Below are 144179 nucleotides of genomic sequence, written 5' to 3' on the forward strand. Positions count from 1 at the left end.
ACGAGTAACCTCTCATTACACACATCGGTTGCTGGGTTCCTATTTTAACATGCACACAAAAGTGACAAGCGCCATGACTCTGCAAGATCTCTTAAAACACGTGGGACCCGTGAAGACCCGGGGTAGAATAGGTCTTAATTATATAAGCAGCCCATGCTTGCCGTAAAAGGCCACTATGCTTGTGGTAAGAGGCGACTAACGGGATCGGGTGGTCTGGCTCGCTGAATTGGTTGATGGATGTCATCGTATCGTGGATCGATGCTTATGATGTCAGTCACTGGATTGCCTAGTCCAAACTCGATTACTTACAGGCCACCGTCATATAACTATATTATTGCTGAGTGCGCGTATAACAACAAACAAATTAGTATGGATAATATTGGTCAAAATTAATGGCAACGATTCAAACACAAATAACGTTTAAAACTGCTCTTGTGAATGTATGTAGCACACATATATGAAGTAAACTAATTTTGATTTTTATAATTAGTACACGGCTGTGGGACAAACATACTATTTATTATCCCGTTACATATACAAATTACATACGCATGTAGCGAGGGAATTTGTGGTTTCGCTAGACAAGTACACAGAAACTTGAATTATTCATTAGAGTTTCCAGCCGTTTCCATTTACAAGTGAAACAGTCACAGTTTGCATCAGAGATCAATTTCAGTACAATCGCAATCCCCGAGAGTGAAATCAGCGGCCGCTGCCATACCGCCTCGCAATTGGTAGATATCGGCGATTTTGTTATGTACAATTTCATGAAGTCTACAGAAGAATGAAAGACGTATCTGTTCATTTGCATGTGTCGACACTATCACCAGTAGTTGTGTGGCCTCTACAAGACCGCCTACGTAACTCCATGTTGACGGAATCATCTATATCTGTAGATATTTGCAAACAACCTCGTGCGACCGCAAGTCGTGACGTCAGAAAACCGGTTATTTCTGGCTTCTGGGAGGGAATTACATATACGATCGTCTGCTCACGCTCTAGCGCAAATACGCCAATTGATGGTCGGAATTAGAAGGAGCGCTGATTAAATTTGATCAATATCCTTGTACAAACGATTCAACAAATTTTCTGCATTTATTCTTGAAGCTGGGGGTAATAAACGGCCATAATCTAGAGGTGGTCTTTTATGGGCTTTGTTCGGCTTCTAGGAGGTGCAACACGATCGATATGGAGAATATTTCGTCAAGCTTCCTGAAATGGTTATGATGGACTCTGCTTCTAAATCGGGTTATTATCTCACAACGATGCAGGCTGGTTTATTCATACTGGTTTGGGTACAATGTATTCATGGGACAGAGGTCACGGAACAGTTATGGGTCACATGATAACTCCAGTCGGGATTTATCGCCCAGTCGTGACGTCACGTCTCTGTGACCTATTTATGAGGTCGGTCGAAAAGTGCAGTGGCGTAAATCAGTTTTGGTTGCAATACTCCACCGGCCGTTACAAACACTGGTCAAACGTGATGGATGGATAGCTGTGTCTGGATCTCGGCAAATGTGTGTTAAGCGAGGTTCTTGTAATATCTTATTTAACCGGCTGTTAATTCAGCGAGAGTGACCGTGATCGAGGGATGTAGGATTTAGAATGGGGTCACGCGAGTACAATGTCCGATTCTGCTCCACCTACTTCAGTGAATAAAACGCAAATAGTTTGTTTGGACAGTTTAACCTAAATGAAAGATTGCGGTTAATGGTTGTCTTGTTTGTGGCGAATAATGTACAATGGTATCGGCATTAATTTAAATAAAAATTCAGATTGCAACATTTGATAAATAAATACCAACATGAAGTATTCAGATGGGGGTTGCGACACTCCCTCTTTCAGACACCTGACGAGAGAGAGAGAGAGAGAGAGAGAGAGAGAGAGAGAGAGAGAGAGAGAGAGAGAATACAAAAGTCCAAACATGAACTGTATAATTTACTATATAAAATATACATACACACAAAATATAAAATCCAATCCAAAAGGAGCACATAGGTTATGCTGAATAGAACTGAGGCAATCTAGACTTGCCAAGTTATTCTAGACTTGAGTTGAATTCGAATCTTAATTTATTCTTAAGGGTCTAAGACAGAATATCATCACAAACATCGATTGCTGACCAAGCGGAATGATATAATTATACTGATAAGATAATAGCACATACTTGGCATAACATATGTGTTCATAATTATCATTACTATTTATACCCTGATAGCATGACATGGCTATATCAGCAGTCCACCTTAATCGTGGGTGTGTGAGTGAATTCTATGATACGCCCATGTAATGCTATCGTCAGTAACTAAACAACCCCATCAGGATCCGACAGCATCAGTCAGCAGCGGGTTCGTTTTTAGTTATTTGTTTCCCGAATAACTAAAAACATTCTTGCCGCGTATTCAAAGGCTGTATACTAAACAACCACTATAAGTCAATATAATTGTTTCATGTATAACGCCACACTCAGACATTTTCCAGATACATGACGCCGGTCCGTAAATATTCGAGTCAGGACAAGACAATCTAGTGATTGACATCATGAGCATCGATCTACGCAATTGGGATAGATGACATGCATCAACCAAGTCAGCGAGCCTGACCACCCGATCCCGTTAGTCGCCTCTTACAAGCACAGTCGCCTTTTATGGCAAGCATGGGTTGCTGAAGACCTATTCTACCCCGGATCTTCGCGGGTATATCAGTCTAATAAATCATTTAGTATCCATGTATATGAGAGCAGGGTGTCTAACGTGTGGTTAGTTGTTGAGTAGCTAAGAATAACTAAAACCCCACCGGCAGCGGCTCGTTGGTGACTTGATTGTGTGTCGTCCGATCCGACGGCGAGGGACGTTGTTGACACTATTAATCACCGGATTGTCTGGTCCAGACTCGATTATTTACAGACCGCTGTCATATAACTGGACTCTTTTCACTGCTGTGTTAAACAACAAACAAACAACAAAGAAAACACCCAACGGTCTGTCAGTCATCCGCGGATGTAAATACTTTTTATTCCCTTATGTACGTGGGTTTAGGTTCTGTCCGTCTGTGTAATGTACCAGCAATTAACGCCACTCCGGCTGAAATTTACATGCCTGTATGTCGCCGCTCCTTCAACAATCAACATATCGGCAGCTACCGACTGTATCACCGATCACTCATTGTGTCATCTGTTTACGGTCTCAGCTTCGTGTTAATGATGTTTATAAGTTATAGGATAACAACGTGATTTCTATTTATATAAACTTGTATATAACACATGCCGTGTACAGAGAAACTGATGATATCATATGTCGTGTTGTTGAAAGGGAATGACGTAATTTTTGTCCGCCAACAACAATAAGTATACATCTCACTGTTGTCGACATACACTCTAATCCCTCTCCCTCCCACCCACCCCCCACCCCCTCTCTCTCTCTCTCTCTGTCTCTCTCTATGTCTACATTTGTCTATATGCCCGTGTCTGTGTGTGTCCATATATCCGTGTCTGTGTGTGTCCATATATCCGTGTCTGTGTGTGTCCATATATCCGTGTCTGTGTGTGTCCACATGTCCGTGCCTGTGTGTGTCCATATATCCGGGTCTGTGTGTGTCCATATATCCGTGTCTGTGTGTCCACATGCCCGTGTCTGTGTGTGTCCACATGCCCGTGTCTGTGTGTGTCCACATGCCCGTGTCTGTGTGTGTCCATATGTTCGTGTCTGTGTGTGTCCATATGTTCGTGTCTGTGTGTGTCCACATGCCCGTGTCTGTGTGTGTCCACATGTCCGTGTCTGTGTGTGTCCATATGTTCGTGTCTGTGTGTGTCCACATGCCCGTGTCTGTGTGTGTCCATATGTTCGTGTCTGTGTGTGTCCACATGCCCGTGTCTGTGTGTGTCCACATGCCCGTGTCTGTGTGTGTCCACATGCCCGTGTCTGTGTGTGTCCACATGTCCGTGTCTGTGTGTGTCCACATGTCCGTGTCTGTGTGTGTCCACATGTCCGTGTCTGTGTGTGTCCATATGTTCGTGTTTGTGTGTGTCCACATGCCCGTGTCTGTGTGTGTCCACATGCCCGTGTCTGTGTGTGTCCATATGTCCGTGTCTGTGTGTGTCCATATGTTCGTGTCTGTGTGTGTCCATATGTCCGTGCCTGTGTGTGTCCACATGTCCGTGTCTGTGTGTGTCCACATGTCCGTGTCTGTGTGTGTCCACATGCCCGTGTCTGTGTGTGTCCATATGTCCGTGTCTGTGTGTGTCCACATGTCCGTGTCTGTGTGTGTCCACATGTCCGTGTCTGTGTGTGTCCACATGCCCGTGTCTGTGTGTGTCCATATGTTCGTGTCTGTGTGTGTCCATATGTCCGTGTCTGTGTGTGTCCTCATGTCCGTGTCTGTCCACATGTCCGTGTCTGTGTGTGTCCATATGTCCGCTTGTATGCATGTGGATCCAAAGATCCACGTGTATGTATATGGACATCGACCCATAATATATCTTCCTTGAATGCCATTTATATTTTGCATAGACAACTCAATACAATCGAGTTCACTTATCTCGCTCGTGCACTATCAAATACATGTTGCCACGTGCCCAGAACAGCGGATGCAAGTCAAACAGCAGTATGCTTTCTTCACCTATCTACCTGCGCTGGCCGTGTCTGAGAGCCCTATCGTCAATGTCATTGTTGTCGGTGTCAATGTCAGGTTGCAGCTCCTGTAATGATGTAACCACCAGCAGTGTGGCCATCTCATCGCCGCGTCAAGTAGCACGTATTTCACTGCAGGATAAGCGCTGCGTTCCATCTCAGGTTGAGTTCAGCCCTATATTTAGCAGCTTACATCTAAGTATGCGCTATGTACACGCCCAACTGTTAGACAAACACTTGCTCGAACCAGCGTGTCTACAGGTCGCGGGTGTGTGCCTCGAGTGTACGTGCGCATGTCCTTGTATATACACACCCACTGCTGGGAAATATACACCTATCACGAAATGTCAATTTGTGATCGGCACAAATACTTTGGGAGAAGTAGACAGAAATATATCAAAGCAAATGTGTTCATTGACAAATTAAGTCACGATAATTTCCCATGCACTTAATTCTCAAAGTACTTTTCTGTAAAGTACAAATGCTACCAAGCTAACATATAGTCCAGAAATAAAGTTACACTGAAGGTTTAATAATCACAATTCTAAAGCAACACCCCTGTCTCTAAATTTCAGAGAGCTAAAAAGGGGATGAGAAGAGGTTGCTGGAACTGAGGAGGGGGTTGTAGTGGAACTGAGGAGGGGGTTGTAATGGAACTGAGGAGGGGGTTGTAGTGGAACTGCGGAGGGGGTTGTAATGGAACTGAGGAGGTGGTTGTAATGGAACTGAGGAGGGGGTTGTAGTGGAACTGAGGAGGGGGTTGTAGTGGAACTGAGGAGGGGGTTGTTATGGAACTGAGGAGGGGGTTGTAGTGGAACTGAGGAGGGGGTTGTTATGGAACTGAGGAGGGGGTTGTAATGGAACTGAGGAGGGGGTTGTAGTGGAACTGAGGAGGGGGTTGTGGCAGAACTGAGGTGGGGGTTGTAATGGAACCGAGGAGGGGGTTGTAATGGAACTGAGGAGGGGGTTGTAATGGAACTGAGGAGGGGGTTGTAGTGGAACTGAGGAGGGGGTTGTAGTGGAACTGCGGAGGGGGTTGTAGTGGAACCGAGGAGGGGGTTGTAATGGAACTGAGGAGGTGGTTGTAATGGAACTGAGGAGGGGGTTGTAGTGGAACTGAGGAGGGGGTTGTAGTGGAACTGAGGAGGGGGTTGTAATGGAACTGAGGAGGGGGTTGTAATGGAACTGAGGAGGGGGTTGTAATTGAACTGAGGAGGTGGTTGTAGTGGAACTGAGGAGGGGGTTGTAATGGAACTGAGGAGGGGGTTGTAATTGAACTGAGGAGGTGGTTGTAGTGGAACTGAGGAGGGGGTTGTAATGGAACTGAGGAGGGGGTTGTAGTGGAACTGAGGAGGGGGTTGTAATGGAACTGAGGAGGTGGTTGTAGTGGAACCGAGGAGGGGGTTGTAATGGAACTGAGGAGGGGGTTGTAATGGAACTGAGGAGGGGGTTGTAATGGAACTGAGGAGGGGGTTGTAATGGAACTGAGGAGGGGGTTGTAGTGGAACTGAGGAGGGGGTTGTAATGGAACTGAGGAGGGGGTTGTAGTGGAACTGAGGAGGGGGTTGTAATGGAACTGAGGAGGGGGTTGTAATGGAACGATGAGGGGGTTGTTATGGAACTGAGGAGGGGGTTGTTATGGAACTGAGGAGGGGGTTGTAATGGAACTGAGGAGGGGGTTGTAGTGGAACTGAGGAGGGGGTTGTAATGGAACTGGGGTGATTGTTTTATCAACTAGATGTATATGCCTGGGACCTGCAAGAGAGACACAACTGCCGTGTGTAAATATCTACATGTAATCCCCGTACAACATGACGTCAATAGCAATATTTCTAATTGCACGGCATTCGTTGCTTTGGTCGTACATAGTTATGTAGCTATCATCACATCTACAACATATTTAACACACAGATACTCTGATAGCTACTAAAAGCCCGGCCAAAGGAAAGAGCACACTTAAAAAATGGATTTGAACAAAAATTACAAATGTTGTCAAAACGTTACTAGGTTGAAAACAGTCGCCGAAACACTCAAATTTAGATCCAAAACACTTCTATGATACCCGTATCCCGATTGCGTGGATCGATGCTCATGATGTCAATCACTGGATTGTCTGGTCCAGACTCGATTATTTACAGACCGCCGTCATATAGTTAGAATATTGCTGAGTGCGGCGTAAAACAAGTAACCAACCAACCTTTTGGTGGGAAGACAGGTTGGTTATTTATGAAATCTCAAATATGTCAATAAAACATACAAATACACTTACCTATGTATCGTATAAATGGGTATAGTATGCAATCAATATGTTCCAACCTGAAGATTGACTGGACTGCTTGGTTTCGGAAACAGAAAGATGATATTTGCAAAACCGAATCTCAGCACAAACACGCAAATGCTAATTAGACTATAGCAGCATCACTTGAAATAGACACAAGAGGTGCCTAAGAAGAAAAAGATATTGGAAGAAAATCATATTTTGATATAATACTTCAGTTGAACAATTCTATACATTGATAGATATAGCTACATATGAAGATGCTCATTTTATTATGTTAAGTTGTTCGATTTTATATACGTTAAAAATGATTTCTGAAGATTCCTACCGGAAATACATGTGAAGTAGTACGTCTTGGAAGGAGTGCTAGCTACATCTGGCTGTGCATCGCCTATATTTAGTCAAAAGTTTCGAAGGGCGGGTCACTCGAGCAATTCACTTTTGGTAGAAGTAGGTTATCGTGAAAACCTTGTATATTTTAAGCGAGGTTTGACGTCAATAGAGCTAAGTGGCCATTGCTGTGGGTGTCTGCGTTGTATAATGCTGTGGTAGAAATACACCCACGTCGACATGTCTGCAGGATGTATACATGTGGCAGCAACGGTTTACCTACACCAAAATCAAACATAGTCTCACCGAAAACAGCAAAGACAAACAAAGGGCCCCAGACCCTCCGTTTAAAGACGTATCTCTGTGCATAAACACCCTCCTCAATATAACGAAAATGGGTGAAACAACCAAACATATATGGGTGAACTATTGAAAACACCCAATATGAACATATATGGTGTGGTGTATGAACAGATTATTTGCCCACAGATGAACAATCCACGTTGGTCTTTTGTACTCGGCGGACGATGTCACGTGACCTGTCATGGCCCGATGTGTGTTGTCAGTTTCAATACAAGGCGTGTCGGGTCCGTGCAAGGCAAGAATGTAAGGAATGTATCACGACTGTCCCACTTTTCAACGTTTTCTGCGTACATTTCAATTCAATCATGTTATTTACTATATTATCTGCATTCATGCACAATGACGGTTGTTAAATCGTGTCATGGTTTCATATAAACAATTTGTATAAATATGGTTAATCGGAATTCTTGCTTTTTTATAGAACTTGTTTGTTTTTCCAACGTTAATAGTTTAGTGTGTTATCCTGTTCGACAACGGCCATGAATTAATACATATAAATACAGTAAACTACGGTTATAACGAACTCAAAGGGACTTCTAATTTTAGTTCGTTATAACCGTAGTTCGTTATAAGCCTATATACAGCATATGTACAACAAATGGCCGGGACTAAAATATAAGTTCGTTATATCGGTCAGTTCGTTATTAGCGTGTTCGTTATAACCATAGTTTACTGTACTGGACCCTGATCTCTATAAAAAATTTAACCTTCTGTCATGTGCGCAGTTTAAATTCCGGGATAGTGTTGGCGATAGAAAAGGCAAATTAAGCCACAGATGTTGCGGGAGGGGGATGGGGATGGGGATGGGGATGGGTGGTGTAATCCCCCCACGTATGCGTTTTTTAGAAGCTGAAGGAAGGATTGTATATAGAGCATGTAAGTAAACTGCCGATGTTTCATGGTGGCTAAAATGAAACAAAGAATAAATGGTTATTTTGAAGGTGATGCAATTTATGTGATACGGGTATCATAGTTGTGTTGTTTTGACGCCTGCTTTCATCCTTCTAACGTTAACATTACGTTTGTAATGTTTTGGTCCAATCCAATTTCCAAGTGTACACTTTGTTTTGCCCTGCAGTTTATTCAGCATTTTACTTAAGTACATATATCTGATATTCTTTACAATGGTGAACCATTCAGAATAGAAATCAACTGATTGTTTGAGAAGCCGGCGGCAAAACGTTGTTTATTCTTTCAGTCCCTGGTTGTCCTGGATCAGACTCCATGCTGGAACATAAATCACTACGGTGTTAAACAACAACACAGTGTTACTGTAATTTGATTGCCTATATGGAGATTTGATCAACGCAATAACAAAACGTTTTCTTCATAAGAACTATTCTTGTATTCAGGGGCATGGGTGGCCCAGTCGTCTATGGCGCAGAAATTCGCCGTGCAGAGTTGCGCCCCTTTGACACGCCAGCATCCTATGATCGCGGGTTCGAATCCCGGTTCGTTCCGATTTCGTTTCTGATTATGTTTTTGATTATGTCAGCACCATACCCGTGGGTTTCACCAAAGTGGTAAACGTCTAAGACCTGCATTAATCCAGGCTTTCGTCCCACGTGATACGCCTGGAATACTGTTAAAAGCAGCGTTAAACCAGACTCACTCACTCATTATTCTTGCATTCACCGCCCTGCTCTGCCTTTCCGTCGCCCTGCTCTGCCTTTCCGCCGCCCTGCTCTGCCTTTCCGTCGCCCTGCTCTGCCTTTCCGCCGCCCTGCTCTGCCTTTCCGTCGCCCTGCTCTGCCTTTCCGTCGCCCTGCTCTGCCTTTCCGCCGCCCTGCTCTGCCTTTCCGCCGCCCTGCTCTGCCTTTCCGTCGCCCTGCTCTGCCTTTCCGTCGCCCTGCTCTGCCTTTCCGCCGCCCTGCTCTGCCTTTCCGCCGCCCTGCTCTGCCTTTCCGCCTCAGCAGCTTCTTATCCTGCATGTCGTGTTTAACTCAGCTTTTTAAGCAAGACTATCAGTCCCCCCCCTCCCCCCCTCGAAAAAAACAACCCAAAAAAACCCATGGCTATATTCATTGAATATATTATGCGTATTTGGTAAAAAGAAATAATGTTATGTTTAACAACAACATAAACAACAACAACAACAACAACAACGTAATAATTACTATCCCCAGGCAGTTACTTTTTACATGAAAAACCATTATTGCGAACTAAGCACTTTTGCCCTCTGCCACACTTAATTGCAGTCGTGTACGTGCATTACCCACGCCAGTGTACAGATACTGCTGACATCAGCCAAAATGGCGTAACAGGTGTTTGTGTGGGAGTCTTTTATAATAAATACATCACGAAGATGAACTATACCTGACAGCTGTTGCACATGTATAATTCATGTAATTGAATCAATAAGTGAAATATAATTGTCTCTGGGAATTAACCGAAATGACATGACTTGTTTTGTTCTTTAGTGTTTAAACACACATGCTAATTATAGATTTGCTGTTCGTAATGATATACTATTTACTTGACAATATTTCAACGGTACAATTTATAATTATGAATGAAATGAATGAAAATGGCATGAATAAATGCCACGTGATATATCCCTGTCAATCTGTTCCAAAGCATATGTCCTTGAAATAGACAACACAGATTGCAATATAGGTGTTATTGTGGAAGTACTTTATAACACTAATGGTCACATGATACATGAAATGTACATTTCGTGATGGCTATTTACACGGAATGTTGCAGGTGCGCCGGTGCAATGAACATGCTTGTCTATAGAAGCACGAGGAACACGGATTCCCACGCGCGAGCGTCAGCTGTGGCGGGATGGTCGGTGAAGGGAGAAGGGGTTGGTGTGTATCGGCGACAAGTCGGCAGGGTGGGGTCTGTCGGTGGGAGAGAAGGGTCGAATCACCGGGTGGGAACGGGAATCAATTGATGGGTCTCGATACTTAGACATATACCAAGATGGGGGAGCGGTACAGATGGCGCTGTGTGGTAATAGTTCCCACGGTGCAACAGGTAGGTGGGGGCATTAGGTGCGAGATAAGTTGTTTCACACGAATTGGGGAAAGGCATATGGATTTTAAAGAAGTGCGGACGAATCGATTCTTATCAGTCGCAGCAGTGGAGTGATGAAAACATGCTTAGGGGATCGGGATGGGTGTTTCATAGTTCAAAAATATTTTATCATAAATATTATTCTGAATTTCACATGCATTTAAAAAAAATGTTGAAACCTTATATGATCGTAATTATGTAAGACCAGTGATTACACAATGAAATCGATAAACAAATTAAAGATGTTGAAAGTCCGAATCATTCATAAATCAAAATCAGATTAACTCGAGTCTCAAGTCTTTTATGGCGCTGTTGCTTCTCAAGCGCGGTTGGTGCAGTTTGTCCCAATTGTACTGACAAAATCTTCCTACTTGATAAATATTTGTTGAATAAAAAATATTTAACTTACTGATGCATATTGTGTATTTTTGTATTGTAAACTCGTAAAACCGATGCTTTATTTAATTCAGCCAAATATGACAACATTCCTCACTACTATATTTGGGACATATCGCTTATCTTTATTATCAAAATCAGGTCACATATCTTGAGAATATTTAGGTCTGCCATGCTATCGACACGTGCCAGTCAACCACTTGACAAGTAGATCAGTGTGACTGCAGTCGAGCATGTACCCTTTGTTGTTGCCTGTAGTTGAGACGAGACCCTTGAAGATCCGGGGTAGAATAGGTCTCCAGCCACCCATGCCTGCCCTAAAAGGCGATTGTGCTTGTGGTAAGAGGCGAATAACGGGATCAGGTGGTCAGGATCGATGACTTGGTTGAAGTGTGTCATGGTATCCCAATTGCGTGGATCGATGCTCATGATGATGATCACTGAATTGCCTGGTCCAGACTCGATTATTTACAGACCGCCGTCATAGAGCTTGAATATTTCTGAGTGCGGCGTTAAACAAACAAACAAACAAACAAAGTAGTGGCGATGCAGATGATGATGACGACAACGGTGGGTACTTGGATGGTTATGATGATCATGGCGATCGTAAGAAGTATGACCAGATGACCAGATGACCAGATGCCATTTGTAACTCACGAAACAAGCTATCTCGCAGAAAGGCGCGTTCCTTCAAACGCCGAGCGACCAACATCCCAGGGTTTCGGGTCGCCAGTCCAGTGAACCGCTCAGTTGGTTTTACCACTTTCATAACAAAGTTAATCCCCGCATGAGTCTTGCAAGAGTGACGGAGAATGTGGGGTGAAATACCAGCGATGGGAGTGGGGCAAGCGTGAAGGAGATGAATGTTGTGCTGGAATCAGATTGGCCCAACGGGGTTGAGTAAGCCAGACCTGGGCCGAATGTTAGTAGTTGGTATATTCATGAGTTGGTCATGTGGTAAGCGTTTTCCGGATCCATCAATAGTGCGCGTGTTTTTGCTATGACGTCTTCTAGCTGCTTTCATTATTCCGATGTTAACAACAGCGTGCTGCATGCGACATATTTACACTGGACTAAAAATCAAAACATTGTAATTCCGCTGCTTGTCTTGTAGAGCAGGTCACCCTTACCCTCTTCGCGAACACCTGCTTTTTCAGCCATCAATTCACATAAGTTTCACTAACACTGTTTGCCTTTGCGCCAGATGGATCTGTTTCGGAGGACAATCGAGACTAGTTATTCTCTGCCGTCGACGTCATATATGTAATAAAACGCTTCTTAAGACATAGATAGTATATTGCTTTCTTCAAAACGACAATATATCAGATGACCAAATCTCACATTTTCTATATTCATAGAAAGAAGAACATGTCACTGTCAAAATGTCACAAAATAAAAGCACACATGGCCATGTTAAAACAAAACATGATGTAAACTTCGTAATATAACTAGTCTGAGTAAACGACCGTCTTAAGATCACCAACGAATAGGCACATTCCACTGAGGACCGCTCCCCTGACTTCCCGCTGCCCGCCCCCGGGGTGGTGAAGGGCCGACCCAGACAGAGAGATGAGGATTTGGCCCACTGACACAGATCAGTCAGGTCAGTCACTCGGGACATCCGATCCATTCACCTCAACATTTCACAAGTCTTCCCCTAGAAGTAATGATTCATATAGAACTCACAGTTTTATCGCTCCCTTTTATAGAGAAGGGATAGGCATTTAACCTGGCCAGGTCTATATCTGTATGCATAATTATCTTCATTTATAACCCCAAACAAATAGTAGCACCGTGTGTACCGCGTGACCCGGCATTTATTCTGTAGATGTTAGTTGCTTTTAAACCCCCCCCCCCCCCCCCCCCCCCCCCCCCCCCACCCCTCCTCCAACACCCCACCTCACGCCAGACCTAACCCGCCCCGTTATTTAAAACAAACAAAAGAACGAACGAGAAATAAATAAATAAATAAATAAATAAATAAATAAATAATGTCTTTTTACATGTAGGACTAACATACAGTCTGATATATTTTGTTTTGATGATGATTTCATATTGTTGAATAGAGCTGGTGAGACTTGATTTCTATAATCTGGATAGATTTGGTTTCATAAAATACATGTATTCCACAGTCATGGTGCGGGACTAGTTATATATGTTAACTGTCACATATAGAAGGTGTGATGGGATAAAGGTTTTGAGTTATACAAAAGCTAAACATCTGATCGAAACAGTCGCCACCCCATAGAATTATATAGCTGACACCGCACAGTGTCTATTGGAAGGGGCCTGTCTATGCGGAAGTACACGGGAAGATATCTGGAAGTACACCAAGGAGTGCTTCACGAGATCATAAAACAATCCAAAAACGTAAGAACGTGAATTCTTACTGAGTTTTTTCTGGTTAAGTACTTTAACATTTGATAATAGTGAAATAAAAATACGTCAGTTTGTTCGGTTGTTTCCAGCGTAAACAAAGAACGATATCTTGTGATCAAAATATGAACGAATGCCTGTAGCGAGATAGACTTGAACAGGTCTTTATGGCAATAATTATTAATTGAAATGATAATGTTTAGATTACATATATAAAAACAAAAGTTGTCCCTGTTAGAGACTGGCGTCCTTGTACTGTCCGCTTATCTAGACTTGCCTATTAGGAGGCTAGAATTACAGTCTTGGAGCAAGGCTAGTAGTAAGAGTATGCCCGTAAAGATCAGGGTTCGCAATCAGTAAATCTAATACCTCGAGTAACTGAAAAGTGATACCGCTAACCCAATAGAAGCAGTACATATAGCGTGGAGGGTCTACTGGAAATGAACAGAAATTAGAAATCACACGCGCAAACCTGTAATCATCATCATCATCATCATCATCATCATCACCATCACCATCACCACCACCACCACCACCACCACCATCACCATCATCATCATCATCACCATCACCATCATCATCATCATCGTCGTCGTCATCATCATCATCACCACCACCACCATCATCATCATCATCATCATCATCACCACCATCACCACCATCAGCATCAGCATCAGCATCAGCATCATAATCCATTCATTCATTCATTCACTCACTCACTCATTTACCAGAAACCACTCACATCGGTACCATGTATAAGATACAATGGAAAACGAATCGAATATACTTCAAACGAAGGGCCAGTGTTACAGCAACACATGTGAGACACCAATATGTGGCGTTAAGGAAAGGTTTCAACAATCACAGGTGCAGTAGTGCTAACGTACCTGATAATTCAAACTCTGAAAACCAATTTAATATTATACTAAGACCTTCTAATATTTTATTATCATTATTATCTGTACAAAGAATATGTGTAATATGTTGACATACATCCACATAGAATGTAATGCCTCGATCTATATCTTCCATTTGTAAGTCTTTCGTCATCATTGGAGCTGTACGTGGGCGGTCATTCAGAAAGTGATTAAGTGGGAGAAGCCATGACGAGTGTGTCAAAGTTCACACGTTACTGTGAGCCCGACTATGCCCACTGTGTGACTGCGAACCACCCACCTTCCGGTATATTATGCTACAAGTTCCGATCACACTTGTCATGTCACGACAATAGTCATGCAGCATGACACAGTGCTATCTTCAGAAATACCAAGAATGTTCATCATTAAAATCTTGACTTTGTGTGCTGAACTTTGTGATATTCAGATGATTGAAATAGTTGACCTTTGAAAGACATACTCACAAAAATATAGTTGGTACGTAGTCACAGTATTTAAAATTACCTAAATCAAATAAAATGATCAGGTAGTTGATTACGATGTTAATATTTAGTTTTGATTTTGGCCCATTTGTTCAGAAATACCCAGAACGATTTGAACTTCGGTACAGACAGATGTCAAACTTGGCCACTGGTGAGTGTGCACGTGCTACACGCACAACGCATGCAGCACGTGCACGTGGTGTTAGATGCGCTTGGGGCATCCGTACTTGAACTAATATGTAAAATTTGTCTATCATAGATGATACTGGTAACATTATATGTACGTGCTTCAGGCCGTCTTGTCTCCTGTTTTCGCGTGGGCGGCGTTAAGAAATGAATCACTTAAGGTATTATGGTCTTTTTGGATATGAACAAATATCCGTTTCTATGGTAACAGAATGAAATTGACAGCCAATGTCATAACGGAATCAATATGACAAGAATGTCTGTTTCATATCTAACTCAGTTGGACATGGTAATGGTATGGGAAATAGCTTATAAAAGTGTTTTTTGTTGTTGATCATGTCATATTTTGGGAGTGACGTTTCTGTACAGTTAGGAACGGATGGGACACTGAATGAAAGCGTCATGTTTTACGTCATTGAGAGGAAGTTATTTCCGCGCTGTTCTGCATGGTAGAATACGTTTCAAAGTGAACGTACAGTCTAACGTCGATGTGAAAACAATTCGTTATTGACATTGCCAACTGGATATGAAAGGAAAACCCGAAGTATGTTAGGTCCTAAATTTAGACATTCGACGCTTAGGGGAAACCCGCGAGCACATGTATGGCGCGGACAAACCTAGAAGACTGGGCCACCAAAGGGCGTATGTGAAAAGTATGAGGTCATATTCATATAACAGTTGAACCATTTTCATATAACAGTTGAACCATAGTCATATAACAGTTGAACCATATTCATATAACAGTTGAACCTTATTCATATAACAGTTGAACCATATTCATATGACAGTAGAGCCATATTCATATGACAGTTGAACCATATTCATATGACAGTAGAGACATATTCATATGACAGTTGAACCATATTCATATGACAGTAGAGCCATATTCATATGACAGTTGAACCATATTCATATGACAGTAGAGCCATATTCATATGACAGTTGAACCATATTCATATGACAGTAGAGCCATATTCATATGACAGTAGAGCCATATTCATATGACAGTTGAACCATATTCATATGACAGTAGAGCAAGCGATTAATACTTAATGCCAGTTCCCGATTATTAGTTGGTGTCGGTAGAATCGCATCCACCTATGTAATGTGCCTTTTTGTGCGACATATATAATATGTTGTTGTTGATGTTGTTGTTGTCGTCGTCGTCGTCGTCGTCTATAGTTTAACACCACACATTCCAGCTATGTGGCGTCGATCTGTAAATAATCGAGTCTGGACCAGACAATTCAGTGATTGACATCATGATGACATGCATCAACCAAGTCAGCGAGCCTGACCACCCGATCCCGTTAGTCGCCTCTTACGACAAGCATAGTTGCCTTTTACAGCAAGCAAAGGTTGCTGAAGGCCTATTTGACCCGGATGGATCTTCAAGGGTGACATATGTGATATAAATATATGATACACATGGCTGGTTTAATATAATATGTCATAACTCCTCTGGTTTTAATTGTCGTACGACGCCATCATGCCTGAAGCTGAAACATCACCTTATTAAACAATGTAAGGTGATTTGTGTATGACTTATATCTCCTAAAAAGGGATTTATGTACATTGGCAAATTTTACGGATTGCAATGAGTTTTAAACATGGGTAAATATTGTAGTAAAATCGTTTGATTCTTGAATGATTCACAGAAGTAGAAATCATTGAGAAAATATAGCATCAGCATTGTATTTGAAATCAACTTGAATCCCGTGTCTCACATAACGGTATTACTTGACCTGTTTGCACAAAACAATACTACTTGACAAGGAGTACAGCCTATATATGTTACAAATAGATCAACACCACCAGCAACTTATTTCTTTACGATAACAACCTTCGATTGTATCTCACCTTCTGAAACCTACTGAGGGCGAGTATTAAAAATTCAACACGTCATGAAAGGTATCATTTAGATTATCTAGTCCCATTGTCATCCCCATCAAGTCCCTCCTGCGACGGTTTCCTCCCAAACTGCACCGCATCCCCTTTCAAAACAATCACCGGAAACTTTTCCTGCGACAAAGCGGACACCAGAGGTCATCAAGTCCATCGCGGCTTGCTTCAAACTGTGTGTCTGTAACCCGTCACGGTCACTTCACACTGGGTACTAATCCGCAGATACGACCTACTTTTGGGTCACGTAATGTCTCGACAGGGATATATGACAGCTTATGTGCTTACATACCTTCCATACAGGTGTTGTCTAAATACAGACATACAGACAGACAGATATTTTATTAAAGTCTCAGCGCAACATTTGATACATAAAATTATACAGTCTTTAAACAAAGTTGAGCCATTCTATGCGGAATTACAAGAGATTATTATGCATAAAACAAAACAAACTATGAACTGGGTATACGATAAAAGCGGAAACAATAAAAAATATTAAGTAGGAATATACAAATTGGCAGCACTTTTTTTTAGGATATGAAAAGTTTTGGCAGTTAAAAAGGCCAGTTCAGGGTACGAGAGTAGAGAAACAATTTTTTTTCAGCTCCTAGGGGAGCTGCACACATTTAAAAAGGGCTAGGGCCATATTATAATTTACAGACAATTCACAGTCAAATTTATTGTTTTCTAAATACACTACTTCTCGGGAGGAAAAGATCAATTTAGCCTATCTCAGATTGCTGGAAGGCCTTCCCATGAAATCAGCAACATATATCATGAACTACGTGTTGTATATAATATCGATCATCTGTCAAAGCCAACATACACATGTGTGTTTATGTGTTATTTACAACCGAAGCAGAATTTTTAATAATGAAATTATTATAACAAGCGGGTAAATATAGACGATTGGTCTTGTTCTAATATTGAAATGATTTTCAATATGATAGAAAAAACATCACTGTCTTCAAGGGGGCGTATCCACAGCAATGTGGGTGCATTACTGTATTACGTCATCAACCGGTGAAGTAGTACTATTACATAAGTTCTCGAGTATGTTATGCTAACATGCAATAGACAATACCCGATGAAAGTGACATGTGGCGTGACAACCCCTCGCGGAACACGTGGAAGTGTTGGACCAACAACAATAACGTTATGAAACGTACACGGGAATAGATCGACCGAGGCTGTTGGCTGTCAATCAAATTAATTATTCATTTCACTTGGGATTTGAGGTTCAGCGCGTGATCCTCGCATTATCCAGTGTAGCGATTGTCACCTCAAGTAGGTCATGCCAGCTATTTCGGTCTCTTACATAACATGTACTGATGATCCGTATTGATTCGTGTGTAAATGAGTGATTACTTGGACCCCATATCTTTGTGCGGTTCGTGTAGAAATTGATTGGGCCTATTTTAATGTTATATTTGAAAGCGTATATGTATCCGTCCAATCAGTTAATGGGATAGTATTATTTCTCAAGCACTGTTACAAATGCTAACTGTGTGTCATCGCGTGTCGACGTTGGGGATCCCCCCCTCACGCGTTAAACCACTGGTTGTATGTCTGGACAAGATTTGCGTAACCCACTTCATCTTAATGTAGTTAAAATATTACTCAGACTGAGACTTAAAACAACTCAATCTCTCGCCATCGGTCATTTGAACAGTTCACTAACTATCAGAGGTTACCGTGACAAAACAATGAGATGTTATTTTCATCAATACCACCACTGCTAGAAGCATTCAAGTTCAGCCTGTCCAGTTCCGAAGTCACATGAAGACGACGGACGCTGTGTGGACGATGACAGTACAAAATATAGTCTTATATATAGCGAGTGAGTGAGTATGATTTTACGCCGCTTTTTGCAATATTCCAGCAGTATCACGGGGGGGGGGGGGGGGGGGGGGGGGATATAGGTCTAATAGTATTTTGTTTTGTTTGTTTGTTGTTTAACATGGCACTCAGCAAAATTCCAGCTATACGACAGCAGTTTGTAAATATCAAATCTGAACAAGACAATCAAGTGATTGATATCATGAGCATCGATGAACACAATTGGGATACGATGGCATGCATTAACCAAGTAAGCAAGCCTGACCACCCGATCTCGTTAGTGGCCTCTTACGACAAGCATGGGTTGCTGAAGACCTATTCTAACCCTGATCTTCACGGGTGTTTTTAATCTAATATATTTGGTTGGACCAGACAAATGAGCTATTTATCAATGAGCAACGGTCCTAGTCGTCGGGGTACAATGACATCCAATCCACCATGTTACAGAGCCTGACCACCCGATCCATTAAGTGGCCAATACTGTAGAATGCACATTTCCATATATTACATATATCTATAAGGGACCGACTATCCTGAGGATCTGGTGTTTTGATTTTCTTTTCATTTGCAGCTACAAATCCAGATATTTTTTTTCATTTATAACTATGAGCCTATCCTTGCAACAATGTTATTTTTGTGGCAGGCAATTTATTTTCAAAATTCTGCAGCATAACTTTTTAAAAGAATTTTCGGTGACATTATAATTTTTCCGATTAAATTTCACACATGGTATTGTTTCCAAAAGGGAGCACGTGACCAGCCCCAAATGCATTATGGTCGAAAATTCCGTTTGAAACCGGTTTGAACAAGCCGAGGATATTGATTTTACACACACATTGTTTAGCATACATAAATGCAGCGAAATTGTAGGCTAAGGTGATTTGTTTGACATAGTTGTGTCAGCATGGGTTAACAGTCACAAGCTCAACAACGCCTTCCATCGCACAGTGCGTCGACCTCCAAGTGACCCGGTGACATAGGTCACGTTACCTATGACGTCATCACTCATTCACCAGCTGTCAATCACGCAAAGCGGACACAACTGTGGCTTATATATATATGACCGACATTTACGTCTGTAAGAAGCCGCTTGTCTACATGTAACTGTCGCCACGTCCTGGAAGTGTGTGCTGTGGAAGGGAACTCAATTATGACATTCTAGCTTTAGATTTAGGCTTATGTTGTCGTCCATGAACTTTCTAACACTTTCAGTTCTCTGATATGGCTTAATGGATTCAGCTGAAATTTGGCTTGGTTGTTTGGTACTATAAGCGTCCCACGTTTGTTCAAGGCGTCAACATTGAAATTTCAATATGGCCGCTAGGTATCCATCTTTGATTTTTATAAAAACTTAAAAAAACTTTAAAAACTTGTTCATGACGTGGATCGTTGATGAGATGGTCACCGTATGTTCCAAGTTTGTTCCACGAATCGTGATCGCAAACGAGTGAGTGAGTGAGTATTGTTTTACGCCGCTTTTAGCAATAGTCCATCAATATCACGGCGGGGGACACCAGAACGGGGCTTCACCCATTGTACCTATGTCAGGAATCGAACCCGGGTCTTCGGCGTGACGAGCGAACGCTTTTACCACTAGGCTACCCAACCGCCCCGATCGGAAATGACATGGCCAGCAGACACAGTTAATTAATAAAAGAAATGATGACATTTTCTCCCGAGAAACGAATGGACCGATGAAGCTAAAACGTCACGTGTGTTTCCATCAATGATAACACCCCAATTTGTTTAAGGTGTTAAAGGGTCCATTACTCAAACATTTATTTTTCAAAAAAGTACTGAAATTTGGTGTATGTTTGGTAAAAGTGAGGCTCGTCACATATGTTCCATTTTTTCGTGTTAAATAGTGACCTATATTTGACCTTTGCGATTGGGCCCTGCTTCAAATGCTTTAAAAAAGTAACTCTTGTACTCTAAGCATCCTCTCTTCTATCACCACTGACGCCGTGATGCTGAAATTTCACAGGCTTGTTCCCACAAATGATAAGGACCCAATTGTTTCAAGAGGTTTGAATCCGATTTTCAATATGACCGCCACTGCAGCCGTATTAAAAAAACTATTTATGGCCTTTTACTCAGCATAGTGAAATGTGGTATACGTATAGTTAGTAATTGGACTGGACACATGTGTTCACATATTTCACATTATTCCTATTTTTTGCCTTGTTTTGACAATATTCACAAATTCTCTCAACATGTTTGGTCTCTGCAAACACTTTCTCCTCTGAAACTGCCAGATTGTCGAAGTTGAACTTTGACAATCACGTATCTACTTATGATGACGTCATTACGTGTTCCAATCATTAGGATTTTAGTGTTATTAAATCATCGGTATTTATTCAGAAATTATTTTTGAATATAAATGAGCACACTAGTGTTTAAGTGTCCGTCTTTGCTGACATTTTAACTCCTGACTATATATTCAGGTGCCGTGACACTGATATATGTGTCCTTTCTTATATTGCAAGTTTTGTTGGATTTACAAGGATTAAAAATTGGAATAAGGTTCGACCGGATAGCAAATTACAGCATATTTTGAAAGTAAGTGTATTCGCAAGTGTGAGAGTGAGTGAGGTTTTGCGCTTCCACTATTCCAGTCACGTCTCGCCGTAGGAGCACCATGGGCGAAAGACCTATCCATTTAGGGACTTGAACCGGTGACCAGCGTGACGATCTGCTTGGTTACCAAACCGACACTTGACAGACAGACAGATAGACAGACAGACAGACAGACAGACAGACAGACAGACAGATTTCTTTATTACACGAAAGTAAAATGTCGTAAACCAAAATTGCCATTGCTACTTTCAGAAACAAATTCCCTGTGACTGATATTTTACAGGCTATGGCGTTTGTCATCTTGTCAACACGATGGCATCGTCCTGTCGTCATCATCGTCCTGGTTACTGTCATCATGATGAAGTCGGCGGCATCAGCGGCAGATGTGGCTTGCGCCGGATAGTTCCGGATGACCATCCAGCAGCGGAACCAGTTGAATCTGCTCTGGCTGTGCGCATAACTCCAGTGCGTCGTGCCACTTGAATCACGGAGTGGGTGGAACATTGAGTAGTGTTACACCGAAGACATGCCGAGATTCCGGTGGCCAGGTCGTTGCCCTGGTGTCGAGATCTGGCATGTTTACTATAGCTCATTCCGATGTTAGTTGAAATAGTTGAGGCACATAAAAACAAATCACGTTAAATTGTGATGTCAGAATTTGTAATTACCACTATTACCCTCAGCATCTCTTCCTATTATCATATAATTTATTCATTATTATATCTAAATTGTAACTTATTCTTTAGTTTAATTATTTTCTGTATATACCTATATACATTATTTTAATAGCATTTGATATTTTTTATGTACGTATGTGTCTCGTAAGCCTTATGAGGCTAGGCTAGGCTCGTTTTTAGTGTTATTATGATTATATATATTGTAAATGCAAAATGTGACACAATAATAATAAGTATATGTTTCTGTATCATCCTGAGGGGAGGAGGACTATTTATGGCAGTATCGCGGGGCGGGTCTCACAGCTAGAGGTCTAAGTGTATTGGTTTGACACAACCCTTTCACAAGGGAGACATTCAAGGGGGCATCTAAATAACCTTTTACGCAATATTTATATTGTGTTTTCATTTCAGAATCCCTTTTATATTCCCCAGACAAGTATCTACTACTCATGCCAGACTCACAAAAATAAAACAATCTATATAAACGACCCACAATATCAACCTCATCAACCGAAGGTGGGACCTGAGCGGATGTCCTGCGTCAACATAACATCCGTACATAAAGCAAACATGTAAAAAATGTTCTTGATATAGTCATGTTTCCTGATAAATAATTTGTTGTGTAATATGTTTTAATGGAGATCTTCAGGATGGCTCAATGAAACACAGTAATGCGGTATATATATCACCAAGTGAGGTTACCATTTACTGCAATCAACATGAAAGTTTTGACACAACCCCTCTTCAGATCACTTCACATGATGTCATAGGATCTGATCTCGACCGTGAGATTGCCTTATATGGAACACTTACTACGCGCTGCATTTCAAGAGCAAGAATGCGAATGACATGAGTCGTTATCAACTACGTGCCCTACTACCCACGTGACTTTAGGCTACGTGTCCCCGTGGATCTCTCAAAACATTTTTCAAGTATTTTATACAAATATTTCCAACATCATATTAAAATAATGTTTACAGATATTTCTCGCCTGTGATCCCGGTTCAAGCACAAATTGAAAATCTTTAAAATATACAGCTTTGCTATATAAGATTCAATCACTATACTGTGAGTTGATATGGAATACAGTTGAGAGCACCCCTAGCTATACAACTGTTACCGTTGGTATTCACTCAACACAACACCCCACGTGACATTCGGATGAATGCGTCTGATATAGACTTTAGGCTGTGATGTCACAGCGTCACGTGACCCTGGTGGAGATTTCCATCGTGCGTCAGACACTCTCATCATTACTGACAATCATGCTCACACACATTATAAATGTGTAATTAAAATATTATTGATGCGTTTGCGGTTTCATGTATGGCAACTTGTGTTCGTCTTCGGTGACTATAATGACCTAATTATTAGCTTCCAACATAACATATACGTCAATGTCTTTTTTAGATTTTAAATCTACGCAAGGCTACAATTCATTCATTATTCGAATTTTCCCGTCCTTCCCGCTGCCAAACAAACACCCCCCATCTTATCACGTTGTGTCCCCTATAATACCAACAGGCGAAGAAAGTCGCATCAGGTGTTGCCTCAGACAGCCTTACAGTCCCTGGACCACATTATTTTCCATCGCGCCCTGCTGCCCTTTCTGTGATGTCAAAAAACTAAATAAAGTTGAAGTCTAGATTTTCCTCAGGTTCGAAATCTCATTGGGGCCCCTTATCAATTTTAATGGAATTCTTTGTTTCTATGAAAGTTTATATATATATTTCAGAGACTAGTGTCAGTCTAGTGTTGCCTTGACTGGATGAAATACACCGTGTTTATAAGAGTCTTATACAAAGTAAGTTGGGTTTAACGCCGCTTTTAACAGTATTCCAGTTAATGTGGGAAGAAAGCCCGAAGTGATGCAGGTATCAGACGTTTACCACCTCGGTGAAACCCACGAGCACGGGTATGGTGCTGACAAACCTAGAAACTTAATCGGGGCGAACCGGGATTCGAACCCACAATCATAGGTTTCTGGCGTGCCCAAGGTACGCAACTCTGCACTGCTTAGACGACTGGGCCACCCGTTTACCGTTATGTTTTTACTGGCTTTATCTGTATCTCAGAAGACAATCAACTTAGATCAAGGACATCGTCATATATTAGACAATCACCGAAACTTCCCAAATCAGACTTTGGGACTCATTTAGCCTTACATATTCATTCAGTCATAAGTTCATATGAAATCATATTTAAGTTATGACAATATTTTGATAATGATGTGTACATAACTTACAGGACAAAAGAAAGTATACACCCATGTTTGATGGTGATTAAATAAATAAACAAGAAATAGTTATTTGATGGCGATGTATTTGATATGGGTATCATAGTTGTGTTTTGGACAAGTTGGCAGTGTGTCGGCGACTGTTTTCAGTCTAGTAACGTTTTGATGACGCTTGTAATTTTTTGTCAAATCCAATTTTCAAGTGTCTACTTTCTTTTGCCCGGCAGTTTGTTGGCATCATTAATTGTGCGTGAACCCTAGGTCAAATATGGCCCTTATGATATCTTGACCTTCACAGAAGTTTATACGCCCTTAAACCATATTCATGCGCTGTTTTTTTAAAGATATAGTCTACCTCTTCATGAAGGCGCACAATCATAGCTTAATACAAAATTAATGTACCTTGGATTGGAACGTTGCTGGCTTTGATGTACTTAGTATCTGCGCCCTTAAAGATCGCCTTAACCTCAACAAGATTTCAAATTTCAAAATTGTGCTTTTCATGCTTTCCGACAGTGTACTTGCGTGGGCATTAAACCGTTACGGGTGGCCCCTGTGTGGGGAGCACGAAGCAGGCTGCCGTGTGAGGGGACGAGTCGTTGACGTCACGATGTCGTCAAGCGGTGTTCGTTGTTGTTAAATACAGGGCGGAATTGTTCACCCGTGAGATGTCGCTGTCTGGATACGCGACTGTGTTTGGGAGTGCCTGCTTGTTTCTATGTACACAGTAAATGTCAGCAGAATTCGTCGCCTCAAATAGCTCACGGTCGATGCTATCGTGTAATGATTTTATGAGAATTACATTCCACATCTGACAGGGGAGAAGACATGTGTGTGTGTTTGTGCGCGCGCGTGCGTGTGTGTGTGTGTGTTTGTGCGCGTACATGTGCGTGTGCGTGTTTGGTCCTTCCCAAATGCGTACCCCCAAAATCACCAACAATACAATACATGAATATGTAAACAATTATTATAAATAATACTTTGACAATCAAATCAACATGTTATCATGGGGTAGAACATGCACATTATAAATCTCCTCATATATAATAAAAAGGGTCCCCAGAACACCAAATAAGGTACAGCTCAATAAGGAAAAATGTTTGTGAAGCAAATTATTATTTTTTTCTGTTGTGAAGGAATTGTACCCGAAACTTCCTCCTCTTTTAAGGGCGATTTCCCCTACTTCGGATTTTCCTTGAGAAATAGTTCCTTTGGATGATTCGATTGAAGGAAACACTCAGCGTCAGGGAACTATTTCTGTCGAAAGTCTTCCTGGTCTATCCGGGTCAGCCATTGCCCCGTGCATGATATTCATGTGTATACATATGTACTATATGCAAGTGTATATATCAATGCCTGTGTACGGTTTACCTAGACTGATATAGATAACCTTTCAGTTTTAATACACTTCAATGGCTAGACAGATTTTCCGCATCAATCTCTTCACATTTGAACACCGAAATGTACGTTTGAATACACCCAACCCTGGGTTAACCCACTGATCTTCGATGAAAAGACTGCTAAACATGACAGCGACAACAGGTTCGGCGAGTCTCATACTACCAAATCGATACCTTGCTATTGATTTGTTAACGTCGAAACTCAATAAGCTCACTGATCACAAGCGAGTTTATCACGTGGTCAAGCTGACCATTTGGTCACCAAAGTCTAGACTTACACAGCAAACTGTCTATGGGAAATAAATCTGTATTCTATGTTTGCTTTGTAAGTCGTATGGTTTATACAATACAACATCACTGGTCACCCAGCGGTCAGAGGTGTACCAAGGGTATCTGGACAACGTGTCCAGTCGTGACCCGTCAACAAGTAACCAGTCGCCGCACACAGCGATTCATCTGTGGAAGCGTGTGTCCTATTAGTCTGTCTCACAGTCGCTGAACCATATTATTTTCCCTTTCGCCCAGACCTTACTGTAATTATATGACCCTCAGTAAGCAAGTCTAGATTCTCCTCAGGTTCATTCTCCCACCTCAATGCGGCGCATACAAAAGCAAGTCTAGCCAGCCCAAACTAGCTCTATTCCACATGAAATCAGCATAGGGAATTTTTTATTTATTTTTAGAGTCAAGAAGGATATTGTGTAATATAAGATTTCAGAGACTAAATGTTAGTCTAGTATCAATGATAAGCATATATTTAGTCGCGTTAGTCTAGTGTCCTGTGTGCTTGTCTTGACCAGGAAGCGAAAGCATCACGAGCTACTTTCAACCAATCAGAAGCCAGCTTACAACAGGTCGACCACAACCGGTATTAGGCATGTTCAAGGATGTTTTGTTGTCACATCCGAGACGTGTCAAGACTTGTCGAAGTGGAGTCTACATGATGATGCAATACATCCGACTTTATACATTCGTATGAAAACAGGAATAACGCTAGTTGCATTGGCTTTGTCAACGACGAATTACAGCTACTACAACGTCCGTAGACTAACATCAAGTCTCTGGAATGAACATATTTGACAGAAAAAACAGTTGTTCACACGCTACACGACCACTACTACAGCTGTTACAAGCAGTGCCATACCTCGACATCGTTGTACATGAAAGTATACTGCTGCTACAGCTGCTACACAACCACTGCTACAGCTGCTACACAACCACTACTACAGCTGTTACAAGCAGTGCCATACCACGACATCGTTGTACATGAAAGTATACTGCTGCTACAGCTGCTACACAACCACTGCTACAGCTGTAGCAGTGCCATACCACGACATCGTTGTACATCAAAGTATACTGCTGCTACAGCTGCTACACAACCACTGCTACAGCTGTAGCAGTGCCATACCACGACATCGTTGTACATGAAGGTATACTGCTGCTACAGCTGCTACACAACCACTGCTACAGCTGTAGCAGTGCCATACCTCGACATCGTTGTACATGAAAGTATACTGCTGCTACAGCTACTACACAACCACTACTACAGCTGTAGCAGTGCCATACCTCGACATCGTTGTACATGAAAGTATACTGCTGCTACAGCTACTACACAACCACTGCTACAGCTGTAGCAGTGCCATACCACGACATCGTTGTACATAAAAGTATACTGCTGCTACAGCTGCTACACAACCACTGCTACAGCTGCTACACAACCACTGCTACAGCTGCTACACAACCACTGCTACAGCTGTAGCAGTGCCATACCACGACCGGGACAATGATGCGTCGCGATGGTCATATTGTTGTCTTGACCATGGACCCTAAATATAGATTAAGTGTCCATGACTTGACCTACAGATGATCCGGCAGACCAGACACAATGTCATTTTTTTTCATATTTATTTAATGGTCTCTGTGTAGTCTCTGAAAATATGTCTTTGATATATCCCATCATTTAAAGTTAAAGGAGCCCCAGTGAGATTGGTGATTTCGAGACTCATAACATGGTGGTAATTAATACACCTTACACCTGTGGCAAATCTAGACTTGCTTCATCTAGGGCTGTAGCATAACAGGGAGGGCTGGGCGGAAGGGAAGATAATATGGTTCACGGACTGTGATACTAATGACTATTGATCCAGGATCGGTTCCTAAGATGGTAGACTGGGTAGTCAGGAACCCCCTTGGGTATTCCGGGTAAAATATATAACTTCCAAATGAGGGACGCTTGTTACGATGTGTGACCTTGCTGATCGTGCAGCGTGGATCGTGACACGTTGTTTTTTGTTGTCCAGTTGGATGATAACAACATGTGATACAGTCGCGCGACGAAAAAAACAACAACCTTCACTCACTCATCCTACTAAATTGATGCTTCAACCAAGTAACCGTCCCTGTACGCACGACCCGTGAAGATTCGGGGTAGAATAGGTCTTCAGCAACCCATACTTGCCGTAAAAGGCGACTATGCTTGTCCTAAGAGGCGAATAACGGGATCGGGTGGTCAGGCTCGCTGGCTTGGTTGATGCATGTCATCGATCCCCACTGCGTGGATCGATGCTCATGATATCAATCACTGGATTGTCTGGTCCAGATTATTTACAGACCGCTGTCATGTAGCCGGAATATTGATGAGCTCGGCGTTAAACAACCAACCAGCCAACCCTGTACTCACACATTGAACTAAGCTACTGATGTAAGGACCACTGTTATATAACGGTGATAATACCAGTACAAGTACCGTAATAACATATACCACTGCAGAAGGTATATTCAATGTCATGTTGATTATTAAAGTATCAGTCATCATTCACATTTCACAAAAAACACTCCATCACCCCACCCCCGGCTCCACCACACCCTCCCCGGGACCATATAGCACGGTTCAGTCTAGTGGTGTATAGTCAAAGCGGCTGGAATAGCGCGCACACCACCACGGGACAAAGTACAGTTTGTCACATGGACTGTCGGGCGCGCGATCACCTGTCGCGTACATCACCTGTCGCGTACATCACCTGGTGCCGCTATCTGGCGGGCTCACGGGGCGTTATTCAACAGCAGACCACACGCCCGGGCGCGTGATGAAAACACAAGTGTTTGGAAAAGATTGTAATAAACGAAAATTATTTTTCGTTAGGATGAAATATGTGGTAATTATCTATACAAAGACAAAATCGTTTTTCTAACACTTGTCTGGAAAGGAGAGTGTTCTAAAATCTTGGTTACCGGGGTATGTCGGTCATTTAAGTAACAATGTCATGCCAAGTAAAACGTGTGCACAATATGCTACTACATTCACCACTTCTTACTGTTTTGTTTTTGCTACTACTACTACTACTACTACTACTACTACTACTACTACTACTACATTAGTAACTGATACTTTTTTGTTGTTGTTGTTGTTGTTGTTTAACGCCGCACACCGAAATATTCCAGCTGTATGACGGCGGGCTGTAAATAATCGAGTCTGGACCAGACAATCCAGTGATTGACATCAAGAGCATCGATGCACGCAATTGGGATACGATGACATGCATCAACCAAGTCAGCGAGCCTGACCACCCGATCCCGTTAATCGCCTCTTACGACAAGCATAGTCGCCTTTTACAGCAAGCATGGTTTGCTGATGACCTATTCTACCCCGGATCTTCAAGGGTCTACTATTATTATACCATATTTATCACTACGCTGCTACCACTCACACACAACCACTAATGATGCTGCTACAACTCACACAACCACTAATACTACTACTTCTACATCTGCTAAAGCCGCTACGACTACAAGCACAACCCCAACAACAGCTGGAGATTCCACGTCACCTCGTTTCGACAAGGCTGCCACTATCAGACACACGTAAACTGCACCACCGACACCTTGCACGATTAGACACTGAACGTGCATCAACCCGTCCCCATCCCGCCATTTACCATCCCAGTCAGCCAGCAAGTCCACAAAAGACAAATTACAAAATCACGGTTTTCACCTAACGGGTCAGAGGTCAGAACTCGTGATGTCATAGGGCTGTTGCCGAATTCCACAGCCCCGGGCTGTGACTCGTCTCACGTTGGCAGCCATTCATTCAGTTAATCACCCAAAAGAGACGGGCATGTGATTGACTCCGACAACGGCTTGGCGAGAACTATCTAGTTGTCGCTTGTCGTGTAAACTTGCAAGCTATTGACTCTCAGCCTCAGTGTAATCAAACGACAGGACTGCGCCGCGAGTTATGTCATTTATACAGAGGCCCGTTGAAGTCTGTCTTCCCTGTTCACACGGGATGGATATGTAAATATGCCATACTCGCTGCTTGGTTAAAAGCAGAAGCTGACAATGTTAGCTACAGTTGAGTAGAATTGGTTTGAACAGGGTTATGCTTGACATGCAGCGTATCAGTGAAGGCTTAGACGTAATCACTGGCGATCTGTCCCATGTGTTAAAGAAGCTGATTTGCATAACAATGGACACGTGTAATTGTGAGATTTTGAACATTACTCCTGATTCAGTTTCTGAGCCGTTAATGACCTATGAATACCGCTCAACCTGGTGCCCAAGTGTGGAGTTGAGTCCCTTTGTCGTGCAAGAATCCGCCGCTCGTGTTCGTATTCCAGTTTTGCCCTGATTATGTTACTAGGTGTGTCAGCACCATACCCCTGCTCGTTGTTTCAACAAAGTGAGACTCGCCGAGATATAACTCAAATAGTTTTAGCAGGACGTGGCGTCATCCCACAGATGACATCCTTACCGTGTCAACTTGCTGACGGGGTTAACCTCTTTGGTCATGTGGACAAGGCGTCCGACTTCTGATCAGAAATTTTATTGTCGCTATATTGGCGCCCAACATGGGGCTGAGCACGTTCATTTTAAATTTGAGAAAAATAAGCCTCAGTACCCTACTATGCAGCCCGGGACGTGCCTTCTGTTGACGGGGAAGTATGTAGCAGGGCGTGGGGTCATCCCACAGATGACATCCTTACCTTGTCAACTTGCTCTTTGGTCATATGGACAAGGCGTCTGACCCCTGATCAGAAGGTCCGTGGATCGAATCCCATAATGGGATCGTTTCTCTTGATATGAAGACGTATGTGGCTAAACCACGTTTATTCACATGCCGTCGTGATACAGCTAAATTGTTGCTGACTGCGGTGAACAAAATCACCCATTCACCGTGGTTGCTGAAGTCCACGACACACTCACGTGCTGTCTTGTGCCCAGCGTTGTTCATGATTTGCGATGGGGATGGGGAGTAAAATTGAAATATCACTGCCCTCAACCGGTGAAGATATATGTAAGCCGACAGATGCATGCCCGTCACAAGCAACCACGCTTCTACATGTCTCCGCGTACAATGGACATAAATACACGTTTGATTTCAGTTTTAGTTACATCTGTGACATTAAATATAAATAAATTTGTGAGTTCACAATAGGGGACTCTTCGTACTATTGTCAGTCCGTGTACTCACAAGGATCGTGTCACACGCATTAACTGCGGATACTTGAGTTGTAGCAGGATCACGAGGGGTACAAGGTGTTTTATGCTTCACGAGCCGGTGGCGAGTTGTATAAAACCTAACGAGGTACGCATAAAACCCCATGTACCCCGACTGATCCTGCTACAAAGAATTTATCTTACCGACATGTTTATTGATATGTTTTATTATATTGACTAAGTATGGTATAATTTCCAATAAAGACTGAACAGTGAATATAACAGTGATTCATTAAGCCCTTCAGTAACCCCTCATTACGTCGCTAATTAAACATGTTATTTCACAAGCTTATGGCGCACATGCGCAGTGGGTTGTTTTTTCGTAATAGATAAACGTATTATGATTTCTGCATTAAGCAATCGCAGATCCTATTTTTGCCGAAGGTCGTCTTCAAGCCGCCTCTCACATTCTGCAAGGTTTGTGTCACACCGCCTCGTGCACGCCAAGAAACTGACAACGTGAAATGTACATGGATATGACACCTGATCGATGCAACGTGAGCTCAGCCTGTGTGTAGGCTGCGTAGAGTGGATCAATAGGGTTATATACTAGCTCGTATCCATGACCTTCAACCCCGTTCTATATCGCGGGGAGAATCGCGGTGGCCTTAATGATGTATGGAGACGCCCCATTATGCAAGAAACAAAAATATTTTTGTAATACAAGCTAGATACACCAACTGCCTTAACATGGAGACTACAATCTTCAGAATCGTTAGATAAAAATCAAGTAGTACCTCTGTATGTATATGTATATATACACCGAGTACACACCAGGGAGCACACGCCATTGCTTTTTGCCTGATGATTCACACATAGACTCGGAAAATGAAACCATATTTCGTTTTTTAAGAATTCCCAAGGAGAGGGTGCTGAGTCATAATTTTGTAACTGGGCCTATTTTGAGGCCTATGGTAGAATTACCTCCGAAGGGCATTTAATACTAACTTAATGCCATTGACTGTACGTCGTGTAGGGTTCATTGCAGTGCAAAAAATCGTTTACATGTTAATAAAACATGACAACTGCACTAGAAATAGATATAATATTTAAAATGTCTCTGATATTATTTTTCGTGTAAAATTGTCTCTTAATGTTAGTACATAGTAGCCGAGTAGCTATCATATGGGTCAGCGACACGTAAGGATCACTATGGCTAGATGAGTCAGGGACACGTAAGGATCACTATGGCTAGATGGGTCAGCGACACGTAAGAATCACTGCCCAGATGGGTCAGCGACACTTAAGGATCACTATGGCTAGATGGGTAAGCGACACGTAAGAATCACTATGACTAGATTGGTCAGCGACACGTAAGGATCACTATGACTAGATGGGTCAGCGACACGTAAGGATCACTATGACTAGAGGGGTCAGCGACATGTAAGGATCACTATGGCTAGATGGGTCAGCGACACGTAAGGATCACTACGGCTAGATGGGTCAGCGACACGTAAGGATCACTATGACTAGAGGGGTCAGCGACACGTAAGGATCACTATGGCTAGATGGGTCAGCGACGATTAAGGATCACTATGGCTAGAGGGGTCAGCGACACGTAAGGATCACTATGGCTAGGTGGGTCAGCGACACGTCAAGTGAATTTAGGTGAAGTGGGGTTTAACGCCGCAGTCAAGATTGTTGCACTTATATAGCGACGTGCATGCACGTGTGTGTGTGTGTGCATTGTATACAGCTTGATGTGTGTTGCACTCCCTTGTTTAATGCTTGATGTGTGTTGCACTCCCTTGTTTAATGCTTGATGTGTGTTGCACCCCCTTGTTTAATGCTTGATGTGTGTTGCACTCCCTTGTTTAATGCTTGATGTGTGTTCAACCCCCTGTATAACGCTTGGTGTGTGTTCAACCCCCTGTATAAGGCTTGATGTGTGTTGCACTCCATTGTTTAATGCTTAAAATGTGTTCAACCCCCTGTATAACGCTTGATGTGTGTTCAACCCCATGTATAACGCTTGATGTGTGTTGCAACCTCTTGTTTAATGCTTGATATGTGTTCAACCCCCTGTATAACGCTTGATGTGTGTTGCACCCCCTTGTTTAATGCTTGATGTGTGTTCAACCCCCTGTATAACGCTTGATGTGTGTTGCACCCCCTTGTTTAATGATTGATGTGTGTTCAACCCCCTGTATAACGCTTGATGTGTGTTGCACCCCCTCGTTTAATGCTTGATGTGTGTTCAACCCACTGTATAACGCTCGATGTGTATTGCACCCCCTGTATAAGGCTTGATGTGTGTTCAATCCCCTGTATAACACTTGATGTGTGTTGCACCCCCTTGTTTAATGCTTGATGCGTGTTGCACTCCCTTGTTTAATGATTGATGTGTGTTCAACCCCCCCTGTATAACGCTTGATGTGTGTTGCACCCCCTTGTTTAATGCTTGATGTGTGTTCAACCCCCTGTATAAGGCTTGATGTGTGTTGCACCCCCTTGTTTAATGATTGATGTGTGTTGCACCCCCCTGTATAACGCTTGATGTGTGTTGCACCCCCTCGTTTAATGCTTGATGTGTGTTCAACCCCCTGTATAACGCTTGATGTGTGTTGCACCCCTGTATAAGGCTTGATATGTGTTCAACCCCCTGTATAACGCGTGATGTGTATTGCACCCCCTGTATAAGGCTTGATGTGTGTTCAACCCCCTGTATAACGCTTGATGTGTGTTGCACCCCCTTGTTTAATGCTTGATGCGTGTTGCACTCCCTTGTTTAATTATTGATGTGTGTTCAACCCCCTGTATAACGCTTGATGTGTGTTGCACCCCCCTGTATAAGGCTTGATATGTGTTCAACCCCCCTGTATAACGCTTGATGTGTGTTGCACCCCCCTGTATAAGGCTTGCTATGTGTTCAACCCCCCTGTATAACGCTTGATGTGTGTTGCACCCCCTTGTTTAATGCTTGATGCGTGTTCAACCCCCTGTATAAGGCTTGATGTGTGTTGCACCCCCCTGTATAAGGCGTGATATGTGTTCAACCCCCCTGTATAACGCTTGATGTGTGTTGCACCCCCTGTATAAGGCTTGATATGTGTTCAACCCCCTTGTATAACGCTTGATGTGTGTTGCACCCCCCTGTATAAGGCTTGCTATGTGTTCAACCCCCCTGTATAACGCTTGATGTGTGTTGCACACCCCTGTATAAGGCTTGATATGTGTTCAACCCCCCTGTTTAACGCTTGATGTGTGTTGCAACCCCCTGTATAAGGCTTGATATGTGTTCAACCCCCCTGAATAACGCTTGATGTGTGTTGCACCCCCCTTTTTAATGCTTGATATGTGTTCAACCCCCCTGAATAACGCTTGATGTGTGTTGCACCCCCCTTTTTAATGCTTGATATGTGTTCAACCCCCCTGTATAACGCTTGATGTGTGTTGCACCCCCCTGTATAAGGCTTGATGTGTGTTGCACCCCCTTGTATAACGCTTGATGCGTGTTGCACCCCCCTGTATAAGGCGTGACGTGTGTTGCACCGCTGTATAACGCTTGATGTGTGTTGCACCCCCCTGTATAACGCTTGATGTGTTTTGCACCCCCCCCCTGTATAACGCTTGATATGTGTTCAACCCCCTTGTATAACGCTTGATGTGTGTTGCACCCCCCTGTATAAGGCTTGCTATGTGTTCAACCCCCCTGTATAACGCTTGATGTGTGTTGCACACCCCTGTATAAGGCTTGATATGTGTTCAACCCCCCTGTATAACGCTTGATGTGTGTTGCAACCCCCTGTATAAGGCTTGATATGTGTTCAACCCCCCTGAATAACGCTTGATGTGTGTTGCACCCCCCTTTTTAATGCTTGATATGTGTTCAACCCCCCTGTATAACGCTTGATGTGTGTTGCACCCCCCTGTATAAGGCTTGATGTGTGTTGCACCCCCTTGTATAACGCTTGATGCGTGTTGCACCCCCCTGTATAAGACGTGACGTGTGTTGCACCCCCCTGTATAACGCTTGATATGTGTTGCACCCCCCTGTATCACGCTTGATATGTGTTCAACCCCCTTGTATAACGCTTGATGTGTGTTGCACCCCCTGTATAAGGCTTGATATGTGTTCAACCCCCTTGTATAACGCTTGATGTGTGTTGCACCCCCCTGTATAAGGCTTGCTATGTGTTCAACCCCCCTGTATAACGCTTGATGTGTGTTGCACACCCCTGTATAAGGCTTGATATGTGTTCAACCCCCCTGTATAACGCTTGATGTGTGTTGCAACCCCCTGTATAAGGCTTGATATGTGTTCAACCCCCCTGAATAACGCTTGATGTGTGTTGCACCCCCCTTGTTTAATGCTTGATGTGTGTTCAACCCCCTGTATAAGGCTTGATGTGTGTTGCACCCCCCTGTATAAGGCGTGATATGTGTTCAACCCCCCTGTATAACGCTTGATGTGTGTTGCACCCCCTGTATAAGGCTTGATATGTGTTCAACCCCCTTGTATAACGCTTGATGTGTGTTGCACCCCCCTGTATAAGGCTTGCTATGTGTTCAACCCCCCTGTATAACGCTTGATGTGTGTTGCACACCCCTGTATAAGGCTTGATATGTGTTCAACCCCCCTGTATAACGCTTGATCTGTGTTGCAACCCCCTGTATAAGGCTTGATATGTGTTCAACCCCCCTGAATAACGCTTGATGTGTGTTGCACCCCCCTTTTTAATGCTTGATATGTGTTCAACCCCCCTGTATAACGCTTGATGTGTGTTGCACCCCCCTGTATAAGACGTGATGTGTGTTGCACCCCCTTGTATAACGCTTGATGTGTGTTGCACCCCCCTGTATAACGCTTGATATGTGTTGCAACCCCCTGTATAACGCTTGATGTGTGTTGCACCCCCCTGTATAACGCTTGATGTGCGTTGCACCCCCCTGTATAACGCTTGATGTGTGTTGCACCCCCCTGTATAACGCTTGATGTGTGTTGCACCCCCTGTATAACGCTTGATGTGTGTTGCACCCCCTTGTTTAATGCTTGATTGTGTTGCACCTCTTGTATAGCGCGTTGCACCCCTCTTCATCACTGTAACGCGTGTTCCACCTCCGCGACACAGCCGTCTGAAACTGTGTTGCTGCGCACGAGACTGTATCACCAACAGCTTGTGTCGGGGTCGATTAATCAACGAGATGATGAAGAAGCGAAATGATTAAGATTGACTGTTCACCAGACGCAATCATGGGATGTGCACGCCATCAAGTTCAATCAATAGCTATCTCTCACAGCGATATGGCGTCACAAGCCAAACGCTGAAACAAGCATTTGTCCCCCAAACCATTAAAAATCAAATGAATTCAACATACAGGCGCCCGAAACTCCCTTACGGACGTGGGCCTGATATCGTCTGTGGTCGACCAATCACCAGATGGTGTCATCAGCTAATCGATAAATCAAGGAATGGCGCAGACAGTAGCTGTAAGCGCCTCGTCTTGTTGTATAAGTACATACAATTCGAACACAGGCAAGAACTAGGTCCGCTCCCCCCCCCCCCCCCCCCCCACACACCCTTTTGTCCATTATCGTGACACTGTTGCATAACCGAATAGCAATTGGCAATGAATAAGCTTCTGTATGCATAACAATCGCAAACAGGGAATCGCACGCTTTTCACAAGTGTTAGAAGTGATGGCGGGAGATTTGTTCAGGGCCAGATGTTGCGTTATGCTCCGTTATTCTGCGGCGGTGCACGACGTTGATATCAGTGCAAGGTGTGTTGCTGTACTTCATTAAATAAGTAGTCAAGTTGGCACTTCAGAAATTGTGTCTGTACCTCGTGCGGATATCTGAGGATTAACACCGAACTAACGATACGATTCATATTTCAAACTGGGTTGGCTTTCACAATAATTATGGACCGACCATTTGATATTCTGGGGGGACTGGCATTTTATCGAAAAATATAATTTGTTCCCAAAAATTCTTTAAAAACATAATCATGCTTCAGACTGTTGAAAAAAAGAGAAGTTGCCAGCCACAACGATTACATTGCTGCAATGTGTTTTTCTTAAAATCCCAGCATCGACATCATCCTAATCAACCGGCCCCTGTGCCTGAGTTACATCTATGGCTGACAACAGAGTAGCTGAAACATTACAAGTGGATTTATGTCAAATTTATTTGTTTTGCAAAAAGAAATCTTCCACGCCGACCGAATGCAAACATAGAACTGATGAAGGTCGATGACGCGAGGTGCTCGTCTTACGTGCACAGTGTCAGCTAGCTAACGTTGTTCTGTTTTATAGTTTAAATGTCAAAGCGTTGAAGTGAAATCTTAGACACACGTGATGCAAGTAAATATAACGCCAGCCATATTTTATTGCAGCGTCAACATGTTGTTTTTCAACTTGAAGAGGTGAACCCCACCTCCAGTCGCCAGACAATTAAATAGCCACAAGTAACAGGTAGTGATGCGGCTAAAACAACATCTAGTTAAAAACTCATATGCAAATTTACCACAAGTAATGGATTGATAAGCCAAAGAGACACTAGTGAAGGATCTACAAACACGAATTCCCCAGAAGACCATTCACAACCCGAGTAAAGAACCACACGCAAAGCAGCCCCTGAGTGAAGATCACCTGAGCAAAGATCCACCAGCAAAGACGTCCCCGAGTAAAGGGTCCATTGACTGAGCTGCCCCTGTGTGAAGACCCACCAGCAAAGCCGTCCCCGAGTAAAGGGTCCATTGACTAAGCTGCCCCTGTGTGAAGATCCACCAGCAAAGCCGTCCCTGAGTAAAGGGTCCATTGACTAAGCTGCCCCTGTGTGAAGATCCACCAGCAAAGCCGTCCCTGAGTAAAGGGTCCATTGACTAAGCTGCCCTTGCGTGAAGATCCACCAGCAAAGCCGTCCCTGAGTAAAGGGTCCATTGACTAAGCTGCCCCTGTGTGAAGATCCACCAGCAAAGCCGTCCCTTAGTAAAGGGTCCATTGACTAAGCTGCCCTTGCGTGAAGATCCACCAGCAAAGCCGTCCCCGAGTAAAGGGTCCATTGACTACGCTGCCCCTGCGTGAAGATCCACCAGCAAAGACGTCCCCGAGTAAAGGGTCCATTGACTAAGCTGCCCCTGCGTGAAGATCCACCAGCAAAGCCGTCCCCGAGTAAAGGATCCATTGACTACGCTGCCCCTGTGTGAAGATCCACCAGCAAAGCCGACCCCGAGTAAAGGATCCATTGACTAAGCTGCCCTTGCGTGAAGATCCACCAGCAAAGCCGACCCCGAGTAAAGGATCCATTGACTAAGCTGCCCTTGCGTGAAGATCCACCAGCAAAGCCGTCCTTGAGTGAAGATCAACTGAGCAAAGATCCACCAGCAAAGCCGTCCCTGCGGAAAGGGTCCATTGACAACGCTGCCCCTGCGTGAAGATCCACCAGCAAAGCCGTCCCTGAGTGAAGATCAACTGAGCAAAGATCCACCAGCAAAGCCGTCCCCGAGTAAAGGGTCCATTAACAAAGCTGCATCTATAAAAGGATCAACGAGCAAAGCTTCCCAAAGTAGTAGAGCCACAAAAGTTAGACAGCCCCAGTAACGGCTTCACATGGAAAGCAACCCCTATAAACAAATCATCCACACGGATGTCGGGCCTGTGATCAGCTGATCTGGAATGGACAAGAGGCTACATTCTGCACGTGGAATTACGTCGCCCGGGCCGTGCCGCAGTAGTTGGAAGTAAATGCCTATCCACGACATCTTGACGTCAGATTCCAACCCCTTCTTAAATCTCCCTGTAAACTAAACATAGCAGTCTGTCATACTGACCCTGAAACAAATATATCCAATACAGCCCATGCAAGTCTATAGTGTTTGGCAAGTCTAGATTACTGCAGTACAGTATTTGAAAATGAAATATGATACTGCAGTAATCTAGAGTTGCCAAACATTATAGACTTGCATGGGCTGTATTTGATATATATTTGTATCAGGGTCTGTAAGACCGACTACCAGATGGACCAGATACTTCTTTCAATCATGCCAATGTGACCTCATACTATAAACAAAAGCGATCCACACTGTTTAAATATATTGCCAAGAATCACAGAGACATATACACACATTTGACTGGTGATATATTTGTTGTGAGTTTCGGAAATTATAATGTTTCATTAAATTTTCTTTCTAAAGGGCGATGAACGTGCTTATTTTCCGGAACACGTAACATTCAAACACAAATACTTCAAAGAACGCCCATTACATTTCTCCTAGGCAGTGTTACGAGCGTACTTAGAACGTCAACAAATCTGTTATTTCCTAGCATACAAAACAACTGTGAATCAACCTGTCGCTTCGTCTATTTCCTGATCAAATCGTTTCACCACATTGTGTGCACGTTTTCATCTGGGGTTCATACGACAGGACGTCAAAACACACAATGGATGAACTTGGAAATCTGATTGACAGCTGACATGGCGGATGACCTGTGACCTTTCGACCTCTTCATCCTCTGCTGGGTATCTCGGCCAAGGCAGCACGCCGTGCTGGAGGTCAAACCACAATCAATCTACGCCATCTTTTCGACAGACAACATTAACGGAACTGGTCATAAATTTGTTTGGATAGAAATAAAAATGGGCTGGAATGTTGACGTGCCAAAACAGGAGAGAATTAGTATGATAAAGTGCTCATCATGTGTTTTTGTTGTTGTTTGTTCACGTCTACATTCCGGAAGAACAATATAATCGAAAATGATACAATTGAAATTAATAACACAATTGTAATGGTATACATGACAGATTCACGTCTCGAGAATATCCGAAACAGAATATTCACAGTAATTGCATTTGCACTTTGATTTCAAAAGCAAATAATATGAAGAAACGCTCTAATTGTTTTTCAGTATGTGTAATATATATTTAATGTCCATTTTGACGCCACTTCACAATGACCCGTGAATATCCGGGGTAGAATAGGTCTTCAGCAACCCATGCTTGCCGTAAAAGGCGACTATGCTTTTCGTAAGAGGTGACTAACGGGATCGGGTGGTCAGGCTCAATAACTTGGTTGAAACATGTCATCGATCCCAATTGCGTGGATCGATGCTCATGATATCAATCACTGAATTGCCTGGTCCAGACTCGATTATTTACAGACAGTCGTCACATAGCTTGAATATTGCTGAGTGCGGCGTAAAACAACAAACCAACCAACATTTCACAGTAATCTATATCTAGCTCTATTATTTATTTGATATTCCCTCTCATTTTGAAATCAACAATATTCTTCAATAATTGAATCAAATTGTTTGCTAAATGGCACTGTACGTCACCTCGCGAAGAAACATTATGAACATCTATTCATAACAGGTATTATTTTCAAGATAGGTAATTAATTATTCATTCTATCAGCTGTGGTTTGTTTCAATGCAGCACGCGTGACTATCGCGCCTCTGAATGTTAAAAGGAATTAAAATGTCTAGTGCACATATTTTTACTTAATTATATCTGACTTATTGAACTTATTGTAGATGGACTTCCGTGTAACAATAATCCAATAATCTCAATATATATGTTCAGACCTCATATTCCAGATCACTCATAGCTTCTCGCGTGTATTTCACCGAATCATTGACTAATGCTGGCACGCGTAATTTCCCCTGATTTTCTCGTGGAATTTCATGCCCGCTCTATTCACGCCGCCAGCTCGCGCCCCTCCAGGAATAAACGGTTTCCAAGTTCATATTACCCCTAGTTGCCGTCAGAAGACACCCAGGAATGCAGACCATACTTGAATCAGTATATCGTGGCCCGGTTTTCCCCAGATTTCGGTCGGTGTAACTGGGTGGCTCAAAATAGACCATGGAGCTATAAATAGAACAACCTCGCGTGGTTTCGCGTGCCTGGCCATTCGCGTTAGTTGAGTGTGGGGCTTTCCGCTGGATTTCTGTGTTAATGCGTCATTCATGTCTGCTGTATTTTCGTTCCATGGAAGTTCCCACTTTCGTAACAGTGTTTGTGATTAACTTTGGTGACACATTTTCACCACGTGTCACTGTAATTAACGTACTCAAGAACTGTCATCGTTCGGCTTGGTAAGGCGATCATATTTGACGACAAGGGTACTGTTTAGAGGATATATATATTCTTTCCTTGTAGTATTTCCTGTATGTACACTTTTGTTACGATCATATTTGCGGTTTTTATTAATGAATGGGGAAGATGCGCGGAAATAATATTAATAATAATATAACTACCGACCTAAATTTACATCCGTGGCTAAACGTATTCAATACATTCTCTGAATTCAATTAAAATTTAATCCACTCATTTAAAATGAAACGGGAAAATGGCTGTCCTTAACATAAGGTCACAAAGAGATATATTTTCGGTTGTGATCACAATTAAACCGTGATTCACGACATCAGAAAATATGCCATGCTTTTGTTCACAACCTCGTGACCGGGCCGTGCACCTGCCCTCGGAGTCACATGACAAAGGTCGTGACCCCAGCTGCATGCAGCCGCCCGACTCGTTTGTTTGGATGATAATACGATGTTGATTTCGTTAAAGATGTACGGCGAAATATTAACAAAACTTTATATATACGCGGAAAATGACGTGACGTTTAAAGAAACCACATGATTGTGCAAGAAATAAAGCGTTCATGTACATACTGTATGTTTGTTGGCTGCAGGAGACAGGCTGGTGATATTAACGAGTGGAGATTAGTGTCAAACATGACAGACGGAGAAAATATTTGAATAAACAGATAAATGTTTGACAGGGATGTAGACGAGACTACATACGTGCCATTTGCGTGAGACATTAGGATTTTGGGATTTAAGGGAAACACAAATTGCTTAGTTTTTAAGTCTTCTGCATGTAAGAAAATGTATTCATATAGACTATTTTTCTATATGTGCCATTTGTTTGTTAAACCTTCTTACATTTGCTAAATACACTAACACCAAATTTAAATACGCTTAAGTTAGGTCAAGCAATGTCTTTATTGATAGTAAAGATCTAAATAGTGTTAAAATATGATATTTTAAACAAATACTGACTGTATAATGTTTTTGGCAGGTTCCTAAATAAAGAAGAAATGAAATTATTCAAGAATGTATACTTAGTTCGCTTTATATTGAGGCAGAAGTGGGAGTAGTAGTTGTCTTCGGGGTGACGAGAGAGTGAATTTAATAGTGCACGGCATATAGAGAGAAGTAGTACTAAGTAGCAGTAGTCGTAGTAGCAGTAGTAGTGGTAGTAGTAGTAGTAGTAGTAGTAGTTGAAGTGGTAGTAGTAGTAGTAGTAGTAGTAGTGGTAGTAGTAGTAGTGGTAGTAGTAGTAGTAGTAGTAGTGGTAGTAGTAGTGGTAGTAGTAGTAGTAGTAGTAGTGGTAGTGGTAGTAGTAGTAGTAGTAGCAGTAGCAGTAATAGTGGTAGTAGTAGTAGTGGTAGTAGTAGTGGTAGTAGTAGTAGTGATAGTGGTAGTACTAGTGGTAGTGGTAGTAGTAGTAGTGGTAGTTGTAGTAGTAGTAGTAGTAGTAGTGGTAGTAGTAGTAGTAGTAGTGGTAGTAGTAGTAGTGGTAGTGGTAGTGGTAGTGGTAGTGGTAGTAGTAGTAGTTGCAGTAGTAGTAGTAGTGGTAGTAGTAGTGGTAGTAGTAGTAGTAGTAGTAGTAGTTGTCTTCGGGGTGACGAGGGAGTGAATTTAATAGTGGACGCCATATAGAGAGAAGTAGTACTAAGTAGCAGTAGTAGTAGTAGCAGCAGTGGTAGTAGTAGTAGTAGTAGTAGTAGTAGTTGAAGTGGTAGTAGTGGTAGTAGTAGTAGTGGTAGTTGTAGTAGTAGTAGTGGTAGTAGTAGTAGTAGTGGTAGTAGTAGTAGTAGTAGTGGTAGTAGTAGTAGTAGTAGTGGTAGTAGTAGTAGTAGTAGTAGTGGTAGTAGTGGTAGTTGTAGTAGTAGTAGTAGCAGTGGTAGTAGTAGTAGTAGTAGTGGTAGTAGTGGTAGTAGTAGTAGTAGTAGTAGCAGTGGTAGTAGTAGTAGTAGTAGTAGTAGTAGTAGTGGTAGTAGTAGCAGTTGTAGTGGTAGTACTAGTGGTAGTGGTAGTAGTAGTAGTGGTAGTTGTAGTAGTAGTAGTAGTGGTAGTGGTAGTAGTAGTAGTAGTAGTGGTAGTAGTGGTAGTGGTAGTGGTAGTAGTAGTAGTAGTAGTAGTAGTTGCAGTAGTAGTAGTAGTAGTGGTAGTAGTAGTGGTAGTAGTAGTAGTAGTAGTAGTAGTAGTAGTTGTCTTCGGGGTGACGAGGGAGTGAATTTAATAGTGGACGCCATATAGAGAGAAGTAGTACTAAGTAGCAGTAGTAGTAGTAGTAGCAGTGGTAGTAGTAGTAGTAGCAGTGGTAGTAGTAGTAGTAGTAGTGGTAGTAGTAGTAGTAGTAGTAGTAGTAGTAGCAGTGGTAGTAGTAGTAGCAGTGGTAGTAGTAGTAGTAGTAGTAGTAGTAGTAGTAGTAGTAGTGGTAGTAGTAGTAGTAGTAGTAGTAGTGGTAGTAGTAGTAGTAGTAGTAGTTGTCTTCGGGGTGACGAGGGAGTGAATTTAATAGTGCACGGCATATAGAGAGAAGTAGTACTTAGTAGTAGTAGTAGTCTTTGGCGTGAAGAGAGAGGGAATTTAATAGTGCACGGCATATAGAGAATAAGTACTTAGAAGTAGTAGTAGTAGCAGCAGACGTAGTAGTAGTAGTAGTAGTAGCAGACGTAGTAGTAGTAGTAGTAGTAGTAGTAGTAGTAGTAGTAGCAGCAGACGTAGTAGTAGTAGTAGTCAATAATGTTTGGCAAGTCTAGACTACTTCAGTATCTGAAAATGAAGAAAGTATCTCGGCTCCTTTTCATTTTTTTTTGTAATTATAATTTAACGACTACATATTATATTCATTGGCATATATAACACCACACACACACATATACTCACACCACACACACACTCCACGCACGCGCATGCACACACACACCACACACGCACGCACACACGCTCACTCACTCACACACACACACACACACACACACACACACACACACACACCACGCACGCACGTACACACCAAACAGCTGTTGGAAGCGTCCAGTGTCCGGCAGGGTGGTCAGTAAAACCTGTCAAACAGGCAGATCCGGGACAACGACAAGATGGCATCGATTCGCGACACGTCTAGGGTATATACGCACGACCTGCGTCACAACCTGACCGCTATCTCACTCCGGCCATTGCCTGCCTGACCACTCCCCCCGATTGACCGCCGGCCGTGGGCGGCAGCTGCGGCATGGTGTGCCTCCACATCGATCGATACAGCAGGGCTTGGCGTAAACAGCTTGCTTGTCACGGGATTAGCGATACGGCATATTTGTACTAACTGCTCGTGCGAATTATTGACTCAACTATTGATTGAGTTTATGATTCACTTATAAGGGAGCCACCAATATTTCCGATCTCTCCGCGCCTACACCTAGAAGCAAATATCCCCGAGAGTGGTGACTTGTTACTGTTAAATTTGTGATGGTTTAAAAAAATGACAGATTACAAGATTTTTTTCTGATCAGGAATATGCTAAATCATGTTTCTTTCCGCAGGCGTTGTCATTAACCCGTTGATCATCACGGATTACAACAATCAAGTGATGATCGTGTTGATTTCATATTGTGTTATGTACCGTGGATGGTGTTACAACAGCTGACGGGGTTGGAGTGTCCAGCTGGGCAGATAAGAGACGAGGTCGCCATGGAGGGATGACATGGACATCCCTCGGCATGACGAGGCAGTATTTTATGCAAATAACACATTCACCATACATTACCAGACATGGCGTGTCATTACTGGGATTCCATAGCGTCAAAGGGGACTTTCATATATTCGTCATGAAATAGGTCTTGTGGGAAAATATTAAACTGTCAACGATCAAATTAAATTCAAACGCGTTGCAATCTGTTTAAGACATGATCAGACTTTTTTTTCAGTTGCAAATGACTATTTATCTGTTACAGTATGTTATCATCACTTAACTATGACTATATAACATCTGCTGTGCTGCAGATGCGGGATAACCGGTCTTAGCGGCTTATCCAGCATCTTATTAGCGTCTATTTCAGCGGGCGTGTCTGTACCGACCCGATACCTTTCATACACGATAACGTTGACCTGAATGTTAATTGGCTGACCCAGCGATGACCTTCGCCACCTCTTGGCCCCACCCCCAAGTTAACCACCCCTCGGACACACCGTGGGCATCTGGGGGTCACGGGGACAAGTCCTGTGCTCATATCGATCACACCATTGCTGTAAGCAGAGCATGGGAGTCAATTCGCGCTTGATTATACGTGCTGCCATTGATGTGACCATATCGATATACTGACGGCAATACCATTTCTACAAATGATTATTGCGATCTCATTACCGATCAGGTGGTCTCGCAGAAAACACATTTCTGTAAATACGTTTTTTATAACACATGCATTTGAGGAAACCACGCACGCTAGATATTAATTTGCATATTGAATTATCATTCATCACGACACACACGCACATCACATTATATCGCTTTAATATACAGTGGCACTTCAACTCGTTAAAGAAGTAACTCGACATCAAATGTTGCTATTGACAAAAGCATCTGGGAAGACGCGTGCTGTCGACGAGCAATGTACATGTACATGAAATAGACAACGTAAGCATAAAATCAGGATATGTATTTGGATGCTAAGAAAACAATAGACTGCAATAGACATGTATATATACAGACAGCATTTTGTCAAATATTTATCAACTCAGTGGAATGTTTGTTGGAATATGTAATACCCGTGGACTCAAAGTAATGGAACATCGCGAGATTTGAGACGATTGAGTTAACGGTATATAGTACGTGGTGTAAATTTCAACATGCCAGCTACCATATCGCACCCTACCCCACCCCAGCCCAGCCCCGTCGCTTCGTAGTGGGACGCTACTTATAATATCAATCACTGGATTGTCTGGTCTAAACACGTTTATTTACAGGTCGCCGTAATATAGCTGGAATATTGCTGAGTGCGGCATTATAAAACGAAACACAAAATGCACCCCTTCCATTTAACCCCAGATATGAAACCATCGCAGGTTAAATGTTTGCTTGAGAAACAAAATATCTATATATATAACAAACGCATATTACACAGTCAGTATGTGTCGAGGCTCATCCGTGTGTGCCGCGTGGTCGTGGTGAGACACCACGTCGTCGGGTGCACTTTGGCTCATATCTAGTCAAGGGGAGACAATTCTCCACGTCATTTCACGTGATGTACTGGCGCTATTATTACGTATTACGATCTTATCTTGGATACTTTGTGACTTATGAAATACAGCAAAATGTCACACAATACATCGATTTACGAAACTAAGAGATTTGTATTTTTAACAAAGACGACGATGTCTACACATGTGGGTTTATGCAATAATGATAAATGAAGAACAATAGTAAAAATATCTTAATATCTCAATTTGAAATATGTAAAAAATACAATTATGGCAATATTTTGATGCAATGTTGATTTTGGGTTATTTATCAGTAGAGTATGGACCCATTGATCAGGTCAGCTACGTCCTGTTAAGAAGTCCAAGTCATGGCCGAGTATAATGTTTACCAGTTACCATGGGGACGACGGTTGTTTTGTTGCAAGACTTGTTTGTGTGTGGGGCTATGAAATTATTCTTAGGAGTTATTTACTGATAAGAACGTCTACACTGGGCTCTACTGACAACATTTCTTAATTAAAATAAATATATAAACATTTATACTTTGTGGGTTCAAAACACAACCGCACCTCAAAGAAACAATGTCCCTCCCTATCTCGTGTCTTTTCATTGTATTTGAATGTTCACTGTTGTTATTTGTTGGAGAACTTACAGCCACCCGCTCCTCTCTCACATCCATGTCAGGATATGTTTAAATTCGTTTCTTAATCAGAAGACCCGGGAGAGAATTGGCCTTCGGGTTGTCGTAAGAGGCGACTAACGGGATCGGGTGACTTGGTTGGTGCATGTCATCGTATCCAAATTGCGAAGATCGACGCTCATAATGTTAATCACTGGATTGTCTGGTCCAGACTCGATTATTTACCACCTTCATGTAGCTGGAATATTTTCGAGTGCGGCGTATAAAGACAAACAAACAAACAAATCAAAATCCGAAGCAACCGTTAAAAGAGTAGTAGAGTAAGGCTTGAGTTACAATGGGATGAGGCAGCTTTCTAGTATCCCCGCATGGAGCTTAAAGCAATGTCACCGTACATATATGTAATAGGCAGTGTTTATCAAACGACCTCTGGAAGGTTAGCATTGTTTTGTTTCCCGACTATAGATAACGCCAGAGCCCTGCTCTCTGTGTTTATAGAAGGTGGGTCAACCACAGTGTCTTCTTCCATATGCATAAAGTCCGCACTAGACTTTGGAAATGGGGTGAGGTGCTAGACGAATCTCAGTTTGTTAGCCAGTAGTCAATTAATTGTTATTTTTGTTGAAAAAATGTCCCCAAATGAAATAATGGAGCGGTCACTTCCAACTTGTAACAGCGGTTTGCTCTCTCTCTCTCTCCCTCTAAAATGCCGATTTTATAGTGCTAGCCCACTGAAAAACCATGCCTCAGTTTAACATGAATACTCCCCTCAGACACAGTTTACCGACTCCGAGAGGACCAGTCCTTGTTTTGGCCCCTTAATGCCGAGAGCAAGACTTATAACCATGCAGAGTGAATTCAGGATTCGATCATTGGGTCTCCTCGCGATGACAGGACTAAACTCGACAGGGCACCAAGAACGACTGGGCCGCCCCTCTCCCCATGAGAAAAGGCAATATCTTAGCGATCTTGATTAGCCCATAATAGATTGTCCATTGCGTTCTAGAAACTAACCAAAGTGTGCTAACGTGTCAAAAGAGTCATTATAAAAAGAAAAATACTGACATGTAAGTACTATTTTGAACAATATTTTAAGCAAATAGAAACAAATATATATATGGCATCCAACAATCTGGGTCAGCTGCCCAGTGCGAGCCGCACCAAGCTTAGGCTATTCAGGGTTACTGTGACTTTGCATCAGTGAATATAAGGGTCAGCTAAATAGATGCTGATCTACAGACACAAGTGTATCTTCCTGCCTTGGGAGCCAGGTGGGGATACTCTGCCACGCCCATACCTACTGACTGCCACGCCCATACCTACTGACTACCTGAGTCACCTGAGCTGGCAGCTGATTCATACATACATCTGTCTAATGAACGAGGTGATGGTCACACAAGGCAACAAGCCAACAGTTATTGAATAAAATAACAAGCAAATCATCATACATCTATATATTTTATTTGAAATGTGTTGTATCTCTTCGTGTATAACAAACACTGTGTTAGTGTAAAATCTTTATATCATGAGTGGTACAGATGACGATCTGAAGATGTCCGTTGGTTCCAGTGATGTGACTGTAACCCCCAGCAGACCAGCATTATAGCTTATAATTAATGTCAGCATTAGAGAGAAGGGAACAGAGGATAACAGGTCTTAGCTTAACTATTGAACCATGAGGTAGATAATAAAACAGTTTAATAATGTAACCAGGGTTTTCTCCAAGTACAAAGCTACAGTGATCATCCGACCATTACTTGCAATTGATATCTGTCTCTTGTACAACCATGTACTCAAAAGGAAAACAAAGTTGCCTAATTTGTGTTCAAATAAGATTATCCATTAAAAAACGTAAATAAAAAGCACTTTTTCAACTGAGGAAATACACCATTCTTCTGAGGCCAGACAAAATGTATTCCAATAAATCTGTACCAGGAATGTGGCTGGTGTACAGGGTTGGTGTATTTCAGTGTACGGATGTACAGTTACAGACATCAAAAGTGGGATAAAGTGTAAAGGGAAAATGTGTCTTGGGGAATGTTGTTGGCGTTATTTCTTGCTTAGTAAAATAAACCTAACAAGGCAACAATCAACTAATTATCAGATTTTTGTCCAAATTGTCTTGGAGGAGGCATTGTATTTTTTACATTTTTTTCTAAACAAACTGGAGGTTTGTAAATCACATGAAGCAACTTGTTTGTGGGAGCTGCAGATAGGGTGAAATGCATCCATCAAGGAAGAAAGGGCTACTTGTTGCTATTTTCTGTATGGATGAAGTGACATTGACACGCCATGAGGTGGGAGGTTTGGTAGTGAGACAGGAATGACTCTCCAATAATGACTTTGTAACGGCCTAAAGTACACTGTTACTTGGTCAGTGGGTGACCAGCTACAGTCCAGCATCAGTGGCCAGAGAGACACCCCAGCTGTATCAATACAAGAAGCATGTAGCCCTGAAACTCTTAAACAACAAGCTGAAGCATTTTAATGTGAAAAGAAACAACATTCCAACCTCTAGTAATCACATCAATTCAAGGATAATTTCAATTTTTTTAATACATGGCTGACATGTTATTGACATTCAAGATATCAAAATACAAACAGATAACATCAAAATGAAGGCAGTTATTTCTGATAATGTATAAACTTACAGCAAGAAAATATGTTAGTTTAGAGTCTGTTATTTGACTGGATCCACTTCAGGTTTGCACTGATCACGTCACTACAGTTGAAGGGAGGTAACTCCTACCAACCATGAACCATTCCATACTGATCTTTGGAGACCGGACATCCCTTGTGTTGATCACAGTGATGATATTGATCTACCCATGATACATGGAATGCCACAAACACTGATTGCTTGCAAGAGCTTCATGTTTCTATGCTGACCATCCTATTTCCATGACAACTGTATCTGGCCTCATGTCACAGGTTGAAGTGTTAATAAGCTGCCAAACATGAAGTGTTGAATGACGGGGAACTTGGCAAGCACCTGCAATAGAGGACCATGTCATGGAGTGTGACTGTGCCACTGGTGTCAGTGGCAGATGTTGACATTTAAGCTCCGGAAGTTCAACAGCTGTTAACAGTTAGTGGGATGTGTCATACTAATGAGGCGAGATGACACTGGGTTTATTGTCGCGTTCAAGACTATTCCACTTGACATGTATGCAAGTGGCTGCTTGTACTAGTCCGGACTAATGCCGATTTTATGGTGCTAGCCCACAGAGGTACCATGCCGCAGTTTAACATGAATACCCCACTCAGACACAGCTTACTCACTCAAACCGACCAGTCCTTGGTTTAGCCCCTTAATGCCACGTGCCAGGCAGGGTAACAACAAGTATCATCTTTAAACGTCTTTTGTTATGACGTGGTCGGGGATCGAACCCCGGACCTTCCGCTCTCCAGGCAGACATTCTACCACAAGACCATGGAGGCAGTCTATTTACTAATGAACTGCCCAGTGTTATACACTTGTATCACTGTCATGGAAAATGTAGATCTTCCTCACTCTCAACCCATCCTTTTGAGGAGTTGAATTAACATTTTGTGAACTGAAGTCATGATAAAAATAGTCTATCGAAGTATTGTAGTGAAAACTTAGTCATGAGACGGCGAGACTCCAACGTCATCATGTACTGCAGAGGCAGAATCACAATTGCATAGAATTCCAAGTCCAAGTCTGTGAGCTAATTGACGCTACTGCATAAGGTGAAATTGACACTACTGCATAAGGTGGAATTGACACTACTGCATAAGGTGAAATTGACACTACTGCTTAAGGTGAAATTGACACTACTGCATAAGGTGAAATTGACGCTACTGCTTAAGGTGAAATTGACACTAGTCCATAAGGTGAAATTGACGCTACTGCATAAGGTGCAATTGACACTACTGCATAAGGTGAAATTGACACTACTGCATAAGGTCAAATTGACACTTCTGCTTAAGGTGACATTGACACTACTGCATAAGGTGAAATTGACGCTACTGCATAAGGTGAAATATAAACTACCGCTTGTGGTGAAATATAACCTTTATGCTTCAGCAAGGTGAAAATGTTCATTAATGGTTAAAAGGAAATGACAGTGAAAAGGAATCCATTTCTTTCTTTTTCTAGATTAAGCATGCTTAATAGTGATTGAACAAAGTACCTGAAGGGTAAATTGCCTTCATTTGCCAACAGAAGATGGATATGATCTCTGCGGGATGATTTTCCCCACATAACAGGATAGTAATCGTAATTCAATGCCCTGGAAATTTATAGGACCACCCCAGCCACCCAGTCACTGATGGCAATGTCTTTTTATGGCAGAGATCCATAAGGTTCAGGGTTTTAACATAGCACGGTGTGTAAATCATGCTTTACGACTGAAGGGAGTTAACTCATTTAAAGTTATCGCATCCAATTTGAGAACAAGCGTTATCTCACTGAAGCTGCCTTAAAATCATCCTCATCATTGACAAAGAAATTTGAAGCAGTACAGAAATATGCCTGATGCGTTTTATCATTCTAAGAGTGTGAAACCTGTGTCACTATTTGACACTGCTCGCTGTCAAGTCTCACCAGTCAATATATGTTGGCTGGAACACAGCTTGCACAATTGTCATGATCAAATACTCAATAAGAACTCCATATGTAAACCATGACTGTTTATCGTGATTGCAAAATACAAAAGTTAACAGTATTTTTCATAAGCACTCTTTTGCTTCTTGAAACTCCACAGCTGTGAGAGACACGATGGATTACAAACAACTCCATCAAAGATTCTATTAAATATTCATCAGATTTATCATTTAATCTATGTGGTATCCTTTTTGCCAAGCAGAAAGCTACAAATTTAGAATTGTCAAAAAGAAATTCTTGACCAGAAAGGTATTCACGTGCAGTGAAAACTCCAACTGATGTCTGGGTTATGCATTCCATTCTACAACACTTTCCGGACTTTCAGCTTGCAGTCTTACAATTTGTTTTATAATTCTACATGTATCATTGTGCATCATGTAGAATTAATATGCTTTCATAATCACTATGACATATATAAATAAAATAAAAATAAATAGCTATGTCAATCATTTATTCATTAATATAAAAATAATTCTGCCGTGTCACCTCTGACTTGTACATCTTTACTAGTCTGAGTTGACTACCCATCTCTGCCTTGTACATCTTTACTAGTTGACTACCCACCTCTGCCTTGTACATCTTTACTAGTCTGAGTTGACTACCCATCTCTGCCTTGTACATCTTTACTAGTCTGAGTTGACTAACCATCTCTGCCTTGTACATCTTTACTAGTTGACTACCCACCTCTGCCTTGTATATCTTTACTAGTTGACTACCCATCTCTGCCTTGTACATCTTTACTAGTTGACTACCCACCTCTGTCTGTACATCTTTACTAGTTGACTACCCACCTCTGCCTTGTACATCTTTACTAGTCTGAGTTGACTACCCATCTCTGCCTTGTACATCTTTACTAGTTGACTACCCATCTCTGCCTTGTACATCTTTACTAGTCTGAGTTGAGTACCCACCTCTGCCTTGTACATCTTTACTAGTTGACTACCCACCTCTGCCTTGTACATCTTTACTAGTTGACTACCCATCTCTGCCTTGTACATCTTTACTAGTCTGAGTTGACTACCCACCTCTGCCTTGTACATCTTTACTAGTTGACTACCCATCTCTGCCTTGTACATCTTTACTAGTCTGAGTTGACTACCCATCTCTGCCTTGTACACCTTTACTAGTTGACTACCCATCTCTGCCTTGTACATCTTTATTAGTTGACTACCCATCTCTGCCTTGTACATCTTTACTAGTCTGAGTTGACTACCCATCTCTGCCTTGTACATCTTTACTAGTTGACTACCCATCTCTGCCTTGTACATCTTTATTAGTTGACTACCCATCTCTGCCTTGTACATCTTTACTAGTCTGAGTTGACTACCCATCTCTGCCTTGTACATCTTTACTAGTCTGAGTTGACTACCCACCTCTGCCTTGTACATCTTTACTAGTTGACTACCCATCTCTGCCTTGTACATCTTTACTAGTTGACTACCCATCTCTGCCTTGTACATCTTTATTAGTTGACTACCCATCTCTGCCTTGTACAACTTTACTAGTTGACTACCCATCTCTGCCTTGTACATCTTTACTAGTTGACTACCCACCTCTGCCTTGTACATTTTTACTAGTTGACTACCCATCTCTGCCTTGTACATCTTTACTAGTCTGAGTTGACTACCCACCTCTGCCTTGTACATCTTTACTAGTTGACTACCCATCTCTGCCTTGTACATCTTTACTAGTTGACTACCCATCTCTGCCTTGTACATCTTTACTAGTTGACTACCCACCTCTGCCTTGTACATCTTTACTAGTTGACTACCCATCTCTGCCTTGTACATCTTTACTAGTCTGAGTTGACTACCCACCTCTGCCTTGTACATCTTTACTAGTCCCGAGTTGACTTTGTCCCACTTGCCTACACCACTGATGTTCCATAACTGGTTTGAATGTTCAGGAAATGGTCCCGTTTTAACCTGTAATCAAAATTATTGCCAGTATTATACTTATCCTGACACAACATAATGTAATTTCTTCTCTTTGATCATATACCCCAAACACAAAACATGTCTCTTCTCCTATATCACAAGGTGCACGACCATCCCACAGACAGCCTCTTCCAATGTTGCTTGGACCATTTCTTTTCCAAGTTAATACTGATTTCCATGGCAACCATAGGCAAACACCTAGGTTTTAGCGACTGCTCCCCAATGTATGCAGACACACAGACATACATCCTGCATAGTTTGGGGTTAAAATTGATAATATCGTCCCAAAAAATAGAACATATATGTTTGGCCGCGCTACTAAACTATGAATCACACCTGTGCTGTTGGAAATACATTTTGTAAAAAGAAGGCCAATTAATAGCCTTGAATGGGTTTCTATGGCAACCATGGTGGTCATGTTTAAAATTGCATCAGAATTCTGTGAGCTATTTTGAGCAACACAATAGCTGAGATCATTCATACAGAGTTTCAGCTCCGTTTGTCAAAATACTGAACACTAGAAACACAAGGGAATGTGACAGTGAAAGGTATTCACTGGACGAAACATCGAAACATGATCAGCAACGTATAGTATGTTATTCCAAAGTCCACATACTTGCTGCATATCAAATTCCATATTAACACCTGCAGAACCTGAGGTATGGCCAAAATTGACATTTTCAAAATGGCTGCTGTGACTGCGATGTTTAAAATGGGATCGGAATTCTGTGAGCATGCTTTAGAGACACCATAGCTGGGATTATTTATTCAAAGTTTCAGCTCCATAGGCCTTCAGAAGAGATGTCCAAAATGCAAAAGACAATGACAGCCGGCCTGGAGGGTGACAGGTGTCGTGACAAAGCTCACTTGACTTTCAGGAGCTAATAGCAATGTGTTTGTTTGTTTGTTTGTTTGTTGTTTAACGCCTCACTCAGCAATATTCCAGCTTTATGACAGCGGTCTGTAAATAATCGAGTCTTGGCCAGACAATAAAGCGATTGACATCATGAGACTCGATCCATGCAATTGGGATATGATGACATGCATCAACCAAGTAAGCGAGCCTGACGTCAAGATCCCATTTGTCGCCTTTCACGACTGTGTACAACATGTCCTTTCCAAAGAATTGGTTGAAACCTTACCTCATTAATATACTTGATACATCCTAGAAACATAAAGTCTTTATGAAAGTGTTCACTAATTTCTGGCTTGGGGAAAGATTTCGGCTGGATCCTTGGGTGACCTGAAACAGCAGTCAGTTGCCTGTGTGTAAGTAGACAGCAGTGGATGGGCACATTAGTGCATCCAACCCAACCCCAAAATATCCCACCCCTTTGAAAATAGCCCAAATTAGCATGGTGTACTTTAAAGTGCTGACAATTACTTCGTCTGAAAAACTTACTAAACTTATCCTGATTTTACTGAGGAGTAGCGCTCACCATTTGAGCTCAACTTCCCAAAGAATTGAGTTAACTGACTGTAAAAGCCCAGTTTCCACCCTTGCCGAACTAGGCTGGAACTTCTTGGCTCGATCGTAGCGCCACCATTGGCTATTATGAGTTATGCCCTTCTATGTCCCTCCTATTGACCAAGCAGATTCTACCTCCCATATCATTTGCATTAGCTTAAGAAAAAATGCCGGCGCCAAGTCAAGACAATCTGATAATCAAATTCTATTTTGTTATATAAAGGGTCCCACTTCGCAAGGTGCATCCAGTCATGTGAGCACCTTGGTTATAAACAGATTTGGATAATGTATGTTGACGTCGTGTTGGCGGTGCACATGCTTTGCAAATCCCGACTGAAATCTCCATTGCAGTTAACAAACTGGATGTCAATTTCGTTATGCGATTTTGATTGGACTATGCATACACTCATTAGTCCTGCCAATATATTATTCCATAATTCCATCCTAGTTCGGCAAACGTGGAAACTGAACTTTTATAGTCAGTTAACACTTCCTTCTCCGGAAGATGCATTTCAGCTGTGATCCCCTGACACGGACCCACTTGGCCTTATTGAAGTTTATCACCTGTTTATGTTCCAGTCTACAAACTGAAACTGTTGCCTGTTTACCTAGCAGCTGTGAACTTCCCCATATAAATGGTATGAACTGGTAGTCATCCAGGCTCCACACTCCATGGCTCCCTGCTGGCTCCATACGGTATGTCTTCTGTAACTTGCGCACTAACTCCATATACCTGAACAGAGGACGCTCAATGACCTTCATGTGCTGCCAGAAGACAAGGCAAGGAAAATACATGTGACAGGGACAGACAGAAGACAAGGCAAGGAAAATACATGTGACAGGGACAGACAGAAGACAAGGCAAGGAAAATACATGTGACAGGGACAGACAGAAGACAAGGCAAGGAAAATACATGTGACAGGGACAGACAGAAGACAAGGCAAGGAAAATACATGTGACAGGGACAGACAGAAGACAAGGCAGGGAAAATACATGTGACAGGGACAGACAGAAGACAAGGCAAGGAAAATACATGTGACAGGGAGAGACAGAAGACAAGGCAAGGAAAATACATGTGACAGGGACAGACAGAAGACAAGGCAGGGAAAATACATGTGACAGGGACAGACAGAAGACAAGGCAAGGAAAATACATGTGACAGGGAGAGACAGAAGACAAGGCAAGGAAAATACATGTGACAGGGAGAGACAGAAGACAAGGCAAGGAAAATACATGTGACAGGGAGAGACAGAAGACAAGGCAAGGAAAATACATGTGACAGGGAGAGACAGAAGACAAGGCAAGGAAAATACATGTGACAGGGACAGACAGAAGACAAGGCAAGGAAAATACATGTGACAGGGAGAGACAGAAGACAAGGCAAGGAAAATACATGTGGCAGGGACAGACAGAAGACAAGGCAGGGAAAATACATGTGACAGGGAGAGACAGAAGACAAGGCAAGAAAAATACATGTGACAGGGACAGACAGAAGACAAGGCAAGGAAAATGCATGTGACAGGGAGAGACAGAAGACAAGGCAAGGAAAATACATGTGACAGGGACAGACAGAAGACAAGGCAGGGAAAATACATGTGACAGGGACAGACAGAAGACAAGGCAAGGAAAATACATGTGACAGGGAGAGACAGAAGACAAGGCAAGGAAAATACATGTGACAGGGACAGACAGAAGACAAGGCAAGGAAAATACATGTGACAGGGAGAGACAGAAGACAAGGCAAGGAAAATACATGTGACAGGGACAGAAGATAATTACTCACTGTTACTGTGCATATTCTTTAGCAAATTATTCCCTCAATTTCTTATGTGAAGCAACATTCCTTTGCTGATGTCATAGAGTGCTGTGACATTTCATAACAAGTTACATTGCAAGGATGTCATAGTTTATTCACTTCAGTCTCATCCACTTTTGCCGTACACAATATACATAAGTCAGTCAGTGAGTGTGTTGGGTTTACCGCCACTTTGGACAGTATTCCAGTTATATCCCGGCGTGTCAGCGTAATGTGTGAGGAAAGCTCGAAGCGTGAAACCCATGAGCATGAGTTTGCTGACAAACCAAGAAACCTAATCAGGGCAATCAGGATTTGAACCCATAATCATAGGTTTCTGGCGTGCCCAAGGGATGCAACTCTGCACAGCGAATAGCAGCGAATTAGACAACTAGGCCACCTATGCCCCATGGATAATATGGATAACGTGGATAGCATGGATAGCTTGGAAACATGGACAACATGGATTACGTGGATAGCATGGATAGCGTGGATAACATGGACAACGTGGATAGCATGGATAGCGTGGATAACATGGACAACGTGGATAGCATGGATAGCGTGGATAGCATGGATAGCGTGGATAACATGGACAACGTGGATAGCATGGATAGCGTGGATAACATGGACAACGTGGATAGCATGGATAGCGTGGATAGCATGGATAGCGTGGATAACATGGACAACGTGGATAGCATGGATAGCGTGGATAACATGGACAACGTGGATAGCATGGATAGCGTGGATAGCATGGATAGCGTGGATAACATGGACAACGTGGATAGCATGGATAGCGTGGATAACATGGACAACGTGGATAGCATGGATAGCGTGGATAGCATGGATAGCGTGGATAACATGGACAACGTGGATAGCATGGATAGCGTGGATAACATGGACAACGTGGATAGCATGGATAGCGTGGATAGCATGGATAACATGGATAGCATGGATAACATGGACAACGTGGATAGCATGGATAGCGTGGATAGCATGGATAGCGTGGATAGCATGGATAGCGTGGATAACATGGACAACAAGGATAGCATGGACAACAAGGATAGCATGGATAGCGTGGATAACATGGACAACGTGGATAGCATGGATAGCGTGGATAGCATGGATAGCTTGGATAGCATGGATAGCGTGGATAACATGGACAACAAGGATAGCATGGACAACAAGGATAGCATGGATAGCGTGGATAACATGGACAACGTGGATAGCATGGATAGCGTGGATAGCATGGATAGCGTGGATAGCATGGATAGCGTGGATAACATGGACAACGTGGATAGCATGGATAGCGTGGATAGCATGGATAGCGTGGATAGCATGGATAGCGTGGATAACATGGACAACAAGGATAGCATGGACAACAAGGATAGCATGGATAGCGTGGATAACATGGACAACGTGGATAGCATGGATAGCGTGGATAGCATGGATAGCGTGGATAACATGGACAACAAGGATAGCATGGATAGCGTGGATAGCATGGATAGCGTGGATAGCATGGATAGCGTGGATAACATGGACAACAAGGATAACATGGACAACAAGGATAGCATGGATAGCGTGGATAACATGGACAACGTGGATAGCATGGATAGCGTGGATAGCATGGATAGCGTGGATAACATGGACAACGTGGATAGCATGGATAGCGTGGATAGCATGGATAGCGTTGATAACATGGACAACGTGGATAGCATGGATAGCGTGGATAACATGGACAACGTGGATAGCATGGATAGCGTGGATAGCATGGATAGCGTGGATAACATGGACAACAAGGATAGCATGGATAGCGTGGATAGCATGGATAGCATGGACAACAAGGATAACGTGGATAACATGGACAACAAGGATAGCATGGACAACAAGGATAGCATGGATAGCGTGGATAACATGGACAACAAGGATAGCATGGATAGCGTGGATAGCATGGATAGCATGGACAACAAGGATAACGTGGATAACATGGACAACAAGGATAGCATGGACAACGTGGATAGCATGGATAGCGTGGATAGCATGGATAGCGTGGATAACATGGACAACGTGGATAGCATGGATAGCGTGGATAACATGGACAACGTGGATAGCATGGATAGCGTGGATAGCATGGATAACATGGACAACAAGGATAACGTGGATAACATGGACAACAAGGATAACGTGGATAACATGGACAACAAGGATAGCATGGACAACAAGGATAGCGTGGATAGCATGGATAACATGGACAACAAGGATAGCGTGGATAACATGGACAACAAGGATAGCATGGATAGCGTGGATAACATGGACAACGTGGATAGCATGGATAGCGTGGATAACATGGACAACGTGGATAACATGGATAGCGTGGATAACATGGACAACGTGGATAGCATGGATAGCGTGGATAGCATGGATAGCGTGGATAGCATGGATAGCGTGGATAACATGGACAACAAGGATAGCATGGACAACAAGGATAGCATGGATAGCGTGGATAACATGGACAACGTGGATAGCATGGATAGCGTGGATAGCATGGATAGCGTGGATAACATGGACAACGTGGATAGCATGGATAGCGTGGATAGCATGGATAGCGTGGATAACATGGACAACGTGGATAGCATGGATAGCGTGGATAACATGGACAACGTGGATAGCATGGATAGCGTGGATAGCATGGATAGCGTGGATAACATGGACAACAAGGATAGCATGGATAGCGTGGATAACATGGACAACAAGGATAGCATGGACAACAAGGATAGCATGGATAGCGTGGATAACATGGACAACGTGGATAGCATGGATAACGTGGATAACATGGACAACGTGGATAGCATGGATAGCGTGGATAGCATGGATAGCGTGGATAACATGGACAACAAGGATAGCATGGACAACGTGGATAGCATGGATAGCGTGGATAACATGGACAACGTGGATAGCATGGATAACGTGGATAACATGGACAACGTGGATAGCATGGATAGCGTGGATAGCATGGATAGCGTGGATAACATGGACAACAAGGATAGCATGGACAACGTGGATAGCATGGATAGCGTGGATAACATGGACAACGTGGATAGCATGGATAGCGTGGATAACATGGACAACAAGGATAGCATGGATAGCGTGGATAACATGGACAACGTGGATAGCATGGATAGCGTGGATAACATGGACAACAAGGATAACATGGACAACAAGGATAGCATGGACAACGTGGATAGCATGGATAGCGTGGATAACATGGACAACGTGGATAGCATGGATAGCATGGATAGCATGGATAGCGTGGATAACATGGACAACGTGGATAGCATGGATAGAGTGGATAACATGGACAACGTGGATAGCATGGATAGCGTGGATAGCATGGATAGCGTGGATAGCATGGATAGCGTGGATAACATGGACAACGTGGATAGCATGGATAGCGTGGATAGCATGGATAGCGTGGATAACATGGATAGCGTGGATAGCATGGATAGCGTGGATAACATGGACAACAAGGATAGCATGGATAGCGTGGATAGCATGGACAACGTGGATAACATGGATAGCATGGACAACGTGGATAGCATGGATAGCGTGGATAACATGGACAACGTGGATAGCATGGATAGCGTGGATAACATGGACAACAAGGATAGCATGGATAGCGTGGATAACATGGACAACGTGGATAGCATGGATAGCGTGGATAGCATGGATAGCGTGGATAGCATGGATAGCGTGGATAACATGGACAACAAGGATAGCATGGATAGCGTGGATAACATGGACAACAAGGATAGCATGGATAGCGTGGATAACATGGACAACATGGATAGCATGGATAGCGTGGATAACATGGACAACAAGGATAGCATGGATAGCGTGGATAACATGGACAACAAGGATAGCATGGATAGCGTGGATAACATGGACAACGTGGATAGCATGGATAGCGTGGATAGCATGGATAGCGTGGATAACATGGATAGCGTGGATAGCATGGATAGCGTGGATAACATGGACAACAAGGATAGCATGGATAGCGTGGATAACATGGACAACGTGGATAGCATGGATAGCGTGGATAACATGGACAACGTGGATAGCATGGATAGCGTGGATAGCATGGATAGCGTGGATAACATGGATAGCGTGGATAGCATGGATAGCGTGGATAACATGGACAACAAGGATAGCATGGATAGCGTGGATAACATGGACAACAAGGATAGCATGGATAGCGTGGATAACATGGACAACATGGATAACGTGTTGAAACACACACAAAGACCACAACAGGGATCATGAGGGTGAACCTCCGACAAGACGAGGAGTTGTTTCATCATACCTTACTGCAACATGTGGCTCACCTCTCAAACACCCGGAGAACAGTTGCTACATAGTCGGCTGTTGTCAGCACGCCTATCTTGTACAGGCAGCACAAGAACGCTACAAAACTCAACTCATGACCTGCAACAGAACAAAAACAGCAATATACAAAACATATCTCTATAGCCCTCCCAGAAAAAGAAAACATATATACATGGCCCTTCCAGATATACAAAACAGATCTGTACAGCCCTTCTAGATATACAAAAGATATATATGTTGCCCTTCCAGATATACAAAACAGATCTGTACAGACCTTCCAGATATACAAAACAGATCTGTACAGCACCCCCAGATATACAAAACATCTGTACAGCCCTTGCAGATATACAAAACAGATCTGTACAGCACCCCCAGATATACAAAACAGATCTATATAGCCCTCCCAGATATACAAAACAGATCTATATAGCCCTCCATGATATACAAAAATTATATATGTAGCCTTCCTAGATATACAAAACAGATCTATATAGCCCTCCCAGATATACAAAACAGACCCATATAGCCCTCCCAGATATACAAAACAGATCTGCAAGGCCGTAGTTAACTTTTTTTGACAGGGGGGGCAAATAAGATTATTCATTTCTTATTCAAGATAACTTTCACAAGGAAAAATGTTAAATCCAGAGGGGGGGGGGGGGGGGGGCTGGCTATGGCACTGATCTGTACAGCACTCTCAGATATACAAAACAGATCTTTATAGCTCTCACGAGGGACAATAACTCTGTGGTTAAGTGACCTGTTTCATTTGACACTGATGGACCTGGGTTCATTACTTGAGTTGTCTAATCGTAACCTTGGACAAGATACTTAGCTCAACACTTCACACATTTTGGGGACTATATGTTCGTGTAGCCAGCTGTAGAATGAATCCACATTATCCAGTAGTTGTTACTTGCTGTGACTTACCTGTGCCATAGTCTATTCTGGAGGAGTAGATGTGACTTACCTGTGCCATAGTCTATTCTGGTGGGGTAGCTGTGACTTACCTGTGCCATAGTCTATTCTGGAGGAGTAGATGTGACTTACCTGTGCCATAGTCTATTCTGGTGGGGTAGCTGTGACTTACCTGTGCCATAGTCTATTCTGGAGGAGTAGCTGTGACTAACCTGTGCCATAGTCTATTCTGGAGGAGTAGATGTGACTTACCTGTGCCATAGTCTATTCTGGTGGAATAGCTGTGACTTACCTGTGCCATAGTCTATTCTGGTGGAGTAGCTGTGACTTACCTGAGCCATAGTCTATTCTGGTGGAGTAGATGTGACTTACCTGAGCCATAGTCTATTCTGGTGGGGTAGCTGTGACTTACCTGTGCCATAGTCTATTCTGGTGGGGTAGCTGTGACTTACCTGTGCCATAGTCTATTCTGGTGGGGTAGCTGTGACTTACCTGTGCCATAGTCTATTCTGGTGGAGTTGCCCACACTCTCCAGCAGGTAGACACTGAGCTCATCTATGGCTGGCGTGTTCTTCTCCCCGAGACATTCAGTCAACAGCCTAGCAGAGTTCTGTAACAAGTAATATAGTGCTCTCATGCAGGGATTGAGGGGTCTGCCTTTCTCAGCTCTCAGTTGAAGATAAGAACAGTAGAAAAGAAACAGAAGAGAAACAATACCTAACTTCACTGGAGGCCATCATTTGATATGGTTGCTTCTAAACGACTTGTTGTATACTTTACACCAGACATTTGCCAACATTGCTTGTATTCTATGACTCGAGGAAGGCCTACTTTGTGTTGCGGCCTGCGGACCTCCACTGTACCTGCTGCAGCCTGGTGAAGAAGTCCCTGAAGGCCTTATTGCCAAACCTCTGTGGCTGGTCGACGGGGGGGATCTCGTCTATCCAGCCTGACAGCGTGGCAAGAACACCCTCCACTTTCTGTATTGGCTGAAACAGTGTCACATCAAGCTTTCAATCCTTCGAGTGAACATGAGAACCATTCATTTCCAGATATACCAATGGTAACGATACATATGCTTCAGGTTTTCTCTTCAATAAGCATTATAGGTAAGTCCGGACACTACCGTTATGTTCAGTATTTTAATGACAAATGTCAAATATGAAGAGGCATAAGAGTGTGTTTTCCAGTTCATGTATGTATTTCATATTTGTGGAATCAGACAGAATTTAAGAATGCAAGAATAGACTTTATAAAATCTAGCTAGGTTATCCAGCTAATACTTTCACAATGTTACAAAAGGCAGGCTTGCCTGTGAGGGCCAGCATGAACAGACCCACCTCGGAGATGGGATATGTGTCAGAGATCTTCTTGCCCTTCACTGCTTCGTTCAGGGTCAGAATAAAGCCTGTCAGGTCACCGTAGGCCTGAAACAGTCAAACACAGGTCGTGTGTGGCATCAATCACAGGTCATGGTGTGGCATCAAACACAGGTCATGGTGTAGTATCAAACACAGGTCATGGGGGGGGCCAATCCATACTGGGGAGAGACAAGATCCTGCACGTGACGGAGGCCAATCTGTACAGGGGAGAGACAAGATCCTGCACGTGACGGAGGCCAATCTGTACTGGGGAGAGACTAGATCCTACAAGTGGAGGAGGCCAATCTGTACTGGGGAGAGACTAGATCCTACCTGTGACTTCTCCCATCTTGGTATGTCACCAGCGCCCTTGATGATCTTCTCTGGCTGTGTGAATGTGTGCGTGGACACATCTAGAACCCCCTGACACACTGCCTCCGACACCTCGGGGGGAGCATCTGCAAAATACACAGGGACATCATAAGTTGTAGCAGGATCACGAGGAGTACATGTGGTTTTATGCATCCCACGTTAGGTTTTATACCATCCGCCTCCAGCTCATGGTAATAAACCTAAAGCGGGAGGCAGAAAACAACCTATACCCTGAGTAACGCTGCTACAACGAATTTATCTTACCGACATGTTTTAATATGATATTGTAAATGAATTTAAAATTGATAGAAAACAGCTGTTCAATTTAGCTGAGGTTAACTTGTCCTCTGTCACATGACTTTCAGACTCGGAAAAAGTGTCGATGAAGCCCGTGTGAGAAATTTTTTCTGCCTCTCAGGAATCCATGTGCAGCCTGACTCCCTCGTGGCGGGGTATAAGGATGTATTCTCCTGCTAAGAAATTTATTTTCCTCCGAGGCGGGATACATCGTATTTTATCAAGATCATGTGGACCGATCAGATGTCATCATTCTGACATAGTGGTATGTCAAACAGACAGCAGCAACAGCAAGGATAACAGTTATATAGGAATATGTACATGTACATTGTAATCACGGTCGTACTGGAAGGTCGACACAATACGGCATGCCAACCCCCCAAAGACATGTGTTTGTTCTCTGGTCATGTGGGTATGTACTGGATGCTGACTGGTAAAATATGGATTGGAGCAGTACTTTCAAAGGCTGTTTGTCCCTGTGCCGGGTATAAATATATACATCATCGTGATCATCTGACTACACATGGCAGACATGTTAGCTGTATCACAAGACACTTACCAAGGATTCATAATGAAACTGCATAACAGAGATTTCTGTCAGGTAACCATGGTAACAAGCATCAGTCAGACCACACATATCTTCACTGGTCGCTATTTTTCATTGGGAGAGTTTTACCGATCTATGTGCTTGCTGATTGTGGTATGCCTATTATTGTCACGCAGCTTCTTTTACATATATACGTTTACAAAATGTACATACAGATTTACATAATTAATAAGCATAAAGAAATATAAAGTTAAAAGTTAAATCATTAAAGTAACACCCATTGTCTGGCACAGTTGGCGCACTGACATCGGACAATAAAAGACTATTACATAACTAAGAGTCACAGCTTGACCTGTCTGTCCTTTATGTGGAAACATTGACTGACATTAATACCATTAGTTGCTATGGCTACATATGCTAAAAACATGATAAAACTTAGTACGGCAGAATGGCACTGGCTGCACTGACACATCAGATATTATATGAAACTAAATGGTTTTGTTTGACAACAGATGTTTTGAAGATTCACTATTCCCATATAAGGCCAGACCAGTTGAATTTATTGTTGTACAGATTTCCCATACCAGTTGTATTTTTTGTACGGAGCTCCCAACAGAAAGCACACAGTGTCAGCCGTACATATTTTTCAAGAATAATTGATCAAATGAATATATTTGTATGTACATACTGTATAGTCTAGCCATTACAACACTTATAAAGAGAACAAAACCACCAGTGCTTTTGTGAGCAATATGGTTTTACGCCGCTTTTAGCAATATTCCAGCAATATCACAGCGGGGGACACCAGAAATGGGCTTCACACATTGTACCCATGTGGGGAATTGAACCCAGGTCTTCAGCGTGACGAGCAAACGCTTTAACCACTAGGCTACCCGACCGCCTCCACCTGTGCTTTAAGAAAACACAATAGCCGTATACTGTACACTTAGGAAGTACACACCCTACAGTTTGACTTTGTTCTCAAATAGTTATGACTAAACCAGACGATTACAAACACACCAAACAGGTGCCACACATACCTGAATTGTCATGGTCATTAAGAAAATATTGATTGTGTAGAAATGTGTAAATATGTAAAAGGTGGGGCTGGGTTGGATAACGCTGGTACTCGGGTCGAGTGGGTACCTACAGGACTACCCGGACCCGTGGTTAGTCACGTGATATATTGTTTCATGACAAAAAATTCACTATAACTACATGGTTACACAACAACTTTAAGTCTCTAATGTTCGCATTTCTTCATGACTATGAATGCATTCCTTCTGACTTACACATGTTTGAACAAAGATAAAACTTCAGGGTATGCATGACCACATCGTTTTGTACGTGAATCTAAATACATTTTGCCAGGGCTACTGTCAAACTATTCCCAATCAGACATTTTGTACCTATCTCTTGAGACCTACAGCGGGTACCCGGGTAGGGTTGGGTAATAGGGATGTTGGTACCCGGGTAGTAAATTTGGACTCGTCCCAGCCATAGTAACAGGTCATTATACTAAATTACCCCTGATCTTCTTTTGATAAATAGCAAGAAATAGACCAGTATTATGAGTTGGTGAGTGAGTAAACGCTTTCAGCAATATTCTATCAAAATATTGGAGGGGACACCAGAAATGGACTTCACATAATATACCCATGTGGTGAATCGAACCCGGGACTCTGCCGTGACAGGCAAACGCCTAAACCACTAAGCCACCCCACACATCAATACACTCAACCCAAAATAATCCTGCTAAACAAATAACACAACAGTGGGGCCTGACCACGCTAACCACGCCCATGCTGTCTACATTCAGCCAGTGCTGTCTACATTCAGCCAGTCCAGCAATGGCGAGGGTCAGGATGAACCTGATGAATGTGTCCCACATGTAATCCCAACTGGCTCACGCTGACATCAGCGGTCCAGTCTGACAGTGGAGGAGGGCTGTACGTTATCAGCACTGGACAGGGTGAGTCGCACTGATGACCCTTTCACCCTTGACCCCACTGATCAAACGTCCATCTGACAATCAAACATGCCTATCTACCATGGTCTACATCACATAGAACATGTAGAAACATCATTTATTAATAAATTATGAAAATTCATAAATTGTACTAGGCATCAAATTTATCATTTTGTGGCGTTAATATTTTATGACAATTTAAATTAAAAAATGCAACATTTTGAAATCAAAATAATAAAACTGCAAAAAACATCAACAAAAGAATTTAACGAAATCAAAATGTCATCTTTGCATCCATAAACATGATAAACATTCAGACAGATGGAGTTCAAACCTACACTATCCATCCTAGTGTGAACAACACAATCAATCATTTAAGTAATAAACGATGAGTGGACATTGTTTATCATACAATAAAACACTGCAGTGAGAATAAATCATGAGGGGCTTACAATAAAACACTGCAGGGAGAATAAACCATGAGGGGCTTACAATAAAACACTACAGGGAGAATAAACCATGAGGGGCTTACAATAAAACACTACAGGGAGAATAAACCATGAGGGGCTTACAATAAAACACTGCAGGGAGAATAAACCATGAGGGGCTTACAATAAAACACTGCAGTGAGAATAAACCATGAGGGATGGAGCAGTGTTTTATTTTAAGATAAACAAAAACCATGAGTCTTTTATTTCTCACATAAGACTTAATAAAGCATATATAACTTTATTTGAATATGGAAATGGTGTTATCTGAGACGAGGCACCGGAGGGAGGTGGGTCTAGGGTAGGGCTGCAACGATACAGGAAGGTCACGATACGATACGCATCTCGATATTCTGGTCACGATACCATACGTATCTCGATACGCAATGATAAAAAAACAAGACTTAAAGCATGTCAAGATTGAACCTTTCATGATTTTGGAACAGTCAAAATTATTTTATAATAACAAGACTACTGATGTTGTTCAGCTTCAAAGTGGAACTTTCTCTAACTTTCCTAAAAAACAATACAAAGTTCAAACACCAGAAAATAATTAATGTGCTCCACCAGTGATACAACGTCAACGAATTTTGATGCAATGGTCGAAGAAATTATATCTGAATTTTTTGTTTTATCAGGAATAATATATTCCAATATCGTGTTACCTTAGTTGCAGCTTTTACTTTATATATATATAAAATTATAAGAACCACAAGTGTAGCATTTTGGTACTGGTTATTGCTGTTGCAGGACTTCCCGTGTTACAAGTATTTCGATTGCCAAAACGTTATGTTGACATATATTAGCCAAATTGCCACAAATATGACTTTTGACGGGTCAAAGTAGGGCATATTTAATATATGTATCCATTCTCTAGCAACTAAAGTTAGTTTCAATGCGTAAAAGCAGTAATCTGACCGTGGTTGCTGTATCTCTTCACACACGATTTCACATAACTTAATGAAAACAATATTCAATGAAATTTTGAGTAAAATTAATAAAATGCGGTGATCAGCTGATAATGTTTAATGAGATGGGGAAAAACATCTGTCGGTGTAAAACCTGAGCTTATTAAAAATGTAAGTATGTTTTTGGGAGCCATGCGTTACCGCGCGCTATAACCAAATTAGCGGTTTATTGAAAGGCACAATAGCGAGGAAACGCTGTACCGTATCGTGGCGTATCGATAAATGGGCCCACGTTTATCGTATATCGTATCATGGGTCAAGTATCGCAATGCATCGGAATATCGGTGTATCGTTTCACCCTTAGTCTAGGGTACATACTAGAAGGATGAAAATAGACTTGATGACCGAGGCTGGTGAGGGTCACTCAATTGTATCACATGAGCAGGGCATTGGTAGATCAGCAAGCATCGTATTTGTAACTACTACTGTTGTTGCTACAGACTGCTAGTGTACTTATATCATAACGTCCAATACGATTCCACAGGTAAATGAATACAAAACTAGCTCTTTTCCTTGTACACCATTTACATTGTCATTGACCATGTTGACATTGGAAGCTGCCGAACAATAAACTTTATTCTTCCTGTCATCGCTCTTTAGAAACTGCTGCTAGAATATCATTGACACTAACCGTTTAATTTTTAATGAAAATGTCGAAAGAACGGGTTACAATAACTTACATGACTTTGTGCTTCTGCTACTAATTTTCCTGCCCTTTCCAAAGGCAGACGTTGAATGTTGTGAATGTCCCTGTTTCACATTGTTTGTTTTCCTACCAAGGTTATTTTGCACACAAAATTCTGTAAACCAAGATACAACAGAGTGTGGCCTGACCTTGATAACATTGAAATCAGTGTCGGGATAAACATGTAGAATATAGGGCTGGGACGGGTACTCGGGTCGGGTGGGTACTGAGAAGGACCCGGGTACCCACAGGACTACCCGGACACATGGTTAGTCACGTGATATATTGTTTAATGACAAAAATTATCCAGGACTACATGGTTACACTACAAGTCAGTAATGTTCGCATTTCTTTCTGACTATAAACCCATTCCTTCTGACCATAACATGTTTGAATAAAGATAAAACTTCCGTCAACTTCAGTGTATGCATGACCAGTTCGTCTTATATGAGTATCTAAATACATGTTGCCAGGGCTACGGTCAAACTTTTCGCAATCGAACATTTTGTACCTATCTCTTGAGACATATAGTGCATACCCTGGTAGGGCTGGGTAATAGGGGATGGGTACCCGGGTAGATAATTTGCACACTTCCCAGCCCTAGTAGAATATGATGTAGTTTGTACAATGAATGCTCCCTACATGGCTTGCTCCTGTAGCAGGACGTGGAGTCATCCCACAGATGACATCCTTACCGTGTCAGCTTGCTGACGGGGTTAACCACTTTGGTCATGTGGACAAGGCGTCCGACCTGTGATCAGAAGGTCCGTGGTTCGAATCCCATGACGGGTCTCTGAAATTTTATGGCTGCTACACTCCCATGATTAAATGGTATCTTGAATAACCACTAAGAGTGGGCCCAGTGCATTAGCGCTGCCAAAATTAAAGGAGGACACAAAAACGTTTCTATCTCAACCATACACAACAGTATGAATAAATACATAAGTCATCATGATATATAATCAACATAATCATGTTTCACAACCACTGTCCAATGTTACAGGATAACACGAGGAAGCTGGAACTAAACAAGGATACAAAACTATATTAAGTTTCGTTTATTTAGTGTGTAAAGACAAAGCTCGTGAATAGGGATGAAACACTCCACAAAGCGTTGTGCCCGTGAGACATGAACAGAGGGACAAAAAACATAAAAAAGGGTATTATGTGGAGATCATGTTTTACGGAAGGTAGAGTAATCGTTAACCAAAACAAGATGAGTACGACTTACAATTGATTCAGAAATATATCCAGCCAATCAATTCTTCAAGATCGGCCTATCTTATCTCCCACTGACGATAAAACATAATCCGCTTGTCATCTCTTTTAAAAAACTTTCGAACCCATGAAGGCCTTCGAATCGGTTGGTTTGACGAGAAGAGGAAACGATCTACAAAATCCACAAGATGACCACCGATCCAGTACCCAACAACACAGATACACAAGACAGAGGTGAGTGGAATCAAGGATCGGGACACTGGTAAAACGGCCGCACAGTATGACATGTAGGATATGTATGTTTCTCCTGTTTCACTTTTTCTCATCAAAAGCACATCTCATTTCTTTAACATAAACAATGTTACATAAGTTATAGTTAAGATACTGTATCTGAAAATTACATTTTGCATTTTCTACATGTTCTAAGCTTTTAACATGTTAAAGGATTAGACAAATATTTTGAAAATATTTGTAAGTTAATTTCACACCTTTCTACCATGCGTCTCAGAAGCAGAGTTTGACTAAGACATGTCCTTTTATGTGGGTCCAGGGTCCCTGATGGCATGTGTATGTTTTCTGGCAATATTTGTAAACATTCACTTGAAAGTTAAAACTAAAGAATAGGGGTTCAAGATAATGTAGGTACCTAACGCTCCAGTCCTGAAAAATAATGTTACATAATTGTGGTATCAGATGTTTTTAAACTAAAAAAAAATGATGACAGCCACTTCTATAAGCAAACTGAACATGCTGAAAGCCCTTGCAAACTGTTTGAACACTTTGTGTAACTGTTAAAGCAAAAGCAATGTGAAAGCTACTATGATTTAAACACTTAAAACAATAAAATATTATGCTACCTTTTAGTACCAACTTATCCAAGTACTACCTTACCAATTATTATTATGTGATGTCATCTTGTTTTATTATTACTTTATATCATGGTCATGTTATCTGTGCCACAGTTGGTGGTTTTCAAGAAATAATGTGTATCACTAAACATGGAGTTTCCTTGGTATAAATCGTGATATATGAGAGTCAAGAGAACTTTCGGTCAATCTAAGAATGAAAATTGGGGTCCACTGTACCGTAAAATGTGTGATAACTTATGCTTATGATCATAGCTCGGGAATATCAAGAGGGCAGTCTGTCATGAACTGATGTTGTGACCCGGTGCTTGGCCGTAGAATGATAAATTGTCCACCAGATGAGAAGCAGTTTGGACAGCCACCCCAATAACTAAGGCCATTCGCTTTTATAATAGTTGGTCGGTTGTCAAACCAAGTATAATTTGTGCTCCTGACCATGCTGACAGTGACACACTTTCAAAATCTTATTTCGACTTCTTTTTAGTATAGCCTACACAGGAATTGGGCATGAAGTTGTATCTGTATGCCTTCAGAAAATGCTCGAAAATGTGTCCCTCCGAGTCAAATGCAGCAATTATTTTTTTATGAAATTTGCAATTCTAGGTTGGTTATATGCACATGTATCCAAGCAACTACACACTAATCTTCGCTATTCGACTGGAGTAGCCTGGGTAATTATTTGCGATGTTCAAGGTAATGCTCCCTATCAAAACAACTCAGAGTCTCCTCAAATGGTAGTGATTGAATCCCCCTAGACTACAGGATCGCAAAGGGGTATTTGACTGGCAAAAGGGGTGTCGATTCAATGAGGCATGATCGCAAAAGGATGATTGATCGACGTTGAACGTGATATCAATGAAGCGAGATCCCCACAACAGGGAAACATCTCTAACATCCGACTAGTCCACATCTGATTTAAAACTTGTGATTTATGCAAAATAATTAAATATTAGGCCTAGGATTCTATAAAATAACATGTCCCCCTCAATTTCCTATTCTCGGATGACCGGAGTAGCGACTATCCCTGCATAGCCAATAAGATCAGCCTGGTAAACTGCAGTCTTGCCAATACTTCCCCAGAAATCTAACATGCTGTCATCGCTTCCATATACAGCAAGCTACAAATAATCACATTTTGTTTATGTATTTTCACGCACCTGTCACAGAGTCAGCCATGTTGTTTACCGGTACTTCCTTTTCCGTATGCTCATGCGCACTGATATTTATCTAAAAATAAATAACCACACGCATGCGTTCTATGACCCAAAACAAACTCGCACATTGCAGAAGCAAGCCTGTGTACTTTGACCCGCAAGCTCCACTTTAAGTATAAGTTGGGCCAGTCATGATTACAATGCTTCGGCATTTGAGGAAACCACTGGTAAGTATTTAAGTCTATGCTATATGGTTTAGAAAGTTTATTTTTGGACATGTGCAACGATTTGGAGATGTCAGAGGATTCTCTTGTGAGAGGTGAATGTTTTGATCCAGTAAAAGACTGGTAGATCTTGCAGGACTGATAATAACAAGGTAAACTATGTTTTGGAGAAGAATAAACTTTTGAACCTGCTTAGGGGGGTAAAAGGGCAAGTGCCGCTGGGAATAGTACACTCGGGGCCACACTTGACAACTGCGACTCTTTAATGGGACATGGTAAACTTTATGTGAATCTGTTCACCACCCAATAGTATCATTAAAAGTTATAAAACCATATATTTAGCTAAACAAACATATTTAGTGTCGAAAAATACATATTAAAACTGGTCCCTCGTTCTTTTAGGTTGTTTAGGTTAGTTGTGTTGGAGTTAGGGTAGGATACCCACAACTCTGAACTACTCTACAGTGTTAGAAACTAACAGTTCCAGTACACTAGTCCTTATAATGATAACATATAGCAAAACCCTTAAAAATGGCAAATTTCTACTAGTCCTTAGGATACCTTTACCATTGGGCAGTCTGGCAAGGACTACAGGACTAGTGCCCATTTCTAACGCTGCTCTATCGTTAGCCCTTTGATCCTTGTAGGAAAGTTCTAATTCATATTCTATCATGTCTATATAGTGACTCCCACATTCCATGTTCTTCAAAATGTTTGTATGAGGATCCTGATAGTAAGGGATGGGAGTTCACAAGTCGGTAAAATTTGGGGCCTTTAGTCAGAAGGCAGTATTTTTTCAGCTTAGTAAAATGTTGCAAACCGGTTTTTGCAAACCGGTTTTCCCTATCGTATTTAGTCAGTAAATTTGAAACGTGTCTTCAAAGGAATTATATTTTGTTTATAACTTTGAAATATGAACAACACCAGAAGACAGTTGCATTACTAAAGATGCAGTAACATGAAATAAAATTAGAATAAAATCAGCATGAAGGAAAGCAGAACTATTGGGAATCATTCACCTGAGTAGAAATCAAATGCTAGTACATGAATCATGTTAATTGGATATATGTTGAATGCGGCTTGTGAGTTCTGTAGGAATCATGAAGACAGATAGTTCTGCTTTCCTTTCATTACTGTAATTCCTGCTTTGCAAATACCAATTGACTGGTTCTATTGTGTTGTTGGATTTAGTCATGTTTGACATCTACAAGATTTTAGAACAATTAAGATAAACAGTAATGGTTTTTTTTACGCTAAGCAGTTTTTTATGGACATCGTAGGGTAATCTTTTACATTTATGACAGATTTTTTTTAAATTTGACCCGAAACAGTGCAACCCCATCAGCATGATCAGGACTGACTTGTATTATACTGAGTGGGTCAATCTGTGTCTACTATGCAACTTATCATTTATGTCAGGCTTTTTTACAAGTAGTTTTTATCCAGTAGGTGAACAAGTGATGTAAATCTGATTCATCGTCTCATTCATGACAAAAAAATACGAACATTTTATTTCCCAACTATTTACGCATGTATGTGAAGGGGACACTTATCTCTGACAATTCTCCGGGACGGGATGTTTTCTTTGTTATTGTTTTTCTTCCGTGGCTTCCCGGATCATATCCCAGAAATCACAACTAGTTTGTGACCTATTCTCTGCCACCTGTAAGAGCATTTGTCCCTTTTATTGATAGTAAGGGCGTGTTGTCACATAAATGCAGTTTTTTCTTGGAATTAATAAGAAAAGTACCTTGGAAAATCTCTTGTATCCACGAATACTATAACAAACTACAGATAGGATCATTCAATAACTTCAATACAAATACAATTACAACACTTGAAAAGAGGAGAGGTTTTGAAAATTAAAGAACAGTTTACTATATTGCAAATATTATGAAATGTACGAGGATGCATGATTAGATATTCATCAATAAGAAGATGAGATAATTAATGAGAAAACAGAACAGCTACGGTGACAAAAAGGAACAAAACAACTTTCCACATGACTGCAGTCAATTGAATATCGTAACAGGATTTGAAAAATGGATGTCATATATTTGGTATATATTCTTCAAATTGTAGGCATGCATTAAGCAAGATGGCATGAGAAAGGACAAAACCTACAATCTCATTAAAATCAGATTTTAGTTCTCGCTACCGCTAAACAAAGACCTGAGGACATCCCATTACGGGTCACGTCAGACTGACCTTGCACTGACTTTGACCATCCAATAGAATGACCAATCAGAAGGCAGCTTTCTCCTGCTTTACGGCACTAATTTAAAATTGACGACTATGCTTCGAAACATATTTTGACAAATTCTTGATTACAAATTTGAAATCTGAACAAAAGAACGTTCTGGAATGGCTAATAGATGGTCTGGATTGTATGGATTCAGTCGTTAAACCCGTAACTATCGTTTGGAGTTAAAGTTTTCGAGGTTACATGATTAGAAGTCACATTCCGACTGTCACTTTCATAATCTGGTAAGCGATGCTCTGATTGGTCGGATGAAAGGTCGTTCTGACGTAACCCGTAATGGGATGTCCTCAGATCTTTGTTTAGCGGTAGCGAGAACTAAGTCGTAGTCGAAACTGAGTCATGTACATGTATACCCGAAAGAGACAGATTGAGAGAAGAAATTATGTGTCTGTATCACTCCTTAACATTTGTTAAATTATATCATCAGTGGCTATTACAGCAGTGTTTGAAATAATTTGAAGACCTATCAAGTGAGGAAGGTGGCCCATATATGTTGCCTGCCCATCTTCAAAGTTCCCTGCCCGCATTCAGGCAAATCGCGCCTTGATTCAGTTGAAATAATGCAAGCATGTACTTGAGAATGTACAAGGAATTATAATAAAACTGAATATGTAAGTAGTCTTAAAATTATCTGCCATACAGTCGGGCAGTTGGGGTAAAATTTCATGCAGCCTGACAGAAACAATACCAGCCATGGGCAGGTGGACAGTTACAAAGGTTCTGCCCTCTATTATTATATCGAAGATCAAAGTGGGTTTATGAAGGGCAGATACATTGGTGAAGACTTTGGTACAGGACTTTTGTTTTGGCATAATGATTTACGCAGAATTATAGGAATATCCAAGGGTTGCTGATCCTAATTGAATTTGGAAAAAGTCTGTCCTTCTGCAGAATGACAATTCATAGATAAATGTTTTGACCTGTAATATCTCTCTAGGGGTGTTTTTTATCTCTTCACGTCTGATGTACTTTCATGGTTGTTTGCTGACGATGTCTCATCTGTAGCTCACACTGCTTTTCTGCTTCAAAAAAAAATTAATGTTTTTGAACTTTTTTGTGCAGAAACTAAAATGATGGTGTTTAGAAATGGAGGTTCCCTCCGCAGAAATAAAAAGTGGCTCCATAGAAGTTGTCAACATGAACAGATATCTTGGTATTGTTTGGTAACGTTAATTGTCATGGACAAAGGCTCAAGCATGTTTAGTAGAAGAAGCAAATAAAATCAGTATGCTCAATTAACATCAACCAGAAACATTATGGAAATTAGTCACAATATTTGACATTTTCGATGCTATGATCATGACGATCACATTTATTCTATGCTAGGAATCTGAGATATTGGGAACCACTTATTGTAATTTCAGTGAGAGTTTGAACTCAAGATGCTGTAAATCATTATCTGAGATTAAAGAAGGATACTAATAACATTATGGTCCTGGGAGAGTGAGTCTCCACGCAGTATCATTATACCTCCGGAGAGGTTAAGTACAGGTACAGACTCATCCAGCTTTGACTTCCCCACCAATCAAATGAAATGATTAAAACTCTTCATGATAATGGTGATAATGCTTGGGCATCTCATACAAGTAATATTTTATTTAGATTTGGTTTTGGAATTATATGGCTGTCTCAAGACATTGTGGTTGCATCTCATCATTTATGGCCATCTTTAATGATGACTACTTCTCCGGCATCGTTCCCTCGACACTTCATCAAAATTAGTTATTGTTTTCAGTTTAAATTGTTATCATGTATCTTTAATATGTATCAGCTATTCCCAACTGAGAAGAGAATGTTTGGCTTATCATCTCATCAATCCACCAACAACAGAAGCCTTTTAGACAACCAACATTCATTAGAGTATGAACCTTCATAGCGTGAGGGCCAAACTGTATGAACGTCAGCATGGTCAGAGCTTGTGATGACGCTCATACAATGTTTGGCCCTCACTCTATGAAGGTTCATACTCCAATGATCTCACACAAAGTGAAAGTCAATTCTTATGATTTTTTACATATCACCATTTATTTTACCTTTGAAGGATTTAGGTCTAGATCTAAACACAATTTTATTTAGTGTGTGTGACATCATGTTTACACTGACAGTCATACAACAACCAGCTATGTCAGGGAATAAAATAGTTCCTCAAAAAGGGAGGTGATGTGAGCACAACTTGCTCTACAGGAACATCTGTCGTAGTTTGTTTACAACAAATGTATTCAAATAATGAAAAAAATTGAAGTGTCTTAATCATAATGATCAGAAACACTGCTTCTGTATGTTTTCGTGATAGGGAATTCCCAGGGTTTCCCCAGGGAATGTGGAAGTAGTCCGTCAGTGTTAAAGTCATTTCAAGAATACAGTTTTGTCAAATTGTGTTGTTCAATTTCGCTGTCATATGACCAACCTCTAGTCCATTGGAAAAGCTGTATATGGTGTAAACTTCATATTTAAAAATTATGTAAAAATATCTGCCAACAGTATATAGACCAATGATTTATCCTAATGAAAAACAAACATTTATCATGTTTATTATGCAAACATTTTTACCTGCCAGTGTATAGTTCATTGATGCATGATTTTGAAAAGATGATTGGTATATTCTTCATATCATACATCCAGTGCAGTTTGAATCCTAGATTCCCTCTGATTTTTGTTTTGGTCTGTTGGCACCAAACGGTCATTGGTTGAAGACCCGAGTGAGTTCCGCCTTTCCTCAACTCTAAGCTTACAGTTACAGTGTGATATGAGTGAAGTACTGTTGAGAGTGGTGACTGAAGTGAGGTACTGATGCTGTGTGTGGTTGTCAGGGTGACCATGCTGGCCTGATCCTGTCCAAGATGCAGAGGGAGCCGAAGATCAAGCCCATTGGGCGGATGTTTGCTGTCCAGGACTCCCTGCCCAGACTCCCCCTCCCGAGCGTGGAGCAGACACTGCACAAGTATCTGCGTACAGTACAGCCACTGGTCAGTGCTGAGGACTACCGCCATACGGAAAAGGTGGGTTTGGCTTCAGATCTGTCCTGTATTTTGACATGGAGATGGCCTAATGTGTTAGTTGATAAATAATCAATGTTACTGGATTTGTTGATAGTTGAGATTGTGAATGTAATTCTAGTTCCTGAAATTTGTGAGCGTGATATAATGTATTTATGTGCATGATGTACAACACACATTCTTAATGCAAAGATACAAATCCTGTCAAGAATGTCCTTGTCTGTCAGACACCAAGAATTGTTTATACAAGCCTTGCCTTTTATCCTGTTTATTGTTTATCTTGTTTATTGATTTCTGCATGGAGGCTATCACTGAACAGATTTTAGGTATAACTTGCTAGTGTTGGTTTCCAGCTCGTTGAAGCCTTTAAGAAGTCTCCTGGTCCTGAGTTGCAAGCTCTCCTGGAAAAAAGGGCAGGTGAAAAAACAAACTGGGTGAGGATGGCACAAAACTCATTTTTATGTCATGTGCTCCATAATGTTTCATCCATTAAGTACACTTCTGGTCATTATCAGAACTGACCAGTACCACATATATTATATCATTATAATATTATAAGTACCATACTGCTCATTCGTAGAATTGACGAGTACCGGTATGACATTGTTGCACCGCCATTATTCAAAGATCTTGTGTTGTATGTTCAGATTTTGGTGCCAAATATAACATAACATAAACATAACCGAGATGAGAGAATTCCAGTGCAATATTAGCCAATGACAATGCAGGATTAGGAGGAAATCCATACGCTGCTTACATGAAGTGACATATTCCTGTTTAAGTAAGTGGAACGATAAGGTGAACACAAGTTTAGCAATATTTGACAGAACATTTTTTAGAGTAAATCGACCAGGATGGTAACAATTCATCATGACACCATAGAATATTGTTTGCCCATGTATAAGATACGGTTGTAATTTGCAATCAGTTCATATTTGACTGGTTTTCATGCGTATGATACGCCAATACGACAACTGTCTGGAACACTACTTGCATCAATTTGTCTTCCACTGGATACTTCCCAACCCGTGTCCTGAATTTCGCTCCCTATTGTAAAAGGCTGTTGTTCACTGCCCTGTTGACTGTATACGACTTTGTCCCAGCTGTCCGACTGGTGGAAGGATGTGGCGTACCTCAGTATCCGCACACCGGTTGTCATCAGCTCCAACCCAGCTGTCATCTTCCCCCGCCAGGACTACACCGACAAGAAGGGCCAGCTCAGGTCAGTCCAGGGTGGTGCTAGACAGAGTCAGGAACTCTGCAGAGCCGTAGCAAGTCTTGGAATGGCATTTAACTCCTTGCCTCGTTTTGCCCTTTGCTGGTCACCAGTCAGCTCTAATTAACTGTTGGCTTCCCTTGCTTCAACCTGTGTTAACTTGTGTTTACATGTACATATATATGCTCATTGCATCTCACATTTATTCACCTGATGAAGGAGTAAGCATATACTGCAAAATGCTGTCTTCCTGAGGCAAGGGAGTTAACTGACTGTAAAAGTCAGATTCCACCCTAGTCGACCTAGGCTGGGATTTCGTGGCTCAATTTTAGCGCCTTCAGTGGCTATTACGAGTTATGTCCCTTCTATGTCCCTCTTATTGACCAATCAGATTCCACCTCTCATATTACTTGCATTGGCTTCAAAATGGCAATGCACAGTCAAGACTATCTGATCGACAATCAAAGTCTATATTGAAATAAAATGGGTTTAACTTTGCGAAGAGCATCAAATCACGTGACCACCTTGATTAAAAACAGGAATAGCTTTGGAAAATATCTGTTGACGCCGAGTTGGCGATACACATGCTTTGTAAATCCTGCAACTGAGTGAAATCCTTATGACAGTTTACGAACCAGATTTTGATTGGACTATGCATTGACTCGTTAATCCAACCAAAATGTATCTCAGCAAGGGTGGAAACTGGACTTTTGTAGTCAGTTTACTCTCTTGCCCAAGGAAGATGCATAATATAGAAGTTGACATTCATAAATTCTCTCTCTTCTGCTGATTTGTTTGTTTGGTATATTTTGCTATCAACCTTTGCAGTATCTTGAGCATATTTATGCCTGAGGTCACAGATTAATTCGAATAGTTTCTGTCCTTTCTAAGCAGGGAATTGCTTAATTGTTTTAATAAGTTAGACCGTCACATGATACATCATCTGTTAGCTGACCCTAGAACTAGGAGTATGTTTGTTGTTCAATCCCAAACTCATTATTCCAAGGGGGCCTGTCAGGTAGCCTAGTGGTTAAAGCGTTCACTCGTCAGGCCGAAGACCCGGGTTCGTTTCCCGACATGGGTACAATGTGTGAAGCCCATTTCTGTTGTCTCCCGCCGTGATATTGCTGGAATATTGCTAAAAGCGGCGTAAAACAATACTCACTCACTCACATTATTCCAGGTATGTGAAAGTGGCCTTTAAACAATTGAGGCAGAACCAGACCATCCAGTAATTGATATTATGCATAAACTCAAACGTCATCAGGACAGGATGCACAGCACCCTGTCAACTAAGCCTCCTCATACGACAGTCATGCATCGGTAGCAGGAACACATGAGCCCCAGAGTGAGGGAGACTGAACGCCGGATACAGCCACACCGTTTGGGGTTCATTCTTCGCAGATTTAGCAGTTTTGTCGCCTTTTCATTGTAGCTGCAAGACTGTTCAAGTTACTGTTATGACTAATATTTTCTGTGGGCAGTTTCTGCTAGGTATTCACTGATATTTAAATAAGATAATGTACAAGATTAAAATTTTCAATTTCCAGATTTGCTGCGAAGGTGATTGCTGGTGTCATTGATTACAAAGTGATGATTGATGAGTAAGTAAACTTATAGCTGACATATTCTTAACTCTAATCTCTCGTGAGATTTGATTGTTATAGACCACTGAAAGGGAATCAGTTTACCAAAATGGCTGCTGTTTTCACATGTTGTATGAATGTGACTGTGTGTTCTGCAGACAGACTTGCAGCTCTGTGTGGAGGGTTGTATGAATGTGACTGTGTTCTACAGGCAGACTTGCAGCACTGTTGCAGCTCTGTGTGGAGGGTTGTATGAATGTGACCATGTTCTACAGACAGACTTGCAGCACTGTTTCAGCTCTGTGTGGAGGGTTGTATGAATGTGACTGTGTTCTACAGGCAGACTTGCAGCACTGTTGCAGCTCTGTGTGGAGGGTTGTATGAATGTGACTGTTCTACAGGCAGACTTGCAGCACTGTTGCAGCTCTGTGTGGAGGGTTGTATGAATGTGACTGTGTTCTACAGGCAGACTTGCAGCACTGTTGCAGCTCTGTGTGGAGGGTTGTATGAATGTGACCATGTTCTACAGACAGACTTGCAGCTGTGTTGCAGCTCTGTGTGGAGGGTTGTATGAATGTGACCATGTTCTACAGGCAGACTTGCAGCAGCGTTTCAGCTATGTGCAGAGGGTAGTGTGACCTGTGACCTGTGACCATGTTCTTCAGGCAGACCCTTCCGGTGGAGCTGCTGGGTGGGAAGCCTCTGTGCATGATACAGTACTACACCATCCTGGGCGGCTGCCGCGTCCCGGGGGTGAAGAGGGACTCCCACGTCCTATACCCATCCACTGAGCCCAACCCACCCAGGCATGTCACCATCATGCACAAGAATCAGGTAGGAGATGATGACATAGAGAATCACATTGGGGGTATTATAGTAGCTTAGCAGAATTTGTGTCACTAGTTCAGAATAAAAAAAATATATCAGAAATTGATTATGAAGATATTTATATAGAGACTTTAATCATAGTGATTGTATCTTTAGTTTGATGATAATTCTGTACCAAGCAACCCATGAAGATCCGGGTTTGAAGTCAACTTAAGCAACGCATAAAGATCCTGGTTTGAAGTCAACTTCAGCAACCCATGAAAATCCGGGTTTGAAGTCAACTTCAGCAACTCATGAGAATCCGTGTTTGAAGTCAACTTCAGCAACCCATGAAGATCTGGGTTTGAAGTCAACTTCAGCAACCCATGAAGATCTGGGTTTGAAGTCAACTTCAGCAACCCGTGAAAATCTGGGTTTGAAGTCAACTTCAGCAACCCATGAAAATCCTGGTTTGAAGTCAACTTCAGCAACCCATGAAGATCTGGGTTTGAAGTCAACTTCAGCAACCCATGAAGATCCAGGTTTGAAGTCAACCACAGCAACCCATGAAGATCCGGGTTTGAAGTCAACCACAGCAACCAATGAAGATCTGGGTTTCTGAAGATGTGGGTTTGAAGTCAACTTCAGCAACCAATGAAGATCTGGGTTTGAAGTCAACTTCAGCAACCAATGAAGATCTGGGTTTGAAGTCAACTTCAGCAACCCTGAAGGTCCGGGTTTGAAGTCAACTTCAGCAACCCATGAAGATCCGGGTTTGAAGTCAACTTCAGCAACCCATGACGATCCGGATTTGAAGTCAACTTCAGCAACCCATGAAAATCCTGGTTTGAAGTCAACTTCAACAACCCATGAAGATCTGGGTTTAAAGTCAGCTTTAGCAACCCATGAAGATCCGGGTTTGAAGTCAACCACAGCAACCCATGAAGATCCGGGTTCGAAGTCAACCACAGCAACCCACGAAGATCCGGGGTTTGAAGTCAACTTCAGCAACCCTGAAGATGTGGGTTTGAAGTCAACTTCAGCAACCCATGAAGATCCAATTTGAAGTCAACTTCAGCAACAGTGAAGATCTGGGTTTGAAGTCAACTTCGGCAACCCATGAAGATCTGGGTTTGAAGTCAACTTCAGCAACCCTGTAGATCTGGGTTTGAAGTCAACTTCAGCAACTCTGAAGATGTGGGTTTGAAGTCAACTTCAGCAACCCATGCAGATCCGGGTTTGAAGTCAACTTCAGCAACCCTTGAAGATCTGGGTTTGAAGTCAACTTCAGCAACCCATGCTTTTTGTAAGAGGTGACTAAAGGGATCCTGGAGTCGTTGTTGACATTGAGTAGTGGATTGTCTGGTCCAGACTTGATTATTTACAGACCGCTGTCATATAGCTGGAATATTGCTGAATGCAACATTAAACAGCAAACAAACAAATTCTGTAGCAAGCTATCATAGCAGATCATGGTTATGAAATCATTGTCATGTTGCTTTGAAACACCTTAATAGGTAGCTAATGCAGTGCTAGTGCTTGTAGTCATGGTCTAGTACCCACTGGTCTAATTTGACTGAAAGGAATGTACAGTAAAATACGGTTATAACGAACACGCTTATAACGAACTGACGGATATAACAAACTTACTTTTTTGTCCCTAAACTTTGCTGTAGTTATGCTGTATATATGCTTATAACGAAATTCTGTTATAACGTACTAAAATTAGTGGTCCCTTTGAGTTCGTTATGGCCGTAGTTTACTGTAGACTTGGGCTTTAACCTGGACTTCGATGGTATCTCCAGTTTGATGGCTAGTTGATACTGAGCTATAACATGGTGGTTGAACATTGTTGCACCTTGTTCAGAGCTCCAGATAAGCTTTTGGTGTTGTTGGTATTTTACCCATGCATTTTGAAATCATTGGGTATCAGTAATTCTATCTGGGTATTCAAATTTCTGTTACTCACTAGTTTTTACACATGTGGGTATTCAAGTTGAATATTTAAAAACACTATTCATCTAGTCCCTGCAAACTGGTGTCGTGTGGGATCGAGAGCTTTATAGGACTAAAAAATACCACGATACTTCCACAAGAAAGTGTGATGGCAAATGATCATGATGTAACTGTCATCGTGGAGTTTGGCAAGGTTGACGGAATGCCCGTTTACAATTTCAAAATAAGTTGCTGATTTGCTAATTGAATACACAGGGTTACTTCACAATGTTTTGATGATACGCACAAGTTTTATTTTTGTAGCGTATCTGTAATGTTCGTTGTGTATTTGATACGCTTGGATTTTATTTTACGCAGATATGCAGCTTATCTGGAGCACTGCCTTGTTGTCAGTTAATGGAGCTGGTTTCCCTTGGTTTGTCTCTAGCAACATTAGCCTGGCATGCCTTCATTGTTCAATGTTACTATAGATTCTTGCTTGTGTACAGCTGTTCTCGCTGGATGTGTACGGCAATGACAACCGGCCCCTCAATGTGGAGCAGCTCTACCAGCAGCTGACGAAGATCGTGGAGATGTCCCCCAACACCGCCCCCTCCATTGGCGTCCTCACCATGGGGGACAGGACCAGCTGGGCCAAGACCTACAAGAAGCTGGTCAAGGGTGAGACGACATTTGCTACATTGTGGGAAGGCTGGGTTACAGCACGTCCCCAGCAGGCAGTGATTGTTGTACCAGGCAGATAGGTGGAGTAGGTGGTCGTGAAAGTAGGCCTCGGAGGTAACATAGCCATTGTACTGTATTTGACCCTTCGTCCTCACTAGCACATGACCATCACGTGATGTAAACATCGAATCTTGCAGTCGTCAGCCATGAACGCCTTATCAGACGGAAAAGCCGCAGTAACTGACTCTTATTTCCCCAATCTATTCAGGTTTGAATTCAATATTTACAAGAATATTTTTAGGAAATTCAATGGTAGATGGTAGTTAGATAAAAACATCTAAATTACTAACTACAGTGGAATCTGTCCAATTCGAACTTGGATGGGACTGGTAAAAATGTCTATTTTACGGCAAGGTCCAGATTACACTGAGTACATAAAGTTGCCCTGAAGAAAAAATAAAAAGCAATGATTATTCATCTTTATTTGCTGCTGCTGGTTGTTGTCATCGCTACATTTAGAATAGTCTGCTTACTGATGCCATACTTCTTGGCTAAGTCTTTCTGCTTCGGTTTTGGCGCTGACTCAGCAAGTGTAAGTTTGATACACCTTTTCTTTGCTGGTCACTCAGCCATTGCGATTGATAATGACAAGCTGTGTTACTGTTACATTGACACGCTCATGACACTGAGGTAATCTAATTAAGCTGAGTTTCCCATTAACAGGTGAGTAAATTCTAGTAACTAAGCAGACAACAAAGTGTTAAGATCAATAGGATGACATGTAGGATCAGCTTTGATGTTCTAGCTTACTTCAAAGTGAGAGAACATCTCGTCTGGTCTGGTCTGGTCCGATTTAGACAGCTCCTTTTCATTACTAAATTGGTTGTTGGGACCGTAACTTAAGTCCAAAGTGTAAAATGTCTGAATTAGAGAGTTGTAGATCAGTTTGAGTAATGATAATTTATTAAGGAACTGAGGGGACTGGAGAAAAAGTCTGTTTTTCACCCAAATCTGAATTTGACAGATTCCACAGTATGTATGCATAAGGCTAACAAAACTTCAACACAGATGAACAGTTAACACGCATAAAATGTTCCTCCGTGAGCGTGTTGACTGTATGGGCCATGCACTGTAATACACGGACATGTGAAGTGAGGTGGTGTTTTGTTGTCAGACAAGGTGAACCAGACGGCCATGGAGAGCCTGCAGAGGAGCATCTTTGTGATGTGTCTGGACAGTACCGGCGAGCAGCCCACGGACGAGGACCACACGAACAGTCTTGCCATCACCCAGATGCTGCACGGCGGAGGCAGTGCATACAACTCGGGCAACCGCTGGTTTGACAAGACATTGCAGGTGAGTTCATACAAATGTGCCTGTACTCATGGTGCTGTTCATGTGGTGATAGGATTTCAGACACAGAAGTGTAACTCCATTCTTAGCTCACCTGGCTGAAAGTGACCTGACTGTCGTATATGTAAACCTTTTGGTAGCCACATGAATGTGAACTACAGCAGTTAGGTGATGTCTTCATGCTGTGGATCCCTGGTTTACTACAGCTAGTGAGATGTTTGATGATGTTTGATGATGTGTGGCGTGTGAAGTGGTGTACACCACAGCTAGTTGGTCGCGTGAGAGACGTCTGTCACCAGTGGATGGGGATTCTGAACTAGGATTGTTGGAAGTTCAGGACCGTATTCCTTGGGAGGCAGAGTTCTCCAGTTACGGTGCACCGTTGATATTCTAGAGGGTACAAACTGTCCACCATGTCTCTTACCCGCTGGCCAGGTTACTGCACTAATTTCCTGACCTTTTGATTCGGCTTGTGCATCATTGTCTCTCACCGGACCATTAGACAGGACTAGTCCACCAGATCAGCTGCATGATTTCTCCTTTCCTCAGTTGCTCCGGCACTGGATAGCGACTTATGTAAGCTGATCGGCTTATCCTAGAGGCCCAAGTACAAGGTAGAGGACAAAGTGATTGCTGTGGTAGCCACAGATGTCTTTGTTGTTGGCCTATATTGCTACTACTGCCATTAATGCCTTTCTGGGACATCCACAGATGAGAGGGAAGACCATGTTCTTTCCATGGATCACCCCAGTGGCAACTACCTTACATCGGTATGCAAGGTAATGTGCATTGGAGGAATTGGCAGCAGTGTTGCAGCTCCGTGTGGGTGGTGAATACCCTGAGGTACGTGTTCCAGCTTCAACTGGAGACCTTGTAGCAAAGAACGCTATGGAAGAAATTCCGGCCAATCGCCTGACTTTGGGGTTTTATTCCAACATCTTTCTAAAGCTAAAAAAAAAATCCACAAAAAGATGTTTCACAAGCTCGTCAACAAAGAGTACCTGGAGCCACCACTATACTTCAGAATGCTGATGTTGACTCAACTCAGACTCTTGCTCCGATTGAAGAATTTCCTAGTGTCGCTGGATTTACAAGATGTGTATCTCCACGTACCAATTCACCAAGAGTCTCGTTGGTACCACCGTTTCGTCATCAGAGGGCTTCATTTCCAGGGAAGAGTGTTCCCATTTGGAATATATATGGCACCATGGTTGTTTACTCACATGACCAACCCATTCAGGTGTTTCTACATCCATGAGGCGTGAGGTTCTGCTCTCTTTGCCAGTATGCTTCAACAGCTACTTCCCCAACACCTATCATTCACTCTGTGTCTTTTGATGGTTGAATGATGAACATAGAAAAGTCAGATCTTATTCCTCCTCAGGCTCTCCAGTTCATCGGCAGCCTTTTTGACACCCTTAACAACTGCTTAACAACTGCTTAAGGGTACCCTTGGATCATTGGTGGAAGGTTCAACCTTGGATTCGTCTGGTTTCATCTCAGGACCTTACTGTACATCAGTGACAGACACTGTAGGTGCTCTGTCAGTGCAGGGTGCAACAAGGAGAGGTCGGTTTGCAATTGCATCAGCTGACGTTCTGCAGATGGATGCTCAGGCTTGCCACATACCGGGGTTATCGGATGTACTGGCAGATGCCCTCTCCCAGCCAGGGAAGGTGATTGCCACAGGAGCATACACCCTTATGCATTCTTGCTGCTAACGCACCAGTTGGGAACTCTGAACATAGACTTATTCGCCACCCTGTTCAAAGCCAACTGCCAGTATTTGTCTCTCCCATTCTGGATCAGCTGGCAGTCGATCATGATGCTCTGTCTACATACTTACATGGGAGGGTCCTCATACTTATTCTAACCCTCCTCCTGGATTGCAAAAGATTCGAGCAACGACCATTCTCCAGCTGCTTTTGGTCGTGCCTTATTGGCCGTCTTGGGTGTAGTTTCAGGAGCTCATACCACTGTCCATTGGTAATCAACAAGAGTAGAAACTGGACTTTTACAGTCAGTTAACACCCTTGCCTAGAGCAAATGTCTTTTAGACTGTAGGAAATTCATGAAAATAGTGAAATTCTCAGGTCTGAATGCAGTGAACTTGGAAATTGTTTGCTCAAACTAATATTTCTCAATTACGCCTCGAACAGTCACTCATGAGGTTACAATCTCAACAAACAGATACTTTGAACTTCTGTTGAAGGTTGTTCACTGGATGACAAGATGTGAATAGCCGTATACAGATTTTCCCCCAAATAAAATACTGGAGCACACTCTCAAGTTTTTTGTCTTTTTAGTTTCTTTAATATTGAAAATAACTAAAAATACAATATTTCAATTCATTATAAAGTGGTGTAGCCAATATTTTGGTGGTGCAAGTTGATTAATACACTTGGTTGCACCTGTTGAAAGTGGTTCACTTGTACCCTGCAGCTAGTGAGGTGCTTGTGGGGGGCCATGTTGTAATCTATGCCTGTTTCCCTGACAGTTTGTTGTTGGTGAGATGCTTGTGGGGGGCCATGTTGTAATCTATGCCTGTTTCCCTGACAGTTTGTTGTTGGTGAGGTGCTTGTGGGGGGCCATGTTGTAATCTATGCCTGTTTCCCTGACAGTTTGTTGTTGGTGAGATGCTTGTGGGGGGCCATGTTGTAATCTATGCCTGTTTCCCTGACATTTTGTTGTTGGTGAGATGCTTGTGGGGGGCCATGTTGTAATCTATGCCTGTTTCCCTGACAGTTTGTTGTTGGTGAGATGCTTGTGGGGGGCCATGTTGTAATCTATGCCTGTTTCCCTGACATTTTGTTGTTGGTGAGATGCTTGTGGGGGGCCATGTTGTAATCTATGCCTGTTTCCCTGACAGTTTGTTGTTGGTGAGATGCTTGTGGGGGGCCATGTTGTAATCTATTCCTGTTTCCCTGACAGTTTGTTGTTGGTGAGGTGCTTGTGGGGGGCCATGTTGTAATCTATGCCTGTTTCCCTGACAGTTTGTTGTTGGTGAGATGCTTGTGGGGGGCCATGTTGTAATCTATGCCTGTTTCCCTGACATTTTGTTGTTGGTGAGATGCTTGTGGGGGGCCATGTTGTAATCTATGCCTGTTTCCCTGACAGTTTGTTGTTGGTGAGATGCTTGTGGGGGGCCATGTTGTAATCTATGCCTGTTTCCCTGACAGTTTGTTGTTGGTGAGATGCTTGTGGGGGGCCATGTTGTAATCTATGCCTGTTTCCCTGACAGTTTGTTGTTGGTGAGGTGCTTGTGGGGGGCCATGTTGTAATCTATGCCTGTTTCCCTGACAGTTTGTTGTTGGTGAGGTGCTTGTGGGGGGCCATGTTGTAATCTATGCCTGTTTCCCTGACAGTTTGTTGTTGGTGAGGTGCTTGTGGGGGGCCATGTTGTAATCTATGCCTGTTTCCCTGACAGTTTGTTGTTGGTGAGAAGGGAGTGTGTGGCCTGAACTACGAACACACCACAGCGGAAGGGCCTCCCATCGCGGCCATCATGGACCATGTGCTCACATTCTGGTCAGTCAGTCAGTCACGCGTCTCAGGACCTTGGAAATTTTAAGTGAAACTTGAAGGAAGAATATTTGAAGATGTGTGGGCATTGGTTCAGAATTTAATGTGAACCTCTCTGAACCACAAAGAACTCAATCATCATGCCAATAAGTTATATTACAAAATTGTCTGAATTTGTTATCGTAATCAAATGGGGTAAAAAGAAGGATATTTTCACTTTTTGATTGGTTTGTTTTGTTTGTTGTTTAAAACCGCACTCAGCAATATTCCAGCTATATGATGGCGATCTGTAAATAATTGTGTCTGGACCAGTGAATGCAGTGATTGACATCATGAGCATCGAACCACGGAATTGGGATAAGATGACATGCATCAACCAAGTCAGCGAGCCTGACCAGCCAATCCCGTTAGTCGCCTCTTATAACAAGCACAGTCGCCTTTTACAGCAAGCATGAGTTGCTGAAGACCTATTCTACCCTGGATCTTCACTGGTCTCAGTATCTGAGTATTTAGATAGAAAGGCTAGATATGCAGGCAAAAGCTCTTCTTTCTATATCATGTATTTCGTAGCTTAAGGTCAAAAAGCACTTCATTTACAAGAATCTGTATAAAACCTACTTCTGTGACCAGTGACAACACTGAACCTGTGTGATGATGTGAGTGTTCTGTTGGTGGCAGTGAGAAGAATGAGACGGGGCTGAAGGCGGGGGGCATGACAGACGTGCGGAAGATGGAGCTCAACTACTCCAAGGAGGTGCTCAAGGACATTGAGGAGGCCAAAGTGCAAGCAGACAGGTAATGCAGCACTTGTTGGGGAACTCATCAACCGTCAAATGGTAGAACAATTCATAGCTGTGTGTGTCAGCCAGTTTGCTCATGGTGGTATTGATCGGGACAACTGTGCTTATAACATGTGTTCCTAGTGACCTGGGCCTCGTTCAACAAAGCGATATCTGGCTAAGTTGATCGTAACTCCCATCCTTTAACATTGCCTTATGATAGTCCTAGTGCTGAGATCGCTTTATGGAAACGGATCACAGCAAGCACCGTAGTAATTGTGGCATAAAGGAGATTTTTTTTGATACTATGAGAACAGTGACCAGTGTAAGCTGATTCATGACCGGCGAATAATATTGTTATGATAAAATATGTTTGACAAATTTGTTTTTAAACATAACTTTGTATTCATGACCCAATTGTATATATTTCACTTTTTTCTTGTCGCTATATGGCTGAAATAATGCTGATGCGATGTTAATAACTCACACACTCATGACCGGCGACCCCATAAGTGTGACATTCAGCCCAGATGTATTTCAAATTACATAGAACAAATACAGGGACATTGACTGAAGACCCTCGGTGACCATCTTCCCGAGGCAAGAGAGTTAACTGACTTTAAAAGTCCAGTTTCCACCCTTGCCGAACTAGGCTGGAATTCCTGGGCTCGATCGTAGCGCCACCAGTGGCTATTACGAGTTATGTCCTTTCTATGCCTCTCCTATTGACCAATCAGATTCAACCTCTCGTATCACTTGCATTTGCTTCAAACAAAACGGTGGCGCCCAGTCAAGACAATCTGATCGATAATCAAGATCTATATTGTGATGAAACGAGTCTCACATTGCGAAGTGCATCAAATCACGTGAGCACCTTGATTAAAAGCATGAAAAGATTTAGAAGTTAGCGGTGCACATGCTTTACAAATCCTGCAGTCGACCGAAATCTGCATGACACTTTACGAACCAGATTTCGATTTCAGTGCGTGATTTTGATTGGACTATGCATAGACTCGTTAGTCCAGCCAAAATGTAGCTCCATAATACCAGCCTAGTTCGGCAGGGTGGAAACTGGACTTTTATAGTCAATTAACTCACTTGCCTCGGGAAGATGCTCGGTGACATGCAGTGATATACTACTCAACTTTTGATAGGGATAATCAGATATGTCATTCTGTTTAGATGTACACTGGACAGATTAAAGTGCAGTAGTGTATTTCACGGACAATAACATACACCCATTCAGCTTGTTCAGGGTATTTCACGGACAATAACATACACCCATTCAGCTTGTTCAGGGTATTTCACGGACAATAACATACACCCATTCAGCTTGTTCAGGGTATTTCACGGACAATGACATACACCCATTCAGCTTGTTCAGGGTATTTCACGGACAATGACATACACCCATTCAGCTTGTACAGGGTTTATCATGGTTATGAACTGACTCTGGCATCAGCGGATGCCATGGACGTTGTCGGTAGTCTCTCTACATTGTTTTGTTTGTTGTTCAATGCCGCACTCAGCAATATTCCAGCTATATGATGGCGATCTGTAAATAATCTAGTCTGGACCAGACAATCCAGTGATTGATATTACCAGCATCGATCCACACACCTGGGATACAATGACATGCATCAACCAAGTCGCCAAGCCCAACCACCTAATCCTGCTAGTCACCTCTTACGACATTATTCAATCATTGTGTGGATATTCACTGAATTTATGGAATTATGTTATACGGAATTTGTGAAGTTTGAAATTAAAGACAATATTAATTAGATAATTTAAGAGTTCACACATAGGTTAAACCACATGTTTTTGTTTTGTTTTGTTTGTTTGTTTGTTTGTTTGTTTGTTGCTGAACGCCACACTCAGCAATATTCCAGCTATATGACAGCGGATTGTGTATGGGTTGTCGAAGATCTTCACGGGTGTAAACCAGAAATCGGTATATAACACAGAACCCCAAACATGCCTCTCCTACATCCAGGTCACCCATGCCCAGAGTTATCTGCCCTTGGTCCCGACTACCGTCTCAGCACTCAGCTTGATATTCAGACAGGGGACGGACGGGTGGGCCTGGATAAGTATCCTGTCATCAGTCATTTGCTGCCACTGCCATCAGCAGTAACAAACTAACAACAGCCTGAAAGCTGAAAGTCGGGGGTTGTTTCCCTGCCTGGGGCTCGGCATTAAGGGGCTAAAACAAGGACTGGGTAGGCTTGGAGTCAGTATGCTGTGTCTGAATAGAGTATTCATGTTAAACTGTGGCATGGTATCTCAGTGGCTAGCACTATGAAATCGGCTAGACTTAGTAGACTAGTACAAGCACACACTAGTACACACACACACACACACACACATGCATGCACGTTGCTTTGTTAGTGCAATAATCATGGACGCGTTGTTAAACCTCATTTCACCTCCCCTCCCCATGAGTGCTTATGGTATGTGGTGTCTTCCAGCATGGCAAATGATGTGGACATGAGAGGGGTGACCTACGACAGGTACGGCAAGAACTTCGCCAAGTCCCAGCGACTCAGCCCTGATGGTTACATCCAGGTGGCCATGCAGCTGGCATACTTCAGGTAGGTCGAGAGCATAAGGTTGGTTGTTTGGTTGGTTGGTTGTTTAAAGCCACACTCAGCAATATTCCAGCTATGTGACGGACGTCTGTAAATAATCAACTCTGGAACACAGTCCAGTGATTGATGTCATGAGCATCGATCTATGCATTTGGGATACGATGACTACATCAAACAAGTCAGCAAGCCTGACCTCCCTTTTCCGCTACTAGCCTCTTGTGACATATATAGTCACCTCTTGCAGCAAGCATGAGTTGCTGAAGACATGTTCTCTGCCCAGATCTTCAGGGCATGGAGGCTACATGTTGTACATATCAGAATGCCTTGTACTTGATGGAAACCAGGCAGAGAAAAGGATTGTTTGGCCCCATTTACAGACAAGAAAGATGTCTCTTGGCAATTGCCTGCCTGTAACATTTACGACCCCAAAATTCAGCTCCTTAATTAATGTTTTAAATGTATTGGAGTGGTCATACACAGATGATCAGTGAAGCTTGCATTGTAGTAGCTCTGTTGGCATCAAGTGTATTGTAAATGTATATTGCCACAACCCAGATTGTATGGCAAGCCGTGTGCCACGTACGAGACAGCATCGCTGCGTCGGTTCCTGCATGGCCGCACCGACACCATCAGATCCTGCTCCATCGACTCCTTCAACTTCACCAAGGCCATGCTGGACAGCTCTGTGTCACAGGAGGTCAAGGTCGACCTCTTCAAGAAGGCTGTCCTGGCTCACAGGAAGTACACTGATGAGGTCAGCAATGATTGTTTACATGTGATTCTCTTCTGTTTAGAAAAAGGCTTTCTACTCGTTTCCTCTTCTGCTTTACGTTACAAGGAGATCATATGTAAATTTTGGGTGGATGTGCAATTTGTGTTGCGATATTGGATAAAGAGATGGTGTGCAATTTCTGTTGTGGTGTAGAAGTGGTATAGGAAAATATACAACTCTATGGATAGTAACTTCTAGAATGCCAATCAAACATTGATTGTTGCTATTCTGGTTATTGAAAAACTTGATTTAAATGACACTGAAAGATCTTTGAACACGACATGTATTTACCTGTAGATTTGACCCATGACGAGGGGTAGAATAGGTCTTCAGCAGCCAGTGCTTACCATAAGAGGCGACTATGCTTGTCGTAAGAGGCGACTAACAGGATCGGGTGGTCAAACGTATCCAAACTGGGTGGATCAATGATGTCAATCACTGGATTGTCTGGTCCAGACTTGATTATTTACAGACTGCCGTTATATTGTCGGAATATTGCTGAGTTGCAGCGTTAAACAACAAACAAACAAATTTTGTAGTACTCCTTAGATATGTAAACCAATATTGATCTGAACTGCATTGCCATGGGTACAGAACGATGTACCCCAAACTGTACTGCAAGAGAATGTATGTTTCAGGCTATTAACGGCAATGGAATTGACCGCCACCTCCTGGGGTGGAAGCTAGCAGCAGTGGAGGCAGGCCAGAACATCCCTGACCTCCACATGGATGGATCTTACGCCACCAGCCTGTACTTTAAGGTTTCCACTAGCCAGGTAGAGTCTTGTCCTCCTTCATGCAGTAAGGTTGTAATAATACCGGTGTAGAACAAGTCCCTAGAAACCATGCTTTTCGAAAGTCTCCAATAGGATCAGCCATCTTCCTGAGGCAAGGCTGGAATTCCAGAGTTACAGTTTGGCTGGACTAACGAGTCTTTGCATAGTCAAACCAAAATCTAAAAGATAATATCCATAAAACTAGTCATCCAGTTTGTAAACAACATGACCAGGGTTGTTCTCTATCAGGCGTTGGTTTGCCTGGTCCAGACTTGATTATTTATACTTTTACATTGTGTGATATCAGTGTGTGTTGTATCGTGTCACTCAGGTTGGTGCCAAGCATGATGCTGTGATGGCGTTCGGTGCAGTTGTCCCCGACGGCTATGGCATCTGCTACAACCCTCAGAACACTAAGATCAACTTCTCTGTGTCGTCATACTTCAACAGTCCGGAGACCGACTCGAAACGCTTTGCCACAGCTCTGAAGGAGAGTCTGGATGACCTTCACACATTACTGGGAGCCCCTCAAGCCAAGTTATAGGCTGGTGTCGGATGTGTGTGACCTGAATGTGTGGTAGTTGTTCCAAGGCTTGTAGGATAGTTGTCCCTAAACCCTAGCGTGTATGATTGTGAAACGACAGCGGAAATGTTGCTAGGAAGTGTAACACGAACGTCTGTCCTTGACACTCACCTGTTGCCCTTGTTTGTGTCCATTTGCTAAAATAGATTCTACTTTTAGTCAGGGCTTGATTTAGCACAAGTGCAACCTAATATTTTTACATCTACTTGCACCCAGTGCTTGTCAATGTTTTTGAATTTGTGTCTGACCAACCCATATGACAACTGATCTTTGAACACTCAGGTCCTGTAAAGTTTATTTAACATACTACATCACTAATCCCTGGTTAAGAATAATTTGTTATGTTTTCTTGGGTGTGATGTCATCAAACAGCACATGTTCCTACTACGTTTTATAGCAATGCTATTTTATAGCAGCAGACTGGCCTATGTTTCATGCCAGCATGCACCCGGTGCAAGTTAAATCAAGCCCTGAATTTATTGTGTGTATGGTGTGGGTAATTCTTGAAATATCAGATATTGTTTTGTATTGCAAGATGTCTTGTAACCAAAAGTTCTGATATGTTAGGTAAGTGTTGTACTCTTTAACGATGAGCTACTCAGTTTAATTAAGTTACCATGGTTATATGACAATCCATTACTTGTTTTTAGAAATGAATTTCATGTTCAGTGACCATAATGGTCAGGATGTATGCAAAACTGGATCCCTCAGTTAAGAAGAATTACCTTTTCTCATGACAATGTTAAAGTTGATTCTCAATACACCCACCCACCACTGTATTAAGGCTGAAGGTGTGTGGCATTGTTGCTCAACGAAATTCTGATACCTTTATTTTGTAGTCATGTGAAAGAGAAACAATGTCAGTTGTTGAAGCAGGGTTTCATATGTTATGGACTCCCCGGGTGAAGGTAGGAATGAAACAGTCACCCAATCCCTCCAGAGGAAGGGAATTCCTGTCCTTTGTTGTTACATGTATTAACATGTAGTGAGCGTCGTGGGACAGCAGTCTGTGAATGTACAGGTTGTACCACTCCCCAAATTGCAAGCATAATACGTGCATGTGATGGAGTCTCATCAGAACTGCAGAATGTTCTTGCATAATTAGGTAATGTTTTCTTTCATATCTGTACATATGTGGCTACAAGAAAGTATATTTGCATGTTCCCCTCCTGTGTATTGCATCTCATACCACCTGTATGATAATGCTGCTGTCAGTGCTCGATTCTTCAATGCAGTGTTCCTCATTTATATCACTGTTAAATGGGAGGCATCCCTAAAGAAATGGACAGCTGGATGGGTTTTCACATGAACAATGGCATGGAATTGGGTTTCTTTTAGTTTTTGATAGTCAATGTCTGCAGAAGATAGAACTGAAAACCCATGTCCCTGCTCTGTGTGGCACCAGTACATGTTGTACTGTGTCTGTCTGCAGGCCGTGTTTGTGAGTGAGTGAGTGAGTATGGTTTAACGCCGCTTTTAGCAATATTCCAGCGATATCACGGCGGGGGACACCTTAAATGGGCTTCACACATGTCGGGAATCGAACCTGGGTCTTCAGTGTGACGAGCAAACGCTTTAACCACTAGGCTACCCGACCGCCACCCGTGTTTGTGTAGCCATACTTCCAGTCCAGACCGATTCCCTTTGTTGTAGGTGATGTCCTGCATCATTGTGATACCTACTGAGTTGTACAGACCTGGCAACATTCCCCTGGGTCTGTGCAGGAACGGTTGTGTGTTTGTTGATGACCACTTTATCAGAGGTCTTATTGACTGGTGACAGTGATCACCATCATTGTTTTGCCAAATAATATTTTTTGCAATGAAACAGTTTAAAAAACAACTTCTTATGCTTCAAAGAAGCTAACACCATCGTCTTAGCTTAGAGGGCAATCATTAATGTGTCCTTTGTCTTGGTTCTCTACCTTCTGACACTGGGCAGAATATCCTCAGTTCCTCGGGAGTGAAGAGCTGACTCATTGAAGAAGTTGTGATGTGTCTTGATAGTGTGGGTTGTTGCTCATGCTGTCAACCATTGGTTTGGTTGACCCAGATTTATCTATATGAAGGGTGCCTTGATATAGCTGGAATACTGCTCTGATCAACTCCTCCACGCTACTCATCATCAGGAGGCTTCTCATGGAGAGAGTATCGTTTTATGTAAAGAACGTCCACATAGCCTGTTTATTTTGTAAAGTGCCTTATTAATTAACTTTTAATTGTCAGTGCAATCACTCACAACATCAAGTTTGTTGAATGTTATATAGCAGCAATATACATGTTCATAAAGTGTTTTGTGCACCTCCTGTAACAGTGTATGTACACAGATTACGTGTGCACACCCCACAGATTTATGTAGACTAGCTCAGTGCCCATACTCACCCCAAGTCTGCAGCAAATGTCAGTCAAAACTCCCGATTTGAGTTAAAAATTCCCGATTCCTGAGAATTTAAGAAAAAAAAAGCATGTAGTTTCCCAGTTTGACTGCCAAGGGCACAGAGTTTGAAATCCTAAATAAATCCCTGACCCAGGGTGAGACTTGCTGTGATGATATCAATCAGGTTTAATAACCATTCTCCATAAAACCCTTCCCATCAAAACGTAATGAGATGCTTTTGTAATGAGGCAAAAGAGTTGCTTCCGGCATTGAAATAGTGTTGAGCACTGGATCCCGGAAGTATTTATCACTAGCGTTGTTGGAAACCCCTGTTGTCCCAGTGAAGCAGAGGGGATGACAGTGACTGAAAGCAGATGGTCTTGTATGGTTGTGACTGCACTGGTTCATGGCAAGGTGGTATATATGTCTGAGTGTTATCTGTTGAGGATATGGTTTGTTAACTTGGGACACAAGTCGTTTCTGACTTGCTGCCTGAAAACAACTGAATCAGGCATCTGTTTATTATAATGTATAATGAAATAATATATAAGCAGAACCCGATTCATGGTGTGTTAGCATGCAGTTTTAGTTCAGTTTTATAATAAACAGGATTGAACTATGTGTTTGTGTTATTAATATACTTGATGACTTGAAACAGATCATATCAAATAGTCTGTTTAAAACAAGTAAACAGAAATAGGCCATGTCAAAGTAGGTCATGCTTGTCATAAGAGGCGACTAACGGGATCAGGTGGTCTGGCTCGCTGACTTGGTTGATGCATGTCATTGTATCCCAATTACGTGGATCGATTATTATGATGTCAATCACTGTATTTTATGGTCCAGACTCGATTATTTACAGACCACCGTCATATAAACAACTTGCCAAAGCAACCCTCAGTCTGTGGCGACCTGATATGGTGGGCAGCATGGGCAACCTGGTTGTGAGTCATCGGATGGCGTGGGAGGTTGCTTGTAATATCAATCACTGGTTTGTCTTGTCCAGACTTGTGTCATACAGCTGGAATATTATTCAGTGTGGCCTTAAAAACAAGATGGTCAAAGGAACTACCAAAACTAACACTTGGTTGTGTAAATGAGGTCTGTTGGTTACATAGGAGTTGGTCTTCAGCAACCTATGCTTGTGGTAAGAGGAGACAAACAGATCGTGGGGGCAGGTTCGCTGACTCGGTTGATGCATGTCATCGTAACCCAATTGCATAGAACGATGCTCATGACGTCAGTCACTGGATTGTCTGGTCCAGACTCCAACTTTTACAGACCGCCTTAAACAACCAACCCAGGTTATCTTGTTTCCTTGTTTGTTGTTTAACACACTCAGCAATATTCCAGGTATATGACCGCAGACTAAATAATTGAGTCTGAACCAGACAATCCAGTGATTGTACTCATGAGCATCCATCCACCCAACTGGAACACGATGACATGCATCAACCAAGTCAGCGAGCCAGACTCTGGTTACTTGCCTGTTATGGCAAGCATGGGTTGCTGAAGACCTATTCTACCCCCCACCTTCATGGGTCCCCTGGTGATCAGCTGTAGTAGTTAATGATGGGATATGCTGCTTGAGTACTTTTGATAGCCGTTCTGGGGTCGAATTAGAGGATATTATATTCGGGACTCGGTAGTGGGGTACGCGGGACGCAAATAAAATCGTATTTGGTACTCAGATTGAATATTTAACTTCAAACCGCATCCTTTTCTCAATGCTTTTGAGATTTGTCTTATAAGGAGTATAAGGGATTCAAGGGTGAACAACGAGAGTGGAACATTAGATGGTATTCGGGGTTCAGTTGCAAACCCGATTACACTGTATTATGTGGAGTCCTGGTTGAAATAATGTCTGACTAGAACATATTTACTGTCATTATTAAATGTACAGACAACTATGGTTGACAAGCGCTTACATTAAACCTAAATTACACGTCATTAGTTTCTGGAATGCTCGTCAATAGTTTCAACAATTCGTCACTAGTTTCAATAGCTCTTCAATAGTTATGTACTATTGACGAGCTATTCGAAAAGACATAACAAAGTCGGGAGTGTGCATATTGTTGTTGTTTTTTCTCACTTGGGCAAACTTTATTTATCCAGGGTTACATTGTAAGTGTCAGTTTGCCATGGTAGACTTCACCTTTCAATATTTTTTACCTCCGTTATGAAGGCGATAAACACTTGGTTTAACTCGCCGTCAGACGCTTGTAAAAGATACATGTCTACTTCTTGTCCATTCCATTTTCTTACTTTGTACCAAGTAGACAGTAACCGAAGGGCCCAGTCACATTTTTTAAAAGTATTTTTACTTTATGCAGATCTTTCCAAATCTTGCAATTCAAGTGAAGAGAGTGGCCTACCGAAACGGCGCGATACCGGACTTAAGGGGGGTGGAGGGGGAGTTTCAGCTTTTTATCGTGCAATCTCCACAGCATTAAATCCTTGCTGCAAGGAATAATTTCATCATCAGATGAAGTACCAAGTTCTATGTGGAATTTGCCAGTGGATGTTTCACCGACCGGAGAAAGAAAAAGCTTCAGTTTCTCATCAGGGCGATTAGGCAATTCGGTCATAGATTTACTTGTACCAACATTGCCGTCATCATCATACGCGGGAGAGATGTTTAATAAATTCTCAAAGTCACTGTTTATATCTTGTGTATCAAAGTTTTGCGAAAACTTACTCTGGGTCAAAAATAACTCGCTGTCTGAATCCGATTGACAAGTTATGTGGTTATGTCGAACGAAATGCACGCGCACAACTAATGACGTGCAACTGAAACCGGTTTCGCATGATTCTGGTGTGTTCGAGTGAACTGCACGCGCACAACTAATGACGTTCAACTGTTACCGGTTTCTGTTCTCGGTTACCTAATTGTCTGATACTAAGGGATTCAAACTTGCAAAAGCTATATAATATATTTTGCGTTTGTTTTTAGTTGAGGTGTACATACTTTTTGAAAGCATAATAGTTTTTTAAGGGGATGTAGCATTCCAATTAAACTAAAGACGCGACAATTTTGGTTTAAGTATAATAAACTCCGAAGACGCGTCAATAGTTGTGCACGGGTTTAACGCGCCTCAGACCAAACCCCGTGCACAACTATTGACGCGTCTTCGGAGTTTATTCTTTACATATAAGTCCAAGTGAAAACGTTCTTGCCTCCTATATTTATTTCGGCCTCAGTTCATTTACCATGGTGTCACTGGTTGTCGATCCCACGTAAAACACGTGCACATGGACACGTTCAGTCGGCGTTTCAGAAGATAAGTCATCTCCACATGAAAAAATGGCGGCCTCACTTTGGTCTTAAGCATTATTGTAACGCCGAAAGCCACAGTATGTGAACGTGTCACGGACGGAAGGTTGTATATAATTACACGACTGATGCAGTCAGCTGGGCAGTTATATTCCATAACATTACGCAAGCGCTCCAGGACCCGGTGAGATTAACTGAGTCAGATTTACGTTCCCAAACAAGCCGCAGCAACGTATATATAACACTGGTCAACCGAGACGGACAGTGGTATATAAAGCGCCCGTGATGGTCACAGCTCACAGGCAATCACAGCTGTCGTTTGCAAGGTAAGAATTACCCTTCTTTTCTCTGTATGTATCGGGTACTTCAGTCTTCTATTAAAGTAGTACTTATGGATAAATACGGGATGTACGCGTGTTCAGGGTCAGATGTGGAGATTCTTACATGGTAGGTCTGCTTATACATGTATTGTAGCCGTTTGATGAACATATTCAGAGACCATATAATAGACATATTGTAGAAAATACACGAAGCTTATACGTAAGTCAAACACAAAATGACCCAAGAATACATAACGATATCATAAAACCATGCTAGCCAATCTGTTGTATACAACATTTCTTAAAATACTCAGTTCCTGAGGTAATTTCTAGATGGAGCAAGTTCGTTTAATCATTACTTTATGTAACAGCGCTCAGCAGGTGCTCCCGAGTAGATGTAGAGAAATATGCCGACTAACCAGTAGAAGTTGTTGCTAGGATATTTAATATGGCTGAAGAAATCGCGTAGAACCCAGAACACTAGAGCTAATCACGAACAAGCCTGTGGCCGACCCAGTGACAATAACTAGGACCTGAATAAAGTAAGTAGCTTAACTACCCAAGCTGACTAGAGAAACTAGCTTACCTACTAGTTGGTAAATTTGTTAACTCGGATATGTATTTAAAGGAATAATGATAAATAATTTAGGTTTAGATATTACTGTAATTCAGCACAATTTATGGTGTTTTAATATACAACATACTCTTTACAAACATAGTTACATGTATATGGTATACAAACCACGACTGTTGCACTGCTCCGCTTGTAATGTTTTACTCTTTGGATCATAATAAACATATCACTAATATTAATATGGCCCTTGCGTATTGCTAGATGTAATGTATCTGGACAATACATCTAAAATATATGTAACAAAATGTATGGGTAAATATACCAAACATACAAATACAGTTATATAGCTATAAAGTACATTCTGTGTTTCACCTTACAAGTACATGGGATAAAACAAATACATCTAATGCATATGAAATAAGGGTGAGTTGGGTTTCACGCCGTTTTGAACAGTATTCCAGTTATATCACGGCGTGTCAGCTTGATGTGGGAGGAAAGCCCGAGTGATGCAGGTCTCGGGCGTTTACCACTTTGGTGCAACCCACGAGCATGGGTATGGTGCTGTCAAACTTTGAAACATAATCGGGACTTACCGGGATTCGAACCCACAATCCTGGATTTATGGCGTGCCCAAGGGACCGCGAATAGCTACACCTCGGACGGCTGGGCCACACGTGCCCCCGCATCTGAGATACATGTACAAGACAGATTGTTAAACGCGTGTTGGTAACACCAGCGATATAATGATACATATTTTCGGCGAACGTTGTCGGGAACACATCTGCATAATGAATAAAATTGTATGCAGAAAAGGAAAATATGTAAATACATACTACTCAAACTTAAAAAACCGATTCTTTCTGTGACTGTGACCTAACAGGACAGTTTTCCATGGTCATCTGTAAGAATCGGATGTTCTTTAAATCCTTGGTAAAACTATGCATAAAAATATAAAAAAGATCACCACTTAAAGAGACAACGATCTTTTACACATGTACTTACCCTGATACACCAATCACTCGTATGAACCATTCATATACTTACATTCATTCATTACTGTACAGATAGGCTATAACATAAGATATATAATATTGTTGATATATTTAGGCAAGGGTTTAATACTAAAGTCATACTGAATAGTCACATGATCAACTCACTGAATTCATCTAAAACAATAAATATTTACACAAGTACAAACTTTCTATTTCAAATCAATCTAATCATTATAAAAATCATTATAAAAATCATTATAAAATAGAAACCATCCATTATACTATACATGATCAACTTGCCTCAAATATCCATGAATATCTCACAAGTTCCCCAAATCCTCACATGAGTAGCCTCTACAAAAGAACTCGACAATTGTTACCGATTTGCTTCCTACAGATGTAAACTGGCAACTGACTTATGATGTATGAAATGTGAACATTGAAATGGAGCTGTGGCGGGCTTGGGCTATGGGAGAGACCTATACTGAGCAACGCGCTGCGGGAACGAGTGATGTGAGTGAGCATGCATTGTGACAATTAGTGGAGGAGAAAGTTTGCTTAATATTACAAGGCTATAGAATGAATGATTAAGGTATAAAATGCAAAGTATAAAACGTAACTATACTTTACCTCATTCAGTGGGATGAGATTATTTTGCTCTGTTATGTATTGAAGGTACTTATCTAAATAAATGTAAGGTCATACAACCTTACCAACTACTTAGACGACTTGTAGAGGGTCTACCCGGAGAGTGGATGGCACGGGTATCAATCCCCGGCTGCATCATACCAAAATACGTTAAGATGGTACTTGTTGTTACCCACCCGTGAAGATCCGAGGTAGAATAGGTCTAAAACAACCCATGCTTGCTTAACAGGCGACCATGCTTGTCGTAAGAGGCGACTAATAACGGATCGGGTAGTCAGGCTCGATGACTTGGTTGATGCATGTCATCGAATTCCAATTGCGTGGATCGATGCTCATATTGTTAATCACTAGATTGTCTGGTCGAGATTCGATTATTTACAGTCGGCCGTCATGTAGCTGAAATTTTGCCGAGTGCGGCGTTAAACAAACGAACAAAACACTGTTAGTCGCCGTGCAGTGTTTGTTCACTACCCCCCGTATCATATTGACAATTACTTTGATGTTATAATTCCTGGCTAAGTTATCTGCCCTAGGCTGTCAATGTTGTCTACACAAAAGCAGGTGGTAATAGAATAGTATCAGTATTGCCTAACAAGTATTGATTTAATTAGTTTTAAATGACGGTCAAAACCTGGGCCAGCTGGTTACAAAACATCTATTAAGAGAACAAAGGACAGTGCGGGCGTACCCGCCGACTTTATCTATGATTACGTAATTTACTGTTCGCGTTGTTGGCGATAAATAAACGAGAAATACTGGTCTGGCGACTTTTGAATTTTAGAATTTCCTTCAAGTTTAATTTGCGAAGAATATAGAAAAAGTACAATGAAACATATGCACTGTAATACTACCATTATTGATATAATCTTCACTTTGAAGCTACATTATTTCCGAGAAACCCCGTTAATCTCAAAGAAAATGTACGAATGTGCATAAATGCAACATAACTGAATTAAAGAGACAATTTCCGCGGTTATGTTGGACAAGCCACACTTTTCATGTTGTCATAGTCCTAAAACAACTAAATTCTAGAAGTATTGTCATATTTCAATGCGTTTTGTATTTGTATCAATATTTTATCTTGCAACCAGCGAAACCAAAACATTTCACAATCTTTGGATAATGTCAGTCACTTGTCCCGTCGCTGACGTCACACACTGACTCGGGGTTATGTAACTGACCAGGGGTTATGTAACTGACCAGATGTAAAATGCTGTGCATGGCAATCATTTTAAATAGACAATGTCAGTTGGGCTGTAATATAAATTATGTGAAGTAATCGGTGCACCCGTATCGAATAATTGTTGTTCATACACTAGATATCTGCCAGTCAGCTAAGGTACCTAATATATTCCACAGGAGGACCAAGTCCCGGTATATGCGTACGGAGTCCAGTGGTTAACTTCACTCTGCCCCGAATACAGACTTAAAGGGGCTCAGCAGCCTTCTGTTTAAAGGTAAGATCAGGTTATATTCTGTCCTTGAACTTATTTTGTTTTTATACTATCTTTCAATATCCTGAACAATAAATTATATTTCATTTATTATACTACAAGGCTGCCGCGCGTGCGTGCTTGCGTGTGTGTGGTTACTTCACATGGGGCACGGGTGACCCAGTCGTCTAATGCGCCGCGATTCGCTGTGCAGAGTTGCGTCCCTTGGGCGCGCCAGAAACCTATGATGATTGTGGGTTCGAATCCCTGTTCGCCCTGATTGTTTCTAGGTTTGTCAGCACCATACCCGTGCTCGTGGGTTTCACCGAAGTTGTAAACGACCTGTATCACTTCGGGTTTTCCTCTTTCATAAAGCTGACACGCCGTGATATAACTGGAATACTGTTAAAAGCGGCGTTGAACCCAACTCACTCACTCATTACTTTACATAGCGTAAGTAAGAGTACATGGTGGTACATACCCACGGGTAATCTCACGTAACTACTGTTTCACCGGGAATCTGGCTATACCCCGTCTATCATTTGGTTAAACATTTACAGCACTGAAATAATACATTTGTCTGTCAATACATCGGTCAAGCTGTGAATGTAAATGCTAAGTTGCGGTAATGAAATGCGTTAGTTACACTGGTGCTTCTTTTCAATTATTCTATGACACAATTCGCCTTTTATCCCCCGCCGCGATACAGGAACAGATTTCGTCCGTCCTCCCACTTCTCAATGGGAACACATTTTCTCAAACTATTTGTTTGAGAACTATTTTAGTTAGAATTTACATTGATGTTACAGCAGCTATCTCAAATGAGTTCTCAAACTGGTGCCGTAAATTATATTTATACAGTTACGACCCTTGATCCATCTTATTTTATGCATAGTGTCTGCAAGTGGCACCCGTTTTCTCAACTTACTGAAGTAACATGGCTGAACTTTCTGGGCTTACCTTAGAGATACTTATCAGGACAGTTTGACAATTGGTACCATAAATAACCTTCCGACCCAGAGTTACGTCCCTTGTTACTTGTTTTTAGACCTGCAAGAAGACTCGTCCCCCTTTCGATGAATGTTATGTGCGAAAATGCGACAAACCAATCAGAATGCGCGTATGATTTCAAGTTCTTCGTCAAAGAATCCCTCAGAAACAATTTTTTATTTAACATATGTCTTACATCTAAAAATATACCCAAGACAGTTAAATGTAGTCAATCATACTGTATAATTCCGCATGTCCCGCTGTGCTTTAAATTGCATCTAAAATATATATAATATATGGGGAAATATATGTGAACCATTACGCAACGAGTTGACAATTGTTTTAGGTATGCCCGTTTGCGCTAAGACGGAACCCGGTCGCAAAAATTGGCACGAGAGGGGCACAAGTCGCTATTCTGCTTGTCCCGTAATAACACGAGTTGGTCACGAATGAGATTTTGCGTCTCCTGTCTTCACCCCGTGGCGGGGGATAGTGATAACGCTGTTTTCATCTTGTAATTGTATCGCCACATGTATCCAAATAATCATGTTGAAACGTTCAAACCACTGATTTTAAGTTCTTCTCGCAGTATAGTTGTTCAATAACAATATTTATTTTCTTCAAAATCTATTATAACTAATACACGTTCCACCGCACTGTCAACTGAATATCTGAACAGGGATGTGGTGTATTGTTTCAATATTATACGCCGATCGGTCGGGATAAAGACAATAACCCCCAGCCCAACTTCCCCCAATAGCACCCCCCCCCCCCCCCCACCCCCCATCCCCCAGACAATAACACCACCACCCCAACTACCCCAGACAATAGCATCTCCCCCCCTACTCTTAATAATTGTCGGAATGTTCACCTTGCAGAGACATGACGGCGTTCTTCACTGCTGGCGCAAGACATGAATAGAGCGATGACGTTGCTAATGGCGCCAAGGTCATGCCAGTGGAGCAGGCGACTTCCACGTAACCTATCACCTTGTAGCAAGCCTTAGGACACGCGATCTGGTGCTGCCGCCCTCGAAGTCAACGCCGCCCTCGAAGTCAACGCCGCCCTCGAAGTCAACGCCGGCCTCACCAATCGGCAAACCAGTTTATGCTTGCAGAATTGAGTCGTGTGTTGTCGTTATGCTTTGTCCAGACAGAACACTAGTTGAGTTACCTCCTTGCTCAGATGCGAGGTAAACCAGACTCTCTACACTTACATTGGCTGAGACCCTTATGGAACCTTATTGTCTGGAGACACCAGTACACATCAGTCATGAAATAACTGTCAGCTTGTTCTGTCAATGTGATGGTGATGTGGAGTTGTGCACAGGACACAGAACTGTGATATTTCTAACAGTTTAATGAAGACTCAAAGGATTGGCTCACAGTTTATCAGCGAGCGGAAGCCCCTGCTTGACCGAGTGACGTACATAGATCAGTCTGGGTTCCTGGCTACCTATCTATGGACGTGGACACTTCATCCCGGCAACTAACTACGCTGGCCAGATGTTATCAGTTGATGACGGACCGAGGAATGTGGCTATTGGTCATCCCAAGGCAGCGGTCAGTATGTCCTGTCTGGACGGTTGTTGGGTAATAATTATCACCAGATTGACATACATCGGAAATATCTCTTGCCAGTGTGGTTAGAATACACCCAGTGTTCAATTAAAGGTATATATACTTAACTGAAAGTCCACAAGGCTAAACGATTGAAGCTGTGCTGTAGGTTTCTTGTATTGCGGACAGTACTAGCTGTCATCTAGTTGATAGTGTTCACGTGCAAGAAAACTATGTTGTGACGTTAAAAAGGCACTGAGAGTTTGGCACCGACCAATTGATATTCTAGGGATGGGGGTGATGGGCTTTTATCGAAAAAATATTGTCCCAGAAAATTCTTGAAAAAAATGAGTTTATCTTGCATACTGAAAAAAGAAAATATCTACCACAAAAATACATTGTTGCAAGGTGTTTTCTGAGAAAAATATTCAGGCTCATAGTTTTAATTTACAAATATCTGGTTTTGCAACTGTAGCAGAAAAAATATGTAATCTGGAGACTCAGTCCAAGTCTTCTAAACCTCCAACCCCAATCCCCTGAATATCGGTCCCCCCAGTGTAGATTTGTGTGGAATATGGGTTACCAAGCAACGTGACTCTGTATGCGGGTGTATGATTTTAATCAACTATAGGAAAAATAATACGAGAAAGAATAGTTGTACCATGTTTAATATATACTATTTTAGGGAATATGTAAACAACCCCATGTGTTGGAATGAGAACGGAAATCTGTGTACAGAAATATAACGGACATGGTGTATCAATAGAAATTAAAGTCTTGTGTAGTAGTGACGTAGCCGTCTTTTGGGTGACGGTAGGCGTCTTTTGGCTGACGTTGGCGTCTTTTGGCTGACGTTGGCGTCTTTTGGCTGACGTTGGCGTCTTTTGGGATGTTTGCTAATTGGTGGAATCAGCAGGGCAGGCAAGACTGGCTATGACCATACACAGAAAGCTGCTGAGTTTTAATGGGTGGAGGCAGTGAGATGCACAACCATAATACAACAATACGCGTACAACACGTACGTCAATCATCATGATCATACAGAATGTATACACACGGAAACATAATGACATTGTACGTTAATACAACAATACGCGTACAACACGTACGTCAATCATCATGATCATACAGAATGTATAAACACGGAAACATAATGACATTGATATACTGTAGATAAACAGACAACTATATAATACTAACGTAACATTAACTTGTAACTAACTGTAGCTTTGTCTCTTTCTCGTCTTTATTCAATGGAGTGACGTAGCGTGTCTTTTGGGTGACATAGACGTCCTTTGGGTGTTACTTCTTAATCGGGGGAATTAGCGGTAGTAGAGGTCACGACTGGCTATCACCTTGAAGAACAGAGAAGGCTGTTGAGTTGATGGCGTTTATTCGTTGGAGGTAGAGTGAAGTACATTTAATTATAATGACAAGATAATATGATACGTGTGCAACACGTGTTAAGAGGAAGAGTCACATTCATATAATCGTATACATATAATTATAATAATTCGATACGTGAACAACACGTATGAACGGTATGATCATGATAATATAATCTGCATACAACAGATAATGACATGACTATATAGACGTACAATATATTGTATTTTAAGGTTTAACAGGTGGTTATGAAAAGGCATTTATTACGAGAAAATATGTCTGGTAGAAAACAGTACATGGGCTCCCGCTGTCACGCGTGGATATTTAACAACATACTGTTATAACAGACAATATAATATAATGTTGGCCGACTCAGTTTTCATTGCTACTAAGTTGCAGGCAAATCATTATGAGTGTCACTGAATGTAGGAACGTACTTGGTTATTGACATTGGTGCACATACTCATATTGGGATGTTGCCGTGCAACTAGTATGCTAATATACAAAAATATACGTTCGCGAAAGGCAGTATTGTCTGGATATTAAGTCAATGATAGTTTTCATAACGCTACGATATAGTCGAAATAGATCTTACCTACACCTAACGTATTACGATCGTAGCTGACAGGATGTTAACATTTAAGTCAATAGTGTCTTACCTTGAAGAACAGAAGGCTACTGAGTTGATGGCGTTTATTCGGTGGAAGCAGAGTGACATACATAAAATCATAATAACAATCCGATACGCGTGCAACACGTGTACACAGGCAGTCATATACATATAATCATAACAATCCGATACGTGTACAACATGTATGGCCATGATAATGATGTCATCAATATATATATGTCTTACATTTGTTTGCATAACTATCTGACCAGCACCATGAGAAATGTTGAACCCGTCGGATATGCGTTATCGGGTTGACCCATGGCAGTCTAAATATAATGGAACGTGGTCGTTAGTAACAATCCTTTATTTCACATTTTCCAATTCTTAATGTCATTTAACGTGATTAAATGTTTGTCCATTTCCCCATCTTAATAACAAACATGTTTCAGAATATAAAGATAGAGCCGACTCATGTTTCATTGTTACTAAGTTGCAGACATTGTTCTGACTATCTCTGAATGTAGGAACCTGCTAGTTATTGACATTGGTACTCATACTAATATTGGGATATTGCCGTGCGAATAGTAAGCTAATGTATTATGCATAAAATGATCGCAAGAGGAAGTTTTGTTAACGAGATATTTACCCATAACTTGCACCACGCTACGATATAGTCCAAACATAATCTAAACCTAACGTACTATGATCGTAGATAGCAGAATAAGTTAATATCTAAAGTCAATAGATTCTTATCTTGAAAAACAAAAGGCTGCTGAGTTCTTGGCGTTTTCATCGGTGGAAGCAGAGTGCATTTGCTACCACCGACCGCCGTACCTGATATAATTAACCTTATGACCTATATAATAACCTTGAACGGTTTGTTTGGTCTAGGCTGATTATAATACCTAGAATTTGTTGTCTGGGAATAAGCTTGGGACAGCACTCCTTAAAACAACCTAGAGAAGCATCTGTTAGTGGCCAGTCTTTATTTGGTGGATCTCATCAGTGAGGAACCCGTTTTGGCTTGTGTGGGCGTGGTCCCGTTTTGCCTTGTGTGGGCGTGGTCCCCTTTTGCCTTGTGTGGGCGTGGTCCCGTTTTGCCTTGTCTGGGCGTGGTCCCCTTTTGCCTTGTCTGGGCCTGGTCCCGGTCCCGTTTTGCCTTGTGTGGGCGTGGGCCCGTTTTGCCTTGTCTGGGCGTGGGCCCGTTTGCTACGTCACAATGACCAAGATAGTGGGGGAATTAACTTGGTAGAGCTGATTACTCGTCTAACAACTTAAAACAGAGAGAAGGCTGTCGAGTCTCTTTAAGTCTTTATTCGTGGCAGAGCTAAAATACATAACACAGCTTTGACCTAGATCAAGTTATTGAAACCGTCCGTTTTAAGGGACAGTTTATACCTAGAATTGTTACGGGGAATTAACTCCGGGATCTCCATGCCTTCCAAAACAGAGGTTCTCAGGCGAAATGCAGGAATTCTTCATTATATATGACGTCAAAAGGGCAACAACATACATTCAACAGCATCTCAGTATTCTTTTTCATAGTTAAGACATCACAATGAGAATTAACTAGTAAAGCATTAAGATATGAAATCAATTGTTAAGAAATGATAATGAGTTACATAAGAGTGGACTCGTTAAGATACCATGTTATAAACGCCATGGTCTCTTACAACATTGTGCTCAGTGAATGTCAATCATGTTCATAGCGTACATCATTCATAAATTTGGACATAAGGATGATTTATGGTCAATTGAGCTCTTGATAACTTTTCAAACAATTGTCTATTGGCTCTCCTATACTCCCCCCACGTGTCTGTAGCGATTATGATGTCATCGATGTATGCGTAAAAGTGTTTCTCGTCACATATGACTCCATTTATCAAACGCTGAAATTTTGCTGGCGCATTTTTCAGATCAAATGGCATCACATTATATTCGAACAGTCCTTCAGGTGTACAAAATGCACTTACTTGCCTTGCTCTAGATGTTAATGGAATGCCCCAGTAACCTTTTCACAAATCAAACTTTGACACATATGTAGCATGCCCTATTCGATCAATGCAATCGTCTATCGTAGGTAAAGGGTATGAATCTGATTTTGAAATGGCATTGACCTTTTTAAAGTTTGTACACAATCGTACACCTCCATCTGGTTTAGGTACTAGGATGCATGGAGAACTCCAAGGACTATTGCTAGGCTGTATGATGTTATATACCGTAGATGAACAGACAACTATATAATACTATCGTAACATTAACTTGTAACTAACTGTAACTTTGTCTCTTTCTCGTCTTTATTCAATGGAGTGACGTAGTGTGTCTTTTGGGTGACGTAGACGTCCTTTGGGTGTTACTTCTTAATCGGGGGAATTAGCGGTAGTAGAGGTCACGACTGGCTATCACCTTGAAGAACAGAGAAGGCTGTTGAGTTGATGGCGTTTATTCGTTGGAGGTAGAGTGAAGTACATTTAATTATAATGACAAGATAATATGATACGTGTGCAACACGTGTTCAGAGGTAGTCACATTCATATAATCGTATACATATAATTATAATAATTCGATACGTGTACACCACGTATGAACGGTATGATCATAATAATATAATCGGCATACAACAGGTAATGACATGACTATATAGATGTACAATATATTGTATTTTAAGGTTTAACAGATGGTTATGAAAAGGCATTTATTACGAGAAAATATGTCTGGTAGAAAACAGTACATGGACTCCCGCTGTCATGCGTGGATATTTAACAACATACTGTTATAACAGACAATATAATATAATGTTGGCCGACTCAGTTTTCATTGCTACTAAGTTGCAGGCAAATCATTATGAGTGTCACTGAATGTAGGAACGTACTTGGTTATTGACATTGGTGCACATACTCATATTGGGATGTTGCCGTGCAACTAGTATGCTAATATACAAAAATATACGTTCGCGAAAGGCAGTATTGTCTGGATATTAAGTCAATGATAGTTTTCATAACGCTACGATATAGTCGAAATAGATCTAACCTACACCTAACGTATTACGATCGTAGCTGACAGAATGTTAACATTTAAGTCAATAGTGTCTTACCTTGAAGAACAGAAGGCTGCTGAGTTGATGGCGTTTATTCGGTGGAAGCAGAGTGACATACATATAATCATAATAACAATCCGATACGCGTGCAACACGTGTACACAGGCAGTCATATACATATAATCATAACAATCCGATACGTGTACAACATGCATGGTCAGGATAATGATGTCATCAATATCTATATATATATGTCTTACATTTGTTTGCATAACTCTCTGACCAGCACCATGAGAAATGTTGAACCCGTCGGATATGCGTTATCGGGTTGACCCATGGCAGTCTAAATATAATGGAACGTGGTCGTTAGTAATAATCCTTTATTTCACATTTTCCAATTCTTAATGTCATTTAACTTAATTAAATGTTTGTCCATTTCCCCATCTTAATAACAAACATGTTTCAGAATATAAAGATAGAGCCGACTCATGTTTCATTGTTACTAAGTTGCAGACATTGTTCTGACTTGCAGACATTGTTCTGACTATCTCTGAATGTAGGAACCTGCTAGTTATTGACATTGGTACTCATACTAATATTGGGATATCGCGTGCGAATAGTAAGCTAATGTATTATGCATAAAATGATCGCAAGAGGAAGTTTTGTTAACGAGATATTTACCCATAACTTGCACCACGCTACGATATAGTCCAAACATAATCTAAACCTAACGTACTATGATCGTAGATAGCAGAATAAGTTAATATCTAAAGTCAATAGATTCTTATCTTGAAAAACAAAAGGCTGCTGGGTTCTTGGCGTTTTCATCGGTGGAAGCAGAGTGCATTTGCTACCACCGACCGCCGTACCTGATATAATTAACCTTATGACCTATATAATAACCTTGAACGGTTTGTTTGGTCTAGGCTGATTATAATACCTAGAATATGTTGTCTGGGAATAAGCTTGGGACAGCACTCCTTAAAACAACCTAGAGAAGCATCTGTTAGTGGCCAGTCTTTATTTGGTGGATCTCATCAGTGAGGAACCCGTTTTGGCTTGCGTGGGCGTGGTCCCGTTTTGCCTTGTGTGGGCGTGGTCCCCTTTTGCCTTGTGTGGGCGTGGTCCCCTTTTGCCTTGTGTGGGCGTGGTCCCGTTTTGCCTTGTCTGGGACTGGTCCCGTTTTGCCTTGTGTGGGCCTGGTCCCCTTTTGCCTTGTCTGGGCGTGGTCCCGTTTTGCCTTGTCTGGGCCTGGTCCCGTTTTGCCTTGTCTGGGCCTGGTCCCCTTTTGCCTTGTCTGGGCGTGGTCCCGTTTTGCCTTGTCTGGTCCCGGTCCCGTTTTGCCTTGTCTGGGCCTGGTCCCGTTTTGCCTTGTCTGGGCCTGGTCCCGTTTTGCCTTGTCTGGGCCTGGTCCCGTTTTGCCTTGTCTGGGCCTGGTCCCGTTTTGCCTTGTGTGGGCGTGGGCCCGTTTTGCCTTGTCTGGGCGTGGTCCCGTTTTGCCTTGTCTGGGCCTGGTCCCGTTTTGCCTTGTGTGGGCGTGGGCCCGTTTGCTACGTCACAATGACCAAGATAGTGGGGGAATTAACTTGGTAGAGCTGATTACTCGTCTAACAACTTAAAACAGAGAGAAGGCTGTCGAGTCTCTTTAAGTCTTTATTCGTGGCAGAGCTAAAATACATAACACAGCTTTGACCTAGATCAAGTTATTGAAACCGTCCGTTTTAAGGGACAGTTTATACCTAGAATTGTTACGGGGAATTAACTCCGGTATCTCCATGCCTTCCAAAACAGAGGTTCTCAGGCGAAATGCAGGAATTCTTCATTATATATGACGTCAAAAGGGCAACAACATACATTCAACAGCATCTCAGTATTCTTTTTCATAGTTAAGACATCACAATGAGAATTAACTAGTAAAGCATTAAGATATGAAATCAATTGTTAAGAAATGATAATGAGTTACATAAGAGTGGACTCGTTAAGATACCATGTTATAAACGCCATGGTCTCTTACAACATTGTGCTCAGTGAATGTCAATCATCTCATAGCGTACATCATTCATAAATTTGGACATAAGGATGATTTATGGTCAATTGAGCTCTTGATAACTTTTCAAACAATTGTCTATTGGCTCTCCTATACTCCTCCCACGTGTCTGTAGCGATTATGATGTCATCGATGTATGCGTAAAAGTGTTTCTCGTCACATATGACTCCATTTATCAAACGCTGAAATTTTGCTGGCGCATTTTTCAGACAAAAAATGGCATCACATTATATTCGAACAGTCCTTCAGGTGTACAAAATGCACTTACTTGCCTTGCTCTAGATGTTAATGGAATGCCCCAGTAACCTTTTCACAAATCAAACTTTGACACATATGTAGCATGCCCTATTCGATCAATGCAATCGTCTATCGTAGGTAAAGGGTATGAATCTGATTTTGAAATGGCATTGACCTTTTTAAAGTTTGTACACAATCGTACACCTCCATCTGGTTTAGGTACTAGGATGCATGGAGAACTCCAAGGACTATTGCTAGGCTGTATGATGTTATATACCGTAGATGAACAGACAACTATATAATACTATCGTAACATTAACTTATAACTAACTGTAGCTTTGTCTCTTTCTCGTCTTTATTCAATGGAGTGACGTAGCGTGTCTTTACGTGACGTAGACGTCCTTTGGGTGTTACTTCTTAATCGGGGGAATTAGCGGTAGTAGAGGTCACGACTGGCTATCACCTTGAAGAACAGAGAAGGCTGTTGAGTTGATGGCGTTTATTCGTTGGAGGTAGAGTGAAGTACATTTAATTATAATGTCAAGATAATATGATACGTGTGCAACACGTGTTAAGAGGAAGAGTCACATTCATATAATCGTATACATATAATTATAATAATTCGATACGTGAACAACACGTATGAACGGTATGATCATAATAATATAATCGGCATACAACAGATAATGACATGACTGTATAGATGTACAATATATTGTATTTTAAGGTTTAACAGATGGTTATGAAAAGGCATTTATTACGAGAAAATATGTCTGGTAGAAAACAGTACATGGACTCCCGCTGTCATGCGTGGATATTTAACAACATACTGTTATAACAGACAATATAATATAATGTTGGCCGACTCAGTTTTCATTGCTACTAAGTTGCAGGCAAATCATTATGAGTGTCACTGAATGTAGGAACGTACTTGGTTATTGACATTGGTGCACATACTCATATTGGGATGTTGCCGTGCAACTAGTATGCTAATATACAAAAATATACGTTCGCGAAAGGCAATATTGTCTGGATATTAAGTCAATGATAGTTTTCATAACGCTACGATATAGTCGAAATAGATCTAACCTACACCTAACGTATTACGATCGTAGCTGACAGAATGTTAACATTTAAGTCAATAGTGTCTTACCTTGAAGAACAGAAGGCTGCTGAGTTGATGGCGTTTATTCGGTGGAAGCAGAGTGACATACATATAATCATAATAACAATCCGATACGCGTGCAACACGTGTACACAGGCAGTCATATACATATAATCATAACAATCCGATACGTGTACAACATGCATGGTCAGGATAATGATGTCATCGATATCTATATATATATGTCTTACATTTGTTTGCATAACTATCTGACCAGCACCATGAGAAATGTTGAACCCGTCGGATATGCGTTATCGGGTTGACCCATGGCAGTCTAAATATAATGGAACGTGGTCGTTAGTAATATTCCTTTATTTCACATTTTCCAATTCTTAATGTCATTTAACGTGATTAAATGTTTGTCCATTGCCCCATCTTAATAACAAACATGTTTCAGAATATAAAGATAGAGCCGACTCATGTTTCATTGTTACTAAGTTGCAGACATTGTTCTGACTATCTCTGAATGTAGGAACCTGCTAGTTATTGACATTGGTACTCATACTAATATTGGGATATTGCCGTGCGAATAGTAAGCTAATGTATTAAGCATAAAATGATCGCAAGAGGAAGTTTTGTTAACGAGATATTTACCCATAACTTGCACCACGCTACGATGTAGTCCAAACATAATCTAAACCTAACGTACTATGATCGTAGATAGCAGAATAAGTTAATATCTAAAGTCAATAGATTCTTATCTTGAAAAACAAAAGGCTGCTGAGTTCTTGGCGTTTTCATCGGTGGAAGCAGAGTGCATTTGCTACCACCGACCGCCGTACCTGATATAATTAACCTTATGACCTATATAATAACCTTGAACGGTTTGTTTGGTCTAGGCTGATTATAATACCTAGAATATGTTGTCTGGGAATAAGCTTGGGACAGCACTCCTTAAAACAACCTAGAGAAGCATCTGTTAGTGGCCAGTCTTTATTTGGTGGATCTCATCAGTGAGGAACCCGTTTTGGCTTGTGTGGGCGTGGTACCCTTTTGCCTTGTGTGGGCGTGGTCCCGTTTTGCCTTGTGTGGGCCTGGTCCCGTTTTGCCTTGTGTGGGCGTGGTCCCCTTTTGCCTTGTGTGGGCGTGGGCCCGTTTTGCCTTGTCTGGGCCTGGTCCCGTTTTGCCTTGTCTGGGCCTGGTCTCGTTTTGCCTTGTCTGGGCGTGGGCCCGTTTGCTACGTCACAATGACCAAGATAGTGGGGGAATTAACTTGGTAGAGCTGATTACTCGTCTAACAACTTAAAACAGAGAGAAGGCTGTCGAGTCTCTTTAAGTCTTTATTCGTGGCAGAGCTAAAATACATAACACAGCTTTGACCTAGATCAAGTTATTGAAACCGTCCGTTTTAAGGGACAGTTTATACCTAGAATTGTTACGGGGAATTAACTCCGGGATCTCCATGCCTTCCAAAACAGAGGTTCTCAGGCGAAATGCAGGAATTCTTCATTATATATGACGTCAAAAGGGCAACAACATACATTCAACAGCATCTCAGTATTCTTTTTCATAGTTAAGACATCACAATGAGAATTAACTAGTAAAGCATTAAGATATGAAATCAATTGTTAAGAAATGATAATGAGTTACATAAGAGTGGACTCGTTAAGATACCATGTTATAAACGCCATGGTCTCTTACAACATTGTGCTCAGTGAATGTCAATCATGTTCATAGCGTACATCATTCATAAATTTGGACATAAGGATGATTTATGGTCAATTGAGCTCTTGATAACTTTTCAAACAATTGTCTATTGGCTCTCCTATACTCCTCCCACGTGTCTGTAGCGATTATGATGTCATCGATGTATGCGTAAAAGTGTTTCTCGTCACATATGACTCCATTTATCAAACGCTGAAATTTTGCTGGCGCATTTTTCAGACCAAATGGCATCACATTATATTCGAACAGTCCTTCAGGTGTACAAAATGCACTTACTTGCCTTGCTCTAGATGTTAATGGAATGCCCCAGTAACCTTTTCACAAATCAAACTTTGACACATATGTAGCATGCCCTATTCGATCAATGCAATCGTCTATCGTAGGTAAAGGGTATGAATCTGATTTTGAAATGGCATTGACCTTTTCAAAGTTTGTACACAATCGTACACCTCCATCTGGTTTAGGTACTAGGATGCATGGAGAACTCCAAGGACTATTGCTAGGCTGTATGATGTTATATACCGTAGATGAACAGACAACTATATAATACTATCGTAACATTAACTTGTAACTAACTGTAGCTTTGTCTCTTTCTCGTCTTTATTCAATGGAGTGACGTAGCGTGTCTTTACGTGACGTAGACGTCCTTTGGGTGTTACTTCTTAATCGGGGGAATTAGCGGTAGTAGAGGTCACGACTGGCTATCACCTTGAAGAACAGAGAAGGCTGTTGAGTTGATGGCGTTTATTCGTTGGAGGTAGAGTGAAGTACATTTAATTATAATGACAAGATAATATGATACGTGTGCAACACGTGTTAAGAGGAAGAGTCACATTCATATAATCGTATACATATAATTATAATAATTCGATACGTGAACAACACGTATGAACGGTATGATCATAATAATATAATCGGCATACAACAGATAATGACATGACTGTATAGATGTACAATATATTGTATTTTAAGGTTTAACAGATGGTTATGAAAAGGCATTTATTACGAGAAAATATGTCTGGTAGAAAACAGTACATGGACTCCCGCTGTCATGCGTGGATATTTAACAACATACTGTTATAACAGACAATATAATATAATGTTGGCCGACTCAGTTTTCATTGCTACTAAGTTGCAGGCAAATCATTATGAGTGTCACTGAATGTAGGAACGTACTTGGTTATTGACATTGGTGCACATACTCATATTGGGATGTTGCCGTGCAACTAGTATGCTAATATACAAAAATATACGTTCGCGAAAGGCAGTATTGTCTGGATATTAAGTCAATGATAGTTTTCATAACGCTACGATATAGTCGAAATAGATCTAACCTACACCTAACGTATTACGATCGTAGCTGACAGAATGTTAACATTTAAGTCAATAGTGTCTTACCTTGAAGAACAGAAGGCTGCTGAGTTGATGGCGTTTATTCGGTGGAAGCAGAGTGACATACATATAATCATAATAACAATCCGATACGCGTGCAACACGTGTACACAGGCAGTCATATACATATAATCATAACAATCCGATACGTGTACAACATGCATGGTCAGGATAATGATGTCATCGATATCTATATATATATGTCTTACATTTGTTTGCATAACTATCTGACCAGCACCATGAGAAATGTTGAACCTGTCGGATATGCGTTATCGGGTTGACCCATGGCAGTCTAAATATAATGGAACGTGGTCGTTAGTAATAATCCTTTATTTCACATTTTCCAATTCTTAATGTCATTTAACGTGATTAAATGTTTGTCCATTGCCCCATCTTAATAACAAACATGTTTCAGAATATAAAGATAGAGCCGACTCATGTTTCATTGTTACTAAGTTGCAGACATTGTTCTGACTATCTCTGAATGTAGGAACCTGCTAGTTATTGACATTGGTACTCATACTAATATTGGGATATTGCCGTGCGAATAGTAAGCTAATGTATTATGCATAAAATGATCGCAAGAGGAAGTTTTGTTAACGAGATATTTACCCATAACTTGCACCACGCTACGATGTAGTCCAAACATAATCTAAACCTAACGTACTATGATCGTAGATAGCAGAATAAGTTAATATCTAAAGTCAATAGATTCTTATCTTGAAAAACAAAAGGCTGCTGAGTTCTTGGCGTTTTCATCGGTGGAAGCAGAGTGCATTTGCTACCACCGACCGCCGTACCTGATATAATTAACCTTATGACCTATATAATAACCTTGAACGGTTTGTTTGGTCTAGGCTGATTATAATACCTAGAATATGTTGTCTGGGAATAAGCTTGGGACAGCACTCCTTAAAACAACCTAGAGAAGCATCTGTTAGTGGCCAGTCTTTATTTGGTGGATCTCATCAGTGAGGAACCCGTTTTGGCTTGTGTGGGCGTGGTACCCTTTTGCCTTGTGTGGGCGTGGTCCCCTTTTGCCTTGTGTGGGCGTGGTCCCGTTTTGCCTTGTGTGGGCCTGGTCCCGTTTTGCCTTGTCTGGGCCTGGTCCCGTTTTGCCTTGTGTGGGCGTGGGCCCGTTTTGCCTTGTCTGGGCCTGGTCCCGGTCCCGTTTTGCCTTGTGTGGGCGTGGTCCCCTTTTGCCTTGTCTGGGCGTGGTCCCGTTTTGCCTTGTCTGGGCGTGGGCCCGTTTTGCCTTGTCTGGGCGTGGGCCCGTTTGCTACGTCACAATGACCAAGATAGTGGGGGAATTAACTTGGTAGAGCTGATTACTCGTCTAACAACTTAAAACAGAGAGAAGGCTGTCGAGTCTCTTTAAGTCTTTATTCGTGGCAGAGCTAAAATACATAACACAGCTTTGACCTAGATCAAGTTATTGAAACCGTCCGTTTTAAGGGACAGTTTATACCTAGAATTGTTACGGGGAATTAACTCCGGGATCTCCATGCCTTCCAAAACAGAGGTTCTCAGGCGAAATGCAGGAATTCTTCATTATATATGACGTCAAAAGGGCAACAACATACATTCAACAGCATCTCAGTATTCTTTTTCATAGTTAAGACATCACAATGAGAATTAACTAGTAAAGCATTAAGATATGAAATCAATTGTTAAGAAATGATAATGAGTTACATAAGAGTGGACTCGTTAACATACCATGTTATAAACGCCATGGTCTCTTACAACATTGTGCTCAGTGAATGTCAATCATGTTCATAGCGTACATCATTCATAAATTTGGACATAAGGATGATTTATGGTCAATTGAGCTCTTGATAACTTTTCAAACAATTGTCTATTGGCTCTCCTATACTCCCCCCACGTGTCTGTAGCAATTATGATGTCATCGATGTATGCGTAAAAGTGTTTCTCGTCACATATGACTCCATTTATCAAACGCTGAAATTTTGCTGGCGCATTTTTCAGACCAAATGGCATCACATAATATTCGAATAGTCCTTCAGGTGTACAAAATGCACTTACTTGCCCTGCTCTAGATGTTAATGGAATGTCCCAGTAACCTTTTCACAAATCAAACTTTGACACATATGTAGCATGCCCTATTCGATCAATGCAATCGTCTATCGTAGGTAAAGGGTATGAATCTGATTTTGAAATGGCATTGACCTTTTTAAAGTTTGTACACAATCGTACACCTCCATCTGGTTTAGGTACTAGGATGCATGGAGAACTCCAAGGACTATTGCTAGGCTGTATGATGTTATATACCGTAGATAAACAGACAACTATATAATACTATCGTAACATTAACTTGTAACTAACTGTAACTTTGTCTCTTTCTCGTCTTTATTCAATGGAGTGACGTAGCGTGTCTTTTGGGTGACGTAGACGTCCTTTGGGTGTTACTTCTTAATCGGGGGAATTAGCGGTAGTAGAGGTCACGACTGGCTATCACCTTGAAGAACAGAGAAGGCTGTTGAGTTGATGGCGTTTATTCGTTGGAGGTAGAGTGAAGTACATTTAATTATAATGACAAGATAATATGATACGTGTGCAACACGTGTTCAGAGGTAGTCACATTCATATAATCGTATACATATAATTATAATAATTCGATACGTGTACACCACGTATGAACGGTATGATCATAATAATATAATCGGCATACAACAGGTAATGACATGACTATATAGATGTACAATATATTGTATTTTAAGGTTTAACAGATGGTTATGAAAAGGCATTTATTACGAGAAAATATGTCTGGTAGAAAACAGTACATGGGCTCCCGCTGTCACGCGTGGATATTTAACAACATACTGTTATAACAGACAATATAATATAATGTTGGCCGACTCAGTTTTCATTGCTACTAAGTTGCAGGCAAACCATTATGAGTGTCACTGAATGTAGGAACGTACTTGGTTATTGACATTGGTGCACATACTCATATTGGGATGTTGCCGTGCAACTAGTATGCTAATATACAAAAATATACGTTCGCGAAAGGCAGTATTGTCTGGATATTAAGTCAATGATAGTTTTCATAACGCTACGATATAGTCGAAATAGATCTAACCTACACCTAATGTATTACGATCGTAGCGACAGAATGTTAACATTTAAGTCAATAGTGTCTTACCTTGAAGAACAGAAGGCTGCTGAGTTGATGGCGTTTATTCGGTGGAAGCAGAGTGACATACATATAATCATAATAACAATCCGATACGCGTGCAACACGTGTACACAGGCAGTCATATACATATAATCATAACAATCCGATACGTGTACAACATGCATGGTCAGGATAATGAGGTCATCAATATATATATGTCTTACATTTGTTTGCGAAACTCTCTGACCAGCACCATGAGAAATGTTGAACCCGTCGGATATGCGTTATCGGGTTGACCCATGGCAGTCTAAATATAATGGAACGTGGTCGTTAGTAATATTCCTTTATTTCACATTTTCCAATTCTTAATGTCATTTAACGTGATTAAATGTTTGTCCATTTCCCCATCTTAATAACAAACATGTTTCAGAATATAAAGATAGAGCCGACTCATGTTTCATTGTTACTAAGTTGCAGTCATTGTTCTGACTATCTCTGAATGTAGGAACCTGCTAGTTATTGACATTGGTACTCATACTAATATTGGGATATTGCCGTGCGAATAGTAAGCTAATGTATTAAGCATAAAATGATGGAAAGAGGACGTTTTGTTAACGAGATATTTATCCATAATTTGCACCACGCTACGATATAGTCCAAACAGAATCTAAACCTAACGTATTATGATCGTAGATAGCAGAATAAGTTAATATCTAAAGTCAAATAAATTCTTATCTTGATAAACAAAAGGCTGCTGATTTCTTGGCGTTTTCATCGGTGGAAGCAGAGTGCATTTGCTACCACCGACCGCCGTACCTGATATAATTAACCTTATGACCTATATAATAACCTTGAACGGTTTGTTTGGTCTTGGCTGATTATAATACCTAGAATTTGTTGTCGGGGAATTAGCTTTGGACAGCACTCCTTAAAACAACCTAGAGAAGCATTTGTTTGTGGCCAGTCTTTATTTGGTGGATCTCATCAGTGAGGAACCCGTTTTGGCTTGTGTGGGCGTGGTCCCGTTTTGCCTTGTGTGGGCGTGGTCCCGTTTTGGCTTGTGTGGGCGTGGTCCCGTTTTGCCTAGTTTGGGCGTAGTCCCGTTTGCTACGTCACAATGACCAAGATAATTCCCCCACTAACTTGGTAGAGCTGATTACTCGTCTAACACCTTAAAACAGAGAGAAGGCTGTCGAGTCTCTTTAAGTCTTTTTTCGTGGCAGAGCTAAAATACATAACACAGCTTTGACCTAGATCAAGTTACTGTCGGTATCTCATCAGTGAGGAATCCGTTTTGGCTTGTGTGGGCGTGGTCCCGTTTTGCCTTGTGTGGGCGTGGTCCCGTTTTGCCTTCTCTGGGCGTGGTCCCGTTTTGCCATGTATCACGGTGACCAAAATCGCCTCACTAGTCTTAGACCCGCATGTCAGGCAGTGAATAGCAGTTGTCAGGATAGAAAAATAATACAAACAAGTGGCTTGTTATCTAAAACTCAGTTTATTTACATAGGCAATCAAACTAATTAAACATGAGATACCAATAACAACAAAGATACTGACTCAAGTAGGGGTTACAACAACAGGTATGTAGGACCTGATAGATAAACACCTGATTATGGAGCTAATTGACAAACTCACAACTAAATAGGCTGTGCTAACCAATCTCACCGGACGCTAGACAAGACTATGGATATGCTAACGTCTACGTCTGACAGGAATTCACACCTCGAGACAATGAGCAGTGACCAATTAACATAAGCTCTTGATTGGACCAATTAGCGGGGACTCAAAAGGACAGGGGATAATTACCTCTAAGGGATAATAGGTGGATTTAAATGAAACTACAACGCTTTAAGCGTAAATAAGGATTTTACCCAAAATATCTTCCCAAAGTACTGTAAGATACAAATAGCTAGTTCTTTGAACTTACAAGTACAAATAACCCTATAATAAAATAGAACGCTACAGAAGGCTATCGAGTGTCTTTAAGTCTTTATTCGTGGCAGTTAAATGCATAACACAACTTTGGCCTAGATCAAATTACTGTCGGGCCTCGATATGGCGAATTAACTGGGAGCTCGCCTTGAAACAAGAGAGGAGAGAGCTATGAGGCCCAAGGTCAATCAAGTGTTTAACATATAAATGTATTCCAAAATAATGACAAACAACGGTAATAATGATAATGATATCCTAAAATGTTCAAGGGGGTTCAAATCTTGGCTCATTGCTGGCCAGGGTAGAGTCGTTATTGCATTGGCCCTCATGTAATCCATGACTGCATGCGAACGATGAGGCCTGAAAGTGCTGAAACGACGGTTGGGCAACCACAGCTGTTTCAGACGAGTACTTGTTAAAAAGGGTTCTCGGCGTATGAGATGAAGAATGTCCCTTTCTTCGCGATGTGTTGTCACAGGTGGTCTTCCGGATCTGGGACGCTCCCGTTCATAACCAGTCTGAGCATATTTCTCGACTAAACGGCTTACGACAGTGTGATACCCCAAATTCCGACCAATGGCATTACAAGACACTCTTGTGTTATGCATGCCGATTATTTGCCATCTTGTGGTGTTTGTTGTCCACATAATCGCCTTCGTGCCGTGTTTGATAATCGCCTTCGTGCCATGGTCACACAATGTCATTGAATAACTGTTGAAAACCGAGCTAAAGAAAGCAATTTTGACGTTTGGATATACTCCTTTTAGAGATACTCGAGGGTAGCATGCTGCACGGGCAATACCATGCATGGCACATAGTGATCTTCTTTAGGTAAATATGACGTCAGTAGTATATAGTGCACTTATGTCCGTTTTTTAATCGCAGCCCTCTCATTGGCTGATTTCTGCCCGCAGGGTCCGCCTCCCCCATTCCCCACACCAGAGTAATGACGTCATATATTTTTGTCCTCTCATTGGCTGATTTCTACCCGCAGGGTCCCCCTCCCCCAACCCAAACCCAGAGTAATGACGTCATATATTTCTGCACGTATGTACCCATTTTTATTTTTTTATTTTTTTTGTCGTACCTAAACCGCGATATTACAGCAATGTTACTAAAACTGTAAACATTCCCCCCTATTTGTAATGAATTAGACAATAACTCAAACAGATTGTAAGCTACATAGTTTAATGCATTGGTATAAACATTGGTGAAAACATTTATCAGAGCCGGAAATACTTCTGCCTTTTGTGGAGCTGAAACAGCTCCGAATGCATATTGACGGTTCTTCCTGGTAGTGTCTCCCCCTCATCTGTGGGAAGCTGTGGGCTGTTGTGGTTTAATTTGTGGGGTGTGTGATTACACGCGTCTACAGTATATATATTTAAAACTATTGAATTCAGCATACATAAGCGAATTATTCAAACCGAATGAATCAAACTTTTCTTTGGGTATCCTTATTCGGTACGTAAAATGTCTTCTATGTTCTCGTAAGATTTTGTCTTCATATTTCCATTTGTACAGTTTAATACCGCACATATAGCACTGAACGCAATCGTTCATTCCCGTGTAGAATAACCCGCACCTGGCCAGCTCGAGAGGAGTCTGCTTAATTTGAATAGGAAATGTGTAGTAGGTATCTAAACGATTTTTTAAATACCTGTAGGAAGAATGATCGGGAATATCCATATTATCCGATCCCAGTGTCCATCAACTCCGACAACTATCCGCATCCAAACATTTACATCCGTAGTCGACACTAGCGTCGCAATCCGCGATTAAATCTAGAGAATCCATTTTGTAATTTTAGAACTTCTTTTTATTACTATTGTATATGTCAACGACGGGGAAATTAGCTCAGATTGAAGACGAAGAATACGTTGAGTCCAAATTTCTTTAGTCGGCAATAAAACAAAATACAATTACTGATAGAAATATGTCGAGCGGAGATTCCAACTCAACAAGTACAAGTGAAGCCCAGCAAGCAGGCGTATCCTACTCGTGGCTGTACATACAGGTGCTGTCGGAATACCAGACTAACAGGAAAGATGTAAACATATATATACACTATTGGACAACAATAGACAGACAAAGAGACAATGGCGTTGCCCTGGACATGGGACTTATGGATGTGATTACAGACACGGCCCCGGGGAAAATGAATTAAGGCTATCTTTACTCCGGATAGGATGCATGACACCCTCCTTTCTGAACACCACAACTGCTGCTTTTTTCTTCTGTCTCGCAATGCACAGGATAGCCTGAAGATTCCTGCTTCATTTCAAAGAAGGGGCACGGATGGCCCAGTCTAAGGCGCCGCGATTCGCTGTGTAGAGTTGCGTCCCTTGGGCACGCCAGAAACCTGTGATTGTGGGTTCGAATCCCGGTTCGCCTCGATTATGTTTCTAGGTTTGTCAGCACCGTACCCGTACTCGTGGGTTTCACCGAAGTGCTAAACGTCTTGAGACCTGCATCACTTCGGGCTTTCCTCCCACATTCAGCTGATACGCCGCGATATAACTGGAATACTGTTAAAAGCGGCGTTAAACCCAACTCACTCTCAGAAAGCATCTACATATCCTGTGAACAGACCTCCCCGAGCTGTGTGCTCAAAACTGTCAAAATGCCAGGCGTCATATTTTCAACACCCGGAAGCCGCTCTCTCGAACAGCCTGGTGCGGCTCCACAGTAGCATATGTAGCTGCCAGCTCCGCTGAATTCACTGAGATTAAAGTACAGGTCTCTGAACAGCGACCAGTTGAGGTAAGCTCTGCTGTGAGAGAACACAGAATTGTGCTGGGACTGGATACATGAGGGTGCTGTTCAGGAAGCTGATTGCTACAGATTGCATACTTGATTACTGTCCGCTGGCAATCCGGACGACATTTGCACATAGGACAGGATGGATTTATATTGGTTATTTAGATGTGCATCTATGCGTTTTAAGCGGATGAATGCGGCGTGGTTGCATGGGTCTTATTTGTAATTCTGACATGTTGGCGTAATGGTACATACTATCGCTGAATAGGTGTATGTACGCCAAGCTGATTGGTGAACACCGCTTATGGGACGCCATCATTTTCCCTAGTTAGACGGGTCACCTCCCATTAGTAAGACAGCCCAGTTGTGCGACACCTTAAAACAACAATGTCATACCTGGTTGCACATGTTAATCAGGTAATTAACCCCTATCATGAAAATGGACTTGTCTTATTATAGACAAAAGAAATGACTCAAGATGTTTGATACCCTCTTTTACTTTATTTCATTCAACATTTTAATTCATCCATCCCTTAAATCCATTGTTTAAACATATTCGCCACTTAGAGTTCAGTTAAAGTTAATATCACAGTTCACATCACAGTTCACATCGAGGTTGTCACACTGACACAACCTTTATCTATCTTCAGAAGTTTGCCAACAGCATCCAAGAACTGGAGTGGTGTCTTGACACCCTGGGATAGGTGATCCTTCAGTCTGGAAAGTCGATTGTCAATCTCCTTGTACACACGCTTTCTTGCTGGTGGAGCTGCACCTAGGTCTAACTGAGATAGCTTGGTCTTCTCAGATTTCTCAATCTTCCTGATGACGGTGTGACACTCACCAGTGTGAGATGGCGTGACAGCTAATTACTCCGTTAGAGGGTATATGAGTAACACCATTGAGCACAGTTGGGCAGGGAATGGGCTGTGGGTGGTCGGTGTTTACCCCCACAGTTAAACTGTGTGAGACTGGACATTATTGGGTACTGTTAATGGATGCTCGAGCAAAACCACTGGTGCATCTATGTGAACAGGTATATACTATTTTGTTAGCGGGTGGCAAACAACTAGTGTAAGTAGCCATGTGGTGGTGGTTAAGCAGCGCGTGTTGATGAGGCGTGGGACGTTAATAAGGTGAGAGAAGATTACAAGATACTGAATACAGCATGTGATGAGATTTATGTAACTGTAATGAGGTAGATGTACGGGTGGTGGGTTGCGTAACTGTTCACCCGAGAAGTAACATTACTACTCTCTATTGCACGAGGCGATATTCTGAGTACAAATTACTGATCCACCCAAAAATACCTCACGAGGTAGACATAGGCAACACTTTAGGAACCCAGACATTACGTATCGGATTTCAAAATATATATCGGTATACCCTTCTGAACCAGTTGCTCAGGCCAGTCCTTGAAAGTAGCCATCCTCTAGTGTCCGTATAGCATATCTTCGTTGTAACAGTTGTCGCTTAAATCAGACAGCAACCTCCTCAGCAAATTTTGACATGGGACTCCAAGGTTGACGACCTTAGTATTACATTACTCGCTGTGGTCGCTGGCTGTTTCCTCACTTGTAGGTTGTCCATAGTTTCATGGATGGTCCATTCAAGATGACGGTGTTGGAGTGCCATCGATCAGGACGCTTGTAATTTCTTGGGGTAAACTTGGGTATTCCAACAAATACAGATGCTGATGGTAGGCAGATACAGAGGTAACAGGCTCAGGAGTAAGCTCAACAGTTACCCTACCTGGATTCTCCACCAGTTGTCAACACGTTTGTCGACAGGGGGACTTAGATCAGAATGAAGAAGGGGAAAAAAAGTTGAGCCAAACTTCAGTCTTCTATAAAACAAATAAATTACTCATAAAAATATGCCAAGCAAAAATTCAAACTTGACTACTCTACGTCAAGTCCAGCAAGCGAGCGCATTCTACTTGTGGTTGTACATTCAGTTGCAGTCGGAACACCAGACCAACAGTATAGATGTTAACTTGTATATAGTAATGGGCAACAATGGACAGAGACGATGGCATTGCCCTGGTCATGGGACTTACAGATGTAATTACGGGCATGGACCAGAGGATAATCAATTAAGGGTATAAATGCCATATGAATTACTGTGTTAGACAATGGCAAACTTGACCGTATTCCGATTCTGTGATTGAGAGTAGCAGTCTGAGACCAACTTGGGTGTGCCGTGGATGACTGTAGACTTTGGGGAATAGCAGGAATTGGAGAGACGAGGGATGGGGCATTAATGCGTGCTTTTTTCATGCTAATGGAGTCAATCCGACATGAAAAGCATAATGACTGATGAGGTCACTCTAGTTTTAGGTCGTCTATATATTCCAGACTATTCCCCAACGTCTACAGTTATCTACAACACACCCATGTATATGTAAATGTATATTTATGTGCGTGTGCGTGCGTGCGCATATACACACATACACACACAACGCTATTGTTGCACTTGGTTCTGAGGAAGGAATTCTCTGGTCATTCTGATAGTGCATTTTACATTCTACTGACACTGCCAATAAGCGAAAACCAATAGATCAACCATACCATGAAGATGGATTAACATTCCCATGATTTTTCCATTACATAAGAGTTACATTCGAGTGCTACACATTTTGTTGTAGACACTATGATAAATGTATGGTATGTTGTAGATGCATGTGACATTGCACCAATGTTTTCAGTGTGGCTAAGATAATCCTTCCTCACAATCTCGGGGATAATACTGAGATAAACGTTTAGGCCAAAACTTTAAGATCTTAAAACCTACAACTAATAAAAAAATACGGCCTAATGTATACATACTGATTGTAGTCATTACATCAAGGATTAAACAGTTCTTGTACTTTTATAGTGTTCATGTTTCCATGACGACTTTAACAAACCATGTATGAGTCATACAAATTTATGTTGTGTTGTAATAAGTCTGATATATCCAGCTATTTTGTACCTCCAACCTGTTTAACTGTTATGAAATGTGTCATGTAAACATGCTTTGTAATCCTACTCTTTGGACAGTTGGTTCAACACGAACTGCACTGTCATCACCTGTTTGAATAAAGACATAAGATGGAACCAATTGTGGTATGTCGTTCTGTTTTTGTTTCCTTGTTTCTTAGCATCCGACCTATTATTTTCATTGCATGTATTTTCCAAGATAGTTTTTTTATCCTTCCCCTGTGATTTCAAGATGCCCGCTGTACCCCATAATGGGTGGATCTCTAAGACAAGCTTAATTGATGATTCAGAGGTCGGATTGATCCGTCGAACCAAAATAGGCGTCTCGTGTTGATGGAGTATACGTTTGAAAAACAAACATGTTGGCCTCATTCTGACATTAAGCATTGACTGGAACTCTCGAGAGTCGAAACAAACATACACACTACAAATATTGCTACTATTTTACTTTAGCATGTTGGTTCGTTATGACCCTGGAGGCCCTGTACCCCCTGATGGTACTTGTTGTTACCCTGACAGGTGTTCGGCATTAAGGGGCTAAAACAAGGACTGGTCGGCTCGGAGTCCGTATACTGTGTCTGAGTGGGGGTATTCATGTTAAACTGCCGCATGGTATCTCGGTGAGCTAGCACTATAAAATCGGCATCAGTCCGGATGAGTACACACCACACCACAGAGAGTTGTATGCAATAATCTAGAGCGCGACGTTAAACCCTATTTCACCTCACCTCACCTCACCACGGATTTAATACACTTGTATCTGTGAAGATTCGGCTCAGAACAGGCCTTCAGCAACCCATCCTTGTCGTTAGAGGCGATCGACTAACGGTATCGGGTGGTCGGGCTCCAGACTTGGTTGATGCATCGTGTCCCATTTGCGTTGATCGATGCTCATGACATCAATCACTGGATTTTATGGTCCTGCCTTGATGATTTACAGACCGTCATCATATAGCGGGAATATTGCCGAGTGCGGCGATAAACAACAAACACTACAACAAATAATTCTTTTGTGTTTCCATAATATATAACACCATACCATACTCGCTTTGATGCGAGGATACAGCGATACTAGCAGCTTGGGTTATCAATCAGACTCAAACCACTCACGAACCCGCTCCTTTCTACGGAAAGAGCCAGTCCCGAACAAGCGCATTCGCGTGTCAGTTTAGTCACTAATTAATAAATGTGTGTGAAGAAATTACACGTTAAATGTCGTGGCATCGTAAAGGTACAACATGTAGCACTGTCTACAGAACTTAGGGGTCAGCTTGAACCTTGCTGAACAGAATTTGCTGAGGTGAGGCCCATGGTGATCCGGTCAGTCCCAAGTACCAAATTCTTGTAAGAGAAGACTGTTGGGTAATGAATTTCCATCGTTTGCCATCTTGCTCCGATCACCGTCAACCAACGGTTGTCCCCGACCTCAGGGGGGTATATCTACGCAACCCTTATATTGTGGAACGCGGAACAAACATACCAAAGAACACATATCATAAGAACACGTGCACATGCCATAGGACCACGTACCTCACCTCACCTGAAAGTGAATGGCTTACAAAAAGTACAATTGATTCTGTAACTAGATACTTATTATGGTTATAGAAGTGTTTTGCCACTTTTTATTAAAAAAGGAAACGTTTACCAATTTTCTTTTTCAAGTATTTTATCAGGAACAATGGCCCGATGTCAAATATCTCTTACAAGTTTCAACAGGATCAAATGAGGCATCTCGATGAGGAGTCAACTGGAATAATGAAGAGAATGCAAACTAAAGCATCAACTCAGTGACAGTGGTATAGAACAGAGCAGACAGATGTCAATGACCACACTTAATCCTGTTTTTCTGTACATGCCAATGGCGGTGTTTAGAGTACACAGTCACTGGCGTCCCCGTGAAGACCCGGTCTAGAATTGGTCTTCAGCAACCCATGCTTGAGGCGGCTAACGGGATGGGGTGGTCAGGCTGGCTGACTTTGTTTGATGGTCATCGTGTCCGAGTTATCATGATGTCAATCACTGTGTTGTCTGGTCCAGACTCGATTACTTACAGACCGCCGTTACAGAGCTGGAATGTTGTTGAATGTGGCGTTAAACGAAAAACAACCTAACAATGCCTGCCGTGGAGCACGTGGGTTCAAAACATGACGCGGCAAAAATAACCAATCACAAAAACCTCTTCAGCTCCGGTCCTCCTGCGAATGTATATCAGGACAAACGGAGTGTTGGTATTTAACCATACACCCGATACTGCCGAAGCATTGAGTTACGCCGTATCGCAGGATATATCGAGATAAGTGACTTCGTGTTAACAGCGTAAACATTGAAGTAGAGAGCTCGATCTTTGGAATTTACTGATGAAATGGTTGTCTTATTTCAAATTGCAAGAAACTGGGACCCCAGAAGACCCGGGGTAGATTAGGTCTTCAGCAACCCATGCTTGCCATAAAAGGCGACTATGCTTCCGGTAAGAGGCGACTAACGGGATCGGGTGGTCAGGTTCGCTGACTTGGTTTGATGCATGTCATCGTGTCCCAATTGCGTGGATCGATGCTCATGATATCAGTCACTGGATTGTCTAGCCCAGACTCGATTATTTACAGACCGCCGTCATATAGCTGGAATATTGCTGAGTGCGGCGTTAAACAACAAACAAACAATATAACAAATAATTGTTGTGTTTCCATAATATATAACACCATACCATATTCGCTTTGATGCGAGGTTACAGCGGTACTAGTCTAGATAAATGCAAGAAACTGGTTTTCGCAAGTGCCATAAACAATGACACACTTGTCCCTGTCAGAAAAAACAGTTAACTCCGTCACCAGGGTGAATTGATTGATCAATAGTGATGGTTAAATAGTGACAGTCAGTATACATTATCTACCTTTGCGAGACGAACAGACCGTGACAAGGGAACGCAAATACACAGAGCTGAGTGATTAATGATAAATGACACTCGAGCAGGCGTTGACAGACACTTTCATCGCAACACAAACCACCCGGGCACGTGACACCCGGATATGTACACCACGTGACCGTTAGCGTTTACATATAACACATATTGTATGAGCGGAGGTACTTCTGTCGGGATTTAGTAAACGATATATTACACAGTCAACGCTTTAAGAATCTAGCCATGGCCAGTGTTGTGGTCGAAATTGAATACTGGTAAGTAGTTCAAGCTGTTTAAATTCATTGGTTTTTTTACCTGTGTAAATCGTACAAAGCTCAAGAGTACAGTTACTTAAAGCAGGACATCCTGTTTGACTGCAAGTTCTCTATTATAATACGGAAATGAGGTATTAATAGGGCCTCGTGGTACCATTTGAGCTCGACTAGGGAGGGAATGGTTGTTTAAAAAAGTAGAAACTGGTCCATTTTCTCGTCACTGTCGAATAGATGTAAATGAAATTATTTCATGTCGTAATATGCAAGGTATGTGCCGACTTATTTAATCCATTCATGGATGGAACCCGTTTGAATGGACCCAGGCTCAGAGACGAATTGAAAAGATATAAAGCATCGTAATATACGTAATATGTGTCCAGGAAATATATATTTTTCATGCCAGTGTCCTTTATATTCCACAGTGTGTTTGCAGGTTGAGAACTCATATCGATTATACATTGTTCTTTCCGATCAATACACTTCGCCATTTGTCCACAGTCACTAATGTACATTAGTGCACGTCAGGTCAGTCGGCTGATAGCCGTATGTACTCGCCATGACAGTGGACATGATCATTGTGTGACTGTCCAATATCTCGATCATAACAGATATAGGTCAGTACATTTATGTTGACGCGCGAGGTTCATCTCCTGGGGGAATGAAAACTAGCTGAGTCATTGTGCAGTCGCGCAATGTCATGGAGCGCGTTATGTTGGCGCAGTCGCAATACAAAGACAAATCCCGTCACGGTAGCTGTAGGCTTAGTGTACCGAGTCGTGCGTGATCCGAATTCTTCACCAGGTGTAGATATAGTGACACCTGCAGCTGCTTAGTCATCTAGGCCTCTAGGGTCGGGTAGTTTAACTTTTCATGAACTCTTGTAAACAAATTTGTCGTTGGAGCAGTTTAGCATTTGAATCACACATAGATCGATCTACCTGTCCTGTCAGGATTCGCCTGTACATTTATACGATAGGTGACAAAGGATCCCACGTTGATGTCCAAAGTCGGTCAAAGTATTGGCACCGTGCCAGATTACGGACTACACGCAGTCGGGGTGTGACAGGAAACAAACACGGCCAGCACGTGCAGACACGAGTTTCTAGAGAAGGAGGGGTGCTTTTTGTCACACCCTAACATATAGCAAAATCAAGATGAAAGCAAATTCTTCGCAAAGCAATTTGGTAGTTATATTTTTGGGGAAACATCACCAAATGAGTTTAACTGCCTAGCAATGAAAGTCAAACAAGAATTCGATGGTGATCGATATTCCAGCCATATGATGGCGGTCTGTGACCAACTCTGACAACTGGGGTATCTCACTAATGGCGTTTGACCTCTGACAATAACCTTTGATACGCTGTATTTGTGCCAAGGCCCAATTAGTACTAATTGAGTTGTTTGAATATTTATATATTTTATATATTAACTGCATTTATTTAAAATCTGAGATCGAAAAAACAGGGTTTTTTTCATTTCCGTGAGTACTTTAGTGACAACTTAGGTAACAGAGTCAGGACATGTCTGTTTTCAAAGATACCCTTCAAATTAACGTAACCTCATAAAACTACGAAATAATTGACGAAAAATCATAAACATTTTAGAAAGTTGTTTTTGTTTTGAAATTACTAAATATCTCATGTTAAATGTTTTCAATTAATGTCACACTGAAATTTCTGCCAGATGCACTTACAGAATATCATTAGTTGCAGCTTCCGCCAGTTAGTGAGTGAGTGGGTTGGGTTTAACGCCGCTTGTTTCAGTATTTCCGTTACATCACGGGGTGTCAGTTGAATGTGGGAGGAAAGCTCGAAGTGATGCAGATCTCAGACTTCAGCGAAACCCACGAGCACAGTATGATGCTGACAAACCTGAAACATCTCCTTTCAGGGGAAATATGGGGGTATTGAAACACGTTGTCCTGACGTCACGCCATGGTCATAGTTGAAACTTAGGTGCCACACTTAAACGGACACCCGTGAAGATCCGGTTAGAATTGGTCTTCATCCTTGCCATAACAGGCGACTTTTCTTGTCGCAAGAGGCGACTGACGGGATCGGGTGGTCAGGCTCGCTGTCTTGGTAAATGCATGTCATCGTATCCCAATTGCGTAGCTCGATGCTCATGTTGTCGATCACTGGATTGTATGGTCCAGACTATATTACTTAAAGACAGCCATCATGTAGCTGGAATATTGCAGAGTGCGGCGTTGAACAACAAACAAACAAACCTCTTTAACGGAGTTCCATAGGCGTAAAAGTTCTATTCAAGTATCGAGTTTTAAGTCACAGCGGTGTTTCAGATAAAGTGTTTGATGCTGATCACTGTGTTTCAGTGGCGGATGAGGCTACGCTCCTCGGTACGGGAAGCTGAGGAACTACCTCGCTTCCAAGACCGGGGCTGGCGTCAGCGGCAGGGTGGGGCGCAGGGGTAAGTAGATGTCTGGCTACTCACAGGTGGGGGATGTAGAGTGAGTGAGAGAGTCAGTTGGGTTTTTCGCCGCTTTTAACAGTATTCCAGATATATCATATATCACGACGTGTCAGCCTGATGTGGGAGGAAAGCCCGAAATGAAGCAGGTCTCAGACGTTTACCACTTTGGTGAAACCCGCGAGATCGGGTATGGTGCTGACAAACCTAGAAGCATAATAGGGGCGAACAGGGATTCGAACCCACAATCATAGGTTGCTGGCGTGCCCAAGGCGAATCGCGGCGCCTTAGACGACTGGGCCACCCGTGCCCCCTGGGGGTGGAGAGAGAACAGGGGTAAGTATGTGTGTATGCCCCCGGGTGGTGTAGAGAGAACAGGGGTAAGTATGTGTGTATGCCCCCGGGTGGTGTAGAGAGAACAGGGGTAAGTATGTGTGTATGCCCCCGGGTGGTGTAGAGAGAACAGGGGTAAGTATGTGTGTATGCGAAATGTTTTATCTCAGGGCACTGAAAGTATTGACAATGTGCATCAGAAATAATAATTATTTGCTCAAAAAACAATGTTACTTATCGTGGGTTAATTTAAACTCGCATCCGTGTGATCCAGTTTTACAATTACTGCTAAACTGAACTAAGACAAATCACTACATGATAACCCTGATGATGCTTGTCGTAAGAGGCGACTAACGGGATCGGGTGGTCAGGCCCGCTGACTTGGTTGATGCATGTCATCGTATCCCAATTGAGTGGATCGATGCACATGATATCATTCACTGGACCACTCGAGTATTTACATACCGCCGTCATATAGCTGTAATATTCCTGAGTGCGGCGTTAAACAACAAACCACCAAATCGTTGTTTGTTGTTGCAGGTTCGTTTGAAGTGACTGTGAACGGCAAGCTGGTGTTCTCTAAGTTGAAGGTCGGATCATTCCCCTACGACGAGGATGTAAGTATTCAAGTTGCTATGTCGTTATGGCGTTGTGAAATACTTAAAGGGGAAGTGTACACGCAAAAATCACTTTCTTTCTTTTTCTAAACAAAACGCAATTTTAGAATTAGTTAGTATCTGTGTTTGAAAATATACACTCATTTTTTCTCACAGTGAAAGTAGGAAGCTCACAATAGTGTTAAAATGATATGCCGTTATGAGGCCTTCGTTTTACGAGCAAAATAGGCCTGAGTTATCCCCCTTAGATTATGACGTAATTGGTGCTAATTCAACTGGGTCCCTGTCTATTCTCAACGCAAAAGATATCAAGGACCAGTTTTTATGTAAAACAACATGGTCTACGACACACTCCGGCGCAGTGGTGACTCAGTATAACACAATTCTGGCTGGCATCTGAGACGCTAAAATCACAAAACTGTACCTACACCACGTGAAGCGGCTCTAACAAAGCATGATGACGTCATAATGTTTATCAAATGGCACCAATGACGTCATATTGCAAGGGGCATAAGCCATGGTGTTTTTGTTATGGAAATAGAACACTTAGTAAATGTGAAAAATATAAATCGTTTTAATGCAAAAAATATGTTAATTAAATATGATGTTTTTATATTTTTGTCTATGACACTTCTATGTTAACACTTTTAATGTGGAAAAAGTACAAGAAAAATTGGTTCATTTCCGTGTGAACTTGCCCTTTAAACGTTAGCCACAGTCACACAACGTCAATTGTCAACATTGTCACCGTATACCCAACTATTGGAGGTCAACCCATACAGAATATATGGCAGAGTTGTAGCCGTCAGTGAAATCAAACGAAATGAAGTAAACAAAGGTCACGTGATGGTGAACGTGTATTTTACTAAAGGAAACAATATAAGCGGATGAATACACAATGCCATTCAGAAAGTGGTCAAATGTAACACATGTTATATTTGGGATTACACTTTCTAAGTCAATGTGGAAGCCTCAGTGGCTGAGTGGGTGACTCGTAGATCGCTGACTGTGTGTGCTAGCGATTAGGTGCCTCACTCTGGCAGTGCTGGTTCGAATCCCGGATGGGACTCAACCCCCAAACGTACTAGAATATGTACTTCACTATGAAAGTGTAATCCCACATATAACATTTGTTAAAATATATGCGAACATGGATAAATAATACAGGAATCACCGCCATATTTAAAACTAAAAAAATTATTTATATGTGATTTGAAATTTGGCATGTTTGTAGTCAGAGACCGTATACCGACATATGGTATCTGGTGTAGGTAATAGTGGACCTTAAAATATATGTTCCATTGTTTTGCGATGTCATGGTTTTTCACTTTGATTTGACCTCTAAATAGTTTGTGTCACCACAGTGAATAGACTGTATTAATATCAAATTGGATGAAACATTGGAAAAGAGTATCTTAGACCCCAATGCAGACAAGCCAGCCTCCACGTTTCCTTTCTTTATGACCGGTAAAGAAATACACCACTACTTCGGCAGTAGAGGCTTATTTTGTTCAAATCATTATGATTTTACTTTATTTTGTTTCTGATAAGACATGTAAAAATCAAATTTTACAAAAAGTTTCAAAAATGTAATCTTAAGAACCACAGGGCACCTAAAGCTGAACTTTGCGAGAATGGAAATGACAAAAGTAGATTCAGGATTGTTCAGCATCAAGTCTGGCTCTCAACTTTGAAAAAATGCAGTGTTTTCCTCTTATTCCAAGAATCTATTGCACCCAGTTTTCTTTTCTAGTTAGAATGTGTTATGTTCGCCTGTTTACACCTGGTCCTGTTACAGTCACCCGGAGTGTAGGCTCTTGAAGCTGTGGCTTTCAGTGGGACTCCTCCCAAACATCGGGTTTATCATTTGGATGTACTTGACTGTATTACTTGTTGACACGAGGAGGTAGGATAAGAATAACACGTAGGATCAGACACGTACAAATGGCTCATGTCTTGCCTTTATTTCTCCCTTTTTGGATTTCTGACGTAATCAAATACAACAGTATGGCTTAATGAGGTTAAGAGGCCCATTTTTCGAACAGGAATATGAGCAAGTTCGAGACCCACAGATCATCTATCTACATCTCTTAACATCTTCCCGAGACAAGAGAGTTAACTGACTTTAAAAGTCCAGTTTCCACCCTTACAGAACTAGCCTGGAATTACTGGGCTCGATCGTAGCGCCACCAGTGGCTTTTACCAGTTATGTCCCTTCTAAGCCTCTCCTATGGACCAATCAGATTCCACCCCTCGTATCACTTGCATTTGCTTCAAACAAAATGGCGGCGCCCAGTAAGGACGATCTGATCGATAATCAAGATCTATATTGTGATAAAACGGGTCTTACATCGCGAAATGCATCAAATCACGTGAGCACATTGATTAAAACATGAAAAGAATTGGAAAATATCTGCTTACAACGAGTTGGCGGTGTACACGCTCTGCAAACCCTGCAATCGACCGAAATCTGTACGACACTTTACGAACCGGATTTCGATTTCGTTGCGCGATTTTGATTGGACTTTGCATAGACTCGTTAGTCCAGCCAAAATGTAACTCGAAAATACCAGCCTAGTTCGGCAAGGGTGGAAACTGGACTTTATAGTCAGCTAACTCCCTTGCCTCGGGAAGATGATCTCCTAGGAAATCAGCTCAGGTCAAAAACTTTCTCATGTTGAAATATTCGAAAACTATTCCTGAAATGTCTACCACGGGATATTTGAACGTTTAGCATTACCTTTGCACTTGATGTTCTACGTCACAAATACCGGAATGTATTTGCTGAAATGAACCAAGTCTCATTCTCATTGTATGAACACATCTCATAGCTCCCTTAATGATTTGTGGGATTTTCCTCGTTTCCTAAATTATTGATATCCCATGGGTTAAAGAAGGCGCTTATCATCGATTGTCCTTCTGATTTCAATGTCTACTGTTGCCAGATTCTGGAGGCGGTCAATCAAGCCAAGCAAGGCATGCCGCCCAAAACCATCACAGAAGGTCAAGGTGGGAGCTGTGTCATTCTGTAGACACATGTGACATTCAGAACACACCGGTCGTCAAAGAAACTCTGTGTCTACGCCCGAGCTGCTGCCCGAATGATGGCCTGTTCAGAAATCTCCTTGCACTGGCTTAATGTGCCGCGGAGCTCGGACCGAGGCACCGATTCCTATTTGATGATCGGATCGCAATGGACGTGTTTTGACATTATTTATTATTTATATTTTACTGCTGAAATGATACTCCACTCCAATTATTGATATTATTTTTTCACATCTTTCACTTCATTGAACTTAAGCTACAACTATGCAGTGTTCCATCCGTAAAATGATAATGTTAAATAAACTGTTTTTACATGGGTTATTTGTCGAAAAGATTTTTCTCCATTACGATACCTCTCTGTGGAAAAATCTGGCATCCCCTTCATAGGACGTCGCTCCAGATGAACTTTCTGATGAATCAATTAGCACGGGGGCTTCTATATTCAGAACAGCAATTTTGATTTGTGTATCTTCAAAACGAGCTTAAACGGCCAGTTCCGAATGTACATAATAAAGGCCAAGTATTTATATTGCAACAATAGCGTGTTTCCAATACCACCGAACAAAATAAATGTGGATTCGCTGTCAAACTGATTCGAAGTTGATTTTGTTTTCATTGTTTGTGCAATCCGTTTTCGGGAGGAATGTCAATCGGGATGAAAAGTGATTATTAGCACTATTTCAGCAATAATAAGACAGGGTACACCAGAAACAGGCTTCACACAATGTACCAATGTAGGGAATCGAACATTAGCGTGACGAGCGCACGCTTTATCCACTATCGCAACTTAACTTTAAATTAAATAAAATTTAGAATTTGTATAGCGCATTTTCCAATAAACAACTGCTCAAATGCGCTTAGACCATGAATAATTTACTCAAAGGCTCTCTTGATGAGACAGGTTTTGAGGGTCTTTTTAAAGTTTGTCAGATTTTTTGTTTCTCGGATTTCTTGTGGCAAATTGTTCCATAATGACCTATTGCCAGATGGTTTGGTACGTGACATTGCCAACACCAACAGATGTTGATCTTCTGATCGGAGAGAACGTGCAGACTTGTATGGTACTATCAGTTCATGTAACTATGCAGGAACCAAACTATGCATTGCCTTGTGAACCAGAGTGAGTAGTTTAAATTGCACTTCTTGTTGGAATGGCATTCAGTGTAGTTCAGTCAATATGAGTGAAGTGTCCTCGTTAAGGTGTTCTTGTCGGAATTCTTGCAGCTGTATTCTGAACACGCTGTAGCGTTTCTGCATCCTTCTGTGGTAGGCCATAGAAGAGGGAATTACAATAGTCCTACCAGGAGACTACAAAAAGCTTGGGTCAACGTTGAAGGGGAAACCAGCTTACCTCGTATAAAGACGGGCACCAACGTGGTAAAAATCTGAGACCAGCCCCACTACGACTTCCCTCACACATTAAGCTGACACACAGTGACGATACTGTTCAAAGCGGCGTTAAACCCTACTCACTCACTCACTCGGATAAAGAACGTACGCAGAAGCCCATAGGTTTAGGCACTCACACAGGCCTACAGTGGCTATATTATCATACCTCCATGTCAGAATGATGAGAACTGATTGGTAAACGTGATCTTGATAAAATACTGTGTGACCCGCCTTGGAGGATAATAAATTTCTCAGCCGGGTGTGTGTGTGTGTGTGTGTGTGTGTGTGTGTGTGTGTGAAATTTCTTATACCCCGCCACGAGTAATACAGGCTGCACGTGGATTTCTGACAGGCAGAAGCACAAAACCCCATGTATCCCTCGTGATCCTGCTCCAACGAGCATTGTTGCAGTGGGTATCGTCGAGATAACACAGGCAGTGTGTTAACGTAAAACTAATCTTGCTTAGTTGGAATATAAACTGATGGTGAACGTATACTCAAAGGCAAAAGTTATTGTGACAGTTTTGTTTCATTTACAAATATTTATATCAATGTCTGGCTTTGAACCAAGGGAAATGTTTATGAAAAAGCACGAAGTATCCCAATCAATCAAATGTCGCTGGTATTGCATGTGTTTTGCCAGAAATAATGAATACTTGGGTGAAATTGCTTCAGATGTTCTCTATGAAAGGCCAAATGTCGAATCCCATACCAATGCCACTCTATGCAATCACTTTCGGTCGATTTGATGATATTTCACCATGCCACGCCTCAGTGGCGAACTTTAGGACTGCTTGAATTGCGTACCTCGCAGTGTGATGTCCGGCTATGCAAATCCACAGGGACACCATGTGACACTAATGGCGACGTTATCAACAGAACAACGGTGTGAGAGACCTCCCTTTAGTGGCCGCCCGCCCGGGACAACCCCTCGCCAAGACATATGGATCCAAACCAGACATCATCAACACAAATTCCAGAGAGCAACTCTCACAGCTCAAACCATCCCAAGCCACAACGGGTATTTGAGCACAGCCCGACGACGAAAGTCTTCGTCGTCATATGTGCAAGGCGCCTAGCCAGATGGCCAGTCGTGAACGTCAATAGAACATCGACGTGGATGTATCCAGTGGTGCAGACAACGCTGGCTGTGGACAACACGTGGATAGGTTCCTCTGTATTGGTGGGGCACGTTTCCTTCATTGCCGACACGATGACAGGACACGAGTGTACAGAGGTGGACGCCATGTTTTCTTGAAGGCCATCGCTTTGGAGGTGATGGTTATTACAAAAATTGTCATTGAGGCCTCAAACTTGGAAATATGCCCCACGTCTACAATAAAACATTTTGAAAGCTTTACTAAGTCATTGAATGTTGTAACCCTGATCAAACCACTTTCGGGCAAGAGTAGTACGAGGCTTTTGATATTCATAGAAAGAGCATGCTCGATTGTATACAAAGGTTGTGAAGGGTAGACACCAATTTGCACTGTTTCATAATTTCCTTCCTGATGACCTTGACCTTCGTCACCCACAATAATATTTGGGCAAATCCTAGAGATCATTTAAACAAGTATAGATATAATCAAAAACTCCAAGTATACAGGAAGTGTGTTAAGTCCTTGGTTGTTTGTTAGTTGTTTAACGCAGCACTCAGCAATATTCCAGCTATATGACGGCGGTCTGTAAATAATCAAGTCTGTCTGGACAAGACTATCCAGGGATTGACATCAGGAGCATCGATCCACGCAATTGGGATACGATGACATGCATCGACCAAGTCAGCGACCCTGACCAAACTATCCCGTCGCCTCTTACTACAAGCATGGGTCAAGTCCTTGGTGGATATAGTTGGATAAATGCAACAGTCAATTTACAGAAAATATTAAGCGGGCACATTTCAAAGGGTCCTGGTTAATTACTTACAGGTCATTATTATAATATTGCCGACTTTTATCCAGTGCTGTGACAAGCATTGGGCAATTGTGGTCCATGATTCTACCTCACGATAATAGTTTTTAAAAACTGCATTGTGCATTTTAGCATAGACAATATTAGTACCAATTATTTGTACATGATTATATGAAAACTCTGCTCTCAGCAGAGTGAATTGTACGATTCTGGCTATATGATGACCATGTGTTTATTAAATATGAATCGCTATCGAATAGTGACGACACCAGGTGTTCGTGAAAATAAGAGCGTGCCCTGTCCCACCGGTGGCACTCGTCACAAACACAAGCAGTCACTTGAAAAAACATGGGAACATACGGTATAAGTCAAAATAGGGAATTGCATCAGACATGAGTTTTGTCACTGATGCGTCAAATTTGGAAATGTCCTCCACATGTCTACTATAAACCTGTGAAGACTTTGCTAATGCCTTGAATATTGTAACCTCGATCCAACTTAAGTATTGAAATCAAAACGTACTGATGGAACTGTGCAGGTCTCAATATGTAACACAACACTTCTGCAAATGAATTATAAATTTTAATATTGAACAAATGCATAAAACACAAGACATACAAGTATAAAACAGTTTCATCAGAAAATAACCATTTACTCACAGCAGTCTACTCCTATGTAACAATATACCTTGCACATGTTCTCACCAATCCAATAGAACTACCGATACCATTCAACTCATACCAAGCAAACAAAGGTTACAGAAATCAGTCAACAGTTCACCACACTAAGCCAAGTGGACTACAATACCAGTCTTCAGTTCACCACACTAAGCCAAGTGGACTACAATACCAGTCTTCAGTTCACCACACTAAGCCAAGTGGACTACAATACCAGTCTTCAGTTCACCACACTAAGCCAAGTGGACTACAATACCAGTCTTCAGTTCACCACACTAAGCCAAGTGGACTACAATACCAGTCTTCAGTTCACCACACTAAGCCAGGTTGACTACAATACCAGTCTTCAGTTCACCATACAAACCAAGAAAAGATACCGGTAACAGATTCCATTCAACAACTCACCAAACAAACTAAAATACATTACAGATTCCATTCAACAACTCACCAAACAAACTAAGATACATTAAAGATTCCATTCAACAACTAACCATACAAACTAAGATACATTACAGATTCCATTCAACAACTCACCAAATAAACTAAGATACATTACAGATTCCATTCAACAACTAACCATACAAACCAAGATACATTACAGATTCTATTCAACAACTCACCAAACAAACTAAGATACATTACAGATTCCATTCAACAACTCACCATACAAACTAAGATACATTACAGATTCCATTCAACAACTAACCATACAAACTAAGATACATTACAGATTCCATTCAACAACTCATCAAACAAACTAAGATACATTACAGAGTCCATTCAACAGTTCACCATACAAACTAAGATACATTACAGATTCCATTCAACAACTCACCAAACAAACTAAGATACATTACAGATTCCATTCAACAACTCACCATACTATTCAAGCAAGGATTACTGATTCCATTCAACAACTCACCACACTAATCAAGCAAGGATTACTGATTCCATTCAACAACTCACCACACAAACTAAGATACATTACAGATTCCATTCAACAACTTACCATACTATTCAAGCAAGGATTACTAATTGCATTCAACAACTCACCACACTAATCAACCAAGGATTTCTGATTCCATTCAACAACTAAACACACTAATCAACCAAGTTACCCTATTTATCCAACTAAGAAAACATGGATTATCAATTCACAATTTTAACAACTCACCTTACTCTTAATTGGTTTTACAGATTTCATTTAACAATTCACCAAACAATTCGACCAAAGAAAGCTGATTCTGATACCCAAGCAACGATAACTGATCCCATATACAACTCATAGCAATAAGCAAGCTGAGATTACCACATCTTTAAGAGGCATTTCAGAAGCTCTAGTAGCAAGGAAGACAGTAAGAAAGAATAAACAAGTTAATATCTAAGTTGAAATCTTCTGTCTACAGAGGCTACCAATTACAGTGTACAACTCACCATTGTTACCAAATTGAACTTACACATTAATTCAACAACTCACCATAAACAGCAAGCAATGAATATCCATAGCAACCAAGTGGTAGGATGTAGACATTCAACAACAAGGAATACCCAAAACATTCAACAACTCACCATAGTCACTGAACAATGAATGCCAACACATTCAACAACTCACCATACACACTCAACAATGAATGCCATCACATTCAACAACTCACCATACTCACTGAACAATGAATGCCAACACATTCAACAACTCACCATACATACTCAACAATGAATGCCATCACATTCAACAACTCACCATACTCACTGAACAATGAATGCCAACACATTCAACAAGTCACCATACTCACTGAACAATGAATGCCAACACATTCAACAAGTCACCATACTCACTGAACAATGAATGCCATCACATTCAACAACTCACCATACTCACTGAACAATGAATGCCATCACATTCAACAAGTCACCATACACACTGAACAATGAATGCGATCACATTCAACAACTCACCATACTCACTGAACAATGAATGCCATCACATTCAACAACTCACCATAC

General features: G+C 41.8%; 4 protein-coding genes and 2 long non-coding RNA genes across 8 annotated transcripts; 3 read left to right on the forward strand and 3 right to left on the reverse strand.

Annotated features, from left to right (window-relative positions):
• Positions 1-5167: 5167 nt before the first annotated feature.
• On the reverse strand, positions 5168-7537 carry LOC124148944 (extensin-1-like). Its single transcript, XM_048389283.1, has 2 exons — positions 7519-7537; positions 5168-6207 (listed from the first exon to the last, which is right to left on the reverse strand). Exons 1-2 carry the CDS (start codon positions 7535-7537, stop codon positions 5168-5170), a joined length of 1059 nt encoding a protein of 352 aa, XP_048245240.1.
• Positions 7538-8693: 1156 nt separating this feature from the next.
• On the reverse strand, positions 8694-12640 carry LOC124148943 (eukaryotic translation initiation factor 3 subunit A-like). The gene is made up of 3 exons (XM_046520236.2): positions 12500-12640; positions 9219-9502; positions 8694-8829 (listed from the first exon to the last, which is right to left on the reverse strand). The coding sequence occupies exons 1-3, from the start codon at positions 12638-12640 to the stop codon at positions 8751-8753; spliced, it is 504 nt and encodes a 167-aa protein (XP_046376192.2). The 3' UTR covers positions 8694-8750.
• Positions 12641-48386: 35746 nt separating this feature from the next.
• Positions 48387-72066, reverse strand: LOC124148964 (serine/threonine-protein phosphatase 2A activator-like). 2 transcript variants are annotated; one of them, XM_046520259.2, is made up of 10 exons: positions 71999-72066; positions 63765-63889; positions 63411-63497; positions 62934-63059; positions 62563-62680; positions 61152-61251; positions 55586-55710; positions 54652-54752; positions 53390-53497; positions 48387-49934 (listed from the first exon to the last, which is right to left on the reverse strand). In XM_046520259.2, exons 1-10 carry the CDS (start codon positions 72015-72017, stop codon positions 49863-49865), a joined length of 981 nt encoding a protein of 326 aa, XP_046376215.1. In that variant the 5' UTR covers positions 72018-72066; the 3' UTR covers positions 48387-49862. The 2 variants fall into 2 exon arrangements, with proteins under 2 accessions (XP_046376215.1, XP_048245854.1); XM_048389897.1 differs by lacking the exons at positions 53390-53497; positions 54652-54752; positions 55586-55710; ... (4 more) ...; positions 63765-63889; positions 71999-72066 and adding exons at positions 52137-52328; positions 52484-53383.
• A 10-nt stretch (positions 72067-72076) lies between these two features.
• LOC124148963 (carnitine O-acetyltransferase-like) lies at positions 72077-97079 on the forward strand. 2 transcript variants are annotated; one of them, XM_046520257.2, is made up of 14 exons: positions 72077-72222; positions 77293-77481; positions 77832-77912; positions 78582-78700; positions 80245-80298; positions 80946-81114; positions 83532-83703; positions 84881-85062; positions 88487-88587; positions 89260-89376; positions 91832-91954; positions 92507-92705; positions 93362-93499; positions 93831-97079. In XM_046520257.2, exons 1-14 carry the CDS (start codon positions 72187-72189, stop codon positions 94041-94043), a joined length of 1893 nt encoding a protein of 630 aa, XP_046376213.1. In that variant the 5' UTR covers positions 72077-72186; the 3' UTR covers positions 94044-97079. The 2 variants fall into 2 exon arrangements, with proteins under 2 accessions (XP_046376213.1, XP_046376214.1); XM_046520258.2 differs by lacking the exon at positions 72077-72222 and adding an exon at positions 72248-72371.
• Positions 97080-99816: 2737 nt separating this feature from the next.
• On the forward strand, positions 99817-109309 carry LOC124148965. The gene is made up of 3 exons (XR_006863032.2): positions 99817-100058; positions 103626-103723; positions 105568-109309. It is a non-coding gene; the product is annotated as an uncharacterized LOC124148965 (long non-coding RNA).
• Positions 109310-131611: 22302 nt separating this feature from the next.
• LOC124148962 lies at positions 131612-138791 on the forward strand. The gene is made up of 4 exons (XR_006863031.2): positions 131612-131773; positions 134109-134203; positions 135077-135153; positions 138099-138791. It is a non-coding gene; the product is annotated as an uncharacterized LOC124148962 (long non-coding RNA).
• The last annotated feature ends 5388 nt before the right edge of the window (positions 138792-144179 follow it).

This window comes from Haliotis rufescens, unplaced genomic scaffold (assembly GCF_023055435.1).
Source record: "Haliotis rufescens isolate VD_foot unplaced genomic scaffold, xgHalRufe1.0.p SCAF_8, whole genome shotgun sequence".
NCBI classification, from domain to species: Eukaryota; Metazoa; Mollusca; class Gastropoda; order Lepetellida; family Haliotidae; genus Haliotis; species Haliotis rufescens.

Bases quoted from the DNA above. Each gene is read 5' to 3' on its own strand.
- LOC124148943 (XM_046520236.2), bottom strand. From the start codon at position 12,640: ATGTCCCGAGTGACTGACCTGACTGATCTGTGTCAGTGGGCCAAATCC. The intron at 9,503-12,499 runs GTGATCTTAAGA...TGAGGCGGAAAG, and splicing joins TGGAATGTGCCTATTCGTTG to GCAGAGCAGGGCGGCGGAAA. The intron at 8,830-9,218 runs GTGAGTGAGTCT...TTTATGTTCCAG, and splicing joins GGTGAATGCAAGAATAATGA to CATGGAGTCTGATCCAGGAC.
- LOC124148964 (XM_048389897.1), bottom strand. From the start codon at position 53,362: ATGTACAAGGCAGAGATGGGTAGTCAACTAGTAAAGATGTACAAGGCA. The intron at 52,329-52,483 runs GTGGGTACTCAA...GTACAGACAGAG, and splicing joins TAAAGATGTACAAGGCAGAG to GTGGGTAGTCAACTAGTAAA. The intron at 49,935-52,136 runs GTGGGTAGTCAA...CCTCTATTGCAG, and splicing joins TAAAGATGTACAAGGCAGAG to GTGCTTGCCAAGTTCCCCGT.
- LOC124148963 (XM_046520257.2), top strand. From the start codon at position 72,187: ATGATTACAATGCTTCGGCATTTGAGGAAACCACTG. The intron at 77,913-78,581 runs GTGAGGATGGCA...ACTTTGTCCCAG, and splicing joins CAGGTGAAAAAACAAACTGG to CTGTCCGACTGGTGGAAGGA. The intron at 93,500-93,830 runs GTAGAGTCTTGT...CGTGTCACTCAG, and splicing joins TTAAGGTTTCCACTAGCCAG to GTTGGTGCCAAGCATGATGC.